General features: G+C 44.1%; 1 protein-coding gene across 1 annotated transcript; it reads left to right on the top strand.

Moving 5' to 3' along the window:
- Positions 1-31,638: 31,638 nt before the first annotated feature.
- On the top strand, positions 31,639-75,568 carry RNPEP (arginyl aminopeptidase). Its single transcript, XM_089659186.1, has 11 exons — positions 31,639-32,052; positions 43,088-43,228; positions 47,689-47,834; positions 47,917-48,033; positions 49,541-49,776; positions 49,957-50,070; positions 52,020-52,132; positions 54,940-55,048; positions 66,226-66,450; positions 66,851-66,993; positions 75,057-75,568. The coding sequence occupies exons 1-11, from the start codon at positions 31,693-31,695 to the stop codon at positions 75,204-75,206; spliced, it is 1,854 nt and encodes a 617-aa protein (XP_089515312.1). The 5' UTR covers positions 31,639-31,692; the 3' UTR covers positions 75,207-75,568.
- Positions 75,569-105,773: the final 30,205 nt, after the last annotated feature.

Raw genomic sequence — 105,773 nt, 5'->3', positions numbered from 1 at the left:
GCATGGCCATGTGTTTTTGTTTTTAAATTTGACAGCAAGGGGGGAGAAGATCCCCACCAGCTGTGGGAGCAGGGGGCCTGTCTGATTGTTACACCCTGAATATGGGTGTGAAATGTAACATGTTACGAAAGGTGAACTTATCCTTTTTAACTCTTAACCGAACTTTCAAGCCATCAAATGGTTGCTGTCATAGCTTTATAACATATGAAGCACCATGCTAACGGCAGGCCAAACAGAGGCTAAGATGGCAGTTTCCTTGGCTGTAAAGGTAAGGAAGGTTTAGTTTCATTTTAAGACTCAATATTAGGCACTGATCCAGTTCTAACAATCTGCACTAAGCACTGTTTGCAGCTAAACTGGCCACATACAGTTGTGACCAAAATTATTCAACCCCCAATGCTGTAAAGGGGTTTAGGGACTATAGTGTACATTTGGAATTGTATTCAGAATCAAATCCTACAAGGACGTTGTAACTACCCAAATGCAACTAAAATGACATCAATTGTTTATGTAATACAGTAGTAAATGGTTCTTATGTGGTTTCTTCATTGCCACAATTATTCAACCCCTTAAAGACTACCACTCTGAAGAACAGAGGTTCATACAGGTGCTTTCCATCAGGTATTGAAAACACCTGTGGATGTCACCGAGCAGCAATCAAGCATAATAAGCACCAATTAGGCAGCTTTAAAATGACTGTGATACTCAGCTCCTTCTAGACATTTACTGGTGTGGTTACAAACATGGTGAAGGCAAGAGAATGGTCCAGGAAGACAAGAGAAGAGGTGATTTCTCTTCACAGGAAGGGCAATGGCTATAAGAAGATTGCAAAGATGTTAAACATACCAAGAGACACCTTAGGAAGCATCATTCGCAAATTCAAGGCAAAGGGCACTGTTGAAACGCTACCTGGTCGTGGCAGAAAGAAGATGCTGACTTCGACTGCTGTGCGCTACCTGAAGCGTAGAGTGGAGAGAAGTCCCCGTGTGACTGCTGAGGAACTGAGAAAAGATTTGTCAGATGTGGGTACAGAAGTTTCAGCCCAGACAATAAGACGCACACTGCGTAATGAAGGCCTCCGTGCCAGAACTCCCAGGCGTACCCCCTTGCTGTCTCCAAAGAATAAGAAGAGTCGACTGCAGTATGCCAAAAGCCATGTGGACAAACCACAAAAGTTGTGGGATAGTGTTCTGTGGACTGATGAAACAAAATTAGAACTGTTTGGGCCCATGGATCAACGCTATGTTTGGAGGAGGAAGAACAAGGCCTATGATGAAAAGAACACCTTGCCTACTGTGAAGCATGGTGGAGGGTCAATCATGCTTTGGGGCTGTTTTGCTTCTGCAGGTACAGGGAAGCTTCAGCGTGTGCAAGGTACCATGAATTCTCTTCAGTACCAGGAGATATTGGATGGAAACGTGATGCAGTCCGTCACACACCTGAGGCTTGGGAGACGTTGGACCTTTCAACAGGACAATGATCCCAAGCATACCTCCAAGTCCACTAGAGCATGGTTGCAGAGGAAAGGCTGGAACATTTTGGAGTGGCCATCGCAGTCACCAGACTTAAATCCGATTGAGAACCTCTGGTGGGACTTAAAGAAAGCAGTTGCAGTGCGCAAGCCTAAGAATGTGACTGAACTGGAGGCCTTTGCCCATGAAGAATGGGCGAAGATACCCGTAGATCGCTGCAAGACACTTGTGTCAAGCTATGCTTCACGTTTAAAAGCTGTTATAACTGTAAAAGGATGCTGTACTAAGTACTAAGATTGAATGTCACTTGGGGGTTGAATAAAACTGATAATGCTGTGAGCACAGAAAAGACATTTGTGGTTATTTCATTATAACTGTTATGTTATATTTGTCTGACCTACAAGTGCCTCTTTAATGTAAATGTAAGCAAGATGACTGAATGATCAAAAGCAATGTCAAACTGGCCAAAACACTCAATTTCAGTGGGGGTTGAATAATTTTGGTCACAACTGTAATATAACCATGATGCAGTATTTAGTGCTGTACCAGAACCTGCTTGGCTATATGCTTCCATGGCTGTATCAACCCGTGAATGTCTGCTTAGAATCCAGAAATGATGAAATCATAATCCCTTCTGATTTCAATCCAAGAAGGTCTCCTCCCACCCGCCATTTTGAAGACCACCGATGTGGTCCTGGGCTCCTTTTAAGACTGTGCCACCCACACTGAAAGTGATGCTATACAGCCACTGGATCACTTTCATTTTACAGCTGGGAGCTCGCTGAGGAAAACGGGACACATGCTGATGGCTGCTACTGCAACCATCAGCTTGTGCTTAACCACTTCAAGTCCGGACACTTTCACCCTCTTCCTGTCCAGGCCAGTTTTCATCACTATCACACTTTGACAATTGCGTGGTCATGCAACACTGTACACATGAATTTTTTAGCATTTTTTTGAGACAGATAAAGCTTTATTTTGGTGGTATTTATTCACCACTGGGATTATTTTTTTTGCTATGTAAATGAAAGTCCAAAAATTTTGAAAAAAAGTGTTTTTTCTTATAAAATTTTGCAAATAGTATTTCATCATAAATCTTGGCCAAGATTTATTCCGTTATCTTTTTAGTAAAAAAAAAAACAAAAACCCAAATTAGTTTATAACCAAAAATTATCATTTTTAAACTTTTTTTTTTTTACTTTTTTAATTTTTTTATATTATTTGTTTTTTTTTTCTTGTTCAAAATTTTTTATTTTGTTCGTAGGGAGAGGTAACATAGATAAAACAAATAAAGTATACAATACTTATACAGTGAATTTTCATGGGAATGCAGTATTAACCGTAAACCTCAGAACGGTAACAGGTAAGAACTGGTGAACAATATTAGGCGGGGAATGTGTAGGTGGGAGAAGACTGGGGAAAGGTATGCGACTCCGCAAGTGAAGAGAAAAAGGAAAGAGGGGAGCTGTAAGAATAAAGGGGAGGGTACCAGAATATTTTGGCGTGCTGGTTACGGAGTGAGAAGAGTTTCATCAAAGTTAGAAGGTAGAAAATGTTCTACCCATGGGTCCCAAATCATCCTAAATTTGGGGATAGTATTCAAGATTGTGGCTTCTCCTTTAGCATATTATTTGTTTTTTTTAAACATACTGTCACCCTAGCAGTACAGTGTCACCATGGTGACACTGTACTACTTGTGTGTGTGTGTGTGTGGGGGGGGGTTGATGAAGTTTTTTTTTAAACACTGATTGCTTTTACATCCATAAAGGCTGTAAAAGCAATAATTTCTCCATCTCTCTAGCTGCATTCTTGCAGCCATTGAGAACTACTGTGTGAGCTGTGATTGGTCACAGCTTGTCACATGGTACAAGGCTGTTGTGAATAGCCTTATACCATATGACCTCTGTGATCATTCACAGATTTCACATGTAGTAAGCATTGATGTCACAAGTGACATCTTGCTTACTACTTTGCATGTGATCATTGATTGGCCAACGAGTGATCACATGATCGGGATCTCGCACAGAGGTCCCATCCGACGATCGGTGTTCAACTGTGTCCGGAGGACACAGCGGGCACCGGATCGGGGTGCACGCATAGCTAGAAAATGCGGGTGCCGTTTATGAACGGTAACCCGCCCCTGGAGTGCTGCCATCCTGCCGTTTATAAACAGGCGGATGGCAAGTGGTTAATAGTACATAGTACGTCCAAGAGCTGATCTAGTTAATAAGGTGAGAGGTGTGATAATAAGCAATACAATACACTCACAATCCTTCCATGAATAGCTGGCAGACAGCTACCAGGCACATGGACAAGAATTATGCTTCCAGGTGACTCAGGTAAAACACAAGAATGGACAAGGTACATTAAATCTTCATGAGTTTAATAGTTAAAAACCGTAATGCTCTTGCATATATCGGAGTACAGCACTGTGAACCTCTGATGTATACTAAACCTGCCATGGCCAGCAGTCAGGTTGGTGTCTGTCTGTTAATGCACTGATGTTTTTTGTATTGACCTGCATATTAACAGCTTCCTCCTTGACAGGGAAAGAGGAAGAATTTTTTTTTTCAGTTTTTCAAAGGGATCTTGCCAGACAGAGTTGGCCAAAAATATTGGCACCCCTGCATTACTTTCAGATAATGTACCACTTCTCCCAGAAAATTGTTGAAATTACAAATGTTTAGGCATTCTCATGTTTATTTCTTTTGTTTGTATTGGTATGACAAAAAAGTGGAGAAACAAAAAGCCAAATCTGACATACCCCTTGGAAAAAAATGGCCCAGCATAGTAGACAAAATTCAAAAGGTCAAGACTGTGGTTTTCATACTCCTTAAAGCAGTATTAATCCCAAAACCAAAAATTTACTGAATTTCAGCTTACCACTTCTAAGATTTGGTGGCTGCATTAGTTTTCTTTTTTCCTTTATTTTCACCTGGTGATCCAGCCAGTAAATATATTATTTTTCAACTTACTTTAACAGACCAAGCTGTCCAGACAAAGTTGCAGTTAGAGGGTAGAGACAAATCATTTAACCCTTACAGTGGCCAGCTTTTGTTCAACTGTAAAATGATCCCAAAAGAAAAAAAAATTTGCTGTAACTACAGTATGAACTGGTGTTTGGCTTTCATTTGTTAGTGTATCTAAATCTGCTAGTTTGCTGTAACTGTTCTGTAAGTGTTAGCTGGAGTTCAGTTTGCTAGTTAAGTTCATGCAAAGCTACTGGTCTAACATCGCCCTCTCCCCAGACTGACAATGCTGCTGCCTAAAGGTTTCTTCTACACGACTTCATCCAAAATGCACTCTAAGACTAGAAGTGTGTCACAAGTCAGATCACAAAGTGAAAATGGAGACAAAAAAAGCTTGGAAAAAAAAAAGGAAACTGATGCAGTCACATCTTTGGATTGGTAAACTGCAATATATAAAATGTTTGCTTCTGTGACTACTTTTTGAGGACAGCGACATGAACAGATTGGACAACTGGTTTGCAAGAGGGGTGAAAGAGGCTATCTATCTCAAACTGGAAAAACTACCACTGAATGGGGAGGCTTCAACATCTGTTCTCCACATACACTCACCAGCCACTTTATTAGGTGCACCTTGCTAGTACCTGGTTGGACCCCAGTTTGCCTTCAGAACTGCCTTAATTCTTTGTGGCATAGATTCAACAAGGTGTTGGGAACATTCCTCAGAGATTTTGGTCCATATTGACATAACATCTTGCAGTTGCTGCAGATTTGTCAGCTGCACATCCATGATGTGAATCTCCTGTTCCACCACATCCAAAAGGTGCTCTATTGGATTTGGATCTGGTGACTGTGGAGGTCATTGGAGTACAGTGGACTCATTGTCATGTTCAAGAAATCGTTTGAGACAATATGAGCTTTGTGACGTGGTGCTTTATCCTGCTGGAGGTAGCCATCAGAAGATGGGTTCACTGTAAGCATAAAGGAATGGACATGGTCAGCAACAATACACAGGTAGGCCGTGGTGTTCAAACAGTGCTCAAATGGTACCAAGGGGCCCAAAGTGTGCCAAGAAAATATCCCCCACACCATTACATCGCCACCAATAGCCTGAAGCATTGATACAAGGCAGGATGGATCCATGCTTTCATGTTGTTTACGCCAAACTCTGACCCTACAATCTGAATGTCACAGCTGAAATTGAGACTCATCAGACTAGGCAACGTTTTTCCAGTCTTCCATTGTCCAATTTTGGTAAGCCTATATAAATTGTAGCCTCCATTTCCTGTTCTTAGCTGACAGGCGTGGCACCCGATGTGGTCTTCTGCTGCTGTAGTCCATCTGCTTTAAGGTTCGACGTTTTGTGTGTTCAGAGATAATATTCTGCATACCTTGGTTGTAACGAGTGGTTATTGAGTTACAGTTGCCTTTTGTATCATTTTGAACCATTCTCCCCTGACATCAACAAAGCATTTTCGGCCACACAACTGCTGCTCACTGGATATTTTCTCTTTTTCGGACCATTCTCTGTAAACCCTAGAGGTGGTTGTGTGTGAAAATCCCAGTAGATCAGCAGTTTTTGAAATACTCAGACCAGCCCGTCTGGCACCAACAACCATGCCATGTTCAAAGGCATGGTTTCCCCTTTCTTGCCTATAATGATGCTTTGTTTGAACTTCAGCAAGTCATCTTCACCGCATCTAGATGCCTAAATGCATTGAGTTGCTGCCATGTGATTGGCTGATTAGCAATATGTGTTACCAAGCAATTGAAAATGTTTACCTAATAAAGAGGCCGGTGAGTGTATAATGCCATTTTAACATCTTTACCCTGGCGTTTTGTCAAAAATTCACACCATCAGCTATGTATACCTCATAATTTTTTGTTCTGTTATCTCATAATTTTACAAAAATGTTAGGTTCAGTTCACAGTTCAAACATATAACTTATACACTATAATTATATTTTTTATTTTAATTATATTTTTCACATGTAATGAGAATTTCACTGCTAAAAGCCTTATTATCTAATGAAGAATTTTAACAATCATTTTTATAAGCATTATTGTATCACCACCTCAAATGGCTACATTTCCTGTTCTCAATACATATTTCATTGAAATTTATAATTCTTACCAGCCTGAATCTAGCAGTATTTCAAGGTGTGATAACCCACACAAAATGCTTTTTTGAATTGACTTATGTAAGCAGTAATAACATTTAAATAAAATAGATGTTTAGATAGTTCAGGAACTTTGTTTTAGAACAATGCAGGTGTCAGTTGTGGGATTTCCTTTATAATGCAGAACAAGGGGTCATCATCATAACACAAAAATGTAGGCAATGTACCTTGTTTATGGAGAGATGTATACAGTTGTGTTCAAAATAATAGCAGTGTGTTGAGAAAAGTGAATAAAGCTCAAAATCCTTCTAATAGCTTTTATTTCCATACACACAAATGCATTGGGAACACTACACATTCTATTCCAAATCAAGACATGAAGAAAAATATATCAAATTTGTGTTCCTCTAAAAAATTGAAGAAAAGTGAATATTAGACTGTTCAAAAAAATAGCAGTGTTTGTATTCTTCTTTACAAACTCAAACATTCACTATATAAACTGAAAAATGTTTGAAGATTTTGCTTTCCTTTGAATCACTTAATGAATATTTAGTTGTATAAGCACTGTTTCTGAGAACTGCTGTACATCTGTGTTGCATGGAGTCAACCAACTTCTGGCACCTGTGAACAGGTATTCCAGCCCAGGATGATTGGACTACATTCCACAGTTCTTCTCTATTTCTTGGTTTTGCCTCAGAAACTGCATTTTTGATGTCACCCCACATGTTTTCTATTGGATTAAGATCTGGGGATTGGGCTGGCCACTCCATAACATCAATCTTGTTGGTCTGGAACCAAGATGTTGCACGTTTACTGGTGTGTTTGGGGTCGTTGTCTTGTTGGAACACCCATTTCAAGGGCATTTCCTCTTCAGCATAAGGCAGCATGACCTCTTCAAGTATTCTGATGTATTCAAACTGATCCATGATCCCTGGTATGGGATAAATAGGCCCAACAACATAGTATGAGAAACATCCCCATATCATGATGCTTGCGCAACCATGCTTCACTGTCTTCACAGTGTACTGTGGCTTGAATTCAGTGTTTGGGGGTCGTCTGACAAACTGTCTCCGGCCACTAGACCCAAAAAGAACAATCTTACTTTCATCAGTCCACAAAATGTTGCACCATTTCTCTTTAGGCCAGTCAATGTGCTCTTTGGCAAATTGTAACCTCTTCAGCACATGTCTTTTTTTCAACAGTGGGACTTTGCGGGGGCTTCTTGCAGATAGCTTGGCTTCACATAGGCGTCTTCTAATTGTAACAGTACTCACAGGTAACTTTAGACCTTCTTTGATCTTCCTGGAGCTGATTGTTGGCTGAGTCCTTGCCATTTTGGCTATTCTTCTATCCATTCGAATGGTAGTTTTTTGCTTTCTTCCACATCTTTCAGGTTTTGGTTGCCATGTTAAAGCATTTGCAATCATTTTAGCTGAGCAGCCTATCATTTTCTGAACTTCTTTATATGTTTTCCCCTCTCCAATCAACTTTTTAATCAAGGTATGCTGTTCTTCTGAACAATGTCTGGAAAACCCATTTTCCACAGAATTCCAGAGAGAAATGCACTGTAACCAGCATGTACAACATTTGCTGCCTTCTTTCCTTAAATAAGGGCAATAATTGCCACCTGTTTTTCAAAGAATGAATGACCTCACTAATAGAACTCCACACTGCCATTATTTTGAACATGCCCCTTTCAATAAGTGATTCAGTTACACAGAATCAGCAGCATGCATGTCATGACTGTTGGGTCTGTTGGATTTCTATTACTTTACTACACCTGCTAGTAAATTATTTGCCATGTAGAAATATCATTTCTACCAAAAACAGTGATTGATCAGGTTAGTGATGTCTGACTGCTATTATTTTGAACACAACTGTATATAGACATAGGAAAGAATACAGAGTGAGACGAAAATGAAAGCCAAACTCTAGTCAATGTAGTTAAAAATGAAAAAAAAAAAAAAAAAGTAGGACCCTAACAGTTTCTAAAAATAAAGAAACTGTAATACTCACCTTCAGTCCTGATTTTTCCCTTGCAGTACTCCTTTTTAGCCACAAAATGTCGTCATGCTTCTGGGTTGAATGACCTCAAATGACCTTAACCCTGAAGACTAAGGATTTACCGAGAAGGGGCTTCAGAATGGCACCCTTCATTCACAGTATTTTTATACCTCATTTCTGAATCTGGGGGACCATCGACAAGAGCAGATTGAAGAGGAAGAGGATCTTGCAAGTCACACGACTGGCCTAAAGGTAAGCACAAATACATAACAAAACAAAAAAGAGCATAACATACATACATACATACAGCTGAAGCCCGCTGTCATTCAGCCATTCCAGGCTGGGAAAAGATCTCAACTTTAAAGTCGGGATTCACCCCTGAGTCTGGACCGTCACCTGGTGCAGCCTCTCAGCGATCGGCTGAGGGCCTGAGCCAGCCGCTCCCTCCCCCTTCACAGCCCAGCGCTACAATGAGTGCGGGGGCAGCAAACAGTGGCTGATAATCACCGCTCTCTGCTCAGAGCGACGGTAAGAACTCAGCGGTCATGTGATTGTTGAGTTCTCAACGTTAGAGCAGGCAGGGGACAGATACAGCATCGGACTGATACTGCATCCACCTAGGTATGATTAAAAAAAAAAAAAAGAAGAAGAGACCCCATAATATCCCCATAGCATGTCTCTATGACAGGTACCCACTCCCACTTCCGGTCCGATCGCCTAGGCGATCGGAAACGGAAGGTGTTCTCCCTCCCTCCCTGTAGTCTTTTGGGACATGTGTCAGGTACCAGAAGACTACAGGACCATTCATAAGGCGCAGCGCTTTCTCGCGCATGCGCAGTGGGTACCCGGTACGAAAGTCTTTGATCTGTTTTTTTGTGCATGGGGTCGTCCATTGAAATGTCAACATGCAAAAAATGCACATATGCACAATGCCTGTTATTACACAACATAGTGTAAATGGAAGCTCACGCATAGGGCAGTCCATCCATTTCAATGGGCTGCCCTATATGTAATAAAGCTCATGCACCTTATGGAACTTTAAGCTTAGTGTGGCGTTTACCAGCACATTTTGCCATGCATTTTTGCACATAAATCTTGCTTGCCACGTTAGGGGGACCATTAACAATGAATGGCACCACAAGCAAGACATGCTTTTTTTCTCCTGGGTGTCCACAGCTTCTGTAGCGTGAATGCAGCCTCAGTGAGTAGTGACACTGCAGTTTGATGTATCAGGTCCAATGAGTTACTTTATGAAATGTCTTGCAGCTTTTCTCTGCTTCTGTATGTAAGTACATGGCTGCCACCATGTGGTTTACTGCTAGTACAGCATTTGGAAGTTAAAGAGGAACTTCACCCTGTCTAACCCCACAAAAATAAAAATCCCTTACAACTGTCCATCTCAAACCCCCCCCCCCCCCAAAAAAAAAAAACATACTAGATCAGGGAGTTCTGTGTTGACTTTCATGAAGCCAAAGTTCTCCTTTCAATGCTCTTCTGCAATGTTACCATCTTTAATGGAGAAGCAGCGCATGCACAGATGGGACCTAGCAGAGACCCACCGTGTGTCTGCACATTAGTGAGGTCTCACAAGCTACTCCTGGGATGTCTACAGCACACATCCCAGAAGGCAGATTACACATGTGCTGACTTGCTGCAGAGTCTCTGCCAGGCACACATCACTCTTGCCTAGGCAAGGATTTGGCAAGAAAGAAAATTAAGAAAAATATTAAAAGTTTTAATTTTAAAAAACAAATTTTGCAAGGGAAAGGGGAAAGCAGAAGAGAGGACATTGCTAGAATGGGTGGTGATTTAAAGTGATATTAAACCCAAAACCAGAAATGTAATATATTGAAGCCTACCAATCATGAGATGTGGTGGCTGCATTAATTTTCTTCTTTTTAGGCCCCCCCCTCTGTTTTCACCTTGTGATCTGGCCAGTACCACACCTCCTGTATTAGCATATCCCACACTGGATGAAGGATCATGAGGGACACCTATGGACAGCAGTCTGGGGGAGGGGAGTGTTAGATGTACTAGCAGATATAGATACACTAACAGACTGAAGCCAAACTCTAGCTCACACTTTATAGGCAGTTACAGCAAACAGTTTTTTTTCCTTTTGGGATGAAGGTTTTACTTAAATAAATAAAACTGATCATTGTAAGCATCACTGACAGTGTTAAATGGTTTGTCTCATCCCTGTAACTGATACATCTGCTGGAAAGCTTGCTCTTTTAAAAATCAGACTTACTGGCAGGATCACCAGGTGAAAATAAAGGCAAGAGAACCTAAAAAAGAAAACTAATACAGCCATCTCTGGTAAGCTGCATCATAAAAAGTTTGCTTTTGGGTTAAATACAGCTTTTAGTTTGCATATTGGTACAGGACCATAATGTTGTAACGTGTTTCTAATTTTTGTGAAAAATGAGACACCATGACTAGATTGTAGAAGGGACAGTGAGGAGAAAGTGAGACTGGATAATAGACTTAAAATGATTCTAAAGGCTTATTTTTTTAAAGAAAAAATAGAACACATATCTATACTTACCTGTTTTGTGCAGTTTTGCATAGAACAGCCCAGATCCTCCTCTTCTTTGGTCCCCTGCCGGTGGTCCTGGCACCTCCCTCCTGTCGGGTGCCCCCACAGCAAGCGGTGTACCCAAGATGATTGATAAACTCAGGTGCAACCAGCCTGCTGGATTTTACTTGTGATTATTGCCAGTGGCGGTAATAGCTGCTAGCACTAATCACTGTGTTCTTCAGGCAGGAATGCCCCTCCCCCACCCCTACCCACTGGGAAAAAACACTGGCTCTGTAGGAGGGATTCCCCTGTCAACGCTGACTGTGTTGATGGGGGAATCAAGTCAATTTACGGGTTGCAGCTCCGTCTACGACCTGACTTACTGACTGGGTTTCTAGCACTGAATAAGATCTGAATGGGCCATATGTCCAACATATTTAATATGTATTGGCCCAGGAGGCAATGCCCTCCTGTGTTCTTACTCAGTCTGAGGTTGTGTACATACAGTATGATGATGTTTATGTACAAAAAATGTATCAGAATACACAGTTCTATATAATATTATTATTATTAATAATATTATAGTTTTGAATCTTAACTGGAAATAGGCTCCATTTAGTGTTTCAGTTAAACGTTAATTTCAGGTATGTTTTTTTTTGCTTGGACCAATGTAAACATACATTCCATACCTGGCAGGGGCAGACTGACCATTTGGAAACTCGGGCACTGCCCAAGGGCCCGGAGTCAGTAGGGGGCCCCATGATATGCCCCTGGTACCTTTTTCATAGGCTTTTTTGAGTTTGGGCAAGGACACAGGGGCCCCATGATCCCCTATTGCCCGGGGGCTCCATGAGTTGTCAGCCCGCCCCTGATACCTGGCTGATCATGTGGAAGCGGAAAATCCCTGCAGTAGCTGCCACTACTACAGTGATCCTGCTATCTTCCGCATCCTGTGCTTAAAAGCTGCTCTGCTGCTTAGTACCCATGGGAGAGGGGGGAGGGGTTGCTTGCTTGGCCCAGGTGCTATTCACAGAATGCCTTATGTATTTCTCTATGAATGCAAAGTGTTCTCTGATTGAATGAAGCAGAAAGGTAGGTAACTATGCAAAAAAACAAAAACAAACCCAGAGTTTGAATTTAATCTCTTATTAATGTAACTAAAAAAAGAGGCGTACTGATATAGTTCAGCCAAATGGGGTGGTTGCTGACAATGTAGGTTTACTAGAGGCTTACTCATGAAATTAATGGTTAAGCCCACCTTGGTGGTTACTTAACACAAGCCCATGCATTTCTGTAATGTACCTACTGTATCATATTGCCCCCCCCCCCCCTCATCCATGGCACTACTCACCCAGCTCGGCTCTCCCCTCGTCCCCTCCGGCACATGCCTGGCTCCATGCCCTCCTCTCCCCGCCGGCTCCTCTCTCCTCTCATAACTCACTGTGGATGACAGACATATCAGATGACATTTCTGCTGCAGCCACTGCAGTGATCTTGTCACCTCATTGTGGCACCCCTGTACCTTGGCGCCCAGGTACATATGTACCCCCCTGCCCCCCCTAGCTATGCCTCTGTACTGTATATACACACAAGTGATACAACAAGTACGTATATATACACAACACGTTATGCATACCCACCCTATAAAAGCAATGTGATAGTGTCCACTTTTCATCATGCTTTCTGTATGCTAGTATGTGAGAATATTGCTGGTGGAACGATAATCAGGGTGCATTTTGAGGGTACAAGGACTGCAGCATATGTGTACAGTCAGGGCCGCCGAAAAGGGGGTATCACCGGACCTCATCACCTAACAGGGGGGCCTGGCCGGCAGCTTCAGTAGTTTTCATGTGGAATGCCATGTCAGTCACTGTGTATTTACCTTAAACATACTGTCCCCCCTTCCCCGCAGCTGCCAGAGTCGTGGACAATCTTTGGGGGGTCACCTGTTCACTTCTGGAGACTCTCAGCCTGCGGCAGCCAGGACCCGCACTAACTATCCTGTGCTGAGATGCAGGAAGTCCCCTGATGGAGTAATACAGCTTGCCTTTGACACTACCTGACTCCTTCAGCAAATAAGTGCTGTGGGATTCAGGCACAAGATGAGTACTGGCAGACCTGGCTCTGAGCCTATGGCAGATCACAGGACAGGTCCAGTGTCTCATGACATTACAGCACACTGCGCACACATTTCACTATGCCTATGTTAGATGATATAGCTGGGAGCGGATGTGATCATTATCATCAATGATGAGAGTCACACAATTACACAGTACAGATGCTTAGGGCCACAGCACCTGTACTGTGTGATTGTCATCATGATCATGGAAGGAAGAACAGTGACATGCATCCCTAAAGTGGACCTTTAAGTAACTTCTGCATTAAAGTTACCTACCTGCCTGTCAACCCCTTTACAATGAGCCACGCACGCACAGCTCACTGTACAAATTTGACAATGCTGAATCTGGCTGAACTCCCATACATGCGCAGGAGTGAGGTCATCCCCGCCTGGCCAATGTCAGTGACTAGTGATCAAGAACCGGAAGCCGGCTGCTCGAAGAGGTCAATGGCCAGGCAGGGAGTTGCGGGACACCGCATCACTGGAGTCAAGGTGAGTATAGTTTCGCTTTAAGCTGGTCATAGACCGTTCAGCAGGGACTAGCCGAGATTCAAACCATCTATGGGCAGAATGAATATACCCAAGTCAATTGTGTGATTATTGCCAGCTGCTATTTTAGCAGTAATCATTCATCTATGCCCTGCCTCAGGCCCCTATCACACAGGATGGACTCCACTATGCCCAGAAGGGCAGGTGATTAACTGGTCCAAGTCCACTCAGTTTATGCAGAGCGGACACATACAGAGCCCTCTCTGCTCTATGGGCAGCCAGGTGTGAATGGACTCCACTATCCATTTACACCTTACTATTGGTTTATAGGTTTATTACCACTTTCATCCCTTGGCCTCCAGAGGATTTACCCCCCTTCCTGACCAGGCCATTTTTTGCAATACGGCGCTGCATTACTTTAACTGACAATTGCACGGTCATACATTGATGCACCCAAATGAAATTTACGTCCTTTTTTTCCCACAAACAGAGCTTTCCTTCGGTGGTATTTGATCGCCTCTGTGTTTAAAATTTTTTGTGCTATAAACAAAAAAATACCGACAATTTTGAAAAAAATATTTTTGATTTTTGCTATTAAACATGTCCAGTAAAATAATTAAAAAATTAAATTTCGTCATAAATGTAGGCCAAAATGTATTCTGCTACATGTCTTTCCTAAAAAAAAATCATAATACCTGTAAATTAATTGCTTTACGAGAAATTATAGCACCTGGCACTGGGCAGGAAGGGGTTAACTTGTGGGGTGATCAAAGGGTTAACTGTGTGCTTTTTTTTTACTGTGTGCTGTGTGTGTGCTTTACACTGTAAGCACACTGCTTTGTATGGCTCTGCTATACAAAGCCACACAAAGCAGCGTGCAGGAGCTGACAGGGGAGAGATCTGTGTTGTTTGTTTGACCGGGACCTGGTGATTGACAACTGAGGCCGCGAATGGCATGCCCCCTACCCGGAACTGCAAAATCACGTATATATACGGGATTTTGCACACCTGTGCCACGGAAGCAGCTAAGCAGTTTTGCTTCTGAACAAAAAAATATCAGTTGGGCATTTTCTTCACCTGTATTTCAAATGTTATACTGTGTAGAATATTATATAGATTTATTAATGCTGCACTAGAGTGAATTAACAGTATACGAAGCTCTAACTGAATTTGGTTTATACAATTGTTCTTTAGTTTATTTTGGCACATTTAAGGTCCCTGAGTAATTTCAAGCTACTGGAGATTTCACTCAAGAGTATTTTCTGTATATCAGGTTGTTTTCTCTTCATATTTATCATGTTTAATTTGCATACATCTTCCAGAGAGGCAATGTGAATGTGTGATTATTACATTTATTACTTTCCCACCTCATTTGGTGATTTAAGTGGGAAAATGGTTTCATACGTTTTAATACTCTGACACTTTTATTGGATTTTGGTGCAGTAAACCATCTTTAACCAGACCTGGCTTGTTGATGTGTTTTTCCACATTTTTAATTTGTTTTAATTTCCCTAATTTTTTCATACTGCCTCATTCATGGTTGATATTATATGTAATTAATAAAGGTCTGTTCTCAACTGAAAACAGTATTCCTTTTAGATAACCAAATTTATAACAGGCTGAAGAAACATAACTATCCTTTGAAGACAAAGCTGCATTTTTTTTTAGATGGGTGGGAGGGGCAGGGGTGAGATTTTGGGGGCCCCATCAGGTAGGCCCCATGCTTTCTAACAGTGGCCCTGTGTACAGTGTAATCAGGGAGTAGGCTCAGACTCTATATAACCATGTCTTTAAATCATGCCCACAATTCAGTACAATGTGGCAACACAAACACAGTACAGAAAGTAGTGAACTGGTGGTATTTAAAGTCGTATTGATGAGTTGGGATAAGAGGGAATAGTATTAGCAAGGAAAGAATACCCGACCCAGGAATGTGAAGTATCATATTGCCAAAGACACTGCGCAGGGGAGTTAGAGTTGGGCATTGTGGTAATATTTGGAGGAATACTGCAAAGCCACAGATGGGCATTGTGACATATCCACGTGAAATCAAGGGATAAAGTGACAAACATTCATCTTAAGATTCCAAGAAAAACAATTATTGCAGATAAATTTTAGACAACAGCAGTATACACCATATCCAAGTGTTTTTTTTTTTGCAGGGGGGGGCTTTCTTCAGAGTTGAGCAAGATGGCTTTCTATTGGACTCTATCTAGAAACTCTTGATCTCTGTCAAGGGAAACACTTATCTGTTTCAATGGATGTTGTGCAGATGGTGCTGTTCTATTGCGACAAATAATTGGATTTTTTCTACATACTTACCTGTAAAATCCATTTCTTTATCGTACATCACGGGACACAACAGGCTGTTCATGACTATGTGGGTTATATGCCACTTATAGGTAAATGGACACTGGCTGACCAATCAGAGAATAAGTCCTCCTCTATATAACCCCTCCTACACAGGAAGTACTTCAGTTTTTGTAGCAAGCAATTAATTCCAGAAAGAGAGGAGGGACCTCTGTGTCCCGTGATGTACTCCCAGAAATGGATTTACAGGTAAGTATGTAGAAAAAAACAATTTTCTTTATCGTACACCAAGGAACACAGAGCAGGCTATTCATGACTATGTGGGCTATCCTAACACAATAAATAATTTGGAGGGAGGGTGACACCATGAGAGCCACAACAATCCTACAAAACCTACTCAGCCGTTTGCAAGACTCTGCGGCCAAAGGCAGAATCCTCTGCGGCTCTGACATCCACCTGGTAGAACCTTGTGTGTGAACTGAAGCCCATGTAGCAGCCTTGCAAACCTGACCAACTGACGCCTGATGGCGGATCGCCGAAGATGCTCCACACTCCTGGTAGAGTGTGCTCTCGCCCGAAAGTATGAGACATATCCTTCAAACCATAGTACATTCATAGTATACAGCAATGTTTCCCCTGCTGACTGTGGACTAGGAAAATAGGAAAGGTAAGACACTGTCCTGATTTAAGTGAAAGCTAAAAACCACTCTAGGCCAAAAGATGGATGAGGACGCAACATCACCTCATCATTTTGAAAGACCAAGAACGGCTCTTTACATGAAAGAGCTGCCAGCTTCCGGCTGAAGTGACAGTAATCAAAGAAGCCACCTTCCAAGTCAAAAGATTCAGTTTCTTTAATTGGTTCAAAAGGTGGCCACTGCAAGAACAGCCAAGATCAAGTTCAAGACCAAAGGACACCAGGGTGGCCTGACAGACAGGACCATCCGTGTTACATCCTGTATGAATCACAGAGTGAGAAACAATGAGCTCTGGGGAAAAAATGGAGCTGAAATCTGACCCTAAATAGCACACATGGTCAATTCCATTTCCCCTCCAGATAGGAAAAAGGAAAAGGCTTCACATCAGGCAAATAAGATTTATAGGTCCTATAATGGAAGCTCCCTGAAGCTGGCTCCCTGGCGCTCAATAGTACGCAAAAACAGGAATCATGACCACCCGATCCTTGCAGACCTGGGTTTCAATAGCCCAGCCTTTAATCCTAGCTATCGTAAAGCAGGATACATTATTGGACCCAAGACAATAGGTCTCGGTGGACCGGAAGTGTCCAAGGAGTGTCCCCTGCCAGACAAACTACAGTATGTCAGTATACCAAGCCCTCCTGGGCTAGGCCATCAGTGGGAACTCCTAACCTGGACACAACCTAACTTGTTGCAAAACCTGGCAGTCTGTAGATCCATATCCAGGGTTCTCCAACACTGGCAGATTGCCGAGAATGTCTCACGGTGCAGGGATCATCCTGCTGGTATCAGCCGACGATGGCGAGGGAAAACCCCGTCAGTTTCCTATACCTGAAATCTGTACCACCAACAGAGACGGCACATGCTGTTCTGCCCCAGACAGAATGTGGTTAATTTTTTTCTGCATTGCATGACCCTTTTGACCCAATGGGACAAGGACCCCCCTACCCCAATGAACCACCCAACCCCCCAAGTTAGGGGCATGTGGCCTGGAATGGTTCAGGAGGGGGGTGTGCTCGCTTGTCCCCCCCCCCCCTTTCCTGGCCTGCCGAGTTGCATGCTTGGATAAAGGTCTGTAGTGGATTTTGGGGGAAACCCCACGTCATTTTTTTTTTAGATTTTGGTGTTAGTTTCCCCTTAAAACCCATTCTAGACCTGAGGGTGAGGTATTGATTTTGGGGGGGGACCCCACATTGGTTTTTCTTTTAATTTTGGCTTGGGGTTCCCCTCAAAATCCATACCATACCCGAATGCAACAAAACAAAGTCAGTAACCTAACAAATTGATACGAAACTAATTTTTTTGTTCTGCACATGTCTACAGTATTAGGAAGAGGTACCTGACAAGAAGGGACAGAGTAGGTTTTCCTTCTGCCATCCTCCTGGAACTGTCTCCCATCGTCAACCAGAAAAACTGCATGGGGGTCTCATGGTGACTCTTCTCTGAAGGAAGTGCTCCTCAGACATTCCATGATCTGTACGCTCATATTATATCCCTATTGAAAAAAGTGCCTTGCTGATAAAGATTACATTTTGTGCCTGAAGAAGTGTGCAACCTGTAATGTATGTGGTGCTATTGCTGTAAACTACCTTAGCTTTGTGATCATTCAAATGCTACAATATAATCTGTGTTTAAAGGAAATCTATGGTCACAGCATACACTTTTATTTTATCGTCAGCATTTTTTGTGGCATTGGTGCAGTAAAGACTTCTTTCTGGCAATTTGACCATGCAGCTCATTTTTGTTCTGGTATCCTTAAAAACAACCACACCATATTTTTCCAACGCAGACTATATTTCTCTTGAGGTTACCTGTGGGGTTTTCTATGTATCCTGAACAATTCTATTGGGAGTTGTGGTCTTTCTTAGTCTACCTGACCTTGGCTTGGTATCAAAAAATCCCCAAATTGTCCACTTTTTAATTAAGGTTTAATTTTAACTGATTGAACAGCACTGAATGGCATATTCAAGGCTTTGGATATCTTTTTATACCCTTTAAATACACCTCTAAATGCCATATGCAATACCACATCTGAGCATCTCATGCGTGATTAGATGGCCCTTCAAACTGGTGTACGGATCAGTACGTCCATGTGAATGAGGCCAAAAACATACATGTGTGTCATACCTCTCAATTCTCTGAGATGGGAAAGAGGAGCGCTATTTAGCACAAAGTGTGTAGGCAAAGAACAGATCCTCCCTCCACCATTTTATATGAACCATGAAGACTTAATAAAGACATAATACAATCATATAAAAAATACGTTTTCAATTAAAAAAAGAAGTCGTCTAACCCCAAAAGCACTTTTCTCATCACTGTTTGCTTTATACTGGCTGTGCTGGCTACTGGCGGCCCATCATCCTAATACATAAGTACTCTACCCCATCCCATTCTTAGGTGCCTTTCACACTGGCGGTCCAATCAGGTTTGCCTGTTAGTTGTTCAGGTGAACCTGCTCACACGATCCATTCACCTCTACGGATTGGCATATGTAAAACGGACTTGTCCAGTCCACTTAAAAAAAAAAAAATAGAAGGAGATCCATCTCCCTCTGTCTAGGTGGATCAGAGGATAGTCGGGTGTAAATAGGCAGTGGAGTCCATTTACACCCAACCATCCATAGAGCAGAATGGGCTTGGCCCATGTCCATTCTGCATAAACTCAGTCATCTGCCCGCTCTGCTCAACAGGGGATCAGCTGACAGATCCACTTCTGAACTAAACGGAGCCCACCTCATGTGAAAGAGGCCTTACAGTTGGACATGTTTTTTTCCTAATTTCTTGCCTATGCGATAATGACATATACCATTTCCCCTCCCACAACCCTCGGGGCATAGTGTCACAGGGATTTGGGTCCTAAGCGAGCTCTTTGGCACATTTGTGCACACATGCGTCTCCCACGAACATCTACACACAAACAGGCTTTCCCGTGAATGCACAAAGATGGCTATTAGGGAATTCCCAAAACTTTGCTGTCTAGAGTGTGCATGAGCAGGGGCTCTTCAAGGGCCCAAATGATGAGCAGGGGCTCTTCAAGGGCCCAAATGCTGGGCAGAACGCTTCAGCATATCTGCACACATGCTATAATTGTGCCGCTCTAGGATGGGTGGAGCTGCTACTCAGCAGGACTAAAGTTCAGCTTTACAGTGGAACTATACATTCCTATCCTTTTCAGCCAAGGAAGCTGCCATCTTAGCCTCTGTTTGGTCTGCAACTGCCATGATGCTGCATATGTGATCAGCTATGACAACAGCCATTTGATGGTTGACAGTTTGGTTGAGAACACAAGCAAATGTGCAGTTCACATTCTTGGCATACCAGGTATGTAACTGTTTTTTTGAAACTGTTAAATCAATGGGTTTAGTTCTGCTTTAAGTTTTGCATTTATTGTAGAAACCCACACATCACTCCAAAATCAGGGACAGCTGTTTCCAAAACAAGGACAGTCCTACCAAATGAGGGACAGTTGGGAAGTATGCTAAGGCTACCTTCATATTATAGCTTTTTGTGAAAGCATGTCCAGTTTACAGTACCATTCAATGTTAATGGAGCCCCAAGTGGGGCAAAACTGACACATAGGGGTTTATTTACTAAAGCTGGTTCACTCAGAATCATGTGTACCTGTGCATGGTAGCCAATCAGCCTCTAACTTCAGCTTGTACAATTAAGCTTTGGCAATAAAACCTGGAAGCTGAGTGGTTTCTATGCAAAAGTGCACGAGATTCTGAGTGAACCAGCTTTTATGAATGAACCCCACAGTTTTCCAGTGTGAAGGAAAGAAAAGCAACAAGCTAGAAGGTCATGTAGCCAAGTACTGGCTATATCATTATGCCATTCTGTGATGGACTATGATTAATCCTTTTCCCCATAGTGCCCAGTACTGGGACTGCTACATCACTTCCTGTTAATAGAGTGGATTCAGTTTTTCTGACAGGTGAGGATCGTGGGACCTGTAGTCCTATAGTCAATACATCCTGATTGAACTACAACTACCAGAGAGCTGGGGGAACCAGAAGGATGCTGGGGAAGCAGATATATTCTACAGTTACAGTAAGGGACTGGCTCTCTCTTTTGGTGCGGAATTCTGAGCTGAATGCAGGAGGACTGCCGTTCTCCTCAAGAGACAGATTGCTGGCCTACTGCTGCAAGACTATGTACATCAGTTCAGCACAGCGGTGATATCGATCGCCATATTGGGACTGTCACCAACATCTCTGCTCGCCACTCTGACAGACCATCAGGGGGTAACTCTGCACATCCCTGCAACCAGCCAAGAGCCTGAGCAAGAACTCTGTTCCTAGGAGGCCATGCTATCCATGGGACTGGTGAGCGGGTGGATGCCAAATCTCTTTCTGTCATCATGCTAGAGACACTGCATGCAGGCAGATTTACACCTCAGTTATCAGGAGATATTTGCTTTGAGCAGTACCATGGCTTATCTGTGTAACCTAATTGAATTACCAGTATTCACAAATGCTTATGGGCCCCACCATTGCTAGCAGAAGACAGCGGACACCTCCATATCAGGAACATTAAACGTTGTAGGACTCAAGATGCAATCTCTAGTTAAACATTTTCTTTTTTAAGGCCTTTGTTATTCAACTTTGAGTACTTATATGTACACTATATTGCCAAAAGTATTGTGACGCCTGCCTTTACACGAACATGAATTTTAATTGCATCCCAGTTTTAGTCAGTATGGTTCAATATAACTTCAACTCTTCTGGGAAGGCTGTCCACAAGGTTTAGGAGTGTGTCTATGGGAATGTTTGACCATTCTTCCAGAAGAGCATTTGTGGGGTCAGGCACTGATGTAGGATGAGAAGGCCTGGCTCACAGTCTCTGCTCCAATTCACCCCAAAGGTGTTCTACCAGCCTGAGGTCAGGACTCTGTGCAGGCCAGTCAAGTTCTTCCACCCAAACTCGCTCAGTCATGTCTTTAATGGCCTTGCTTTGTGCACTGGTGTGCAGTCATGTTAAAACAGGAAGGGGCCATCCTTTAACTGTGCATTTTGTGACAACTGCAGCAGAATCACAGTGCATTTGAGGAGCCATTAAGAATAATGTCACCCAAACGCACCTTTTGCTGCAATTTGGAATCGTGGGCAGAAATGTGGCTATTCTGCTTGCAATTTCAATTGCCTTATATGAACATGGACTAAGTGTTCTGAAATTGTGGGCAGAATTGCACATTTCTGCCTATGATTCCAGGTTGTGCTGAAATAGTGCCAAAATGAGCAACACAGGTTTGAGTGCCATTAATTCTTAAAGAGGAACTTCACTCTCTCAGTCAACACTGACTATTTTAAATCCTTATGCTGGTAGCATTAGTAAATAGATTTCTTCAGTTACTTTGTGGTTTCCATGCCTAGGAAAATTATGTCATACATCCCTTGAGTCTTCAGGAGGAGTTTTCTCAACGAAGCACCCCCTCCTGCCCGCATGCCTGACCTAAGGGCAGATGGGTTCCAGGAAGTAAATGCTACATGCTTAGTATCTGCCCTTACTCAAGATGGCCATGGCCAGAAATGCTAAGGGGTGATTTTCAAAGTGATTTCATGGCAAAATAAAGCAAGGAGCATGTATGGATGGAGGAGTTTGCTTTGAATAATACAAATTAATTTAAAAGTGTTCCATAAATGGAAACAAATAGATACAATGTTTCAACCGCTGTATGGAGGGAATGTCACAGAACTGTCAGAAATAGCGGAGCTCTGCAGATACACTTAGCGGAGCTCTGCAGATAGATACAGCGGTTGAAACATAGGCTATGTTTCAACCGCTGTATGGAGTGAATGTCAGAGAACTGTCAGAAATAGGCTATTTCTGACAGTTCTCTGACATTCACTCCATACAGCGGTTGAAACATAGCCTATGTTTCAACCGCTGTATCTATCTGCAGAGCTCCGCTAAGTGTATCTGCAGAGCTCCGCTATTTCTGACAGTTCTGTGACATTCCCTCCATACAGCGGTTGAAACATTGAATCTATTTGTTTCCATTTATGGAAACAAATAGATACAATGTTTCAACCGCTGTATGGAGGGAATGTCACAGAACTGTCAGAAATAGCGGAGCTCTGCAGATACACTTAGCGGAGCTCTGCAGATACACTTTTTGCCGGCTTGGAATTCTTCTTATTTTCATCCTACTTCTTCTTCTTCATCCTCATCCTCATAAGAAGAAGAAGAGGATGAGGATGAAGAAGAAGAAGTAGGATGAAAATAAGAAGAATTCCAAGCCGGCAAAAAGTGTATCTGCAGAGCTCCGCTAAGTGTATCTGCAGAGCTCCGCTAAGAAATAGCGGAGCTCTGCAGATACACTTTTTGCCGGCTTGGAATTCTCCTTCTTCTCATCCTTCTTCTTCTTCTCATGCTTCTTCTTCTTCTCATCCTTCTTCTTCTTCTCATCCTTCTCCTTCTTCTCATCCTTCTCCTTCTTCTCATCCTACTTCTTCTTCTCATCCTTCTCCTTCTTCTCATCCTTCTCCTTCTTCTCATCCTTCTCCTTCTTCTCATCCTTCTCCTTCTTCTCATCCTTCTTCTCATCCTTCTCCTTCTTCTCATCCTTCTCCTTCTTCTCATCCTTCTCCTTCTTCTCATCCTTCTCCTTCTTCTCATCCTTCTCCTTCTTCTTCTTTTCATCCTTCTCCTTCTTCTCATCCTTCTCCTTCTTCTCATCCTTCTCCTTCTTCTCATCCTTCTCCTTCTTCTCATCCTTCTTCTCATCCTTCTCCTTCTTCTCATCCTTCTTCTCATCCTTCTCCTTCTTCTCATCCTTCTTCTCATCCTTCTCCTTCTTCTCATCCTTCTTCTTATCCTTCTCCTTCTTCTCATCCTTCTCCTTCTTCTCATCCTTCTCCTTCTTCTCATCCTTCTCCTTCTCCTTCTTCTCATCCTTCTCCTTCTCCATCTTCTCATCCTTCTCCTTCTCCTTCTTCTCATCCTTCTCCTTCTTCTCATCCTTCTCCTTCTTCTCATCCTTCTCCTTCTCCTTCTTCTCATCCTTCTCCTTCTCCTTCTTCTCATCCTTCTCCTTCTCCTTCTTCTCATCCTTCTCCTTCTCCTTCCTCATCTCCAAGGGCATTTAAATTAAAGGTACAGTGTTCTGCACTAATTTAAAGGCTCTCTGAAGCCTAGAAACCCTTTTTATAAGTTAACTTCGTAGCGAATAAATTCGCATCGAATCGAATTTCTTCCTGAAATTCGGCGAATCAGCCAAATCGAATTTTTGAATAATTCGCTCATCTCTAGTGTTTTTGGTTTATGGTGCTCAGACAGTTTAGTCCCACGTTAAGACACTGTTCACATCATCGCATAGCAGGAACGAGTGTTCCTGCTATGTGATTTTGAGAATGCAATTTTCATTTGATTCTGTGTGTTGCTTAGGACAGCCCATTAATGTGATCCTGGTCCTTTTTTGGGTTCCAAGCTTCATGCGGCTTGTGAAGTTGCGGTTTGCTGCTCAATCCTGTTGTGTGACAATCATGGCAGAATCGCACCATGTTTAGGGTGCCATTGAAGGATAATGGAAGGGAATTGTGCTGCGATTGCCACACGATTTGGAATTGCAGCGATTGTGCCTGTGATCCCAAATCAAGAGATGTGAACTTGGCCTGATAGCACCCTAAAACGTGATTAACGTGCCAGGGACACCCAAATCTGTCTCTTTACTCCTCACCTCACTCCTTCAGTATCTGATCGCATTATTAACTTACTGACATATCAGCATGGATAATGCACCATTTCCTTAAAATAAATTGCTCTAAGGCTACGTTCACACTAGCGTTATGTGCAGACGGCAGAGAGGCGTTTGGGAAGCGTTTTTACCGCTTCCCAAACGCCTCTGACAATTCTGCACATTGCAGCACATGGTGCTGTTCTAACGGGAGCATTAGCGTTGTGACGCAGCAAAACGGATGCCTCTGGTCGAGTCAGGAGGCGTTGAAGCTTCCTATTCTACTCTATGGTGCCGCTCTGCAAATGCCCAGCCGGCGTTTTTCAGTGCGGTTGCGATGCAGTTGCGGGGCATTTGCGGAGCGGTAACACCATTCAAACTTCATTATAGGCATTTGTGGGGCATTTGTAACGCTCGGCAAACGCCTAGCTACCGCCGCTAAACCGCGCATGCGGCGTTTGCGGAGCGTTAAAAAACGGTCCGCAAGCGCTGGACCAACGCTTGCCAAACGCTATAGGGGCGTTTGGCAAGCGTTGGTAAAACAGTCAAGTGTGAACAAGCCCTAAAACTGAGCTGATATTCCCCTCCCCCGGCTTGTGCCCTTCTTCATGACTTTTCCATCAAGATCAATACCTCCGCTCAAGCCAAGGTTCTAGGTGTAATCCTGAACCCTGACCTATCCTTTCGGCCAAAAATCCAATTGCTGTCAAAATCTTGTAGACTTCACCTCTGTAACATCTTTAACATTCACCCCTTTTTAACCCCTTGGTGCCAGCGCCTCCTGGCCCTTTAAGGGTTTCAGAAGCCGGGAGGAGGGGCGGGGTTTAGGGTCATGTGACTGCAGTGACACGTCGTCATGGCGGCCACATGATCGGGAAAGGTCCCGATCGAAAGATGAGATCGGGACCTTTCCGTGAGTACTGGACATGTGTGCTGGGAGCGCGCTATCAGCACATATTTTTTTTGTAATAGAACGCAAATGTGCGGCCGCTTGGCATCCAGGCCCAGACACCGAGAGGCCGCACATTTGCGTTCGGCCGGCGTGAAGAGGTTAACTAACAAAACCACCAAGCTACTTGTTCACTCCCTTGTTATCTCTAACCTTGATTATTGCCACTCCCTTCTCATAGGCCTACCTCTCCGTAGGCTACCCATCTTCAGTCTATCGTGAATGCTGCTGCCAGAACCATCTACCTTACCAATCGCTCAGTGTCTGCCACCCCTCTCTGCCAATCCCTCCACTGGCTTCTGATTGCCCAGCGAATTAAATTCAAAATACTAACATCTTACAAAGCTATTTACAACTCTGCCCTGAGGTACATCACCAACCTTGTCTCCAAATATCACCCAAACTGTCCCCTCAGCTCCTCTCATGACCTACTGCTCTCTAGCTCCCATGCTCATCTCTAGGACTTTACCAGAGCATCTCCCATTCTCTGGAATGCTCTACCTCAATCTGTCAAGCTTTCCTTTACATTGGCTGCCTTTAGGTGATCCCTGAAAACTTATCATGCCTCCAATTAAACATTTATGACTTCCATCAGCTCATCCCCCCACATTTATAACCTTTTGTACCACTTGCTCCACCCTATTAGTAATTACTGTAAGCTCCTATGAGCATGGCTCTCTTAATCCCCTTGTTTTATATTGTATTGTAATGTCTGCATTTATATTGTAAAGTGCTGCGCAAACTGTTGGCATTATAAAAATCCTGCATAATGTAATGCTCTCCAGGTTACCCAGATATCAGTTTGTTTCATTTTCTTTTAGGTAGGGGCCGAGTAGCAGCCTGGGATGAGTCAGCCTGTGAGTGAGGCAGATGTTGACCTAAGGATAGGCTAGGCAGCTTCTAAAGGTCAGAGCATCTGGAGTCCTCCCACCTCTCCAATAAATCTCCAGAGAGCTTTCTGCAGGAGGGGAGTTAGCTTGGATCTGCATACTTGAGTGACCTTGGCCAATCCCCTGTCAGGAGGCTGGGCATGGAGACCAAGGCAAGCCTTAAGTATCGTAGAGCCTGAGTGGAAGGGAGCAGTGTAAGGTGGAAGATAAAGCATGGAGCCTGGGAGGGGGCCTACCTACAGGCAGGTGCTGGAGAAGAGGACCTCCACTGTGTCAGTGTCTCCAACGGAGGACATCCTGAAAAGCAGGGAAGGAGCCAGCTCAGTGAAAGGTCTGAAGGCAGCCACCAACCCATTAAGCTATCAGGAGAGGATAGAGAGAGTACACCCCCTGGGACGGATAAGGGAAGAGGACAGTCAGGTGGAGAACTTAACTACATTCTCATCTGGGGCTGCTTTGTTAAAATGGCAGTTTCTGTGCCCTCTTGCCCAAGGAATATCCTCAGTGCAGCTGCATGAAGAGGAGGATTCATCTGGGGTTTGAGGAGGTACACCAGAGAGTTGGGAAGCTCTTAAAGGAGAGACTATTTTTGTCCACATCTCTACATAGTTGCTAAGGTGATTATCCTTACATTTCTACAGTTCCTTGGGCATCCCATACACCCCTCAACCCCATCTAAGGTTGCCACCTCATCCCTTTACAACTGAACACATAATTACACAGGTTCTGAAGCTAATTTAACACCCTGGTCACACTGGATGCGAATTGGCATGCGATTTGCAAATCGCATGCCAAGTCGCACCCTATTGTCCACAATTACGGCAGTCATATCGGTGCGGTTCCAACTTGGTCGGAGCCGCACCGATTTCCAAAGTAGTACATGCACTACTTTTGGTACGATTTGCATAAACATCTGTGTCAGATGTCTTGCAAATCGCACCTGAAATGGCAGTTGACCCGACTGAAATCGTGCAAAGTCGGGATTGTTGTGAACGGGGTGTAATGCAGATAAGACACCAAGTAAGTTTAATTACCTTAATCAGCCACAAAACTTGTGTAATTAATGTGTTTGGTTTTAAAGGGATGAGGTGGCATCCCTAACTCCATCCAAATTCTAAATCCCTAAGGGTCCTTTCACACGGGTGTTCCGTTTTTTTCATCAGCTCAGTCAGGTTCTTTTTTCAAAGAAAAAACGGATCAGTTTACATCAGTTTTTACATCAGTTTCTCATTGGTTTCTCATCAATTTATCATCAGTTTTTACATCCTTTACCAATGGAAAAACAGATGCAAAAACCAACCGTATTTCCGTTTACATCTGTTTTCGTCCGTTTTTTTACAGAAGAAAAATAGGGTTTTCTTCCATTCAAAAAAACTGATGCGGACAATAACAGATGTAAACCGCTGATCATCCATTTGCATCTGCTAGTCCATAGAAATACATGGATGTCCGTTTTTCATCTGTAAACAGACAGATGAAAAATGGACATATGGAACGCCCATGTGAAAGGACCCTTAATAAAATGACAAAACCAAGCTCAAGGACTATTTAATACCTTTCCGCCTGGCCTATAGCAGATTGATGGCTGGGTGGGACACTCCTCCTTCTAACTGGGTGTTATATAACTGTCAGAAGGGCGGGGCTGCGCGATCTGTCACTGGCTGTGTCCACGGGACACAGCCAATGACGTATCACTACAATGGCCTGTTGCCAGTGTCATGTGACCGCTGTGACCAATCACAGCAGATCACATGACAATTGTATACAATGGATGGCTTCTTGTCATGCCATTCATTGTATACAATTGGGTTGTTAGCTGTGATTGGTCAAAGCAGTCACAAGGTACAGACAGGGCCAAACATAGCCCAACTGTATCATGTGATGAGCTTTGCCGAATCACAGCTAATCACAACAAAAGACTGAATGAATCAGTTTCATCCAGTAACAATGATTGCAAATATCAATGACATACATAATGTGTAAGAAAAAAAATCCTGATCAATGTTGTATTGCTTTGGTCACAGTGTGTTGAAAAAAAAAGAAAAGTAAGAAAAAGAAAAAATAATGTAAAAAAAAAAAATTGAATAATTAAAAAAAAAATACAAATAAAATTATTATTATTTTTTTTTTACATACTGCCACCAGCCAGTGTCCCTGATCACCGCCACACCAGTTATATAATAACGCTGTACTGGACTGATGACAATATGTAACAAAAACATTTTTTTTATTTTTAATTTCTACATTTTCCAAAAAATTGTAACAAAAAATTACAACCTCCAAAAAACTCACCATGCCCCTTACTAAATACCTTGGACTGTCTATTTTCCAAAAATGGGTAATTTGGGGGTATTTGTACTATCCTGGCGTTTTCGGGCCTCAAGAATGCCGTCAGTACATCAGGATTGATCGATTGTCAGATACAGTATATATATTATGGTTTGTGGACTCTATAACTTTCCTAGAGACTAAATAATATACACTAATTTGGGGTCTTTTCACCAAAGAAATGTAGAAGGATACATTTTTACCTAAATTTATGAAGAAATGTTATTTATTGGCAACATTTCATAACAGAAACAAAAAAAATTAGTTTTTTTTTCAGAAGTTTGGGGGGGGGGGGGTTTGTTTATTTAGCAAAAAATAACAAAATCAGTGGTGATGAAATACCACCAAAAGAAAGCTCTATTTGTGTGAAAAAAAGAAATAAAATGTATTCATGGGTACAGTGCTGCATGACCGCGCAATTGTCATTCAAAGTGCGACAGCACTGAAAGCTGAAAATTGGCCTGGGCAGGAAAGGGGATATAAGTGCACTGAAGTGGTTAATGATTCCTGTGTGCAAAGTGTGGAAGAAAATGTGTGTTGTCTGGCTGTGCGGGGCTTTAGGGGGACACATAACTCAGCGACTCGTTTGCGGTTTGTTGAGCTACAAACATGCCAAAAAAGGTTCTGGGGTTTCCTTGGCCCAGTCACTTGAATGGGCTGCCCCATGTGTGAAACGTGCTAAAAAAAAACAAAACAAAACATGAGTGGAAGTTCCCTGCTGTGTGAATGTGGCCTACTTCCTAGGCTGGCCATACACTATTCAATTTTCTGCCCACTTTTTTTAGATTTACCTTCAACTATGTAGTGCAAGGGCCTGCCTAATTGGATACAATTGAAAGTGTTGTTTAGGTTTGACCTCCTATTATACGTTTTTTGGTAAATCTTAGGGCTCATGTACACTGTAGCTGATAAACTCACGTTTAGGAACTGTTCAGCGTTTTTTTCAGCAGCCCCTGAACTCTTCCTAATGATTTCCTATGTGTCCATGTACACATGTTCGTTTACAGGCATTCGAGTTTACAGTCATTTTTTTAATGCAGAAAATCTGCATTCAGCAGTCGATTTTATCAGCATTTCAAACGCAAAGTGCTTGTAAACGCATCTAAACGTGGCAAATCGCGTTTGTAAGCATTTGTGTCTGAAAATTTTTAACTCTTCCAGTTCCCGATGTTGTCCAGAGCCTTTTTTCATCATGAAAAATGCATGCAAAGTGTTTTCAAGGAGCTCAGATGGGCAAAACACTGAACACAGGATGTTCCTACCAAGCTTATCACACATTGTAATGACCAATTCACACCTCAGACCTCTCCCACCCTTGGAAACAATAGATATGTTAATGACCATTCACACCTCAAATTCCTCATGAAGACCCCCTGCCAGGTGGCCTTAATGACTCACTCCAGCAGACACCTTCCCACCCTTGGAAACAAAAGAAATGTTAATAAGCAAATCACACCTAAGCTAATCTCAACACATCCTGCTGTCTCTGCTTCTACTCTCTGTATTTCTCTGAACCAGTCTGAAATAGTTAATCATTTACCACTTTCCAGTGCATTCTGGGCATTTGGGAGGTTCTCCTGTGCCTATCTTTAACCACTTGCCTACAGGGTACTTATACCCCCTTCCTGCCCAGGCCAATTTTCAGCTTTCAGTGCTGTCGCACTTTGAATGACAATTGTGCGGTCATGCAACATTATACCCATATTAAATTTTTATCATTTTTTTCTCACAAATAGAGATTTTTTTGTGGTATTTACTTGCAAAAAATTTGAAAAAAAAGAGTTTCTTGGTTTCTATTATACAATTTTGCAAACAGGTAATTTGTCTCTTTCACGGATGTGAGTTGATGAGGCTGCACTGATGGACAGCACTGATAGGCGGCACTAATGAGGTGGCACTGATAGGTGACACTGATGATGGGTACTGATAGTCGACACTGACTGGCGGCACTGCTGGGCGGAACTGGTGGGTGGCACTGATCATCAGTGCCCTGATGATCGGTGCCGATCCCTGCTCTGACAACTGCCGCTTCTCGGCAGTACTTTCCTCACGCTCTGACAGCGTGAGGAAAGTACAGCTGAAAACCAGAAAATGCATTTCCCGGTGATCAGCGTGTCATTGAAAACGGCTGATCACGTGGTAAAAGACCGCTGTGATTGGCCTTTTACCACATCACATGATCAGCTGTGTCCATAGGACACAGCAATCACGGAGATCGCTGGGGGCGCGCAGGAGAGCGCGTTCTGGAAGGATGTCATATGACGCTCTCCCAGAACTGGCCAGCCGCAGTGCAGCCGTCATTTGGCTATCTGCAGTCGGCAACTAGTTAAAAAACGCTTCTAAACGCAAACGCACATAAACGGGTTATGCAAACGTAGCTAAACCTACGTTTTCCAGCTGTCAGTTTCCATTGTTCAGAAGTGTCCCGTGTACATGGAGCCTCAAGCAAAATTCTCAAGAAAATGTATAATGTATGGCTAGACTTAGATTGTAAGCTCCCAGGAGCAGAGCCCTCCTAACCCAGGGGTGGACTGACAACTCATGGGGCCCCCGGGTAATAGGGGATCATGGGGCCCCTGTGTCCTTGCCCAAACTCAAAAAAGCCTATGAAAAAGGTACCAGGGGCATCTCATGGGGCCCCCTACTGACCTCGGGCCCTCGGGCAGTGCCTGAGTTTCCAAATGGTCAGTCCGCCCGTCCTAACCCTCTTGTATTGAACTGTATTGTTTCCCGTCATATTGTACAGCACAGAGCAGACTGTTGGCTCTATAGAAATACTGTATAATAATAATATTACCAAGGGCGGACTGACCATTAGAGCGCTCAGGCACTGTCCGAGGGCCCAGGGTCAGTAGGGGCCCATGAGATGCCCCTGGTACCTTTCAGAGACTTTTTTTGGGTGTGGTTTGAGTGTGGGTGAGGATACAGGGGCCCCATGATCCCCTATTGCCCGGGGGCCCCATGAGTTGTCAGTCCGCCCCTGAATATCACACTCCTACAAATGGTCCGATATGCAAACTAGTGAACTCAGCCTATTCCAGTCAGCAGCACTCAGACACTATGACAGGAGGACCCGGTCTGGCCCGCCCTGTAGCACACACTCCCAGTCAGTTCTCCTTCCCACAAGCCGTCAGTCACCACCGGCTGGCACCATGAGCGGACGTAGACTAGTGGAAGATGCGGCCACGGCCTCCAGCTACCAGGACTTCCATGTGGAGCATTTCCACCTGGAGCTCAGCGTGGACACCCAGGCCAGGAAGCTGAGCGGACTGGAGAGGCTGGAGGTGCGGGTGGTGGTGCAGAGCACAGAGCTCCGGCTGGACACCTACCCCGGGATGAACATAAAGCGTGTGGTGGGGGAGCTGAGTGCCGGGGACAGGACGGAGCTCACCTGGGAGAGTCGGCCCTTCACCAGCTATGGCACCGTCACCGCCATCACCCTGAGCGAGCCTGTCCCGGCGGGGAGCCGCATCTACATCACCATAGAGTACGAGGTCGGCAACAACCCGGGGGTGAGTCCTGTCCATCCTCTAATTGTCAGCACATTGTCCTAGGCCCTGCAGAGACCTGCTCCCAGCACACTCCTCTCCTTACAGATGGGCTGACTTTCATTTTCACTTCTAAGCCTTCTATTGTTTAGTTGTCAATGTAACCTGCAGCTGTTTACCATGAAACCTGAGCTGTGGGATAAACACATATTGTTTCAATGAGAGCGTGTCTTCACAGTAATGCCCCGTACACATGATGAGAATATTGGAGGAACGATTGGCCGTTTTTTTTCGTCTGCTAGTCTCACATCGAAAGTGAAGAGGTTACTATAGATACGAAAATTCTTCTATGAAAGAATTTCTAAAGTGATGTCACGTATTGCATTGTATTTGTATTTTCAGACGACTACTGTACTGATTAAACAAAAATCAAACGATCTGGTATCGCACAAGAAACATTTTTACGCTTGTCCCTTCGGATATTGTTGTACGAATTGTCGTGATCGGCTCTCAAAAGCTGTGTACTAACGATCAGATTATCAGACGATTGTTCCTTGTATGAAAATTTTCATACGATTTTCTTATAGTGTGTACGAGGCATTAGGCCCCATGTACACGGGACACTTCTGAACGATGGAAACTGACTGCTGGAAAATGTAGGTTAAAAAAACGTCAGTTTAGCAGCGTTTGCATACAGCGTTTATGCACGTTTGTGTTTAGAAGAGGTTTTTAAAGATAACCTCAGGACTCCTTCCAAAATGCCCAGAATGCACTGAAAAACAGTAAAAAAAATAACTATTTCAGACATTTTGAAAGAAATAGAGAGATCAGCATTTGTTGAGATTAGCTGTCTTTTTTTTTTTTATTTTTTTTTTTTTTTTGTGGTGTTTGGATGTGTTCCAGCTCATTTCTGTGCAGATATTATTGCAGCAGCGTCTAACATTTTCTTTCATGCGAAACCTCAAAGTATGGTGTACCAGGTCCATTTGAGTATCAGGAAAACACTTTGCATGCATTTTTCATGATTAAAAAAGGCTCTGGACAGCATCTGGAAATGGAAGAGATAAAAAAAAAAAATGCAAATTCTTATAAACGCAGTTAGCCGCGTTTACAACGCTGATAAAATCTACTCCTGAATGCAAGTTTTCTGCGTTCAAAAAAACGACTGTAAACGACGACGTGTACATGAACACACATGAAAACATTAAGGAGAGTTCAGGGGTTGCTGAAAAAAATGCTGAACAGTTCCTAAACGTGAGTTTATCAGTTGCAGTGTACATGAGCCCTAACAAAGACCACTCACTGCTGCTCTCTCTCCTTGTGCAGGGTGACTGGTCTTGTCTCCGCCCCTTTTTATGGTTTTCTGTAGGCAGCTTGTAGTGGATGAAGTTTGCTGGGTCCCTCCCACAGTTCTGTGCTCTGCACAGGTTATAATGATGCCTCTTCTACATTTAGAAAGTAGTGGTGCATCGAAATGAAAATTCTGGTGCCGAAACAGAAAATTCAAAATGCACTTGGCTGAAAACTGAAATGCGCAGTTTTTAAAAATGAGTATATATTTTTTGGAAAAAAATACACTGATTAAAAAAAAAAAACTATATATACCCCAATTTTTTGTAAAATAAGGAAGAATGTTACGGCAAGTAAACAGATACCCAACATGTCACACTTTAAAATTGGAATGGTGTGATACTGCGGCACTTAAAAATCTCCATGGGTGATGCTTTCAAAATTTAATTTCATCATTTTTCTTTTGTCTTCTGTTTTCTTATTTATTACATCCTCTCTTTTTTCCATTTGGTTTCCTTTATTCCCCCATTTAACATCCATGACTTTACACTATTCACCTTACAGCAGTGGTCAATCACTGCTTAATTGTCTAATTGATCAATTAGACTCACGTTCCCTATATATTCACCCCTGTTCATCCACCTCCCCCTGCTTGAAAAAGGAGCGCACGTCTGCCTTCCACGGCCAGCGCATGCTCCGAAACACGTCGCAGTGCACCCTGGGATCTGACGTCATCACGGCCACGCCGCCGATACGTTCCAGCATGCGTTCCATCCGGCTCTGAGGGAGGACGTGCACGCCGGCCGGTCTCACCGCTGTTCCCCTCCAGCCACCACGCTGTTCCAGCCGAGAGCTGACCTCCCCACATCGCAGTAAGATGACGGCTCTTCACCCGGGTTACCACCCCACCGTTAACTATTGTTAACCACGGTTTTTAAGCTTATGATTACTTCACACATGTGAGTGTTTCTACATTTAGACTTGAATTAAAAGACTTATTGCACTTAGAGGCGCTTCTCTCCTTTTCTCACTGGATCGCTTTCAGCCTGGGTTCACACCATTGCGGTGAGGGAAACACCGTGAATCCTGTACGTTTCCCACACCGAATTGCAGTTGCGATCTGCGATCTGGTGCAGGTGTCAATGATAAATTAACCTCCTGCCATATCAGGAAATGACGGGCAGGCGGCGTTTCTCTCGTTCCAGGAGGACATCATATGATGTACTCCCACTCTAACTGCGCATGCGTGCCCCTGGGGGCGTGCTGTGTCCCTGGGACACAGCGTATTACCGATCAGAGTAAAGAGCCGATGATGCCTGCTCTGTCACATGATCAGCTGTGTCCAAACAAGGAAATGCCGGTTATCGGCAAGCTTCTCACGCTGACAGCACGTGAGGAGAGCCGGTAATCGGCATTCCTCAGAGGGGACATCTACACTGATCATCAGGATACTGATGATCGGTGCAGCCCCATCAGTGCTACCTGTCAGTGCCCATCAATGCCACATATCAGTGCACATCGATGCCTACCAGTATACATCAATGCCACATACCAGTGCCCGTCAGAGCTGCCTTTCGGTGCCACCTATCAGTGCCACCTAACAGTTCCAATCAGTGCAATATATGAGTGCTGCCTTTCGGTGCCCACAAATGATGCCTGTCAATGCCCATCAGTGCAGCCTATCGGTGCCCATCAGTGCAGCCTCATTGGCACACATCAGTGAAGGAGAAAAATTACTTATTTACAAACTTTTATAACAGCAACTAAGAAAAAACGTTTTTTTTTCCCCCAAAATTTTCAGTCTTCCTTAGTTTGTTTAGCAAAAAAATAAAACCCAGTGGTGATTAAATACCACCAAAAGATAGCTGTATCTGTCTCAAACAAATGATACAAATTTAGTTTGGGTACAGTGTTGCATGACCGCACAGTTGTCATTCAAAGTGTGACAGCGCTGAAAGCTGAAAATTGGCCGGGGCAGGAAGGGGGTAAAAGTGCCCTGTAGGCAAGTGGTTAATGACTTCCCGAAACAGATCGCAAAACGTGATGCGATTGCAAGAAATCGTATTACATGGGTGAGAACACCCATGAGATGCGATTCAGGTGCGGATTTAAAAAAGGTTCCTGCACCTTTTTGGTGTGAATGCGATTAGAGTAATATAAAATGTATGGCTCAAATCGCACCACACAGACATTTGCATGTCTGTGCAAAAATATACAGTGAGGACCAGAAGTATTTGAACACTCTGCGATTTTGCAAGTTCTCCCACTTAGAAATCATGGAAGGGTCTGAAATTCACATTGTAGGTGCATTCCCACTCTGAGAGACAGAATTAAAAAAAAAAATTCAGGAAATCACATTGTATGATTTTTAAAGAATTTATTTGTCTTGCACTGCTGAACATAAGTATTTGAACACCTGAGAAATCAGTGTTAATATTTGGTACAGAAGCCTTTGTTTGCAATTACAGAGGTCAAACGTTTCCTGTAGTTCTTCACCAGGTTTGCACACACTGCAACAGGGATTTTGGCCCTCTCCTCCACACAGATCTGCTCTAGATCTGTCAAGTTTCGGGGCTGTCGCTGAGCAACACGGAGTTTCAGCTCCCTCCAAAGATGTTCTATTGGATTTAGGTCTGGAGATTGGCTAGGCCACTCCAGAACCTTGATATGCTTCTTACGGAGCCACTCCTTGGTTATCCTGGCTGTGTGCTTTGGATCGTTGTCATGTTGGAAGACCCAGCCACGACCCATCTTCAATGCTCTGACTGAGGGAAGGAGGTTGTTGCTCAAAATCTCACAATAAATGGCCCTATTGATCCTCTCCTTAATACAGTGCAGTCGTCCTGTCCCCTTCACAGAAAAGCACCCCCAAAGCATGATGTTACCACCCCCATGCTTCACAGTAGGGATGGTGTTCTTGGGATGCAACTCATCCTTCTTTTTCCTCCAAACACGACGAGTGAAGTTTAGACCAAAAAGTTCTACTCATCTGACCAAATGACTTTCTCCCATGCCTCCTCTGGATCATCCAGTTGGTCATTGGCAAACTTCAGACGGGCCTGGACATGTGATGACTTGAGCAGGGGAACCTTCCATGCGATGCATGATTTGAAACCATGACGGCGTAGTGTTCTACCGACAGTGACCTTTGAAACTGTGGTCCCAGCTCTCTTCATGTCATTGACCAGCTCCTCCCTTGTAGTTCAGGGCTGATTTCTCACCTTTCTTATCATCAGTGATACCCCACGAGGTGAGATCTTGCATGGAGCCCCAGTCCGAGGGAGACTGACAGTCGTCTTTAGCCTCTTCCATTTTCTAACCATTGCTCCAACAGTTGATCTATTTTCACCAAGTTGCTTGGCAATTTCCCCGTAGCCCTTTCCAGCCTTGTGGAGGTCCACAATTTTGTCTCTGGTGTCTTTTGACAGCTCTTTGATCTTGCCCATGGTAGTAGTTGGCGTCTGACTGACTGTGGGGTGGACAGGTGTCTTTAAAGAGCTCACACAGGTTCTACTAAGTTAATTAATGAGTGGAGTAGAGGTGGACTTTTTAAAGGCACAGTAACAGGTCTTTGAGAGCCAGAATTCTTGCTGTTTCTTAGGTGTTCAAATACTTATGTTCAGCAGTGCAAGACAAATAAATTCTTTAAAAATTATACAATGTGATTTCCTGATTTTTTTTTTTTTTAATTCTGTCTCTCAGAGTGGGAATGCACCTACAATGAATTTCAGACCCCCTCCATGATTTCTAAGTGGGAGAACTTGCAAAATCGCAGGGTGTTCAACTACTTCTGTTCCTCACTGTAAATAAAAAAATAAAAGCACAAGGAACATGACTTGCTATCAGTGATGTGTCCTTTGTGCTGCTGACTCTGGGTTTAGTTGAAGTCGTCCACCTCTGTTCCCCACCCCTACACCCACCGCCATAATCTTCTGGTGCTGTGAGGTTAATAGAGCCAAGGGACTTGTGCTATGACAGGCACTCATCAAAAGTGCCAATTATGCCCCCCTTTCTTCTCCCTCCTCCATTCATAGAAGCTGTACTATAGCTGCTATGAATAAAAACCCATCTATGAATGGAGAAGGCAGATCTTGCATTTATCCATCCTCCCTCCGTTCATAGATAGTACACCTCCTATGGATGGAGGAGGTGGGCAGAAAGGGCAGGCACAGTCAGCACTCCTGACAACTGCAAATGAGCGGTACCTAAGCTAACCAGAAGATTACGGGGGGGTTGGAGAAGGAAGATTTCAACAAAAGCAGGAGCCAGCAGCACAAAGGACACCTTTGCGCTGATTTTTTTTTTTTTTTTTTTTACTAACCTTAGGCTTTAATTGTGTGTGCTTTGCCTTCTTATCTATAGCTTTGCTGACGTGGCCATTTCACTTCCGTATATATGTTGATGATTCCACAATTTTAACCAGACAGGAACGCACAGTTCCTTATTTGCCTTCATGTTTTACTGGGGACAAAAGCTCATTCACAGCAGCTCACACACTGAAACATGGCTACTCTGGTGTACATTTTGTAGGGACGGTGCAATGCATTGCTCCAGTGCATCACATTGTTGACAAAAAATGCCACTTTGTACACTGCAGTGAGTTGTGAGGCATTGCAGAGCAGTGACATGCCACAGTGTATTGGGTTTATAGCACACGGCATCTCAGACTCTGCAATGTAAATCTGCACATTTCCCCCTCACCCAGAAAGGCCCAGGTGCTGCATACAGCCATCCATTGTCATAAACAGCTGTTCTCGGGTATACTCCGGTATATCTGAATACAGCCATTCATGTCTATGGGCAGCTGTATACATTGCAGGGCCTGATATACCATGTCCTGCACAAAGATGAATGCATGCTGCATTTTTACACAGTACATGCCAATGTGCATGTATGGTGTGAACAGAGCACATGGAAAACATGCACTTGTATTGATTTATGAAGAGCAACACAATTCAACAGACATGGTTTGAAAAATCCCTATCTAAAGTATGAGAGAGTAAGGGCTCTTTTACATAGGCAGTAAAAACTGGCAGCTGAGCCACAGTTTTACCATTCACCTACCTGAATACTAACATTTCAGCCAGATTGGGCTGTACACTTGTGGCTGTAATGCTTTGCTTCGTGGCTGCAGCAATTTTACCTTGGTCAGCACTTTTCACTCCCCTGTCGCTTTACTCAACTGCCAGGAGCAAAAGGAGTCCTTTGTAAGATACAAGTTGCAGGTCATTCCCTATATAACATCATTGATTGGCCATGACCTGCACCTCCATACTCAGATTTGGCAAGATAAGTTCACCTTTGGAGCATGTTACATGTTCCACTCGGTTTTAGGGTGGAACATGTAACATGTTCCCATAGTTTCAGCCATGCCCGCTGCCCCCCTCCCTCTTACAGATAGTACGGGGAAACTTCTCCCTGTACTATCTGTCAGACTTGAAAACAGCGAGGCCATGCGGGGTGTCGCCCACACGGTCGCATCAATCATTCACAAAGCTCTGTGAATGAGTGCCTACAATGCCCAGCAGTCTTAGCGGCTGTGGGCTTGTAGTTTTCAATGAACTACCTCGGCGCTGTGAAGCACAGTGACAGTTCATTGAACCTTCCTGTCAGTATATTTGCTTGACCGTACGTCTTGTACGGCAGATATTCTGACAGGTCTGAAGGAGACCTGCATGGCATCATTGCTTTCCAGGCTCTTTTTGGACAAAAATAATATGCACGTTTTTTTTACCTGCAAAAAATGTGCATTTAATAATTTTGTCCAAAAGGTGAACTTATTCTTTAAGGCCCAGTCACATGGCTGGTGGGTGGAAAGAAATCTGCAATTCCTTCCCTAAAACTGGAGAGTGCAAAATCTGGTGCAGCTCTGCACAGAAACCAGTCAGCTTCCAGGTTTTAGTTTTGTTTTTTGTCAAAGCTTAAAGCGATACTCACCCTAGGTTCACATCTGTGCGAGTGGTGCCGCTGTGGATCCGCACGAAAATCCATGCAGCCGCACCACCCGCACAGAGAAACGCGGACCCGCAGGCGGGTGCCATTAGTTCTAATGGCACGCCGCCCACACTGGAAAACGCAACCATACTGGGAACCGAGGTTCCCATGCTGGCTGCGTTTTCCAAAGAAGTGCAGGGACTTCTTCTGTGCGTGGCACGGGAGTCCATTCAAATGAATGAGCGCTCGTGCCCGTGCAAAATGCGGCCCGCACGGCCGCATATATGTGAACCGGAGGTAAAGGTTCTTTTTCATTTTTTCTTTTGTGTGTAAAATAACAAACATGTCTATACTTACCTGCTGTGTGTAGTGGTTTTGCACAGGGCAGCCTGGATCCTCCTCTTCTTGGGTCCCCTGCAGGCTCTCCTGGCTCCTCCTTTCTGTCAGGTGCCCCCATAGCAAGCAGCTTGCTATGGGGTCACCCGCTGCTCCGTGTGTCCATTCACACATGGAGCCGTGGCTTGGCCCCCTGTCTCCTCATTGGCTGATTGGCTGTGATTGACAGCAGTGGGAGCCAATGGCTCCTGCTTACTGTTTCAGCCAATGAGGAGGCAGAGACCCAGGACAGTCGTGGCTGTCATCCACATCGCTGGATCTCCATGGGGCTCAGGGAAGTATTGAGGGGGCTGGGGGCTTTGCTGCACACAGGTTTTTTACCTTCATGCACCACATGTATGAAGGTAAAAAACCTTAAACCTTTACAACCACTTTAATTGAACAATCTGATGTTAGAAGCTGATTGGCTGCCATGCACAACTGCATCAGATTTTGCACTCTCTGGTTTTAGTAAATCAGCCCGTGTGCAAACAGCCTTGGTCAGGAGCGGATTTGTACCTTGTAGAAATTGGTGGCTAGCGCCACCGCTGTTAACATGATTGTCCCCAGACGCAGATAGTTTCATGGTCCTGGCTGCACACAATCTGGATGCAGCTAATTGTCCTGTTGGTATGTTGTCAGAGCAGAGTGCTGCTGTGTCCAGATGCAGAGCCACAATTCTGAATGAAATGAGGCGCCTGGCCCTGAGCAGAGTGGTGTAGGAGCAAAGGACAAGTATGTTTATGCTGTGAAGGGATTTGCACTTTAAACTTGGCTCTTTGCTCCTTGTAGTATTTCATTGCATTGCCCCATTTGTGTAAGAAGCTGTTGTCCAGATCACGCGTCACAGTGCATACACTTTCAAAGTTCTCTTTCTGAAAAGTTTTCTTATTCCAAAATTTTGTAGCATTTTCTTAACTCTGCAACAATTAATCACCTTTGTAAAGCCCTTTGAACCTCACTTTTGCTGTGGCAGGTGTTATATACAGATATCTAGCACATTTCTTGGCATTTGTACTTTGCCCCTATCTGTTTAGCAATGGCTAGCACATTTTATTTTTTTTGGTTCACTTTGAAGTTGTCATTCTAGTACTTCACAGGGCATCAGTGGTGTTGATACCTTTTGGTCAGACAGGACTGCTCATATTATTATTATTATTATTATTATATTATATATATATAAATTATATTATTATTATTATAATATTATATTATCATATGCTGCCTTAGTGCTGCTGCCTAGTTAATATCATCATCATTATTATTCCGGAAATATAGCACCAACACTTTCTGCAGCACTTTACAAAACAAGGGAGACAGTTACAGTTACAGTCCTCTATTAAGTGTGTTGCAGTATTGCATACTCCTTGCAGAAGTCCCATGTGCTTATAAATCAGATGTCCATTAACAGTACATAATAATAGTGCGCAGGTCCAGTCGTGAAACATTATTATTATAATACAGTATTTATATAGTGCCAAAAAGTTTGCTCAGCGCTGTACATTGTAGTGGGGGACAGTACATGACACAATACAGTAACAATACAATACACGAGGGGTTCGAGGGCCCTGCTCTTTTGAGCTTACAATCTAGGAGGGAGGGGGTAGAGGTACAGGAGGAAGTGGCTGTGGGGGATGGAGTGGTAGGAGGAGTGGAGGCGATCGGCTGTTAGGTGAGGGCAGGGTAGGCTTCCCTGAAGAGATGGGTTTTCAGGGTGCGCCTAAAGGTGAGGAGGGTAGGTGACAGTCTGATGGATTGGGGTAGTGAGTTCCAGAGGATGGGGGAAGTCCTGGAGAAGTCCTGGAGTCGGGCATGGGAGGAGGAGACCAGGGAGCTAGAAAGTAGGAGGTCTTGTGAGGAGCGAAGAGTACGTGTTGGGTGGTATTTGGATATCAGGTCGGTGAGGTAGTTTGGGGCAGTATTATGAATTGCTTTGTATGTCAATGTTAGTAGTTTGAATTTAATGCGTTGGGCAATCGGAAGCCAGTGGAGGGAATGACAGAGGGGGGTGGCAGATATGGAACATAAATTCAATGGTGCATAAAACTTCCTGTGCCTTCACCATCTAGTGAATACCTCCACCATCACAAAGCACTTACCAGACCCCACGTTACAGAGTTTGACCTGTTGTTGGTAAGTGTTTTGTGAAGGTGAAGGCATTCACTGGATGGCTAAGGCTTGTGGTGATATATGCACAATTGGATTTATCTTTCACGACTGGACATGTGCACTATTACTATTTGCTATTAATGGACGTATGTTCTATTGGGATATATGACTTCTGTAAGGAGTATGGAATAGTGCCACACACGTACGTGAGGAGGGAACATAGCCACACACTTTCTTTCATTAGATTGTTTTGGGCAAAAGAATAGTGCGCAGACTAGATATTCAAGGAAAACCAGTGCCAAGAGATATGGGTTTGTTACCATGGCTGACGTTCTTCTAGAAGTATTATTTTCTTGGCTGTCCCTGGCTTCTTGGTCATTAATAATTTTGCAGCAGATAGTCATGGCTCCCACTCTGCACACTTGTTCTGGCTGGTGACTCAAAAAGTACTGAAGACATTGAATTAGAATGACAGCCCATCAGCTAGCACTTTCAAAAAGGGAAATTGGCAGTGCACCCTAAATCTTTCTTTCAGTGGAGGTTTACTTTACGGCCTCGTTTCGACTTAATCTGCTGTCTGAATAAAAATCTGCATCAGGTCTGTATTCAGACAAAAAGACAGGTGGGTGTTTTATCCCGTTTTAAGTTTTTAACCTCCTAATTACTGGACAACCACACTTCAACCGGGCACATTGTGCTTCCTCAGCAGCGACAGGCTGAGTGGTTGAGGGGCAGTTAAAACATGGCTCAACTATAGGGAGTTTTTCTGCCCCCAACTGCAAGTGTAAATGTGCTCTTAATGATCAATCTTTCATCAGGAGTGGTTTTCAAGGGGTATCTGTTGCTGTAGACTTGAAAATGGCCAGATCAAATGACAGATGGTTCATGACCAACATTAAAATTGGCTTAATTGGAACATTGGAAGCAGAACATCATTAGGCACTGTATAGGAGTTAGTTAAGAATATACCGTTTGTATCCAAGATGTTGGGAACTGGTGTACCATTAACAACATTTAATGGTCTGATGCAAGTTAGATCCAAAATAACCAGTACCAGGTAAATGCTAATTACACATTTTAGATATCGGTTAGAAGCTACGAATTTTTGGAGTAGGCAGGGTTATGGCAGGGAGTTTACTTGATGGCTTACTTGGCAGGAAAAATAAGCAAGCACTTATAATAGGAGGCTTGCAAATTGCCACTTACCTCACAGAAGACAGTTTAATTGTGACTGCTAATAAATCCCAAAAACCACTATTATAATGTAATATGATGCCTCCCCAATACTCCTATGTGTTCTTTATCGTTTAATTCAATTTAATTCAATTTAATTCAATTGACCTACCCACAGGTATGTTGGCTGGAACCAGAGCAGACAGCTGGAAAGAAGAAGCCTTACATGTATACACAGGGCCAGGCTGTCCTAAACCGCTGCTTTTTTCCGTGCTTCGATACACCTGCCGTTAAAAGCACCTACTCAGCAGATATAAAGGTTAGTACATTCTAGACTGTTACAGAAATCATTGTTCTGTCATTGTATTTTGTCTTTCTTACATTGTTACCTAAGCTGATTAAAATATTGACACTACCTATACTAACCACTTGCCCTCCAGAGGATTTACCCCCCCCCCCTTCCTGACCAGGCCATTTTTTGCATTCTGGCACTGCGTTACTTTAACTGACAATTGCGCGGTCAAGCAATGCTGTATCCAAATTAAATTTACTTAATTTTTTCCCCCACGAATAGAGCTTTATTTTGGTGGTATTTGATCGCCTATGCGATTTTTATTTTTTGCGCTATTAAAAAAAAATTAAAAAGACCGACAATTTTGAGAAAAACAGTAGTTTTGCCTTTTTGCTATTAAACATGTCCAGTAAAAAAAAAAAATAATTAATCATAAATTTAGGCCAAAATGTATTCTGCTACATGTTTTTGCTAAAAAAAAAACCCAATACGTGTAAATTTTACAAATGGAGGTATATCTACTGGGAGTTTTTATTTTATTTTTTATTTTTACTAGTAATGGCGGCGATCAGTGACTTATAGCGGGACTGCGGCACGCATTCTGACACTGGGGGAAACTGATTTTTTGTCACTGACATCCCCAGTGACACCAATACAGTGATCCGTGCTAATAAAAAGCAATGACACTGGGCAGGAAGGGGTTAACATCTGGGGCAATCAAAGGGTTAACAGTGTGCTGTTTTACATGAAGTGCTGTGTGTGTTTTACTAGGGAGAGCTTGTCCGTGCTGGAAGGAGAGAGATTTGACATCCCTAGCCGCTAATGGCAGCGTGCACCCCCTACATGGAAATGAAAATCATTTGTGTATATATACGTGATTTTGCGCAGTCCTGCCCCCATGTAGCAGTAGTGCTACTATAGAACAGCGGGAAAGCGGTTAATGCTCAAAAACTCCTCTGCTGAATGCGACTTTGCTGTGTGTGTGTGTGTTTTTTTTTTTTTTTTTTTTTTTTTTTTCTGCCTCTAAACACCTGCAAATGCCTATAGTGTGTATGGACTCATATGCTACCATGAAGGGTCATTAAGAGGCAGAAAAAAAAGCTCAAACACCTGTCAAAGTGGCGTTTTTGAGCTCGATTGTGCAGGAAGCCTACACAGTTATGTGCTGTAACACAGTTTTTCAGTCTGAGTTACTCACAGCTCCCCGTCTGCTTCTCTATCTCCCATAGACTTGTGGATGTCAGCTACTTCCTTGTTCCAGGTTCAGCGTTCATTCCTGTCTAATAATCTCCTACTGACATCCTCACTCCTTTCAATTTGTTCAGCTGCTTGTATACACATCTTGAAATCTGCCCTCTCGCCTCTAGATTCTCCTTTTGAAGTAGACTGGAAACCTTTGATGCTAGGAGCAAAAAGACAGAAGGGACATCCTCCTCCTTGCAATTAAATTATAATAAAACCATTCTCACAATACCATAGTGTTTTCCTCCTGGATAAGAATAACTTCCTATGCTTTCAGTGCCGTCAGCTCAAACTGTTAACACAGGCAACCACAATACAAGAGAGATTTGGTAAAAATGTTAAAAGGTATAAAAATACTTATAGGTATGTTACGTCAATAGATTGCGCATAGACGACAGATTTTGATGCATTTTAGACATACTATAACCTTCCTCAGGAAAAAAATGGATCTATACCTCTCCAACTCTCCTCCTCTCTTAAGCCTCTTGCACATGGACACCTAAAAATGCCATGTTTTAGGTTTTCAGGCATGTTTATTCTTTTTTTTTTTTTCTTTTTGTCTACTGATCTAAATGCAGACCATTGTTTTGAATAAACTTGTGCTGTGTATAGACCAGTTAAAAAAAAAAAAAAAAAGCAAAAGTTTGCATTATTCGATAGCATTTTCCATGTGTACAACACACCCCAAGGAAAGCTAGAAGAATTTTTTACATGCATGTATACGTACATGCAATGAATGCACATGTTTATTACACAGCCTACCCTTGCACTTTTATGCAGAAATTTTCTGCCAAAAGTCTGATGTTCGTACATCAGTACCGTGTGCAAGTACCCTTCCTCTATTTTGTTTCCAAGCCTCAGACCCAGTTGTGGCTTGGAATCTCACTATTAGGAGCAGGAACTGCTGTGTTTTATACTACTGCTTTTATTAAGTACAGTAAAAAAGCTTTTTTTTTTTTTTTTTTTTTTTAAACTGTGGCACATTGTTTGCATGTTTAAGGATCTTCTGATTTGCTGGAGGTTTTCCCCTTTGCACAAGACACTGCTTATGCTGTGGGCTTTAGAACTACAAGTATCTCTGAAATAATTTCATGGTACAGTAAACCACAAGGTGGAACTCCTGCCCACATGTCACATTGCGATTGTGTCTGCATCCACTTCTGTGGGCGGAGCCTCCCCCATGACGTCATCACATATAGGAACCGGAACTTGCTGTTATCCATGCCGGCTTGGTGATTGATTCGCATATGCATGTCTTTTGTCTGTAAGTGCATTTTCATATACTATTAAATGTGTTGTGATTTTACACCATGAGGAGTGCTCTATCTGCTTATCTTGCATGTATATACTTCTGCTGTGAATTTTATCATACACCTGAGGAGCGATACTGGCAACCAGCCAAGGTGGAGCATATAGAGCGTTTATCTGAATAAGGGGGTATTTTAATCTGGTAAGCCTGCATCTTATTTGCACTGCGGAGATGGGTAGCGCTGGTGCTAGTGGATGAAGAGAAGAGCACTGAATGCTGACATATTTCAGTTCACTCACTGTGGACTTCTAATCTTTAATTTTCCACTATTAATTTATGCTGATATATTTCAATACATTCACTGTGGACTTTGAGTTTTTATCTTTTATTATATTTTTTTATTTATGTGATGGTTGCTTTGAGACATGTATTCAGTTTACTTTTGGTGATTTTATTTATTATTATTGTTTGTATATATTATAATAATAATCACTGTATAGCGCAACACATTACACTTCTATGGGCTGCCTACACGTAGCCCCGAGGTGGATGTAGAAGCAGCGAAAAAGCATCTCTACATGGAGGACGGGACTCTGCATCCATCTAAATGAGCCATTAGATATGGCCTACATGTCAGGGCAACATTTCTGTAAAGTAGTGTTTCTCAACCTTTCTAGTCGGGACGCCCTTGAAAAGTATGTTCAGTTTCGAGGCACCCCTGTCCAAGGCTTGGTTCACGTTACTGTGTGTCGCGGAATGCATGCAAAATCATGCTCGTTCCTGACACACAGACAAATGCTCTGCTCTTTGGGGGTGTCCTCAGTTGTTAAAGGTACCCCGCACATTGACAAACGCAGGGTGTTTTTGGTGTGGCACAATTTTAAAAGAAAGGTCAGGGACTTCTTTCTCTGCATTTCTGTGGATAGGGCAGTCCACTTAAATCAATGGGCTGCTGTACACACAGCTTGCAGCCACACAGATGTGAACCAACGGCTTGCTCATATATGAGGTTGGGGCAGTAAAAACACACGGTTGAACTGTTTTTACCACTCCCAATTGCTCCCCCTTTAGCTGCAGAGGTAGCAGCTGGGGGTGTACACATGATGTGGCCATGACTGGATGTATACCCCCAGGTGCATGGGACTGCACTGCAACCATCCTGCAACCGTGTGCATTACACCTGGTTGTGGTGTGATGCTGCATCTATAGGGTTAAAACAGGTGGTGAGGAAGCAACATATTGCCACCTGCCAAATGCCTCTGAAAAGTAATCTGAGCATGGATTGCTTTCCAGAGGAGCAGTTATGAACAAGCCCTAAAAAAGCAGTTCTGATATTACAGGAATAGGGGGTCAGCATTAAAAGTAGTGTGCATACAGACACTCTCTCACACACAAGGACACATATATACACACACGCACATACAGACACACGGACCTATGTATATACACACGGACACACTGTCACACAAGGACACATGTACACACATGGACACGTGTGTACACACAAACACATACAGACAACAACTCACACATGTACACACACAAGGGCGTATGTATGTGTGTGTATATGTATAATATATATTTTATACATACACACGCACTCAAGGACACGTGTGTGTGTGTGTGTGTGTGTGTGTGTATATATACACACATAAACACACATATGTACATACGCATACATACATACACACACACACACACACACACACACACACACACGGACACATGTATACACACACACGGACATGTACACACAGACACCTTTATAAAGCCTTTTAAAAAGTTGCAGTACGGTACCTTCCTTCACATAGCCGGCTATTGTTCTGCAGGGGGAGGCAGAGAGCACAGCAGGCACTCCCCCTGGTTGAGGGAGGCTGCTGTAAAGGCACAAAAGTATAAAGTAAATTGCTTGTGTATATTGATCATTGAACCCGTGCTGTTAAGATTCAGTCATCTCCGCTCTCACAGTTGATTTTTTTTTAATTTGTGTTTGCAGGTTCCTGAGGGTTTCACTGCAATTATGAGCGCCAATAACTGGGATCGTAATGGTGATACATTCATCTTCAAAATGACACAACCTATTCCTTCCTATCTTGTTGCTCTAGTAGTTGGGGATATTGTTTCTGCAGAAGTGGGGCCCAGGTATGGGATGATATTTAATCAGAGCTCTTTTTGCATTCAGTTTTTTACAGCATTGCACTGAAAAACAATCTGTTGTTTTTAGGAGCAGGGTTTGGGCAGAACCATGCTTGATTGATGCTGCCAAAAAAGAATATAATGGTGTAATTGAGGAGTTTCTAACTGTAGGTGAAAAACTCTTTGGGCCTTATGTATGGGGCAGGTGAGTTTCTGGTCATTTTTGTTCTCTTTCAGACATTTAGCACTTCTGTGTTTCTATGTGTATAATGGTTCAAGTACAACTGAATGTGTTTGGAAAAAAAAAAAAAAAAAATATATATATATATATATATATATATATACATACTTTTTTTTTCTAGTTTTAGATAGCGTGAAGAGTGATTAGAACACCTGCCAGGTTTTTATTGCTGTCTCCTTTGGGGGGGATTCACCATTTTGAGTGGGCACCAGAACGGGAATAGATGGGAAATCTTTCTTTTTTTAATGTGAGGAAACTACAAATGTTTCAAGTAATGATTGTTATTGTAAAATGGTCAATACATTTTCTGAATGGTTGCACTAGTTCTGATGATCCTGGTGACTACCTTTTGGAAGGATTTTCAAACTTCCAACTTCTTTTGTGACTATGAGAAAGGAAGTAAAGGGATATATCACCAATGGGACACCGTTAGCAATAGAGGTTATCATCTCTTGTTTAAATACAGAAAAGAATTCCTACAGTTCTACATTAAGTCTAGGTTTTAAAGGATCACTTTACATTTAAAACAAATTAACTCTTTGTAAATATAAAAAGGAGTATCAAACAATTATATGCTGACAACTCCCAAATCTGGCTTCCTTTTCTCTGTAATGAACTTACTGACTTATTGGCATTGATGTTACACCACTTTCCCAACTTCTATCAGTCCAAAACTGAGTTCCTAATATTCCTCCTCTCATGTCCCCAGCTAAAAACTGTACTTTTAGCTTCTCTGTCAGTTCATCCCTCCCAATTGTATTTGTATAATTTTGCCCATTTTAATTGTAAGTTTGCAAGAGCAATGCCCCACTAAACCTTCTGTATTGTAAATGTACTGTTTGCTTTTTGTTTTGTAAGGCGCTGCCCAGCCTGTTGCCAGTATATAAATACTGTATAATATAGTGCTTTAGTCCTTTGCTAGTCCATTATTTTGCTGTGCTTTGAAAGCTGTCATCACAGACCCAGGCCACTTATAAACATTGCCCTCAGCTTGTCTGCACTGTAATAAATAGGAACAAGGAAGAAATCTGCCTTGCATACCATTTCATCTCCATGTGACTGAAGTGGCTCCTTCAGTAAATCGGCCTCATTCTGCAGTGCTTTTAAAGAAAACCTTGAGCCCCTCACTGCAGCCTGTTCCAAAAGAACATTCATTTTAATGTTCCTGGGCAGTAGTAGTTGGCCACGTGTCCTTAAGACATATCACCATACATGCCTAAAATACAGTATGTTCTTTTAAATAAATATATTATTTTTATAACTTGTATTTTTCCTATTAAAGGAGTACACAGAGTTTTCTGCTTAAATTTTAACCAGCCCCTCTAGCCTTCTCTATCAGTGTACATTAAGGCTTTCCTGGCAAATACTGATTATATAGTCTCTTATTCAAACCTGTATGCCATTATAAAGTTTTCAGCTTTTACTGTAAACTGTGACCCGTGACTAACTTTCTGGGTATCTGACTTTTCAGGTATGATGTCTTGTTCATGCCTCCATCGTTTCCATTTGGTGGTATGGAGAACCCTTGTATCACATTTGTCACCCCATGTCTGCTGGCTGGCGATCGTTCTCTGGCTGATGTTATTATCCATGAAATATCCCACAGCTGGTTTGGTAACTTGGTGACCAATGCTAACTGGGGAGACTTCTGGCTGAATGAGGGTTTTACTATGTATGCCCAGCGGAGGATTACCACTGAACTCTATGGTAAAACCTTACAGTATGTTGGTGTCAATGTACAGTATCTCTTGCAGGAATTGATATTCATACTACTTTTTCTATCCAGTGTACATTGTTCCAGTTTGTCTATCTTACATATATACCAGAATAAAATATTTCAGCTCTTGTTCTCTCTACTAACTGACAAGGTTTTAATCCTATTCACAGGCCATGCATACAGTTGTCTAGAAGCAGCCACAGGACGGGCTCTTCTTCGTCAGCACATGGATGCATCTGGAGAAGGCCATCCCTTAAACAAGCTCAGAGTCAAGATTGAACCTGGTGGGTAAAAGCCTTTATTTCCATTACTATTAGCCCCCTTTTTTTTTTTTTTTTTTGTAGGATTCTGGCCTCCTATTTGTGTAAGTATTAAAAGCAAATTGAGTAAAAAGTGAAACCAATCTGAGTTCTATTGCTTTTTTCTTTTAGTATTCTATTAGACTATATTTTATGTTTGCCCAGTGAACCTACCAGTAACACATTTATTATCCTGAAATGACAATGCTCACTTACTGGGCTAACAACGCTGAGGTTATACTACAGTAAAGGTAGTGACCTTTGTTACCAGCCAACTGGATTTCTGCCAAGATCAAAAGGTGTTTTTCTGTATTTTGTGTTTTTGTTTTTTTTTTTTTTTTTTTTTTCTTTTCCTGTGCCCATACATGAAGTCTACTCACAGGACTCACTCAGTGAACAGGCAGTCAGTTGTCCATGGAGCCTTGAAGGAAAACATGGCTGTGAGAAACCTCTACCAAACAGTTTTTATTGGTGACTTCTGTCATCTTGCTTAAGCGCTGAAATTAAATAAACATGCAGGATGGGAATTCAGACTTCCCTCGTTGAATACTTGTTTCCCTGATAGACTAGTCTGAAAGGAGACTGAGAAAACATGACAATAGGTCAGGGGAATAACCCAAATAATTGTCAGTTTGGTATCAGTTTGTCTTCATACACATGGGTTCATACAAATGCATGGTGAACTGTTCTAAAATGTATCTCATCTACTCTAGTAAACTATACTTTAATTTCATTGTGTTTGTAGTTTTGTTTAACCACCTCCCGCCCGCCATATAGTACAATGACGGGCGCAAGGTGGTTCTCTCGTTCTGGGAGGACGTCATATGATGTGGTGATCGGCGGTGCGCTGTGTCCCTCGGATACAGCGGATTACCGATCAACGGAAAGAGCTGAAGATGTCAGCTCGGTCATGTGATCAGCTGTTTCCAATCACAGCTGATCACATGTAAATAGGGAAATGCCAGTTATCGGCATTTCTCTCCTCACGAGCTGTCACGCTGACAGCTCGAGAGGAGAGCAGAGCTGGTAATTGGCATTCCGCAGAGGGGACATGTGCACTGATCATCAGGGCACTGATGATCAGTGTGCCATGATGATCTGTGTAGCCCCAGCAGTGCCACCTGCCAGTGCCCATCAGTGCCACATCAATGCCACATATCAGTGCCCATCTGAGCTGCCTTTCAGTGTCACCCATCACTGCCAGTCAGTGCCACCTATCAGTGCTGCCAATCAGTGCCAGTCAGTGCCGCCTATCAGGGCCAGTCAGTGCTGCGCATCAGTGCCACCTATCAGTGCCATATAGGAGTGCTGTCTTTCAGTGCCCATCAGTGATGCCTGTCAGTGCCCATCAGTGCCACCTACCAGTGCCTCCTCATCAGTGTCCTTCAGTGCAGCCTATCAGTGCCCATCACTGCAGCCTCATTAGTGCACATCAGTGAAGGAGAAAAATCACTTATTTACAAAATTGTATAACAAAAACTAAGAAAAAACTTTTTTTTTTTCAAAATTTTCAGTGGTTTTTGGTTTGTTTAAGAAAAATATAAAAAACCCAGAGGTGATTAAATACCACCAAAATAAAGCTCTGTCACAAAAAAAATTATAAAATTTCATATGGGTACAGTGTTGCATGACTGCGCAATTGTCATTCAAAGTGTGACAGTGCTGAAAGCTGGAAATTGGCCTGGGCAGGAAGGGGGTATAAGTGTCCGGTAGGCAAGTGGTTAAAATGTAACACTTTTTTTTCCCTGAAATACAATAAATGTCTGAGCTACGTTTATGAGAGGTTCACTTGTATTTAGAAGTCTTGCAAATTGTGACTGTATCTGTGTTATACCAAGAAATGAGTTTTTATTGATAAAGAACATGCTAGTAAAAATAACATATACATTTAAGGTAATATGCTTTAATATGTATTTTCTGTGTTTTCTGTGCAGGAGTGAATCCAGATGACACATACAATGAGACCCCTTATGAGAAAGGATTCTGCTTCGTATCTTATCTTGCTTACCTTGTTGGGGATCAAAGTAAATTTGACACTTTTCTTAAGGTAAATGTAGATGTAGGGACATACAGACTATTGAGAATTAAAGTTCCTATCAGGTATTAAAAATCCTAAATACATTGTAAAAGGATTGTGCAGTATACAGTACTGTGCAAAAGTTTAGGCACTTGTGAAAAATGTTGTAAAGCTAGGATGCTTTCAAAACTAATGGCATCATTTTTAATTGTGTAACCTACAAAGTGCATAAACAGAAAAAAAATCTACATCACATCATTGTTTGGTGTGCCCATCCTTGGCTTTTTAAAATAGCATCAGTTCTCCTAGGTATAGAAGTACAGTTTTTAAGGACCTTGACAGGTAGCTTGTTCAAATATCTAGCAGAACTAACCACAGATCTTCAGTCTCAGTTGCTTATATCTGTCCATGTAATTCCAGACAGACACAATGATGTTGAGATTAGGGCTCTTTGGGGGCCATACCATCTCTTCCACGATTCCTTTTTCTTTGTTTTACTGAAGATAGTTCTTTATAACTTTGGCTTTATATTTGGGGTCTCATTGTTCTGCTGCAAAATGAATTTTGGACCAATCTGACCCCTCCTACACAATTTATTATGTTTAATTTGATGATTATACTTTACCTACATGTTATCTTGATCATTATCACCCATCTGGTATAATTTTTTGTTTGCTCTCATCTTCTCATACCTATAAGTAAAATAGGTCAAATCAGGCCCTCTCTAAGGGGGTTATGTACCACCAGCTCAGCTCTTACTGGCTTTTCAAATGGGTTTATGTACTTCCAATTTGTACCCGACCCCACTAAATGTCATTCAGAGATATGATTCATATGGTATTCTCCAATCCCCTATAAATACACTCAAAAAATAAAGTCAATCATAGTTCTTTCTGATAAAAGTTTCTTTTTATTAACCACTTCAATACTGAGCACTTTTACCCCCTTCCTGCCCAGGGCAATTTTCAGGTTTCAGCTCCCTCACACTTTGAATGACAATTGCACAGTCATGCAACAGAGCTTTTGAGTATAGGGCGGGCGGCAAGTGGTTAAATAAAAAAAAAAATAAAATGCACTCACAATTTATTGTGCACTGTTCTGGTGCACCACATAATTAACACCTACACTGTTCATTTTGAACAATCTATGGTATAATTTTCTACTGTGAATAAAATATGGGTTTATGCAAATCATTGAATTCTGTTTTATACAGATTGTATACAGTGTCCCAACTTTTTTGGAATTCGTGTTATATATCTAGGTACAAAATTGCATGCTTGTGAAATGGTGAAAAGCTAAGACGCCTAAATTGGGCAAAACAATAAATATCTTTCCAGTTGATCGGTTTAAAGCTAAACTAAAATGATGGTCCTGGAATTATTCTTCTGCCAATAGTGTGCATGTAGGATACATTATATGTATAATATAAAATAGGTTTATGTATGTATTTCTATGCTAATTTCTTGCATGTTGTATATGTGTATTAACGGGTTTGTTTTAGTACAGTTTATTTTTTTTAATTGGAATTTTGAAATTTGTTGCTGCAACAAAGAGGATAACGTGCCCTTCTGTGATGCTAAACCCACGTGGTAATATGAGCTTTTTATGAGGGTAGCAGAGTGGACTAAATGGACCACTGACGTTAGAAGGGCTGAGCTGTTCTGGACTCCATTAATGCAGAAAATGGTGAACTAAAGTTCAAAAATCTCCTCCAACTCTTTCCTAACATAGCTTACTGGGTCCCCGACTCTTGAAGACAAGTGAACCCCAGGACCCAAAGGTAAATTGGGACAGTAAAGGGCAGCAATTTTTAGTAGTCTGTAGACGTGATTTGGTGGCTTTCAATTCCATTGGTAAGTTAGTAAATCTGAGTGAAAACCATTTAGGCCAGGTTTACGTTGTGACGTTTGTGGTGCCATTTGTATTTGAACCATCTGTGGTGTTGTACATTAAAATAAATGGTGCAGATGCTTTGTGGTGTTTATGGTAGCCTATGGACTGCCTTCCTGCAGTGCACATTAACGCCTGACAACGTACATTAACATGCATGCAGTAATGTACCTGGCATAAAACAAAGTCACAGCTGCTGTTGTGAATTAGAACTAGTTTTTACCCCTTTTGCAACCACTGCTTTAATGGTTTGATTGTCAAAAGTTAAAACCCTAGGTCAAACCCTCAAATGCTTTGGGCTTGTATGACATTGGGGCTGATTGTGTGGGAATTACATGCAGTTGCAAACCTGTGAAACAGCACTGTCAATCTAATTCCCTCCTGTAAAATAGTGGATTCTTCAGAGGGGAAAGGTTTTCATTTCCAAAAAAGTTTTTATAAATACTTGCAAAGTATTTTGTTAACCTACGGGGCATATTTTTTTTTTTCACTAAGTTATTGAAATTGTTTTAGAGCTTGTTTATATATGGGTCAGCTTCTGAAGAGCAATCAGCAGTGGATTGCTTTTCAGATGGCGTTCGACAGGTGGTGAGGAGGCATTTTGTTGCCCCCTCAACTCCTGTTTAAGGCCCTAAAAATCCACACCAACGGGTTAGTTGAATATGTAATATTTGGCGCATAAGATCATTTTTGCAAAGAATTGCAGACTTGGCTTGTGTGCATCCCCTGTCTTCTTCCATTGCACCTTTAAGGGGAGTGATTTAGGCCAGAAAAAATACAGCTTGACCACATGTTTTCAGGTGGAAAGTATTTTTGAAGTACCGTATGTTTGAAGGTCTGTTCTGTTAATTGGTACGCTGCCTTAAAGCAGTATTACATTTGAAAAGAAGAATGAGAAGGTAATGGTTCTAGCAAATGCAATGATTATTATCTTTGTTCTTTTTCAGGCTTATGTTGACAAATTTAAATTTCAGAGCATAACTGCTGATGAAGCCTTGGCATTTTATTTAGAGTACTTCCCAGAGCTTAAAGCTAAGAATGTTGATAAAATCAAGGGTACGTCTAAATCAATTCTTAATTCCAGCCCTTGTATTGTATGTAGATATTTTTTTCCTCTATACCTGTACATTCTTTATTTCTGTTTTTTTGCAAAGCATTCATTTACACCAGTCTAGGATTTTTCAAATATACATAATGTGTATAAAACACATATGGATCTTCTCTTCATTGAAAATGCTTATGCTATATTTAGTCTATATTGCAAATCAGAGGCACTTTTGCAGGGTGAGAATCTCAGTCACTGGGCACAATGCATTGGTGGCTGACACACTAAAATTAATGATGGGTCTGTTTGTGCAACTGATTTTTTTTCCATCTCATGAGAAAGCACACCTTTTGCCTCATGTTCAGTTACATGGAGGAGAGAAGTGCAGTCAAAGCAATAAGCACAGGAAAGTTAATAGTTCACATCCTTATTCCTTCTAAACTTAAAAACAAAAATGTAATGACCTAATAAATCCTTTTGTGACACACATGAATCCCCAAATAAATAAATAAGATAAAATAAAAACTCCAATTATTAATATACTCAATATAACTTCCACTAAATTGTGTTTACATAAATCCACACTCAAAAAAATAGACCCAAAAAAAATTATTATTAAATATATAAATTATATATAAGTTTATATATACAATTGTGTTCAATAAACCCAAAGTGTCCAAGTCCCAAAAAAGATTTTTCCTTTCAATCCAGTAAGACAGAAATTGGTTCTAAAACTCCATGATCACCTCAAAGAAAAAAATAGAAAAGAGAAAATTCATAGTGTATTACCCTTTTAAATATAAATATATATACACTCCACTCTGTGCACAACACAAAACGCACCCCCAAAAATTATTCTGTGAAAATTATATCCAATATATATCACAATCCAAATAAAAATAAATAGGTGAAACACAATATAAATAAATAAAATAAAACCCAAATCGTGAAAAAACGTGATCACTCCAATCACAAGTGTATAGTGATACTAGGTACTAGTACCCTCTAAACTCCAGCCAAAAGTGATGCTAGGTACTATTACCCTCTTGCAGTATTTTCAAGCATGGGCTGACATAGGAAATCCGTATCTCTCAATCCTTCGCTTTCATAGATACTCCTCCCAACTCCTCATAAAAGCATAGCACACAGGAGGACACACTCGTGTGTCCTCCTGTGTGCTATGCTTTTATGAGGAGTTGGGAGGAATATCTATGAAAGCGAAGGATTGAGAGATACGGATTTCCTATGTCAGCCCATGCTTGAAAATACTGCAAGAGGGTAATAGTACCTAGCATCACTTTTGGCTGGAGTTTAGAGGGTACTAGTACCTAGTATCACTATTCACTTGTGATTGGAGTGATCACGTTTTTTCACGATTTGGGTTTTATTTTATTTAATTTATTTATATTGTGTTTCACCTATTTATTTTTATTTGGATTGTGATATATATTGGATATAATTTTCACAAAATAATTTTTGGGGGTGCGTTTTGTGTTGTGCACAGAGTGGAGTGTATATATATTTATATTTAAAAGGGTAATACACTATGAATTTTCTCTTTTCTATTTTTTTCTTTGAGGTGATCATGGAGTTTTAGAACCAATTTCTGTCTTACTGGATTGAAAGGAAAAATCTTTTTTGGGAGTTGGACACTTTGGGTTTATTGAACACAATTGTATATATAAATTTATATATAATTTATATATTTAATAATAATTTTTTTTGGGTCTATTTTTTTGAGTGTGGATTTATGTAAACACAATTTAGTGGAAGTTATATTGAGTATATTAATAATTGGAGTTTTTATTTTATCTTATTTATTTATTTATTTGGGGATTCATGTGTGTCACAAAAGGATTTATTAGATTATATACTTTCTAGGGAGAAAGTTGTGATTTTGTGTGAAGGGTTATAATATAGGAGCTTACTGATTGATTGAAAAATGTAATGACGTTTACCGGTCCTCCGATGTGGTGGCTGCATCCTGCAGAAAATACCTGTTGATCTAGACAGAAATGCAATGTCCTTGTCACTTCATGTGACCTGGAAAGGAAACACAAGCACCCTTATCAATCTGGTTTAAACTACTATTCCCATATAATGGAGATGAATAAAGGCAGATTTGTTGGTGCTACTTTGCTGCTGTACAATTCCTATATCTGTGAGCTGAACTGATGTTTTTGGGCTGTTTCTTGCTGAAGGGATCTGGAGGGAATGTCTCTTTTCTGGAGGGGCTGTTATTGGGCTGTCTCTTTGCTATATTGGGCTGTCTCTTTGCTATATTGGGCTGTCTCTTTGCTATATTGGGCTGTCTCTTTGCTATATTGGGCTGTCTCTTTGCTATATTGGGCTGTCTCTTTGCTGGAGGGGATCTCTTTTTCCTATAGTGGGCTGTCTCTTTGCTTGAGGGGATGTCTGTCTGCTATATTGGGCTGTCTCATTGCTGGACTGGGCTGTCTCTTTGCTGAATAAATGGGGATGTCTCTGCTGGATTGGACCATCCCTTTGCTGCATTGGAATGAAATGGCCATCCGAAGGAAGGTAGGGTGAAAAGTTTACCCCCTTTCTGTTACATGCCCATTTCACTGTGAAATGGGCAGGTCAAGGGAGGAGAGGTGAAATGTAGTGGAGGGAGGCTTCATATTTTTTGGCCAAAATATAATTCCTTAGGCCCCTTTCACATGAGGCGGACCTGTCAGTGGATCTATTTGTTCAACGCGGGATCTCCCCGCTGATCCCTGATGTGCAAGTGGATGACAGGTCCATGTTGGAGCGGACACAAACACGGACACGGCCTGCTGATTCCTATGGGACAGTGAGATGGAAACGGATCGCCTGTCCGTTTCCATCCAATCTGATTGAATCGGATACCGGCGGGTGTCAAAGGACACATGTCTGTTGACATCCAGCGCTCCATAGAATACAATGAGGCGTCCGATTGGGTCCACCTGAAAAACGGACAGGTAGACCCAATCGGTCCACCAGTGTGAAAGGGGCCTTAACTGTTAAATCTTGAAAGCACTGATGACTTGGAATACACTCTTCATTTTCAAATATTAAGTTGTAAGAATGTTAAAATAAAATTGGGTGCACTGAAGGACTTGGTGGGATGACAAGTGGGTGGATTCGGTGAGATGGCAAGTAGCCAGGCCCTGGGAAATGTTGGTGCTCAGGCCTGGGGGGACCCAGGCCTAAAGCTGTGTAAGGGGCGTTGACGGCGGGCATCGTGATTGACGTTGGATACACTGCAGGGGACATTCTTTTAGTGTTCTCTTTTAATAAAGGACTTGTCAAAGCCCATGTCCTGTCTTTTTTTCACACTACACTTTTTGTTTTTTTGTGAATGAGTAAGGGTACCATGTGCCCCATACTAATTCACATGGGGGGGGGGGGGGGGGGGAGGCCGGGATCTTGCAGCCCCCTTGTTAAGCTGTCCATGCAAGTGAAACAGGCCAGTGTAAGGATTCAAAAATGAAACAAATCGATTAGAGAGATAGCAGCAACATTAGGAGAGGCCAAATCAACAGATTGGTACATTCTGAGGAAAGAAGAACGCATGGGTGAGCTCAGCAGCATAAAAAGGCATGGACGTCCATGGAAGACAAGTGGTGGATGATCGCAGGAGCCTCTCTATGGTAAAGAAAAACTGATTCACAACATCCAGACAAGTGAAGGACACTCTCCAGGAGGTGGGCGTATCATTGTCAAAGTCTACAATCAACAGAAGACTTCACAAGAGCAAATACAGAGGGTTCACAACAAGGTGCAGACCATTCATAAGTCTGAAGAATAGGAAAGCCAGATTAGGCTTTGCCAAAAAACATCTAAAAAAGCCAGACCATTTCTGGAAAAGTTTTCTTTGGATGGATGAAACGAAGATTAATCTGTACCAGAATGACGGGAAGAAAAAAGTGTGGAGAAGGCTTGGAACAGCTCATGATCCAAAGCACACAACGTCATCTGTACAACATGGTGGAGGCAGTGTGACAGCATGGGCATGCATGGCTTCCAGTGGCACTGGGTCATTGGTGTTTATTGATGATGTGACAAAACAGAAGCAGCTGGATGAATTCTGCAGTGTTTAGAGATATACTGTCAGCCTAGATTCAGCCAAATGCAGCTAAGGTGATTGGACGGTGCTTCAGAGTACACATGGACAATGATCCAAAACACACTGCAAAAGCAACCCAGGAGCTTTTGAAGGAAAAGAAGTGGAATATTCTGCAATGGCCGAGTCAATCACCTGATCTCAACCCCATTGAGCATGCATTTCACTTGCTGAAGGCAAAACTAAAGGCAGAAAGACCTGCAAAGAACAAAAGAAGACAGCTGCAGTTAGAGCCTGGCAAAGCATCAGAAAGGAGGAAACTTAGTCTTTGGTAATGTCCATGGGTTCCAGACTTCAGGCAGTCATTGCCAGTACAGGATTCTCAACAAAATATTGCAAATAAACATTTTATTTATGATTTTAATTTGTCCAATTACTTTTGGTCCTTTGAAAAAGGGGCGATGGCTACTTTTAAGAGCTGTAATTCCTAAACCCTTCCTCCAATTTGGATGTACACACCCTCAAATTAAACCTGAGATTATGCACTTTCAACCCATATTCATTATATAACTATAGCTTGAATATGTTTTAGCAAGTACCGTATTTTTTGCTCCGTAAGATGCATTTTTTCCCCCCAAAAAAGGGGGGAAAATGTCAGTGCCTCTTATGGAGCGAATATAAAGCGACCGGTCCGGTATTTCTGCCGCCGCGATGTCAGAATATCGGGCCGGCCGCTCAGCTCTTCTCTCCTGCAGGACCTTACCTGTCCCTCCCTCCAGCGCTGCAGTCTTCCCGCGCCGTCATCTGCGACAGCCGGGTGCCCACTGCGCATGCGCGAGAAGCGCTGTGCTTTGTGAATGGTCCGGTGTCTTCTGGGACACATGACAGGTCCCAGAAGGCTCCGGGCCATTCACAAAGCGCAGCGCTTCTCGCGCATACGCAGTGGGCACCCGGCTGTCACAGAAGCCGATGCGGGAAGAAGGAGGAAGGACAACTCCGTGGAAGTGGGAGCGGGTACCTGTCAAATTCAAGTACTCGCTCCCCCTCCCTCCTCAAAGGTCCGCAGTCTCTGGTCAGCTCCTTTTACTGTCTGCAGTCTCTGGTCATCCCCTGCACTGTCTGCAGTCTCTGGCCATCCCCTGCACTGTCTGCAGTCTCTGGCCATCCCCTGCACTGTCTGCAGTCTCTGGCCATCCCCTGCACTGTCTGCAGTCTCTGGCCATCCCCTGCACTGTCTGCAGTCTCTGGTCATCCCCTGCACTCTGCAGTCTCTGGTCATCCCCTGCACTCTGCAGTCTCTGGTCATCCCCTGCACCACTGTCTGCAGTCTCTGGTCATCCCCTGCACCACTGTCTGCAGTCTCTGGTCATCCCCTGCACCACTGTCTGCAGTCTCTGGTCATCCCCTGCACCACTGTCTGCAGTCTCTGGTCATCCCCTGCACCACTGTCTGCAGTCTCTGGTCATCCCCTGCACCACTGTCTGCAGTCTCTGGTCATCCCCTGCACCACTGTCTGCAGTCTCTGGTCATCCCCTGCACCACTGTCTGCAGTCTCTGGTCATCCCCTGCACCACTGTCTGCAGTCTCTGGTCATCCCCTGCACCACTGTCTGCAGTCTCTGGTCATCCCCTGCACCACTGTCTGCAGTCTCTGGTCATCCCCTGCACCACTGTCTGCAGTCTCTGGTCATCCCCTGCACCACTGTCTGCAGTCTCTGGTCATCCCCTGCACCACTGTCTGCAGTCTCTGGTCATCCCCTTACTGTACTGTCTCGTGTACTGTCTCCCATTATAATGTACAGCGCTGAGCAAACTGTTGGCGCTATATAAATCCTGCATAATAATAATAATAATAATAATCCCCTGCACCACTGTCTGCAGTCTCTGGTCATCCCCTGCACCACTGTCTGCAGTCTCTGGTCATCCCCTGCACCACTGTCTGCAGTCTCTGGTCATCCCCTGCACCACTGTCTGCAGTCTCTGGTCATCCCCTGCACCACTGTCTGCAGTCTCTGGTCATCCCCTGCACCACTGTCTGCAGTCTCTGGTCATCCCCTGCACCACTGTCTGCAGTCTCTGGTCATCCCCTGCACCACTGTCTGCAGTCTCTGGTCATCCCCTGCACCACTGTCTGCAGTCTCTGGTCATCCCCTGCACCACTGTCTGCAGTCTCTGGTCATCCCCTGCACCACTGTCTGCAGTCTCTGGTCATCCCCTGCACCACTGTCTGCAGTCTCTGGTCATCCCCTGCACCACTGTCTGCAGTCTCTGGTCATCCCCTGCACCACTGTCTGCAGTCTCTGGTCATCCCCTGCACCACTGTCTGCAGTCTCTGGTCATCCCCTGCACCACTGTCCGCAGTCTCTGGTCATCCCCTGCACCACTGTCCGCAGTCTCTGGTCATCCCCTGCACCACTGTCCGCAGTCTCTGGTCATCCCCTGCACCACTGTCCGCAGTCTCTGGTCATCCCCTGCACCACTGTCTGCAGTCTCTGGTCATCCCCTGCACCACTGTCCGCAGTCTCTGGTCATCCCCTGCACCACTGTCCGCAGTCTCTGGTCATCCCCTGTACCGTGTCCGCAGTCTCTGGTCATCCCCTGTACCGTGTCCTCAGTCTCTGGTCATCCCCTGTACCGTGTCCGCAGTCTCTGGTCATCCCCTGTACCGTGTCCGCAGTCTCTGGTCATCCCCTGTACCGTGTCCGCAGTCTCTGGTCATCCCCTGTACCGTGTCCGCAGTCTCTGGTCATCCCCTGTACCGTGTCCGCAGTCTCTGGTCATCCCCTGTACCGTGTCCGCAGTCTCTGGTCATCCCCTGTACCGTGTCCGCAGTCTCTGGTCATCCCCTGTACCGTGTCCGCAGTCTCTGGTCATCCCCTGTACCGTGTCCGCAGTCTCTGGTCATCCCCTGTACCGTGTCCGCAGTCTCTGGTCATCCCCTGTACCGTGTCCGCAGTCTCTGGTCATCCCCTGTACCGTGTCCGCAGTCTCTGGTCATCCCCTGTACCGTGTCCGCAGTCTCTGGTCATCCCCTGTACCGTGTCCGCAGTCTCTGGTCATCCCCTGTACCGTGTCCGCAGTCTCTGGTCATCCCCTGTACCGTGTCCGCAGTCTCTGGTCATCCCCTGTACCGTGTCCGCAGTCTCTGGTCATCCCCTGTACCGTGTCCGCAGTCTCTGGTCATCCCCTGTACCGTGTCCGCAGTCTCTGGTCATCCCCTGTACCGTGTCCGCAGTCTCTGGTCATCCCCTGTACCGTGTCCGCAGTCTCTGGTCATCCCCTGTACCGTGTCCGCAGTCTCTGGTCATCCCCTGTACCGTGTCCGCAGTCTCTGGTCATCCCCTGTACCGTGTCCGCAGTCTCTGGTCATCCCCTGTGGCGTGTCCGCAGTCTCTGGTCATCCCCTGTGGCGTGTCCGCAGTCTCTGGTCATCCCCTGTGGCGTGTCCGCAGTCTCTGGTCATCCCCTGTGGCGTGTCCGCAGTCTCTGGTCATCTCCTGTGGCGTGTCCGCAGTCTCTGGTCATCTCCTGTGGCGTGTCCGCAGTCTCTGGTCATCTCCTGTGGCGTGTCCGCAGTCTCTGGTCATCTCCTGTGGCGTGTCCGCAGTCTCTGGTCATCTCCTGTGGCGTGTCCGCAGTCTCTGGTCATCTCCTGTGGCGTGTCCGCAGTCTCTGGTCATCTCCTGTGGCGTGTCCGCAGTCTCTGGTCATCTCCTGTGGCGTGTCCGCAGTCTCTGGTCATCTCCTGTGGCGTGTCCGCAGTCTCTGGTCATCTCCTGTGGCGTGTCCGCAGTCTCTGGTCATCTCCTGTGGCGTGTCCGCAGTCTCTGGTCATCTCCTGTGGCGTGTCCGCAGTCTCTGGTCATCTCCTGTGGCGTGTCCGCAGTCTCTGGTCATCTCCTGTGGCGTGTCCTCAGTCTCTGGTCATCTCCTGTGGCGTGTCCGCAGTCTCTGGTCATCTCCTGTGGCGTGTCCGCAGTCTCTGGTCATCTCCTGTGGCGTGTCCGCAGTCTCTGGTCATCTCCTGTGGCGTGTCCGCAGTCTCTGGTCATCTCCTGTGGCGTGTCCGCAGTCTCTGGTCATCTCCTGTGGCGTGTCCGCAGTCTCTGGTCATCTCCTGTGGCGTGTCCGCAGTCTCTGGTCATCTCCTGTGGCGTGTCCGCAGTCTCTGGTCATCTCCTGTGGCGTGTCCGCAGTCTCTGGTCATCTCCTGTGGCGTGTCCGCAGTCTCTGGTCATCTCCTGTGGCGTGTCCGCAGTCTCTGGTCATCTCCTGTGGCGTGTCCGCAGTCTCTGGTCATCTCCTGTGGCGTGTCCGCAGTCTCTGGTCATCTCCTGTGGCGTGTCCGCAGTCTCTGGTCATCTCCTGTGGCGTGTCCGCAGTCTCTGGTCATCTCCTGTGGCGTGTCCGCAGTCTCTGGTCATCTCCTGTGGCGTGTCCGCAGTCTCTGGTCATCTCCTGTGGCGTGTCCGCAGTCTCTGGTCATCTCCTGTGGCGTGTCCGCAGTCTCTGGTCATCTCCTGTGGCGTGTCCGCAGTCTCTGGTCATCTCCTGTGGCGTGTCCGCAGTCTCTGGTCATCTCCTGTGGCGTGTCCGCAGTCTCTGGTCATCTCCTGTGGCGTGTCCGCAGTCTCTGGTCATCTCCTGTGGCGTGTCCGCAGTCTCTGGTCATCTCCTGTGGCGTGTCCGCAGTCTCTGGTCATCTCCTGTGGCGTGTCCGCAGTCTCTGGTCATCTCCTGTGGCGTGTCCGCAGTCTCTGGTCATCTCCTGTGGCGTGTCCGCAGTCTCTGGTCATCTCCTGTGGCGTGTCCGCAGTCTCTGGTCATCTCCTGTGGCGTGTCCGCAGTCTCTGGTCATCTCCTGTGGCGTGTCCGCAGTCTCTGGTCATCTCCTGTGGCGTGTCCGCAGTCTCTGGTCATCTCCTGTGGCGTGTCCGCAGTCTCTGGTCATCTCCTGTGGCGTGTCCGCAGTCTCTGGTCATCTCCTGTGGCGTGTCCGCAGTCTCTGGTCATCTCCTGTGGCGTGTCCGCAGTCTCTGGTCATCTCCTGTGGCGTGTCCGCAGTCTCTGGTCATCTCCTGTGGCGTGTCCGCAGTCTCTGGTCATCTCCTGTGGCGTGTCCGCAGTCTCTGGTCATCTCCTGTGGCGTGTCCGCAGTCTCTGGTCATCTCCTGTGGCGTGTCCGCAGTCTCTGGTCATCTCCTGTGGCGTGTCCGCAGTCTCTGGTCATCTCCTGTGGCGTGTCCGCAGTCTCTGGTCATCTCCTGTGGCGTGTCCGCAGTCTCTGGTCATCTCCTGTGGCGTGTCCGCAGTCTCTGGTCATCCCCTGTGGCGTGTCCGCAGTCTCTGGTCATCTCCTGTGGCGTGTCTGCAGTCTCTGGTCATCCCCTGTACCGTGTCTGCAGTCTCTGGTCATCCCCTGTACCGTGTCTGCAGTCTCTGGTCATCCCCTGTACCGTGTCTGCAGTCTCTGGTCATCCCCTGTACCGTGTCTGCAGTCTCTGGTCATCCCCTGTACCGTGTCTGCAGTCTCTGGTCATCCCCTGTACCGTGTCCGCAGTCTCTGGTCATCTCCTGTACTGTGTCTGCAGTCCATTGGTTCAGAATATTTTTTTCTAGTTTTTCTCCTCTAAAACTTAGGCGCGTCTTATGGAGCGAAAAATACGGCAACTGAAAAAAAATAAAATTGTGCGTGTGTCCAAATACACATGGACCTAACTGTGTGTGTATGTATGATGTTTTGTGGCCCTTGGCATCCCTTCTGGTGTAAAGGCAGGAGGAAACATGAGGGCACTCCCCAGCTCCCTTTTCATTTCCTTGAGAACTACAAGCCATCAGCCACAAAGGCTGACGGTACTTGTAGGCATTCATTCACAGAAGCTGTGCTCTTTTTTCAAATTGTAACAGCGGGTGCGGGGAGAAGATCCCCACTGTCTCAGAGAGGGAGGGATCAGTGTGAGAGCTTCAGGAGCGGGAACATGTTACATATGCCACACTAAAAACAGCTAAAACATGTAACCTGTTCCCAAAGGACAAACTATGCTTTAAGTGAGTTCCTGCCACAATGACAAAAAGGATTCTTCCAACAATTTATTTTGAGAGAGAATAGAAGTTGGGTACTCGTTAGAATTTGACAGAACTCTGAAAACATACCCAGCTTTTTTGCCAAAAATCTCTTTTGGCTTTTCACCATTCACAGGACGTAGTACTGCCATCTTTCTATCTTAGCCAGTCTGCTAATGATAACGAAGGGAGGCTCTGTTTTTGGATGTTTCGTAAATGTCTTTTATCTTATCTTAGTGCTTCAAAAGACATTTGAGTTTCAGAGGCCTTGCTTGTGCTTTTCACAGGTAAGCACAAAGGGAAGCAAGCTTCCAAAGCTGCTTTGACCCATTGGATTATGTTAGCCATTTTGGAAGCTTACAAGGTCATGGACACCAAGTCTCCGCAATTCCTGAATGCACATTTGACTAGATCATTGACTACACCTTGGGCAGAGAAGGCTGGTGGCACTATGGACCAAATTTGTAAGGCTGCCACTCTGTCTAGACAAAGTCATACTTTTGTGTGGAATCTCCTGAAAGCAGTGGACCCCTAAGGTGGCACGTTCTTGCTCCACACTTACAGGCTGTCTTGAAAGACAACTGTGGGAAAATCCAGAGTTAACTCTTTTACCAGTAGCCTTCCAGGACAGAGTGTTCTCCCCCCCACCCCCTATTTTATGGAATTTTGTTTGTTTTTTTTTCTTTGATTATGATGTTGTAATTTTAAGAGTCATCCTTCGGTTTTCATATAAACTATGTGCCTGCAGGACTGCCTTTCTCATTGGGCAATGTGTTTCTTGTCCCTGTGGGAGGAGCTCCATCTCTCAAGGGCTTTACTGTTAGATTGCTGGAAATAGAGTTACTGGTAAGTTTAAAGCTGGGTTTTTAAGTGGGCTTGCCCCTTCACTTATTCAGGGATGACTCTAGATGTGTGGTTCTTCCACTTAATTGCAATAAACTTCCTTGATTACAGCTAGTGGGATTGTTCAGTCTACCTCCAGATCTATTGGCATCTTTATTTTTTTTCTGTTTTCACAACTCTGCAAATCAGCTGTTTGTATGTATTGTTCTTATTATTATTATTTTTTTTTCCTCAGGTTTGGAATTTGACCATTGGCTAGATACCCCTGGTTGGCCTGCTTATTTGCCAGACCTGTCTGTTGGTACTATGCTCATGAAACCAGCTGATGATTTGGCTGATCTCTGGTCATCTTCTCCACTGGACATGCAAGCTATTGGAAAAATGGACGTTTCTTCTTGGAAAACATATCAGATAGTATACTTTTTGGATCGGGTTCTTGCAAAGTCCCCTCTACCACCTGGTAAGAAAATATGTTAAAGCAGAACTAAACCCAATAATTTACATTTCCCAAAACGGTTACATTCAAGGCATGGCATTAATGATAACTGTCATAGTTGCTTTGCTCTCAACCAAACTGACAAGCTAAATGGCTGGAGTCAAAACTGATCACATGCAGCACCATGGCAACTGGGGATCAGAGACTAAAATGATGGATTGCTTGGCTGTAAAGTATAGGGGGGTTTAGTTCTGCTTTAAGTAAAGTAATGGCACACTTGTGAGAGTTAATTAACTATTTCAAATATAACATATCACTTAATGGCAACCAATAAATTGTAGGTAGAGTTTACAGAATAGTATAAATAAGTAAAAGGCATTCTGCTTAAGCTTCATTTATTTACATTTCTTATCCTGTTTTAAAGGTAATGTGGAAGAGCTTGGAAAATATTATACAAAGATTTCGGAAGCCACCAATGCTGAACTCCGTCTTCGTTGGGCTCAAATTGTGCTGAAAAATGATTACCAGGATCATTTTTCCAAAGTCCGTGATTTCTTATACTGCCAGGTATGTGGATGGGAAATGTTCCCAACATATAGCAGCAGAAATTTAAAATTGGCCCCACTTTTCAGATATAATGAAAGCATGCTAAAAAATCTATGCATTAAGGTAGAAAACCTGCTGCATAAAACTTACATGAGCTCGATCTTGATCCAGCACTATGCGCGAAAGGCTCAGAGATAGTAGCTGGAGCCATTGTCTATGGACACACAGAGCCATCTCGGGGGCTGCTTGCTTATGGTCAGGACTCGGCAGGGAAAGGAACCAGGAGCGCCAGGGAGGATCCCCAAAAGAAGGGGGATCGGGGCTGCTTAGCACAGAGCAGGTAAGTATGACATGTTTGTTAAACAACAAAACTAACTTTTAGCCTGGGTTCACACTGATGCGGTGCGGAATTCGCAGCGATTTCTGTGCGTATTCCGCACCGCATCACAATCACACACCGTTCATGCGAACTGATGCGGGTGTGTATGTTAACAACACCCCGAGATAGGTTCGCAAAATGCATGCGATGTGCAGAATCGGATTACATGGGTGTGAATTCCAATGTGATACAATTCTAGTGTGGACCAAAAAAAGGGTCCTGCACCTTTTTGGTGTGGATGCAGCACGATTTGAGCAATACAAAATGTATAGCTCAAATCACACCGCAGAGAATGCGGTGCAGTTCCTGTGCGAATCACATGCGATATTCCGCATCGCATCAGTGTGAATCCAGGCTTAAATAATTTTAAATACTGACAGGTAGGAAGCTGATAATATAAATATATATTTACAGTTGTGCTCAAAAGTTTGCATACCCTGGCAGAAATTGTGAAATATTGGCATTGATATTGAAAATATGACTGACATGCCATGTTAGTTATGGCTGCAATCTTTCTTGGTCTACCTGACCTTGGCTTGGTATCAAGAGATCCCCGAACGTTCCACTTCTTAATAGGTGATTTAACAGTACTGATTGGAATATTCAAGGCTTTGGACATCTTTTCTATGTCCTTTTCCATCTTTATAAAATTCCATTACCTTGTTACGCAGGACTTTTGACAGTTCTTTTCTGATCCCCATGGCTCAGTATCTAGCCTAGTCAGTTCTTCCACGTAAGAGCTAACAAACTCATTGACTATTTATACACTGACACTAATTGCAATTTAAAAAGCCACAAATGTGGGATATTAACCTCTAATTGGCATTTTAACCCGTGTGTCACCTTGTGTGTCTGTACCAAGGCCAAACATTCCAGGGTATGTAAACTTTTGATCATGGCCATTTGGGTGATTTCTGTTATCATTATGATTTTAAAAAGGAGCCAAACAACTATTTCATAATAAATGGCTTCACATGATCATCATCCTTCTAAAAATCGAATGGTAGTTGCATTGTAACACTGACACAGTATAGCAACAAAAAAGTCAAAAGAAATGCATGTCTAACAAATTATGCACTGATTTGCATGTTCATGAGGGAAATAAGTATTTGATCCCCTATCACTGAGCAGGATTTCTGGCTACCAGGTGTCTTTCATACAGGTAACAAGCTGAGATTAAAAACAGTCTCTTAAAGGGAGTGCTGCTAATCTCATTTTGTTAACTGTATAAAAGACGCCTGTCCACAGGAGCAATCAAACAATCAGATTCCAAACTCTCCACCATGGCAAAGAGCAAAGATCTGTCCAAGGATGTCAGGGACAAGATTGTAGACCTACACAAGGCTGGACTGGGCTACCAAACTATCGCCAAGCAGCTTGGTGAAAAGGTGACAACAGTTGCTGCAATCATTTGCAAATTGAAAAAACACAAAACAACTGTCAGTTTCCCTAGGTCTGGTGCACCATGCAAGATCTCACCTTGTGGAGTGTCAATGATCATGAGAACAGTGAGGAATCATCCCAGAACTACACGCAAGGATCTTGTCAATGATCTCCAGGCAGCTGGGACCACAGTCACCAAGAAAACAATTGGTAACGCACTACGCCGACAAGGATTGAAATCCTGCAGTGCCCGTAAGGTCCCTCTGCTCAAGAATGCACATGTTCAGGCCCATCTGAAGTTTGCCACTGAACATCTGAATGATGCAGAGGAGGACTGGTTGAAAGTGTTGTGGTCAGATGAAACCAAAATCGAGCTCTTTGGCATCAACTCAACTTGCCGTGTTTGGAGGAGGAGGTATGCTGCCTATGACCCCAAGAACACCATCCCAACTGTCAAACATGGTGGTGGAAACATTCTGCTTTTGGGGTGTTTTTCTGCTAAGGGGACAGGACAACTGCACCGCATCAAAGGGCCGATGGACAGGGCAATGTACTGTCAAATCTTGGGTGAGAACCTCAGCCAGGGCATTGAAAATGGGTCGTGGATGGGTGTTCCAGCATGACAATGACCCAAAACACATGGCCAAGGCAACAAAAGGAGTGACTCAAGAAGAAGCACATTAAGGTCCTGGAGTGGCCTAGCCAGTCTCCAGACCTTAATCCAATTGAAAATCTGTGGAGGGAGCTGAAAGTTCGAGTTGCCAAACGTCAGCCACCAAACCTTAATGACTTGGAGAGGATCTGCCAAGAGGAGTGGGCCAAAATACCTCCTAAGATGTGTGAAAACCTGCTGGGCAACTACAGGAAACGTCTGACCTCTGTGATTGCCAACAAGGGATTTGCCACCGAGTACTAAGTCATGTTTTGTGAAGGGGATCAAATACTTATTTCCCTCATGGACATGCAAATCAGTGCATAATTTGTTAGACATGCATTTCTTTTGAATTTTTTGTTGCTATTCTGTCTACGATACACCTACCCTTCGATTTTTTTATATATTTCTTTCTGAGTGGGCAAACATTCAAAATCAGCAAGGGATCAAATACGTGTGCGTGTGTGTGTGTGTGTGTGTATATATATATATATATATATATATATATATATATATATATATATATATATATATATATATATATATATATATATATATATATATATATGTGTATGTAATAAATATCTATCTATATATATATATATGTAATAAATATATATCCTAGATTGTAAGCTCCAAGGAGCAGGGCCCTCTAATCCATCTTGTATTGAACTGTATTGTTAGTGTACTGTCTTCCTCCATAATGTAAAGCGCTGAGCAAACTGTCGGCGCTATATAAGTGCTGTATAATAATATATATATATATATATATATATAAAATGTGTGTGTACACGGTTTTCTCCCACACCCCAAGGACATGCTGGTTGGTAGGTTAATTGGCTCCTGTCTACATTAGCCATAGTATGTGTATGTATGAATGGGAGAGTTGGGGACCTTCCAGAAAGAGAGAGAGAGAATCCTTTGTTGGTAAATAAAGCTTGAAGATGCCTCCTGTATGGAGAAACTAGTCGCATGCATTGGTCAGGTGTGATTTTGGCCTATTCTTTCACACTGTCTTCAAAACTTGAAAGTTTTTTTGTGGGCCTCTTCTATGAACTCTGATCTTTAGTTCTTTCCATAGACTTTGTATTGGATTCTAGTCAGGTGATTGACTGGGCCATTCTAGCAGATTTATTTTCTTTCTTGGAAACCATTGAGAGTTTCCTTGGCTTTGTGTTCGGGATCATTGTCTTGCTGGAATGTCCACCCTCATTTCATCTTCATCATGCTGGTAGATGGCAGCAGATTTTTATCAAGAATGTTTTGGTACATTTTTCCATTCATCCTTCCTGAAATGACATGAAGTTTGCCAGTACCGTATTCTGAAAAAGTGCCCCACACCATGATGTTCCCCCCTCCAAGCTTCACTGTTGGTATGGTGTTATTGAGGTGATGTGCAGTGCCATTTGACCTTAAAACATGGTGTATATTATGGCATCCAAAGAGTTCAATTTTGGTCTCCTCTGACCAGACTGTATTCCCCCAGTATTTCACAGGCTTGTCTGGAGTGTTGTGCAGCAAACTTGAAACGAGCTTCAACATGCTTTTTCTTCAGCAATGGAGTCTTGCGTGGTGAGTGTGCATACAGGCCATGGTGGTTGAGTGCATTACTTATTGTTTTCTTTGAAAAAATTGTACCTGCTAATTCCAGGTCTTTCTGAAGCTCTCCACAAGTGTTCCTTGGCTCTTGGACAACTCTTCTGATAATTCTTTTCACTTCTCTGTCAGAAATCTTGCGAGGAGCATCTGGTTGTGGCCGGTTTATGGTGAAATTATGTTCTTTCCACTTCTGTATTATGGCCCACAAAGGGCAGGTTTGCTTTCTAATTACTGGTAGATTTCAGCGGGTGTCATGGCTTTCCATGCCTTTTTACACCTCCCCTTATTCATGCGTTCAATACTTTTTCCCTGTGTTGTTCAGTTTTATTGCAATTAACTTAATTTCTGAACTTATTTGTTTTGTTTCTTTGTATGTATGGATTGCTTGGGTTGTTACCATGTGGTGAAAACTTCATGTTAATAGCACATTTAGAAATATATTTACCTAGAAAAATGGTGAAGTGTTCAATACTTATTTTAGTTCCTACGTATGTTTGTATATATCATATTTAATTCAGTGTGTGTGTGTGTGTGTGTGTGTGTGTGTGTGTGTGTGTGTGTGTGTATGTATGTAAAATAGTAAAATATAATTGTCAAAGGTGAAGAGATGGAGGGTGTGTAATAAAAAAAAAATATATATATTTATATTTACCTATTCACTTAATAATATGGAAGGCTCTTTATTAATGAAAGGTCTCCACTTTGCTCCCCATACTACTGCTGCTAACAAGTTCAGCTTATTTAGGGACTTCAACCATTTTATCCGGAGCTTAATGGTTAAGAGGAACTTTATCAAAGAAGCAAAGGACAGTAACGTTTCTGATTCATTGACTGACAGTGAGACTGATCTGGACAGCAGTGGCACTTTACAAACTCTTACAACCTGTGGGAGGATGGTAACCTTGATAGTCAATATGTAGGAAATTATTGTGATCCACCTGTGGAACACACAGGCTTTCGTCCAAAATCATTTTTTTCCCCTTACAGTCAAAAGAACCTTTTTATAGAAACTTATTATTAAGTGGTCTACAGGGACCTGTTACATCTTTGTGACAAGACGTCCGGTCCAACAATTATAATCTGTCTCAGGCAGAATACATATCTCTTAAAAATCTTGAGAATAATTAAAAAATTATCATTAAACAAGCTGATAAGGGGGGCAGTTTAGTAATCCAAATTAGGGAGGATTACCTCAGTGAATCACACAGATTATTATCTGATCCAAACACCTAGGTTCTCCTTAGGGAGGATCCACTCCCTGTTTTTTCAGTCGGCCCTAAAGAGTCAGGTGGATAAAGCCCACAGAGAAGGGGTGCTCACAAAAATAGAAAGCAATTTCTGCTGCCTTTCCAATGTAGCACCCCTTACTACCACTTACCCAAGATTCAAAAGTCTACCACCAATCCACCTGGGAGACCTATAATTGCGTGAATCAATAGTTTCACCAGTGGTCTGTCCTAATATATAGTTTTTGTTTTTTTTTCTCCAGCCTGTTGTAACCCAGCTCCCATCTTTTATCTGGGGCTCGGGACATGTGATTGAGTTATTAGAAAATTACAAGTGGGAAAGTCAGTACATGTGCGCATAATGTGCGCTCTCTATACACATCAATCCCACACGAGGTTGGACTACAAGCCCTCAAACGTTTTTGCTCAAAGAGCACAGTTTTTACTGCATGCAACTAGATTCTGCCTCAAGCATAACTATTTCACTTTCCTTTATAAATTCTACCTCCAAATCATGGGAACGACTATAGGTGCCATTTTCACACTGTTATGCGAACATCCATGGGGCGCTGGGAGGAAATGACCATTTGGGACCATTACGCATTTTTCAGACACATAGTTTTTTTTTTTATTGCAGATATATTGACGATGTGCTTCTAATTTGGGATGGTACTACTGAAGCTTTTTTGGAGTTTGTCATTGCAATACTGAGCTAGGGTTGAATTTCACTCATGTCATTGACTCCAATAGTCTTGTTTTTTGGGAATTAGAACTCACCCATGAGAAGCATCAAATTATCACTAAGAATTATTGCAAACCCACATTAGGTAATTCATACCTGTTCTACACAAGTCGCCATCTTCGCTCATGGAAGAATAATATACCCAAAGATCAATTCCACAGAATTAGAAGGAATAGTACCAAAATTGACTATATAACCCAGAGTCAAATTCTAATGGACAGGTTTAGGAAGAAGGGCTATCCTGATGATCTATTGACAGAAGCCTTGTAAGCTTACTAGCGGGTCCCATTGCTTCTCCTCCAAAAAAGGATTATTGGTTCACAATGAACCTAATGTGAGGTTCATTACAGGATTCAATAGTGATTTCAGAGCAATAGACTACATCACTGGCATATATTGCAATCAGACCCCAAGTTAGGCCCTCACCTACCCGCAACCCCTCGGCTTACTTTTAGACAAGCAAGAACATTAAATAACCAAATTGCACCTAGTAAATTAAAGGGTTCAGTTAATAAAAAATGCACTGATATTAGACCTTTTTTTTACAACAGGGTTGGAATGTTTTTGTGCAAAAAGCGTGGCTGTCTGATTTATGTCAATTTATTCAGCATGGGTAGACCAACTTTACTGACGGTTTGGGACATCCATATATTATCAGACAATTTATTACTTGTTGCACCCAGATTGTCATTTATGTACTACAGTGAAATGTACCACTCGAACCTCATGCAAGTGCGTAGGTGAACATAGTAGGCTAATCAAATAAAGAAAAAAGATTTTCATAGTGTCCCACGCCAGTTTGCCTCCCACCATAATAAGTTCTCTTGAGGTCCCAGCTATTGAACATATACCGGATGGTTCTCTGTCTGAGATTGAGAAATTTACATTTTTATGCAGGTGAGAAACCACCTGGATCTACACGCTTGATTCCATGTCCCCTAATGGGTTAAATGAGGATCTTGAAGTCCATACCATTTTGTGATGTTATCTGTTTACTCTTGGTTTCTTGTTCTCTTTCTGGAGTTTTCCCTTTTTGGTTTTATACAGCTTTACTTTTATAGGGCCTTGTTTTTAGCAACTTTTATAATAATGTGAAGTAATATATTTTTATTTTGTGTAATTATTATTCTTGGTTATGGTTATTGTTAACCAGGCGACATGGGGTTAACTGTTTGGGGGTTGGTCCAATTCCCAGCTTCCCCTTTATATTTAGTTCTCTTGGCTGACGCGAGTCATGTTACCTGACGAAGGGACCTACCCTGAAACATGTAGTCATCTGACTCCACCGGTCTGCGTTCTACACTGTCCACATGCCCACCATCTACCAGTGAGAGTCGACTCCTGTTCGAGTTCAAGCCTGAAGTGTTTTCAGTCCTGTACAGAGTGGCAATACATCATTAACTGGTGCCATTACCATGGCACCTTCCCGGGTATACTGTCCCGGGTCCTTATTCTGCATCACTGCCGGCCATCCGCTGATGTCACTTCCGGCCGCGGAGGGACGAAGATTGGAGTCCCCGGCAGCTAGTGTCACCACTGCTCAAGTCATCTGGTGATCTCTTTGCCCATCCTTGCCCCACCGAGCATTGGTACCTTCCACCCTGCGGGTTTGGGATTTCCATGCATGCACCTTTGTGGATTCGTTGATTTGGTATTTGGTTGTTAATATGACTCTTTATATACTTCAAGTACAATAAAATTGTGAAATTTTATGAATTATGCCTCATCCTCAAGTGCAGTGCAGGATAAGGTGCTGAGATATATGTAATATTTATATATATGTGTGTGTGTGTATATGTGTGTATATATATACATATATACACACACACCCAACAAGCAAACAAAAAGTCCAGCATTCAGTCAAATGCACAAACAGACAAAATTTAAAATTTGGTCTGAACTTCGGAAGATTTGTTACATCACTAGTGAAATTTATACCACCTATATTTGAGACTGGTTATTTATGTTAAGGTTTAATAATGTTGTTCTGCTATAGGTTTATGTGTACCTGCTATAAACAGTATCCTTTTTTGTTATGTTTGTGTTATTTCAAGTCTCTTGTTAACCAATAAACATGAACATATTTTCTCATTGTGCTTCCAGGGAAAACAGAAGTACACATTGCCATTGTACCGTGCTATGAAAGCTGGATCAGAGGCCACTCGTGCTCTAGCCACAGAAACTTTCCACCAGACATCTCCACAGCTTCATCACAATGTCCGCAGTTATGTGAAAAAGATCCTGGGAGTGTAAAAAAAAAAAACTAAAGATGAACAGAAGCACATAGATTTATTAACTGCACTCGAAAATATCTATATTCTGGCATACAGAAATAGAATTTTATAGCTTGTATTCATTCTTTGGTTTAATTAACACAAAAACAACTGAATCAATGTCATTTGTATCAGTCGATACACTGTCAGGGAATTCCTTAGCCCTGTGTAACCTGTCTGTATGGCACTTTCCTGGTGTAAAAATTGAATCTTTCTTACCACTTTTAACTTTTTTGAGAATAATTTGATATATCCTAGAGAAAGTGGATAAAGCATTTTGTCAAAATTATAACTTCCTGGTAAATGTGACATACAAATTAAAAGAGAATTTTGACAATGAAATTGTTTGTTAGGAAAAAAAAGGGGTAAACTAAATCATCAGCTACAGTACATTAAAAAAAGTATTCAGACCTCCTTCACTATTTTCAATTTTGTCATGTTGCAACCTGATACTACATTTTTTAAATTCATTTTTTTCTCATTAATCTACACTCAGTATCCCATAATGACAAAGTGAAAACAGACTTTTAAAAATGTTTGCAAATTTATTAAAAAATTGAAAAAAACTGAAATATCACACTTATTCAGACCTTTTACTCAGTGCTTTGTTGAAGCACCCTTGGCAGTAATTACAGCCTTGAGTATTTTGGGGTATGACACAACAAGCTTTGCACACCTGGATTGGGGGATTTTAAGCCATTTTTGTTTGCAAATCCTCTCAAGCTCAGTCAGGTTGGATGGGGACTGTTGGTGGATAGCCATTTCCAGGTCTCAAGAGATGTTCAGTAGGGTTCAAGTTAGGGCTCTGGATGGTCCACTGTAGGACATTCACAGAGTTGTTCCTAAGCCACTCCTTTGTTGTCTTGGCAGTGTGCTTAGGATTGTTGTCATATTGAATGGTGAACCTTTGGCCCAGTTTGAGGACCTGAGCGCTGTGGAATAGGTTTTCATTGAGGATACTGTATTTTGCACATTTCCCTCAACCCTGACCAGTCTTCCAGTCCCTGCTGCTGAAAAACACCCCCACAACATGATGCTGCCATCACCATGCTTCACTGTTGGGATGGTATTAGGTGATGAGCGGTCCCTGGTTTCCTCCAGACATAATGTTTATAATTGAGGACAAATAGTCCAGTCATAGTTTCATCAGACCAAAGAATCTAGTTCCTCAGTCTGAGAGTTCTTCAGGTGCTTTTTTTGTAAACGCCAAGTGGGCTTTCAGGTTCTTGGTCACCTTTCTTACTAAGGTCCTTCTCCCTGATTGCTCAGTCTGGCCAGACAACCTGCTCTTGAAAGAGTCCTGGTTGTGCCTAACTTCAATTTGAGAATTATGGAGGCCACTATACTATTGTAAACCTTCAATGTAGCTGACATTTTGTGTAGCCTTCCCCAGATCTGTGCCTTACAATAACTGAATCCAGTCTCTGAGCTCTGCAGGCAGTCCTTTGACCTCATGGCTTTTGCTCTGATACAGTATGCATTGTCAGGTGTGAGGCCTTTTAAAGGAAGGTTTACCTTTCCAAATCATGTCTAATCAATTTAATTTACCAAAGGTGGACTCCAGTCAAGGTGTAGAAACATCTCAGCAACGATCAAGAGAAATGGGAAACAAAGTGCCTCAAGTGTTGTTGCAAAAGGTCTGAATACTTATGCTAATGTGATGTTTAATTTATAAACAACTTTATATCAGGCTGCAAGATAAAACAATTGAAATAAATGAATGGGGTTTGAATACTTTATGAATACACTGTATCTAACATTTCCTTCACAATGATTTTTCCAGGTTTTTTTTCCAAGAAAAGAGTTACACCAATACCAAAATGGTTACAGAACATTTTATAAGGGTAATGAAGAGCAGTAGATGTCAGGATTATTTATTGATTATGTCAAAATGCAAAAGATAATGACTAGAAAAACTAAGTAAGCTTTTTTTAAAAAAAGCAGATCAGCATTGGCAGGCTTTGCGGTTTCTCTCCATTGTATACACCACTGTGCAAAAGTTTTAGGCAGGTGTGAAAAAAATACTGTAACTTCAGAATACAGTATTTTCAGAAATAGAAGTGTTAATAGTTCACTTTTTTTTATCAATTAAAGTGGTGGTAAACACTCATATATATCCAGTATAGTGACTAGCCTAAGTTGATACAGAGATTAAACAAATTCTCCTACATAATTGTAATTGTTTATCTGCAGCCATCTTTCCCCTACATTTATTCAAAGTGGAAAATTTATACAGGATCTCTCACATAGTTACATAGTTAGTCTGGATGAAAAAAGACAAAAGTCCACCTAGTTCAACCACACAAAAAAAAAAAGTTATAATCCTATACCCACAGTTGATCCAGAGGAAGGCAAAAAATCCCAGCAAAGCATCCAATTTGCTCCTGCAGGGGAAAAAAATCCTTCCTGATCCCCCGAGAGACAATCGGATATTCCCTGGAGCAACTTTACCTATAAATGTTAGTATCCAGCTATATGCTGTATATCTAAGAAAGAATCCAGGCCTTTTTTAAAGCAATCAACTGAGCTGGCCAGAACCAACTCTTGAGGGAGTCTGTTCTACATTTTTACAGCTCTTACTGTGAAGAAATCTTTTCATATTTGGAGGCTAAAACTCTCTTCCTTGAAAACACAAAGGGTGCTCCCTTGTCCTTTGTGACAACCTCAGGGTGAATAATTCTACACCGAGTTCACTATATGAACCACTGATGTATTTATACATGTTGATCATATCCCCCTTAACCACTTCCATACAGGGCACTTTTACCCCCTTCCTATCCAGGCCAATTTTCAGCTTTTAGTGCTGTCGCACTTTGAATGACAATTGCAACATTGTACCCGTATGAAATTTTTATCATATTTTTCACACAAATAGAGCTTTCTTTTGGTGGTAATTAATCACCCCTGTTTTTTTTATTTTTTGCACTATAAACGAAAAACGACCGAAAGTTTTGAAAGAAATAAGATTTTTTTTTGTTTCTATTATAAAATTTTGCAAATAAGTAATTTTCATAAATTTAGGCAACAATTTATACTGCTACATAACTTTGGTAAAAAACCCAAATCAGTGTATATTATTTAGTCTGTGTGAAAGTTATAGAGTCTACAAGCTGTGGCACCAATCATTGCAAATTAATCACACCTGATCACACCTGAATCACTGGCCCTGACATGCTAGAAAAGTACAAATAGCCCCCAAAAGACCCCTTTTTGAAAAATAGACATTCCAAAGTATTTAGTAAAAGACATGATGAGTTTTTTTGAAGTTGTGATTTTTTTTTTCCACAATTCTTTGGAAAATGAAGAAATTATAATTTTTTTTTCACACATACAGTGGGGCAAAAAAGTATTTAATCAGCCACCAATTGTGCAAGTTCTCCCATTTAAAAAGATGAGAGCGGCCTGTAATTGGCATCATAGGTAGACCTCAACTATGACAGACAAAATGAGGAAAAAAATCCAGACAATCACATTGGCTGATTTGGAAAGAATTTATTTGCAAATTATGGTGGAAAATAAGTATTTGGTCAATATCAAAAGTTCATCTCAATACTTTGTTATATATCCTTTGTTGGCAATGACAGAGGTCAAACGTTTCCTGTAAGTCTTCACAAGGTTGGCACACATTTTTGCTGGTATGTTTGCCCATTCCTCCATGCAGATCTCCTCTAGAGCAGTGATGTTTTGGGGCTGTCGCTGGGCAACACGGACTTTCAACTCCCTCCAAAGGTTTTCTATGGGGTTGAGATCTGGAGACTGGATAGGCCACTCCAGGACCTTGAAATGCTTCTTACAAAGCCACTCCTTTGTTGCCCGGGCGGTATGTTTGGGATCATTGTCATGTTGGAAGACCCAGCCACGTTTCATCTTCAATGCCCTTGCAGATGGATGAGATTTGCTCTCAAAATCTCACGATACATGGCCCCATTCATTCTGTCCTGTACATGGACCAGTCGTCCTGGTCCCTTTGCGGAGAAACAGCCCCAAAGCATGATGTTGCCACCCCCATGCTTCACAGTAGGTATGGTGTTCTTTGGATGCAACTCAGCATTCTCTCTCCTCTAAACACAACGAGTTGTGTTTCTACCAAACCGTTCTATTTTGGTTTCATCTGACCGTATGACATTCTCCCAATCCTCTTCTGGATCATCCAAATGCTCTCTAGCAAACTTCAGACCGGCCCGGACATGTACTAGCTTAAGCAGGGGGACACGTCTGGCACTGCAGGATCTGAGTCCCTGGCGGCATAGTGTGTTACTGTTGATAGCCTTTGTTACGTTGGTCCCAGCTCTCTGCAGGTCATTCACTAGGTCCCCCCCGTGTGGTCCTGGGATTTTTGCTCACCGTTCTCGTGATCATTTTGACCCCACGGGGTGAGATCTTGCATGGAGCCCCAGATCAAGGGAGATTATCAGTGGTCTTGTATGTCTTCCATTTTCTAATTATTGCTCCCACAGTTGATTTGTTCACACCAAGCTGCTTGCCTATTGCAGATTCAGTCTTCCCAGCCTGGTGCAGGTCTACAATTTTGTTTCTGGTGTCCTTCGACAGCTATTTGGTCTTTACCATAGTGGAGTTTGGAGTGTGACTGTTTGAGGTTGTGGACAGGTGTCTTTTTTTATACTGATAAGTTCAAACAGGTGCCATTGATACAGGTAATGAGTGCAGGACAGAGGAGCCTCTTAAAGAAGGTACAGGTCTGTGAGAGCCAGAAATCTTGCTTGTTTGTAGGTGACCAAATACTTATTTTCCACCATAATTTGCAAATAAATTCTTTCCAAATCAGCCAATGTGATTGTCTGGATTTTTTTTCTCATTTTGTCTCTCATAGTTGAGGTCTACCTATGATGCCAATTACAGGCCTCTCTCATCTTTTTAAGTGGGAGAACTTGCACAATTGGTGGCTGACTAAATACTTTTTTGCCCCACTGTAATTGTCAAAATAACAAGTTATTTCTCACAACTGGCATAGACATACTTGCAATTGCACCCCAAAACACATTCTGCTACTACTCCTGAGTATTGTGATATCACATGTGAGACACTTCCACAACCTGGCCACATACAGAGACCCAACATGCAAGTAGCACCTTCACGCGTTCTAGGAGCATAAAAGGGGCATAATTGACACAACTAATTTCCTAACTACCTATCACAGTTTTGAAGGCCCTGGAGCACTAGGACGGTAGAAACACCCACAAAATGACCCCATTATGGAAAGCAAACATCCCAAGGTATATTTTATCGGGCATAATGAGTCTTTTGAACATGTTATATTTTTTTCCAAAAGTTTTTAGAAAATGTGGAAAGAAAAATGAAAACTTTTTTTTTTCACACAAAGTTGTCAATTTTATAAGATATTTCTAATTCACAGCATGTACATACCAAGAATTATGCCCCAAAATGCATTCTGCTACTCCTTCTGAGTATGGCGATACCACATGTGAGACTTTTCCACAGCTTTGCCACATACAGAGACCCAACATCCAAGTAGAACCTTCATGCATTCTAGGAGCATAAAATGGGCATAAATTGCGCAGCTAATTTCCTATAGTGTAAAAACCACTCCTCACTCAGTTATCTAAATCCCAATGACTCAGTGTAACCCCTTCCACCCCAGAAAGGCAAGTACAAAGAGTGATAATGAGCCACATAAATATTAATTTAAAAAAAAAAAATTGTGTGCAAAAACCCAAATTGTGATCTGAAAATGAATCTTCTACATAAATACAAAAGATCACTAAAAATCATCCATGTCCAAAAAATATTTTTCTTATGTAGTGAACTGTCCAAAGATATGCGTAGTCATACATAGTTATTCCTTGTTCCCATATTACCTCTAAATAAACATAGTGCATTATCCTTGTAACTTAATATGCCTGCAAAACACCTCCGTGTACCCGTGTGGGAAAAAGATATAAATATATCAAAACACTGTGCTACCAGCACTAAGTGACTGCAAACGTGAAAATTATCACAGCAAGAAAAAGTGAATGCACAAACAAGACAAAAAGCCCAAACACAAGATCTGTCAATCAATGTAGTTTACGAAATTGACAAAAGAAACCAAGTACAAAATATGCTGCAAATCCTCCCTTCAATTGCAAACGAAATGGATGATGTGAACTCATACACACAAATAATAGTGAAAAAGGTGTCTTCTGTGATCCAAAACCTGTCATCCTGTGCACCTTACCAGAGGACAGGTAACCGGCTTAGAATAGACCACCAGCTATCCCGGATCCTGTCTTCATATGCTCCGCACAATAATGATGGTGCCACAAAGAGAAAAATAAAGCAATAGTGCAAGACCTCCAAAGAACTTAAAGGCACTTTAATATAACTGCTTACATTTAAAATTGCAGAGTTAGCGCAGCTAAAAACAACCAGCAGCAAAAGTGTAAAGCTCACTATCTCCCAGATGGATAAACCACTTCCAAGATAGCCGATTCAGAACTTCTGGCTACATTGTCCTACATCACTTCCTGACATGTTTCGTCATTTAGACTTGTTTATAGCTATAGCTGATGGCGATACCAAATGTGTGAGACTTTTCCACAGCTTGGCCACATACAGAGACCCAACATCCGATTAGCACCTTCATGCATTCTAGGAGCATAAAGGGGGCATAAATTACACATCTAATTTCCTGACTACCTATCACAGTTTTGTAGGCCCTGGAGCATCAGGACTGTGGAAACACCCACAAAATGAACCCATTTTGGAAAGCAAACATCTCAAGGTATATTTTATCAGGCATAATGAGTCTTTTGAACATGTTATTTTTTTACAAAGGTTTTTAGAAAATGTGGGAAAAAAATGAAAACTTTTTTTTTCACACAAAGTTGTCAATTTATAAGATATTTTAAACTCACAGCATGTACATACCAAGAAATATGCTCCAAAATGCATTCTGCTACTCCTGAGTATGGTGATACCACATGTTTGAGACTTTCCCACAGCTTGGCCACATACAAAGACCCAACATTCAAGTAGCACCTTCACGCATTCTAGGAGCATAAAATGGGCATAAATGACACATCTAATTTCCTGACTACCTATCACAGTTTTGAAAGCCCCAGACACCAGGACAATGGAAAAAAAACACAACTAGAAAAGCTACAATTTCTGGGGAAATTGTGTGAAGTGTTCTTGCCTGCTCACACACCTGGGTTCCTATGGCAACTCTACAGCAAGGGCAGAAAAGAGTGGTTAAAAACAAACTGCTCCAACTTGCTCACTTCACTGGTGGTTGCCATCTTCAAATGGTTGTAGTTTAAATATTATAAATTCTACAGCGAAGAGCTTTATGTTGTGAGAATCACAAGACCCAGACCTACAATTTGATGCATAGTATGTCTGAAATATTAAAAATGAAGGCACAGTCACAGTTTAGATATTGCCCTTCAAATTTGAGGTGGCTAGAGTGGAGTTTTCAATGAATGTCAATGGGCGGCGTGAGTTGCAAACAAATGGTCATATTGTGAAAACTATCAGGACTGGGGCTTAGCCGTGGACATTTTTAGTGGCAGCAGGGATAGCTGAACGTTTTGATATAGGATTTGTGTAGGTGAGCTTGAAAATGAGGGAGTGATGGCAGTTTAGAAATCATGTCCTGATTTTTCAGCTCACACTCTAGCTTTTGTCAGCTCCCACTCTAGTTTTGAACATTCCGCCATTCATTCCTATGGGGCCAATTTCACCACAAAAACGCCGATATTTCATGAACCATTTGGTGAAACGTTCCACAAAGTGACAGCACACCAATCGGGAACAATCCACACGTTTCGGTATATTACTGTCTATGTAGTGTAAAAATGTGGGAGGAGTTAGGGTGGTAAATTTGGCTATAATAATAAGAATATGTATGTGAGATAACAGTAAGTGGTCTTGCCATGCAAGAACACTTAATTACCACATTTTGGAAAGAAAATGCTCCAAAATATATTCTTTGGGGCATAATCATTCTTCTGAACATGTAATTTTTTTTCCACTAGTCTTTGAAAATGTGGAAAGAAAGTGAAGAAGTATTTTGTTTACACAAAGTTGTTAATTTATAGGATATTCCTTCTATGCTTAAAAATAAATGTTGCTACTCCTCCTGAATATGACAATACCACATGTGAGACTTTATCACAGCCTAGCTGAAGAAAGGATAAGCAAACGGTTACCTGTGGTTTTAGGAGAGCATTGGACCAGGAAGCAGGCAACAGCCACAGGATTCACCTAGGCAGCAGGCAGGATAAACAAGCCAGGATCAGAACAGGCAGCAGGCTGAGATCTAGGCAGATGGCAGAAATATGGTCCATAAAAAGTCCTGGGTCAGTACAGGTAGCAAAAGGAGATATGGTAAGCACAGCCAAGCAGAGATATGATTAGCATAGCTAAAGTATTGGTTCAGGCAGCAGGCAGGAACATGGTCCGAAAAGTTCTTGGGTCAGTACAGATAGCAAGAGGAGATATGGTCAGCACAGCCAAAGTATTGGTCAAGGCAACAGGCAGGAACATGGTTCATAAAAAGTCCTGGGTCAATGTAGGCAGAGATATGATCATCACAAAGTATTGGTCCAGGCAGCAGGCAGGAACATCAGGCTTATGGCCTTGGTCAGATAGGACCAGGGCACAGGGATAGAGGCTTCGTCCCACCCAATCTGTTCGAAGCCACTGGACAGACCCTGTTTCGGGAATTACAAAACCCGAAGAAAACCAAAAACTGTTTTTTCTCTATTCTGAAGCCCCCCACATATGTGAGACCCCTGTGTTATGTTGAATCCCACTACTGCAGTAGCAGGGCAAAAGATCAATCCAAGCAGCAGGCAAAAAACATTGTTGATTTAACAGGCCGAGGTCATCCCAGGAAGATGGCATAAACGTGGTTGATAATCCAGACGGCAGGCAGAAGCACAGTCAATAAACAGGCCATGGTCGGTTTCGGTGGAAGGCAGAAATGTGGTTTAGAAATAATTCAGATGGCAAGCAGAGGCATTGCCGGTAAACAGGCCAGGGTCAGTTAAGGTGGAAGGCAGAGGCATTGTCAATCAAGGCAGCAGGCAAAATATCAGCAAAGATAATAAAAAATGGGGAAATTGCAGGTTGTTAAAAATATGGGGAACTAATATCTTACAAACGTGTGATAACGTTGGAAGCAGTCTCTGATACATAGGCCTGATTGGGAGGGGCATTGGGGACAATGAAAACTGGTATCTCTCCTAACTCCCCCTCTGTTGCATACCTTTACATTTTTTTTGGCGTCTTCTTCCTGTTTCTGATGGTGGAATATTCTCAGAGAAATGACATTCATGAAGTCTGCTGACACAATTGGAGAGAATGCTTTGTGGTGGAGATCCTTGCTGATAGATTAGGGCAGTGACGACATCTTCTATAATGTTGAGGAAGGTGGTAGGTCTTTCCCTTGACTTTTGATAGGTGATGTATGCTTTAAATATGGCCATGTGGAAAAAGTATATTGCAACTTTTTTTTTTTTACCAGTAGAGGGACTTCCTTGTTGATAAATAGGGCTGCAGCATCTGATCGTTTAAATCCACCCCCCCCCCATGAATTGATTATAATTGTGGATACACTCTGGCTTTTGGATGGGACCTTGTCTTCTATGAATTTCCACCATGGTGTCATTATGGATAGTGGACAGGGCATAAACATCTCTCCTATCCCTCCACTTCACGGCCAACACTTCCTCATTCCTCAGACTTGCAGATTCCCCTCTTTGTAGACTTGTGTTCACAAAATTTTGTGGGAAGCCCTTTCTGTTTGTTCGGGTGATACTGCAGGCCATCGTTTTACAGGTACAGGTGGCAGAAAAGGGGCAGTCTTGTGTAATAATTGTCTAGGTAGATGTGATACCCTTGTGGAAAAGTGGAAAGGCCAGGCCATTTTTCCACTTCTGCCAATGTAGGTTGGGCACCCAGGGGGCTGGAGCTGGGTCTTTGCCTTCATAGTTGCGGAAGGCATGCACATATCCCGTGGCACTTTCACAAAGCTTGTTGAGCTTCAGTCCATACCTGGCCCTTTTACTGGGAAAATATTGCTTGAATCCCAACCGGCCAGTAAAGTGGACAAGAGATTCGTCCACACAGATATTTTGGTCAGGGACATAAAGTTAAAAAAAATGTTAGAAAAAAATTTAATTAGCGGGCGAATGTTATACGGTTTGTTATAGCCAGGCTGATTTCAGGGAGGGCACTAGGTATTTTCACTGAAATGCAGGAAGCACATTATCATGTCGTAGCGTGACCTGGACATTACATATGAAAAGATGGGAATGTGATGGATGGGGTGGGTTTACCAATATGAATGTAATTAATTATTTTTTGTAAGCCCCATGTTGATCATAAGGCCCAAAAACAATTTAAACTCCTCTACTGTTAGCCATCTCCACTCAAATGGATGAGCATAGCATGAATTGGGTTGTCTGTGATGTATTGTTGGGAAAATAGGTTAGTCAGATCTACAATTAACTGAAGGAAATTATCAGGGAAAAATACATTTAAAAAATCAATTGGGGAAAATGTTTTTGTGTTGGGCTGCATGCCTGGTTGTGCGGTGAAAGGATGGATTGTAGCTGATCTTGAGCTGAAAGGCAGCCACAGAGGGTTTGCCAGAGCATCTGGGAGGTATGTTTGGGCCCTGACTTTTGGGATCTGGCGTGATATTCCAGTTCTGGTACTGGGCCTTTCATCCTGGGGTATAGCTCCGTTGGCGTTTGCTGATTGACCATTTGGGTGTAACGGCATTGGTATGTTGGTGATGCTCGTGGTTGCCTGCTCTTCAGAGCGTCTTACTCTTTTAGGAGGGACTGCTTCCTCTTCTGATTCGGTCACCGATCCACTGCTTTCTATTGGCTCATATTCGGAATCGGACGGTGAGAGCTCCCTGCTGCTATCGTCCGTCATGCTGAGGATTTGGAAAGTCTCCTCACTAGTCTAATATTTTTTTGACATCTTGGCTGTATGACAGGCATCTGTGATGGGTACACTACTGATGGGCGGCAGTGATGGTGGCTCTGTTATAGGTAATCTGATTAGGCTGCACTGATGACAGGTACGCTGATAGGCTGCACAGGTGTATGCGCTGACAGGTATACTGATAGGCTTCCCTTATGGATGTGCTGACAGGTACACTGATGGGCTGTACTGACAGTATGCTGATGGGCTGCACAAAAGGTACACTGATGGGCTGCACAAAAGGTACACTGATGGGCTGTGCTGACAGGCTGCATGACAGGTACACTGATGGGCTGTGCTAGCAGGTATGTGATGCGCTGTGCTGACAAGTATGCTGACGGGCTGTGCTGACAGGTACACTGATGGGCTGTGCAACAGGTACACTGATGGACTGGCAACAGGTACACTGATGGACTGGCAACAGGTACACTAATGGATTGGCGACTGGTACCAGGAATGCTGATGGGCTGGCGACAGGTACGCTGATGGGCAGCTGACAGGCAATCAGGGCAGTGTGGTGCACAGTACTGAATGCGGTAACTCACTGTTCCCCTTCTCCTCCTTACACAGGATCCATGTGTGAGGAGGAGAAGGGGTAACAGCAAGTTACTGCTGTTTGTTTACACATGTGATCAGCTTTGATAGGACACAACTGACCCCAGGGTAAACGGTCAATTTCATTGGCTGTTTACCTGCATCAGGGAAGCTCTGTGTCCATGGGACACAGCCGACGAAAGATCGGCGCACTGCGCGCCGCCTGTGGCACACCCTAGGGACGCGTGACCGGGAGGGACAAGCTGTTCACCCGGCCGCCATTGTGCCATAGGCCAGGCAGGAACAGGTTAATCTCTTCTCCTAGATTGTAAGCTCCAAGGAGCAGGGCCCTCCTATCCCTCTTGTATTGAACTGTATTGTTGCTGTATTGTCTCCCGTTATATTGTAAAGCGCTGACCAAACTGTTGGCGCTATATAAATCTTGTATAATAATAATCTTAAGAAAGAATACATTAAATTCCTTTAATCTTTCCTCATAGCTGAGCTCCTCCATGCCTCTTATCAGTTGGTTGCCCTTCTCTGTACTTTTTCCAGTTCCCCAATATTAATTTTTGTGCATTGGTGCCCGAAACTGAACTGCATATTACAGATGAGGTCTTACTAATGATTTGTACCGGGGTAATATGATATCTCTCTCTCTGGAGTCTATACCTCTTTTAATACAAGAGAGGATTTTGCTCGCTTTAAAAACCACAGCTTGGAATTGCATGCCATTATTAAGCTTGTGATCTACCAGAACCCCAGATCCTTCTCCACCATTGATTCCCCCAGTTGTACCCCCCCCCTCCTAGTATGTATGATGCATGCATATTCTTAGCCCCCAAGTGCATAACCTTACATTTATCAACATTAAACCTCATTTGCCACATAGTTGCCCAATTAAACAGTGCATTGAGGTCGACTTGTAAGTTGGAGACATCCTGTAAGGACGTTATTCCACTCCACAGCTTGGTGTCATCTGCAAAGACTGAAATGGTCTATTTAATTCCAGACCCTATATTGTTTATAAATATATTAAAAAGTAAGGTTCCCAACACTGAACCTTGGGGTACACCACTGATGACCCCAGACCATTCAGAGTATGAATCATTAACCACTCCTCTCTGAATACGATCTTTTAGCCAGTTTTCTATTCATTCATTTTCTATTCTATTCATTTACATACGTATTTTTCCAAGCCTGTAGACTTTACCTTACACATTAACTGTGTGTGGGAAACTGTGTCAAACTGCTTTTGCAAAACTCCAAGTATACCAAGTCCACCGCCACCCCTCTGTCCAAAGTTTTACTCACCTCATAAAAAGAAATCAGATTTGTTTGACAACTTCTGTCGTTCATGAATCCATGCTGTCTGTTGCTTAAAATATTTTTTTGCAGCAAGAACTCATCTATGTGGTCTTTTATGAAACTCTCCAGTATCATCCCAACTATAGAAATTAAACTAACAGGTCTATAATTACTTGGTAAAGATTTTGATCCCTTTTTAACCACTTGCCTACTGGTCCAATTTTCAGCTTTCAGCACTGTCACACTTTGAATGACAATTGCGCGGTCATGAAACACTGTACCCATATGACATTTTTATAATTTTTTTTTTCACACAGCTTTCTTTTGGTGGTATTTAATCACCGCTGGGTGTTTTATTTTTTATTTAGGTTTTTGTTTGTTTCTATTATAAATTTTGCAAACAGGTAATTTTTCTCCTTCACTGATGTGCATTGATGAGGCTGCACTGATAGAACTGATGGGCACTGATAGGTGGCACTGATGATACTGCACTGATATGCAACAATATGGGCACTGATAGGCGGCACTGATGGGTGGCACTGCTGGGCAGCACTGATGGGGGGGCACTGCTGGGTACAGGTGAGTAGCACTACTAGGCACTGCTGGGCACAGGTGGGTGGCACTGCTGGGCACTGGTGGGTGGCACTGCTGGGCACTAATCAGGGCACTGATCAGTGCCGATCCGTCTTCTGACAATTGCTGGTTATCAGCAGCACTTTCCTCACGCTGTGACAGTGTGAGGAAAGTGCAGCCGATAACCGGCAACTGCATTTACCGGTGATCTGCTGTGTCATTGGCCTTTTACCACATCACGTGATCAGCTGTGTCCGTAGGACACAGTGATCATGGAGATCGCCATGGGCGCTTTCTGGGAGAATGTCATATGATGCCCTTCCAGGAATGGACAACAGAACTGTAGTCATCATTTGGCTATAGTGCGGTTGGCAAGTGGTTAAATATAGGCACCACATTTGATTTACGCCAATCCAGTGGTACTATGCCAGTCATTAAAGAGTCCCTAAAAATTATAAACAATGGCTTTGAAATGACAGAGCTCAATTCTTTAAGGACCCATGGGTGTATACCATCCTGTCCAGGTGCTTTATTCACCTTTATTCCATCTAAATATTTCTGTATCATATCAATTGTGAGCCAATGTGGACCATCTGGAACAGTGTCAATACCGTGCCCATTATGGACAAGAGCTCCCCCCATGCTCCTTTGTATACACAGAGCTGAAGAAGGTATTTAATACATTTTAATAAATTTTCCTTCTCTTTGTCCCCAGTCACCCAATCTAGATTATTTTGTAAAGGGCCTACATGCTCGGACCGAACCTTTTTACTGTTATGTAGCGCTCACCTCCAAAGGAGCCGCTGGAATTAACGAGCACTTCTGTCCTGTCAAGGTCCTACCTTTTCCCTGAGGTTATGTTACTCCATGTGCTGGTGTCCATCTTGGATTCTGCTGTGCATGGTGGGAATCCTTTTATGCCTTCAGGTCTCTGTGGTCCATCCCCCAGAGGGGTGTGGCTGATGACATATAAGCCTGTGGCCCGCACATGCTCTTTGCACTTGTGTCTTGTGTCTTTGTGTTGCTATTACTCTGTTCTGACTCTTGTGACTCTCCTGGTATCTGATTCGGCTTGTGACTTGACTATTCTTTGTATTCTCCTTTGATCTGACCCTCTGTTGCTGAACCCGGCTCATGACCTGTGATTCTCGTCTGCTGTCCTGTACTGTTTTGTCCTGTTGTTGTTGACCCGGCTTGTCTGACTACTCTTTTGTCTCTTCCACCAGCTACACGCCATTGGCGGCAGCCATTACCGCAGCTGAGGTGTCTCGGGGGCCGCGACCTGGTTCCTGGCTGCGTCAAGTCCATCCCCACCATCAGGGGCCCTGGTGAAGGGCAGCCTGGGACTTAGACTCAGCGCCCTGAGGGACTTCGGTCTGTGGGTGGTGGTTGTCGTCAGCCAGTGCGTTACATTGTTAGGCCTGCCTGTCCGTTCCTCAGCTCCTGCCCTGACATTACACAAGTGCCATGAACCCTGACGGTGCAGGAACGCCTTTGCTCCCAATGCTAGTCGCCAGACTCGATCAACAGGATCACCTGTTGGATCAGTTCGCTCAGGCGTTGCAAACTCTGCTTGCACGTACTGCACACCTTGCTCCTGGTACTATTAGGCCGGTAGTCACTCCGGTGGTCTCTCCCGCTGCTTCTCCGCCGATTGCGTCCACCACCTCGACGGCTGCATCAGCGGCGCCCAGAGGTATGACTGGTTCTGCCCCTCTTCCACAGCGCTTTGGGGGTGAGCCGAGTCAGTGTCATGGGTTCCTCAACCAGGTGGGTATTTATTTTGAATTAATACCCCACGCCTTTCCGTCTGAGAGGTCAAAGGTGGGGTTTATAATTTCACTACTCTCAGACAAGGCCTTGGCCTGGGCAAATCCCTTATGGGAGAGGAACGACCCGGTGATTCAAGATTTTTCCGGTTTTGTCGATGCCTTCCGTAGGGTATTCGACGTACCTGCTCGTTCCGCCTCGGCGGCCAAGCTGCTCATGACCATGCATCAGGGTTCACGGACCGTGGCCGAGTACGCTATAGAGTTTTGTACCCTGGCGGCAGAGGTCGGTTGGAACAATGAGGCTCTGGTGGCTGCGTTTTCCCATGGTCTTTCTGACACATTGAAGGACGAGATTGCAGCTAAGGAACTGCCTGTGGTGTTGGAGGAGCTCATCTCTTTCCTGATCCTGATTGACACCAGGCTCAGGGAGAGGCCTTCACTCAAGGAACGCCTGCGGAGGCCTTCCAATCGACTGGCACCTGTATTTTCTGTCCCACCCGTTCCTCCCTCTCCTCCCATGCCTCCTGGGGATAGCTTGTCTGGTGGGGAACCCATGCAGCCTGGGTTTGCTCGCCTTTACGAGGGAGAGCGGGCCGCTCGGCGTCGGGAGGGTCGCTGCCTGTACTGTGGCCTCGGTGGGCACTTTCGGCAGTCTTGTCCGGTCCGTCCGGGAAACGCTCGCACCTGAGATCATGTCGGGGACAGATCTTGGGTGGAGTTTCCTTGTCCCCGGTGTTGCGCAAGGATAAGCCACTGATCACCGTGGTCCTTTCTTGGACGGAGGGCTCGATGACGGCCCAGGCGTTGGTAGACTCTGGGGCCAGTGGGTTGTTCTTGGACAGCTCGATTGCTGCACAGCACTCCATTCCCCTGCAGGCTCGTGCTACCCCATTGGTTCTCGAAGCAATAGATGGCAGGCCCCTGCAACCGCCGCAGGTTACCCACGAGACTCTGCCGATAGAGGTAGCCATTGAGGCTGTTCACAGGGAGTTGGCCTGTTTTCAGGTGATTTCTTCCCCCCACTATTCAGTGGTTTTGGGGTATCCCTGGCTCCAGAGGCACAATCCAACCTTCAATTGGCAAACAGCCGAGATTCTCTCATGGTCTCCACAGTGTGGGGCCGGGTGCATCCGGGGGCCTGTTAAGGTATTGTGTGCCTCCTCGGACTCTGCGTTGCCCACCGACTATGGGGAGTACCGGGACGTGTTTGATAAGGTACGCGCTGGTACCTTACCGCCGCATCGTCCTTACGACTGCGCCATATCCTTGCAACCCGGGGCCACTCCTCCGCGTGGCAGAGTGTACCCTCTCTTGGTTGCGGAGAATAAGGCCATGGAGGAGTACGTTGTGGATGCGCTTTCCCGGGGGCACATTCGTAAGTCTACTTCCCCAGCAGGAGCGGGTTTTTTTTTCGTAAAGAAGAAAGGTGGGGAATTTAGGCCCTGCATCGATTATAGGGGTCTCAATCGGATTACCATTAAAAATGCATATCCAATTCCTTTGATTTCTGAGTTGTTCGACCGCCTTAAGGGAGCAACAGTCTTTACCAAACTCGACCTTAGGGCGGCGTACAACCTCGTACGGATCAGACAGTGGGATGAGTGGAAGACCGCGTTTAACACCAGAACCGGGCACTACGAATACCTGGTGATGCCCTTCGGATAGTGTAACGCGCCCGCGGTTTTTCAGGAATTCATAAACTATGTCCTTCGTGATTTGTTGCAGCAGTGCGTAGTGGTTTACCTGGATGACATCTTGGTTTACTCTACCTCCATGGAGTCCCATGTCCAGGATGTCAAGCAGGTGCTGCAACGATTGCGTGAGAACGGACTCTTTTGTAAACTCGAGAAGTGCGAGTTCCATCGATCCCAGGTTGCCTTTTTGGGCTACATAATTTCCGCGGAGGGATTTTCCATGGACCCTCAGAAGGTTGCGGCGGTTCTGCAGTGGCCCTGTCCCAATGGTCTTCGGCCCATTCAGCGCTTTCTGGGTTTTGCCAACTACTATCGGAAGTTCATCAGGAACTTCTCCACATTGGCAAAGCTTCTCTCTGACCTAACCAAGAAGGGGAGTAACCCTCACGAGTGGCCATCCGAGGCCATCATAGCTTTCGAGGCTCTGAAAGCCGCCTTTGCTTCGGCTCCGATTCTTTCGCATCCCAATCCTGGGTTGCCCTTCGTCCTCGAGGTTGATGCTTCTGAGACGGGAGTAGGGGCTCTCCTGTCTCAGCGTCGGTCGCCCGATGGACCCCTACTTCCCTGCGGGTTCTACTCCAGGAAGCTTTCCTCGGCAGAGTGCAACTACCAGATTGGAGATCGGGAGTTGTTGGTCATCATTATGGCTCTCAAGGAATGGAGGCACCTGCTCGAGGGTTCCGCGGTTCCGGTCCTCATTCTTACCGATCACAAGAACCTGATTTATCTTTCGGAGGCCAAGAGATTGACACCCCGCCAGGCCAGATGGGCTCTGTTCTTGTCACGCTTCAACTATGTGGTTTCATATTTGCCTGGTTCCAAGAATGTCAGGGCTGATGCGTTATCACGGCAATACTCTGAGTTGTCCAGGGAAGACTCTGAGCCAATCTCACTTATACCTCCAGATCAGATCCTGGCTGCCATTCGCACCAGTCTGACCTCTCCTCTTGGGGAGCAGATTTTGGTGGCTCAAACTGCTGCTACTCCCGGGAAGCCGGAGGGTAGATGTTTCGTACCCGAGGGATTGCGCACCCGCCTGCTGCGTACCTACCATAACCCCAAAACTGCCGGGCATCCGGGGAAGAACCAGCTGTGTTGGGTCGTCTCTTGCTTATTCTGGTGGCCAACCCTCCGTACCGACATTGCCTCTTATGTAGCGGCATGTTCGATCTGTGCCCAGAATAAGTCTCCACGGCATCTCCCTTTGGGTCTTCTGCAACCCATTCCCAATGGGGAGCGTCCTTGGTCACATCTAGGGATGGACTTTATTGTAGACCTCCCGGTGTCTCGGGGTTATACGGTCATCCTCATGAACGTCGATCGGTTTTCCAAGATGTGCCATTGCATTCCACTCAGGAAATTACCCACAGCACAAGAACTGGCCACAGTCTTTTCCAGGGAGATTTTTCGCCTGCATGGGTTACCTAAGGTGATTGTCTCGGACCGCAGGAGTCCAGATTCTGGCGCGCCTTCTGCTCCCAGTTGGGTATTAGTCTCTCCTTTTCTTCAGCCTACCACCCGCAGTCCAATGGGGCTGCGGAGTGTTCCAATCAGGCCTTAGAACAATTCCTTCGGTGTTATATTTCAGACCATCAGGACGATTGGGCCGATCTCCTGCCTTGGGCAGAGTTTGCCAGGAACTCGGCGGTCAACTCCTCCTCTGGGATGTCTCCCTTCATGGCCAACTATGGGTTCCAACCCACGGTATTACCTGAGAGGTTCTCACCACAGGACATTCCGGCTGTGGAGAACCATCTTGCTGCCCTGCGTTCTTTATGGGGGCAGATCCAGAGGGCCTTGAGGGACTCAGCTCAGCGCCAGAAGTTCCAGGCTGATCGCAGACGGATGCCCGCTCCTTCATACCAGGTCGGCGATCGGGTGTGGTTGTCTACTCGCAACCTCAATCTTCGGGTGCCCACACCCAAACTAGCTCCCCGTTTTGTCGGCCCTTTCCGCATTCTCCGCAAAGTGAATCCGGTGGCCTATGCCCTTGCCCTTCCGTCTGGGATGCGGATCTCCAATATCTTTCATGTTTCCCTGTTGAAACCTCTGATCTGCAATCGCTTCACTACCTCTCTGCCTCGGCCCCATCCTGTCCAGGTTGACGGTCATGAGGAGTATGAGGTGAGCCGGATCCTGGACTCTCGATTGGTGCGCGGTCGATTACAGTTCCTGGTTCATTGGCGCGGTTATGGTCCCGAGGAGCGTTCCTGGGTTCCTTCCGCGGATGTCCATGCTCCTGCCCTCTTCTGCGCTTTTCATACCCGCTTTCCTCAAAAACCTTTTGTTGAGCCGCGGAGGGGGAGGGGCCCTTGAGGAGGAGGTACTGTCAAGGTCCTACCTTTTCCCTGAGGTTATGTTACTCCATGTGCTGGCGTCCATCTTGGATTCTGCTGTGCATGGTGGGAATCCTTTTATGCCTTCAGGTCTCTGTGGTCCATCCCCCAGAGGGGTGTGGCTGATGACATATAAGCCTGTGGCCCGCACATGCTCTTTGCACTTGTGTCTTGTGTCTTTGTGTTGCTATTACTCTGTACTGACTCTCGTGACTCTCCTGGTATCTGATTTGGCTTGTGACTTGACTATTCTTTGTATTCTCCTTTGATCTGACCCTCTGTTGCTGAACCCGGCTCATGACCTGTGATTCTCGTCTGCTGTCCTGTACTGTTTTGTCCTGTTGTTGTTGACCCGGCTTGTCTGACTACTCTTTTGTCTCTTCCACCAGCTACACGCCATTGGCGGCGGCCATTACCGCAGCTGAGGTGTCTCGGGGGCCGCGACCTGGTTCCTGGCTGCGTCAAGTCCATCCCCACCATCAGGGGCCCTGGTGAAGGGCAGCCTGGGACTTAGACTCAGCGCCCTGAGGGACTTCGGTCTGTGGGTGGTGGTTGTCGTCAGCCAGTGCGTTACATTGTTAGGCCTGCCTGTCCGTTCCTCAGCTCCTGCCCTGACATGTCCTTACTTCAGTGATGAACCATATATAAATATATATTGAATCCACAGCACACCAGTACACCTTGTGGGAAGTTTTATAACAGGTTTAATAAGACAGGTAAAACTCTGCAAACAGACTGAAAATTAACTGCGAATTAGCAGTTAAATGCACTGAATACACAAACCTTCTAGAATTGGCACAATAACATCAATAAACACAATATTCATGTATATACCAGTATAGCTATAGATCAGAATTAGCCCCCTGCAACTATAGCAGGGGGCTAAACTGACATCTCTTTAGGCTCAGTCCCAAATTCACTTGTATGCTGTAGGATTGTAACACTGTGTGAGTCTATATGTTGCACAGGCCTGTGTTAGTGAATCGGTGGAGCGCTCTTAAGGGCTGACATGTCACTGGTTAGAAGTTGCTCACCACATCCAAGAAGAACAGTCTTCAGGGGTTAACTCCTTGAAGGGATGATAAATGGGTCTTTCTCTCTCTCTGACTAGTGTTCCCTGTTGTCAGGTGCCTCACCCGGGATGGTCACACGCCTCCTCTGCGATTTCCAACACTCTGACCTCTCTCTTTGCGGTGGGAGACGTCGTTGCTGTCGGTAACTGCCGTCGCGGGTGACTGGTACCAATGATCACAGTTGCCACTGACTTCAGCTGCTGTAGATAACCATTGTCCTTCAACTGCTGCTGATCTGGAAACAGTGTCAGTGTACTTCAACAGTAGAGGCTGCAGACTAGCCCTCACATGTCCTCTGCAAAGGCACACATCCTCCCCTCCATCCTCCTCCTTTCAAAGCATCCTGGTCCTGTAGTCCTGTGCAGTATAAAGTTACATTGTCTGCCTGTGTGATGAAACTGCAGTTCCCACGCACACTCCAGTACTGCTGAGCCAATCAAACCCTTTCTGACAACATGCAGTCTTAAAAGGGAAACAGTTCTTTAAAAGGGAAACAGCAATGGCCCGCTACAGTTAATATATTTGAAGACTTTTTGGGGGTTTGTCCTGCTATCTTTTGCAATCTGTTGTTCGTTTTCAATTTTTGCAGCCTTGATTTCCTTTTTACATATTCTGTTATATTCTTTGTAATGTTTAAATGATGATAGCGTTCCTTCAGTTTTATATTTTATAAAAGCTCTTTTCTTATTTAAAGCTTTTTTAACTTTGGCCGTAAACCACATAGGTTTCATTTTAGCCTTTTAAACTTGTTGCCCATGGGAATATATTTTGCATTGTGTTCTCAGCCTTTTTGAAGATCTCCCATTTCTGTGTTGTGTTCATCGATGCCAATATTCCCCCCCCAGTCTAAGTCTTGGAGAGCAGCTCTCACCCTTGGAAAATTAGCTCTCTTAAAGTTGAGTGTTTTTATTTTTCCTCTATGTGCTTGTTGTTTACAGCTAACAATAAATGAAATGTTTTGATCACTGCTACCTAGATGTTCTTTGGTCCTAGTTGGGCCCTCTATGAATTGTACCATAACATTGTCCTGTAGTAGGTTTATAAATGTTTGCCCTTTAACTGTTCCTGCAGTGCCATTACTCCAGTCAATTTCCAGGTAGTTAAAATCCCCCATTATTATCACTGTCCCAGCCCTTTCAGTCTGTGCATGGAGCTGAGTCTCCATCAGCGGATTAACATTTGGTGGCTTATAACAAATTCCAATGATTACCTTTGTAGTACGCACCCCCATGTGCAGTTCCACCCATAATGCTTTAGCCTCATCATACTCCATCAACTAGGTCCTCTTTCACACTCACTTTGAGATCACTTCTTACATAGAGACAGACACCACCACCTTTCCTTTTTACCCTGTCTGTCCAAAATAGAACATAGCCAGGAATATTAATTGCCCAGTCATGTGAAGAAAGAAGCCAAGATTCAGCAATACCAATTAAATCATAGTTCTCTTCATGCACCAAAGCTTCCAACTCACCTATTTTGCTTGGCAGACTTCTGGCATTGGTGAAAAAAACTATTTAATTCATTCATTCTGGGCAGCATAGTGGCTTAGTGGTTAGCACGTCTGCCTTGCAGTAAATTATTATTATTATTATTACTACGAGTTTATATAGCGCCAAAGGGTTTGCTCAGCGCTGTACAATAGGGGGGGACAATACATGGCACAGTACAACAAAGACAGACAGCGTACGAGGGGTAAGAGGGCCCTACTCTTTCGAGCTTACAATCTAGGAATGGGTCATGGGTTTGATTCCTGACCATGGCACCTCCTGCATGGAGTTTGCATGTTCTCCCTGTGCTTGCGTGGGTTTCCTCTGGGTACTCCGGTTTCCTCCCATACTCCAAAGACATGCTGGTAGGTTAATTGGCTCCTGTCTAAATTGTCCCCAGTATGTGTATGTATGAATGTGAGTTAGAGACCTTAGATTGTACGCCTTTTGAGGGTTAGGACTGATGTGAATGTACACTATATATACAGTATAAAGCGCTGCGTAAATGGATGGTGCTAGATAAGTACCTGAAATAAATAAATAAATTGACACCTTTTGCACACGTGTGTTGCATGTTTTTTATTTACCATACAAATAGTACCAATTCCAATGGTTGTTTGTAACATGGGTACCTTCTTATTGCCTGCTATGGCTATGGAGGGCTATGGCCCTCCACTCATCTTTCCCCATTCCACCCACCAATAAGGACTGACCCCTGTCTGATCTGTCACTGTATCTGTGTGCTTGTACCTTGTATAGGCAAGCAGACACACACTGACCTGAAGAATCGATGAACTACCACAGCACTCAACATTGAGAACTACAACTGTGCTTTATTGAGAAGTAGAAGCTGATGGTCGCAAAGGCTGTTGGAACTTGTAGTTTTTCCCATTCACAGAATACTGTGAATGAGTGATGCGGGCGGCAGAACCTTGCATGGCCTCTTTAAATTGTGACAACTAGCAGGGGAGAAGATCTCCTGCTAGCTGTCAAAACACTGGAGCAGGGGCCAGTTCTTTTGTTACATGTTACACCCTAAATATGGGTTTAACATGTTACAAAAGGTGAACTTATCCTTTAAAGGAGATCTATGGTCACAGCATACACTTTCATTTTGATTTCTTTGGACAATCCAATGGAAGCATCATCATGGTGTGCTTTATCAGTAGGAATCTATTTGAACAAATGGGGTGATCTCCAGACACCAGAGCCAAAGAGCTTATGAAACCAATTTGCATTTTATCATTGAATATACAGTATTACTTGCAGTGTCTGCTTGCATTGACACATTGGTGCTCATCCTCAATCATTCCATTAATCCATTTGGACTATCAACCGTGTCAAAACTACATGTCCTGGACACCTGTTCCTAGCCCATGTGTGAAAGACTTAAATGTATATATGATCAAAATGTTGAATCATATATTCATTAGTATATTGTTTCAAATATTTCTAACCATCTCCTATTAATCTGCACAATTTAGAAGTTTGTAAACTTGCTCTGTAAAGATCCTCACTAATTTACTTCCCTGAATTGTGTGACATGTATTCACTATGCCCTGTAAGCAGGCACTACTGTGTCACACATTTCACAGAGCCTGCTTTCTGAACTACAGAGATGCTGAGAGAAGGTGTTTCAGGAGGCGGAGTCAGTACAGGAATCCCTGCATGCTTTGCAGCTTCCCCTTTTGCTTTCAATTTCTAAGGACTACATATCCCATGGTACCTTGCTGTCTGCACGCTGTGATTCCTGTACTGACTCCGCCTCCTGAAACGCCTTCTCTCAGCATCTCTGTAGTTCAGAAAGCAGGCTCTGTGAAATGTGTGACACAGCAGTGCCTGCTTACAGGGCATAGTGAATACATGTCACACAATTCAGGGAAGTAAATTAGTGGGGATCTTTACAGAGCAAGTTTACAAACTTCTAAATTGTGCAGATTAATAGGAGATGGTTAGAAATATTTGAAACAATATACTAATGAATATATGATTCAACATTTTGACCATATATACATTTAAGGCTTTCACACATGGGCTAGGAACAGGTGTCCAGGACATGTAGTTTTGACACTGTTGATAGTCCAAATGGATTAATAGAATGATTGAGGATGAGCACCAATGTGTCAATTAGAGATGAGCGAATTATTCAAAAATTCGATTTGGCTGATTCGCCGAATTCGCGGAATAAATTCGATTCGAGGCGAATATATTTGCTGCGAATTTAACTTATTAAAAGGGTGTTTCTAGGCTTCAGAGAGCCTTTATATTAGTGCAGAACACTGTACCTTTAATTTAAATGCCCTTGGAGTCTGCTGGGGAAGAGAACTAATACTGTCAGTCAGTATGACAAGCAGATGAGTGCCGTCGATCTTAGAATCACCGCACACTTCACTCATTTGGGCAGTCACGGGGCCAAAACCAGAGTGTGGAGCCACAGTGTGGCGGTGGAGGCAGCAGCAATGGGAGGCCATACAGCACCCTATGACAAAATGGAACCCACCAGCAGTGTGAGGAGACCTGAAAGTGGCACATGGCAGAGTGTGGCGATGGAGACAGCAGCAATGGGAGGCCGTACAAGGACCCATGACACACTCTGGACCTGGCAGCAGCATGAGGAGGCGGTACAGGGGCCCATGACAGATTACGGGCCTGGCAGCAGCAGTGGGCGGGCGGTGGATGCAGCAGTATTCGGAAGCCAAACACAGGCCTCGGTTAAAAAGCGGAAGCCGTCAGCAGCGTGAGCAGACGACAGAGACACATGGCGCAGGGTGGCGGTGGATGCAGCAGTATTCGGAAGCCATACACAGGCCTAGGTTAAAAAGCGGAAGCCGTGAGCAGACGACAGAGACACATGGCGCAGGGTGGCGGTGGAGGCAGCAGTATTCGGAAGCCATACACAGGCCTAGGTTAAAAAGCGGAAGCCGTCAGCAGCGTGAGCAGACGACAGAGGCACATGGCGCAGGGTGGCGGTGGATGCAGCAGTATTCGGAAGCCAAACACAGGCCTCGGTTAAAAAGTGGAAGCCGTCAGCAGCGTGAGCAGACGACAGGCACATGGCGCAGGGTGGCGGTGGAGGCAGCAGCAATGGGAGGCCATACAGCACCCTATGACAAAATGGAACCCACCAGCAGTGTGAGGAGACCTGAAAGTAGCACATGGCAGAGTGTGGCGATGGAGACAGCAGCAATGGGAGGACGTACAGGGACCCATGACACACTATGGACCTGGCAACAGCATGAGGAGGCGGTACAGGGGCCCATGACAGATTACGGGCCTGGCAGCAGCATGAGGAGTCGGTACGGGGGCCCATGGCAGATTATGGGCCTGGCAGCAGCATGAGGAGGCGGTACAGGGGCCCATGGCAGAGTGGCGGAGCGTAAGCAGCTAAAATTGAAGGCCATACAGAGGCCTATGTTAAAAAGTCCCCCCAGCAGCAGCGTGGGGAGACGACTATCAAGAGTCCAATGGCAGAGTGGCGGAGCAGAAGCAGCTTCAATTGAAGGCCATACACAGGCCTAGGTTTAAAAGTCCCTCACAGTTAATTCCAATAACGAACTCTACTCCTCCGTGCAATCTACTTACGAGACCCTGGGCAGGTCTGGGTCCAATTTGTGGTAGAGACTGGTTTTGTTCAGCCATGCTTGAGCGAGTAATAATAGGTCTGTGCTGCCCTTTGGTGTCTGGCTTAATGCGCACAACACTGAACGTCCCAGCGTTTGTCAACGATTTGCCGTTAAGTGATGCAAACCCGCTGAACCACGTTCATGAGGAGCCGGTACAGGGGGCCATGAATCAGTATGGACCTGGCAGCAGCGTGAGCAGATGTCAGAGGCACATGGCGCAGGGTGGCGGTGTAGGCAGCATTATTCTGAAGCCATACACAGGCCTAGGTTAAAAAGCGGAAGCCGTCAGCAGCGTGAGCAGACGACAGAGACACATGGCGCAGGGTGGCGGTGGATGCAGCAGTATTCGGAAGCCAAACACAGGCCTCGGTTAAAAAGCGGAAGCCGTCAGCAGCGTGAGCAGACGACAGAGGCACATGGCGCAGGGTGGCGGTGGAGGCAGCAGCAATGGAAGGCCATACAGCACCCTATCACAAAATGGAACCCACCAACAGTGTAAGGAGACCTGAAAGTGGCACATGGCAGAGTCTGGCGATGAAGTCAGCAGCAATGGGAGGCCGTACAGGGACCCATGACACACTCTGGACCTGGCAGCAGCAAGAGGAGGCAGTACAGGGGCCCATGGCAGAGTGGCGAAGCGTAAGCAGCTTAAATTGAAGGCCATACAGAGGCCTATGTTAAAAATAATAACATGTTTGGGGCATGATTCATGGCGGATTTAGTCAGTTGTGTCAGGAACTGGTGGTTTGAAATCCAGACTAATCCACGCCTGATTCATTTTCACAAACGTGAGTCTCTCCACACTTTGGGTGGACAGTCGTGTCCTCCGCGGAGTTACAATACCTCCTGCCGCACTAAACACGCGCTCCGATGCCACGCTACTGGCCGGGCATGACAGCCTTTCAAGGGCAAATTCAGCTAGTTGGGGCCAAAGGTCAAGTTTCGTTGCCCAGTAGTCAAGGGGATTGTCTACCTCGGTTGGCAGGGTGCTGTCCAAGTAGGCCCGAGCCTGTTGTTTGAGGTCCTGCTCCAGGTCCACCTGATGCTGCTGCTGCTGCGGCTGGTTAGTAGTTTCCTCACTGCGCTGGTGAAGAAAGCTACTCATCATCGACTGCAGACTGAGGCAGCCGCTGCTGGTGGAGCTGCCACTGCTCCTACCACCCCACCCCTCCCCTGCTGCCATGGCAGCGGAACGCGAGCGCACAGGGCCCACAGTGTCTGAGGATGGACGTTGGCGCAGAAAGGCAGAGACCAACTGACTACATAGGTGGTTTTTATAGTACTTTATTTTGGCCTCCCTCTCAGCAGGTGTGAAAAAGGCCACCATTTTTGAACGGTAGCGAGGGTCCAACAAGGTGGACAGCCAAAAGTCATCCCTCTGTCTGATGGTTATTATTCGGCTGTCGCTACGCAAGCAACCGAGCATGCTATGGGCCATTTGTGCCAAGGAATGCGAGGGACTCCCTGCCTCCATCTCCACAGCATACTGCCACGGTGCGTCTGGGTCCTCTGTCTCCTCCTCCTCTACCAGATGCTCCTGCTCCTCCACTCCTGTCCGCTGAGTGGAAAAACCACCCATTTCACTCAATAATTCCTGAGCACCAATGTCCTCCTCTACCTCCTCCTCTTCTTCCTGTCCTGCCCCCACAGGGGTCATGTGGCGTTGAGATCTGTGCGCCACGTCTACCGCACCCTGACCAGCCATTGTTAACAGCATTTGTTCCAGGACGTGCAACAGAGGAATGACGTCGTTCATCCCATAGTCCTGCCGACTCACGAATAGCGTGGCCTCCTCAAAGGGCCTGAGCAAGCGGCAGGTGTCACGCATGAGCTGCCAATGGCTGACATCTAAGTTACACAGGGGAGTACCTTTATCCGCTTGTAACATCAGGAAATCGGTGATGGCCTTTCGCTGTTCGTAAAGGCGGTCTAACATATGTAGGGTTGAATTCCACCTTGTTGCAACGTCGCAGATCAGGCGATGCTGTGGAATTCCGTTCTGCCACTGCAGCTCAAGGAGGGTGTGCTTTGCGGTGTAGGAATGGCTGAAATGCATGCAAAGTTTACGTGACATTTTAAGGATGTTTTGCAGTGGGATGGTGGATTTTAGGAACCGCTTGACAACCAGATTGAACACGTGAGCCATGCATGGCGCATGGCACAACCTTCCTTGACGCAGAGCAGACACCATGTTCTTTCCGTTGTCGGTCAACATGGTTCCGATTTTCAGTTTGCGCGGAGACAGCCATCTGTCGATTTCTCTGTTCATTACACTCAGAAGTTCCTCCCCTGTGTGACTACGTTCGCCAAGGCATACCAGGTGCAGCACAGCGTGACACCGTTGCGCCCTGCACATGTGATATGCCGGTCGGGTAATGGGACTTGGCACGGGGGTGGCGGCTGAGGACACGGCGGAAGAAGAGGTGGTAGAGGCGGACATCTTTGCTGGACCAAGGACGTGCAAACGTGGAGGCAAAAGCGGCGTGACCTGTCCAAGTTGCTGGTGCGGCTGTGCCGGCACCACGTTCACCCAGTGGGCCGTAAATGACATGTACTGTCCCTGACCGTAGTTACAGCTCCACACGTCGGCGCTGCCGTGCACTTTGGCAGAGACCGACATGCTCAAAGACTGGCCTACCATCTCTTCTACATGTGAATGCAGGGCTGGCACTGCCTTTTTGGCGAAGAAATGCCGGCTTGGCACTCTCCACCGCGGCTCGGCACAAGCCATCATTTCTCGGAAAGGTGCTGAGTCCACCACTTGGAAAGGGAGGGACTGCAGCACCAGCAACTTGGACAGGAGGACGTTCAGCTTCTGCACCGTCGGGTGCGTGCTCGCAAACTGTTGTCTCTTGGAAACGGATTCCAAGAAAGACTGCTGACGGAATCCGTGAAGAGGAGTAGCAGGAGAAGGAGCATCTGAACGAGCGGAAGATGCCAACGAGCGACAACTCCCCTCAGCAGAGGTGTTGAAGCCTTGACTGGCTGATAGAGGGCGATTGACGTCGGGTGACGGAGCAAGTAACGGAGCGGGTGATGGAGCGGGGGCTGGGGCAGGCAGAACCGCCGTATCTTTATCACGGTTTTCCCAGGCCACCGAATGGCGGCGCTGCATATGCTGACGCAACGCTGTAGTCCCAACATGGGTCCCCTGGCCACGCTTGACTTTCTGGCCACATAGTCGACATACAGCTACGTTTACTTCCTCGGGCGGCTTGACGAAAAATTGCCACACCGCCGAGTAGGAAACTTTGCCCCCGCTACTCCTCACTGGCTGACTGCTACTTCCTCCGTGCACACCGGCACCACTACTGGCCGTGGTGGTAGGCTGCAGTGGAGCTGGTGCTGTACTCCGTGGCCGTTTGCCTCCACTGACACTGCTGCGACCCTGCTGCCTCCTGGGCAACCCACCGACTGTTTTGCTCGCTGGCAAGCTGGCACCCTCTTCTCCTGATGATGCGGAAGCAATAGCCTGATGACGACGAGGCTGCCAAGTGCGATCAGCCTCATCATCATCAATTCGGGTCTCCGCGTCACTACTAGCCCCCTCGGCTGCGTGTGGGTCAGGAGACAGACCTGTCTCTAGACCGGCTACCGAGCCACTCTCCTCGCCAGTACTTCTTCGCCTGGCTGCTGAAGAGGTGGATGTCTCCCCCCGTTCCTGACCGCCCTCTGTTAGCTCTTCCTCACTGTACAGTGGGGCTGAGCCCACAGCATGCGATACTTCGCTTGGTGAGGGAACACCAAAGGACAGGGGCAGGTAGAGGACACGTGATTTCAGTGGGCTTGCTCCCGGGCCATGCCAACTAACGGTTGTGTCTGACGTACCCACCGACCGTTGGCTGTAGGTGTCAGAGGTGACCTGGGAAGAGGACCGAGTCAACCAATCGATGACGGCAGGGTTGTCGGTGGAGACACGACCGCTGGATGACACCGGGAGCACTGGCCTCTGGCTGCGACTAGTGCTGCCTCGACCCCTTCCTCTGCTGCCACGTCTGCTCGCTCCTGAAACATTGCCTCCTCTGCCACTCCTCTGCGTGTTGTCTGACATACTCTTTAATTCAATAGTGGTTGTGAAGCAGAAAGTAACGATTCTGTGTCCCTGAGTAACAATTCTGTGTCCCCGAGTAACGATTCTGTGTCCCTGAGTAACAATTCTGTGTCCCCGAGTAACGATTCTGTGTCCCCGAGTAACGATTCTGTGTCCCCGAGTAACGATTCTGTGTCCCTGAGTAACGATTCTGTGTCCCTGAGTAACGATTCTGTGTCCCTGAGTAACGATTCTGTGTCCCTCAGTAACGATTCTGTGTCCCTCAGTAACGATTCTGTGTCCCTGAGTAACGATTCTGTGTCCCTGAGTAACGATTCTGTGTCCCTGAGTAACAATTCTGTGTCTGTCCCTGAGTAACGATTCTGTGTCCCTGAGTAACGATTCTGTGTCCCTGAGTAACAATTCTGTGTCCCTGAGTAACGATTCTGTGTCCCTGAGTAACGATTCTGTGGCCCTAAAGTCTCTGTGGCCCTAACTCTGTGCCTAATACAGACAGGTCTGTCTCTCTTGAATGACCGGAAGCTAATGGAGAATTCTAAGATGGCCGCGATTTATAGCTCCACCATTACACAGTGCTGGCTGGCTGGCTGCTGATTGGCTAATGCGATCACATGTCATGAATGAATGCATTATGGGTCAGCGCGCCTTGTCTGCGCGTCTTCCCAGAGATCCCCGCTCCGTCGCCACACATGTCGCCGCCATTTTTGGGAAAATTCGATTCGTGCATCCGAAGTTTGCTAATTTTCGGATTCGGCGCGAATCGAATTTTTCCTAATCTTCGAAACGAATTCCACTTCACCATGTTCGATTCGCTCATCTCTAGTGTCAATGCAAGCAGACACTGCAAGTAATACTGTATATTCAATGATAAAATGCAAATTGGTTTCGTAAGCTTTTTGGCTCTGGTGTCTGGAGATCACCCCATTTGTTCAAATAGATTCCTACTGATAAAGCACACCATGATGATGCTTCCATTGATGCAATAAAGGGAAACAGGAATATTAATAAGGTAGTGCTAACCTTTTTTTTAGTCTTGTTGCATTACCACTAAAGACAGTGCAGAGAATTGGACACACAAGAGAAATTGGTTGATCATAATCTTCAACACATACAGATTAGATTTACAGATTT

The sequence above is a fragment of the Staurois parvus genome, unplaced genomic scaffold (assembly GCF_062004578.1).
Source record: "Staurois parvus isolate SC_StPar_1 unplaced genomic scaffold, SC_StPar_1.0 ptg001134l, whole genome shotgun sequence".
Lineage (NCBI taxonomy): Eukaryota > Metazoa > Chordata > Amphibia > Anura > Ranidae > Staurois > Staurois parvus.
This window is presented reverse-complemented; position numbering and strand designations above follow the sequence as displayed.

Coding starts and splice junctions, on each gene's coding strand:
- RNPEP (XM_089659186.1), top strand. CDS start 31,693: ATGAGCGGACGTAGACTAGTGGAAGATGCGGCCACGGCCTCCAGCTAC. Junction 43,229..47,688: donor CCTACTCAGCAGATATAAAG/GTTAGTACATTC, acceptor TTGTGTTTGCAG/GTTCCTGAGGGTTTCACTGC. Junction 66,451..66,850: donor AAAGTCCCCTCTACCACCTG/GTAAGAAAATAT, acceptor CCTGTTTTAAAG/GTAATGTGGAAGAGCTTGGA.